The sequence below is a fragment of the Pararge aegeria genome, chromosome 17, assembly GCF_905163445.1.
Source record: "Pararge aegeria chromosome 17, ilParAegt1.1, whole genome shotgun sequence".
NCBI classification, from domain to species: domain Eukaryota; kingdom Metazoa; phylum Arthropoda; class Insecta; order Lepidoptera; family Nymphalidae; genus Pararge; species Pararge aegeria.
The window spans coordinates 4,021,550-4,165,728 of NC_053196.1; the positions used below are offsets into that span (position 1 = coordinate 4,021,550).

Sequence of the window (144,179 nt, forward strand, 5' to 3'; positions counted from 1 at the left end):
GGTTTCGGAGCGAAACATGCGTAGAGGGTACATTGCCGAAGATCTGTTTTGTTTTATTTATTTATTTATACTCTTTATTTGCACACAAATAAAAATACAGAAGAAGAATAAAAGAAAACAGACAGTTTTGTGTGGAGTATAAGAATTGGAGAAGTTATAAATTACACCGTACAGATTCTCCTGCTTTTCGCGGAGTACAGAAAATTAAGCTTAATATTCGTAAGTTCTCTTCCTTGTAAAAAATGTAAGACAATAGATGTGTGAGTAAAGTTAAAAAATGTGTTTTTTATTAATTATCCCATGAACAAAATTACTCAATATATTTAATAATTATCCATTAACGAAAAACTCAATATTCAACAGTATTTATAATGATATCATTGCAAGGCAAAATATTAGATTTAGACAGTCGACCAAAGAAATGGGTATAAATTAGTGACATCTACGTATCGTACGCGATTGGTACAGAAGTCATTTGTAGGTTTGAATATACGCTATAATAATATGAGTCTTAAGGTTATTTTGGACCTACCAAAAGCCCAAGTTTAAACAATAAGTTAATACACATTTATTACAGCGAGATAACTATACAACTGATGAATTTCTTAATGACAAGGTTGCTTAGAAGCATCCGGCTCTGCTTTCATCTCTCACAAGAAAGAAAAATGAATGTAAAATTGTTACTGTCGGAAAAGAGTCTTGCTGAGTTTCTTGCTGATTTCTTCTTGGTAGAATCTGCCTTTTTCGAGATATTTTTGAATGATGAGGATGTATTGTCCGCAGCTGGCGAGCGGTGGAGGTGGCGGCCGCGGCCTGTTCTGCTACCACTGTCCGCCCAGCCTTCCGCCGCACCAGCACCGCTTGCCCACGCTGGAGTACCCCTTCACCGCAACTCACCCTTGTAAGTATCATCAATGCAGATGAATGAATGAATGAGTGAATACACTTTATACATTTGATATTTAGTCTTACAATAAATTTATAAAGTGGGTAAATAATTAAACTTTAGATAACTAAAAATTCATATTTGAATTGATTAGGATTTTTACAAATTTGATTTAAAACTAATGTTCATGACATTGAGTTGGTGGGTAATTTAATAAAAATACGACTGCTTTTTCTATAAACTTAAGTCCTACATGGACTCGAACGATGCAAAGATACCTCCTGGTTTCTTAGTCGTTATCAGTCAGAAGTGGGATCGAAAGTGACAATCTTCCTCGATTGAACACTTATGTGAAGCTACCTATGTGATGAAAGGTTTAACATATTTAGCCTTGTCTATTTAATGCATATCAGCCTCGTACAGACGTCATTTATGAGGCAAAGTACAACATGTAAATGAAAACCGAAATATTACTAGACGTACTGTATCTTAGACTTATCTGTGAAACCAAAATCATAGTTTTTACTGAAAAAAATCGGATACAGCCCTAACATCACATGCAAAATTAAAATCAAGTGGCTCCCTGAACTTTATTATTTACGTGTCGCGTAGCGTAGGCACTATGCGCGTGTCGGTCTTCGATAGGACTGTCACAAGTAAACATCTTTTGAATTCGTTTGTATGGAAAAATAAATATGCTTCTTTGTATTTAATATTTTTACAGGTTGATCCTTATGAAATATACTTCTGCACCTTTCAATAGTTTTTCGTAATTCGGTGACACGTTGTATATTAACACTATTTATAATGTTTTTATAACTTGATTCTCAGGTAATTTTGGACCACCAATGCATATATTAAAATAATATGTTAAAACACAATGTTATAAATTGTTAATATACAATTGATAAATTTCTATAAAACCAGCATTGCAAGACTTGAAACGTGCTATCAGTTGAAGTGTAAAAAACACTTCATAACTATTCCAGCGTTATGCCGCATTTATTATTATTAATAAGGCCCTATAAGTATACATTAATTCTCAACACTACCGATTTATTAGAAAATACGGAGAAATAAGTAACACTATTAACGAGTAATCACATAGCACGGAAACGCCGATTAGTTCACTCGTAGGTCGAGAAACTTCGATAACGCAGTTTGCGATACCGCAGCTCAACAGTAACTGCGTTACAGTCGCTTTCAGCTTTGTTGCAATAATTGTAACTTTATTACAGTTTCTTTACCAGCGCAGAGTTAGGAAAAGTCCGTGTTTAAACCTCATGCCGCGGAGAGCACGTTAAACAGTCAATCCGAATATAATAATTAGTTCGACCAGGGTATGCATAAAGCACGACCATGACATTAAAAAGAAAAATTCCCCTCCAATAAGAGTTATATAAAATAATTTGGGTAGGCAGTACTTTTGTGCATTTGTGAAGTGCACGCCATTTGGTGTTTATTTTCCAGCTATATGATTGCAATAAAATATTATTCCTATGCATTAATAAATTGAGTTAAGTGGAGTTCATTGGAGGTGGCGCTCATTTTCATTGTCTTATAACAAGGTTGTAATGTTTTTTTAATGGTTTTTTTAATGAAATTAAATAAATAGTTAGGTATATTATTAAAATAATGTGTAGTCAGTCCATATTTGAAAATTAAATGTAAGTACATAAAAACATTTCTAAATTTAAGAAAAAATGTGACTGCAATAATTTGAACATTAGAAGTACAAATAAACTTACAGTGCAATATACTTAGGTAGGGTTACACAAAATTCATAATTCGTTAAACGGAAATTATATAGGTACAATTCTGCAATAAACTACCTATTGACATTTTGGAGATGTTTCTTAAAAAGTTCAAAGTTTGTATTAAACTTAAACGTATTATTACTCTAACCAGGTTGCTCTTCTAATAATTTTAAATGACAATGTGAGATGGTAATAACAAAAAAAAACACCCGGCTAAGTTTCTTGTGGGCTTCTTCTTAGACCAGGACGCGTTTGGAACCCTCGTAGCTTTAGTTTTAAGTTTACGGATATGGTTGGTCTCATGTAATATACGCACCAAAAGTGCCACCTATGAAGATATATTTGACTTTGACTTTGACTTTATTAATAAAAGTTGAATATTTAACTAATAAGAAAATGCTTTATAAGTTTCTGATGGTATGCCTTTTTATTCTACTGGTCATCGTCAGTAAATAGTTCAGTATGTCCCTGTATGCCCGCTTCCGGTAACTGCATAGTGCAAGAGCGTCAATTAGTTCGCCCGTAGGTCGCTAAACTTCCATAAACGAGTTTACAAAGCCGTAGCTCCTAGACTAACACTGTTAGATTCACAAAGGTCGCTTCTCAATTCGGTTCATAATTATTTCAAGCTCCTATTATTTAAATTACCAGCTCAGAGCGTTGATAGCATAGTTGTTAGGACTTTCGCTTTACCTGCGGGGGAACCGAGTTCGATTCAAAGCTTTAACTTTACCTCTAACTTTTCGAAGTTTTAAGCGTTTTAAGCAATTAAATATCACTTGTTTTCACGGTAAAGTGAAACATCCTTAGGGGAAATGCATGTTTGAGAGTTCTCCAAAGTAGCGTGTGAAGTCTACCAATCCGCACCATCTTGGCCAGCGTGGTGGACTACGGCCCTTTTAATTCTGGGAGACATGTGCCCTCTAGTTTGCCGGAGATGGGATATATTATATATCTTTCCAATCATACCAGGTAACAAAAAAGAGCCTCTCAAAAAAGCGATATCTTCAAGATAATATAAAAACTGGTTTCATTGTCTCCTTTAATTTTTAACTTTTTAATTTTTTTAATTCGTTGTTACGGCTAGAATAAAAATACTTTTCAGTGGTAATTTTAACTTTCTACCTTACGGTTAGTGAGACACAACCCACTGACAGACAGACAGACAGACAGACCTATTAATATCCAACTGCTGGGCCTTTTCTCTCGGAGGACAGAAAGTTTTAGAGAATAGACTCACCCCAATGGTCCTATGCGGGTTGGTGGGCTTTAACTATTGTTATCTCAGCGAATGACCGGTACCGAAACCTAAACATGCTCTCCGAGGCACGGGGGTGACACCGCCAACTATTTTACTTCGGGCTGGTACTGAATTCTACGCAGAAAAGCCCAATTTCTAACAATCTTTATTGTGGGATTTTTCCAGCCAGCGCGCATTTTGAACCCATGTAGCTTTAGTTTGAATTTTACAAATGTAGTCAAAACTACCGTGTACCTAGACATTTTAATGTAATGTAGGTACACATCTTAAGCTATATAAGAGCCTAAAACTTTTACTTTTGGCCTGACCAGAGATTCGAACCAAGGTCCTGTTGATCCTTTGTTCATCACGCTAACCACTAGACCAAAGAGGCAGTTGGAGTAAAAGGATCCCATTGGCATGGACCATTAAAAAAGTTTAAGATAGTTGTAGGTACGAGTATATGACAGTCCACCCAAGTAACAAGATGAAGGAATTAAAGAGGTGAAAAATCAGTTTCTTGTAACCGGTTCACGTGCCCAAGGGGTGGTAATGTGTTAATGAATAGAAGGCAGGCAGGGGTGCCGAGCGGGTGGTTAGGGGGGGGACGGGGGCGTGGCGGCTTCCCCGGGGATTGGTTGCCGCGGGCGCCATCTATTATTCATAAAATAGTTTTTGAGTCGCACCGCCGCTCGCTTTAACTCTGTTACACCCAAACTAATTTAATAAGGATCATGTCACTTCGGATTAGTCCCAGCGCGTCCCGTTTTTTAGTGAAACGCACACCGATCAAAGTAGTATAATTGCGTTAGTGTTGCCTTATTTAATTATAGTCCCTCGTTTTGGTAATTGCGAAAATGTATTAATTTTTAAATTTTTTTACTAACTGTGGCAGGGGTTTTTTTTAAATCTACTAACACCGATCAAAAGTTTATTCGTAGATTCTTTAATCTAGGACTTATTTCTTTGGATGGTAAGATAATCATAAAATATGTAGGCAGTAGGAAAATACTGAAGGGTACGGTACATGTTGCATTTTTAAACCATTACATAAATTTTTTATTCTTTTTCTACTAGTAAGAACTTGACTGCAATCAGGTGTTAAGTGATGCAGTCTAATATTGTAGCGAGGTTATCTGTTAGACAAGGAAAGTTATGTTACACCCATATTACTACTAGGTTTCTACGCGACATCGTTACGGAACGCTAAATCGTCGTCCATTTTTATTCTGAGAGGAGACCCGTGTCTTCTGGTGGGCTATTTTGGTCTGGAGACAGCGTTCGGCCGTGGTTAGCTTACTAAGGCTTACAAAGGCGTACCGCAAAGCGCTAACAGATAAGCTCACTACAATCTTACACTCCATCATCACTTAATACCTGATTGCACTCAAGTTCTTATAGTAGAAAAAATAATAAAAAATTGATGTAAAGGTTTAAAAATGCAACATGTACCCTTCAGTATTTTCCATTGCACCCCGATCCCCGTGCTGGTCAAACTTTCCCCGCTGCACTTAAGCGAGCCGACTTCCGGCGGATGTCGAACACTTTTTAATTTCCGCCGCAAGCCGGAGATTTTTCTGCAGCCTGATGAGCACTCCATTATTAATTACTTCAATTAATTTCATATTTATAACTTGTTAATCTGCGCTTCACCCAGTTAGTAGTCAAGCGCGAGTGGTCAAGTATTATTATTTCTACATAGGTCAATGGTATTTGTTCGGTATTTACCGTAGCTAAGAATTAATGGCTCGAGTCACAGAATAATTAATAGTACTCGAGTGTAAGGATCAACATACCGCACTAGTATCACAATGTACTATTGTGTCCTTATCAACAAAAAATTAGAATCAAAGGGCAAATTTTTAATAAAAATCTATCAATCATTTAAGGCTATTGAACGTTTCTTAGAAGAATATTGAGTTGTACCTGACTAGCCACGGCCAGACCAGACCAGAGAAAAATCAGAAATTAATAATTCCCTAATTGCTCCGGCCTGGAATAGAACCCGAGACCTGGTAGTACCGAGAGTTGCGCCGGGGAGTTCGTCAGATAACAAACCGCCATTCGTGTTTTAGTTTCACGCGAGATTGAGATGTTAGTTTAGCAAGTCAGACTGTATATGAGTGGAGTTACATTAATTTTGTTTCAATTATTTTATACTTAGGTACTTTATTTTTTAAATAAACCGTATACTAGGCACGCAATACAAGATACGTTTATATTCATTCCACATAAGTTCACTATAAACAGCGATTCAACATAAACCAAATTGCTTCAATCAAACAATTAATTACCAAACGAATTAAATATACGTGCTGCTGCGTAAAAATTCAGTGAACTGCCCAAAAAGCTGTTTAAATAATTAAAATACGTTTTAAGTCGCCGGCCGAATTGATTTCGGCCCCCAACAACGCTTTCTCATCAAAGGATTTATATTTTAAAGGTATTATACTTAAAGTTTTAAAAATCTTATATTTTCCATATTACATATACACAAAGTCTTAAAAATTTCGACCTGACCTATTCCAATGTAGGATCTGTGGTCACCATCACCATCATCATCATATTAACTCATTACCGGCCCACTACAGAGCAAGGGTCTTCTCTCACAATGAGAAGGGGTTAAGGCCGTGGTTCACCACGGCCTTAACGGATTGGTGGACTCCACACACCTTTGAGAACATTATGTAGAACTCTCAGGCGTGCAGGTTTCCTCACGATGTTTTCCTTCACCGTCGAAGCAAGTGATATTTTCACTCAGGAGATGTTCACTTAACTATTATTCATTGTAAAGTCAACATCTCCTGAGGATGCTCCGGTTTCGGAGCGAAACGTGCGTAGAGGGTACATTGCCGAAAATCTGTTTGGTAGGATTATAAGGATTGAAGAAATTATAAATTACACCATACGAATCTCCTGCTTTTCGCGGACTATAGCAAATGAAGCTTAATTTTCATAATACAAACCACTTAGAAAAGTAAGAGATGCGTGCTGGGATTCGAACTCGGTTCCCAGAAAGTGAAGTCGAGCTCCTCCCCACTATGCTATCACCGCTTCAGCATAGAGGGATAGGCATTGTAAGAGTTATAAAAAGCCTACCCTTAAGTATTTATAACTCGTAATGGAGATTTTCTTCATTTTATGTCATCTGCATACCCTGTGCATACCCTCTATGCACGCCACTGCGCTTCGGTTGATATTATGATAATTATAGTAGCTTGCATCCTGGAGACGGACCGGTGATACTTTTTATCTGAAGAAGAGAAAGGTCTTTCAAAAGACGCGAAAGAAGACTACGGGCCACAGCTAATAACAAATAGTTGCAGCAATAGCTGAAGACAGCTGTAATCCCGTACGTCGGGGTAATTCAGCCTTGTTGCGGAATGACATTATCAGCAATAATATAGACGTGGAGGGGGCCGCCCCTGCGTTTGTCATTGATTCGGTGATTGCAGTGCGAGGGTGACAGCAATTTACGGAAAATTATCTTGTATCAATTGCTTTTAAATATCTTTGATTTGTGATCGGTCCGTTCTTCTCTCCGCTATCCCTATGCGAGCACTGTAAATCATATAAGCCTATGCAGTAGGTGTTAATACCGGCTATGTCATTCTTTATTTATTTAAAATAATTATACGCATATACCTAATATTAAAACTAATTTCAAATCTACAAACAGAACTAATGCTCGTTTTCTCTAACGACGAAGAAGGTAGTGCCTAAATAAGTAACACCTAAGCTAAGGAGATACCTAAGCATACCTCAACCGTTCACCAATAATTATCATCAGAATTGGCGAAACTTTTTTTTCTATAGACATCGCCTAAACCATTTGACATTCAATTTAGGCGATGCCTTGGTTTAGTGAAAACGGGCATCAATCACTTATATTTAGACATTGGCAGTGCCCATCCAGGCTACATTATTCAATATTATAATATTTATTATGTGAATTATATTTATAATAAAAACTTTGAAAATTTACATACTGTTTGCATACGTGATATTACCTTAGTATTCGAAAGTGTTCATGATTATAGATATTCAACATAATTAAATCGCCAAGACGCTATTGACGAAAACTATTCTCATTAAAAAGTCGGTTAGAAATAGTAAAAAACCCCATACCCCAAAGACCCTTGTTTCAAGATTGAACGACTATTAAAAAAGAATAATGCGAGTACCCAACTCACAATAACAAAATCCACTTCACGAAAATATTATCCACAAACCACTCATGTGGCTAAATAGTAGGTAATAAAGCCCTAATTTATATGCACCCTACACAATGTTGTCTCCACCTCATCAATTCCCTCGGATAGACACCATAATGTCTGGGGCGATTTAGCACTCTGACGTAATGGCCCGATCTTTCCGGACCTACTGTTATTTTATGGCCACCCTACGAGCATTGATATTATAATTTGGGATATTATTTTGTTAAGTGCTCTTATTTTTTTGTTGTATTTGTTATTACTACTACTCTTTAGTTGTTATAAAGTATATAATCAAAGTCGGTTATTTTTTCTTAAAAAAATCTCTTGTTCCAGATACAAGCTACTCTTATCACCCGGCGATACACGATGACACTTTCGTGCGCCGCAAACAGAGGCGTAATCGCACCACCTTCACATTACAACAGGTAACTTATCGAAATGAAAATATTAATCTAGCCAGAATTATTATGTAATTTTTTTTTTATTAAAGCCATGTAATATAAAATTCTGTGATAGCAGCTTATTAATCGAAGATGTACCATTAACATTACCGGCCCACTACAGGCAACGGGTCTCCTCCAACAATGAGAAGGGCCGTAGTCCGAAGGGACTCCATACCTTTGAGAACTTGCAGGTTTCCTCACGATGTTTACCTTCCTCGTTGAAGCAAGTGATACTTTTTAATGTTTAGACACGTAACTTAGAAAAGTTAGACTTTAGAGGTGCGTGCTCGGAATTGATCTCGGTCAACCGAAAGCGAAGTCGGGTTCATACCCACTGGGCTATCAGCGCCTAAAAAAATCTGCAATCGCTATTAGTTTTTTGATTTGCAAGATTGGGAAACAGTTACTTAACAGAATTTTGTAAAAACTCATCCCCGGAATGAGTAAAACAGGACTTAACGTACTTTATGCGCTTCCAAGATACGTTTTCTACCAACACTTCGCTCCAATAATTATTGTATTGTTTTCATCCTTTATGACATTCACCTTTTTAGTTAAATTCATTTGATTTTCCCTTCTGATATTTAGATGTGAAGTAATTTTTCTTCTTGTTTTTCTTTCTTTCTTTTTATGCGAAAATTGTATTGAAGTTCTTGTAACACAACACATGATCAATCAAAAACCCCGATAAAACAAAAAATCCCGATAAACTAGACACTGACTATGAGGATGACAAAATCTACATAAAGGAAGCTGAAATAAACAAATTAATGTTTTTCAACAGTTGGAAGAGTTGGAGACGGCGTTCGCTCAGACCCACTACCCCGACGTGTTCACGAGGGAGGATCTCGCTCTCAAGATCAATCTCACGGAAGCAAGAGTGCAGGTTAGTTGAACAGTGGCAAAATGTAATATTGAGGCCACTTTTTCAAAGTATTGCAAATTGATAAAATATCAAAGTTAATGTCATCATTATCATTATGTCAATTTATTTATTTATTTATTTTTATTAGGACTTCCAACAAAATAACATGTATTATAGTTATGAATAAAGCTAGCCTTAGGTTACTAGTGACACATAATTTCACTTATAGGTAGTCACAGCATGCACTGGTTAGTATGTACGATAACTCAATATAATACAAGAATTATTAAAAGATATATATATATAATTAGAAACAGAAATAGAAACTTACATTACCAATGTTAATATTTAAGTTACTTAGAAAACAAAGTTGGGGTATCTAATCATCAAATTACGAGTCACCTTCTAGCGAAGTGCCAAACGTTTTATTTATTTTAGTTTTAAAAGCGAGTATTGTTATGGTTTTTTTTTAAATGGTACTCCGTAATTGATTCTAAACGAAATCTGGGGCTTCCTATGATCGCTTGGCGCGTATATTATTTAGAATATTTTAATCAAACGAATAAGAAATTATATGGCGACAACTAATAAGATATTGCAATACATAATCATCATCATCATCATATAAACCCATCTGTCCACTGCAACAACACAATGAGAAGGGCTCAAGCCGCCCACCACGCTGGCCCTATGCAGATTGGTGGACCTCACACGCCTATGAGAACGTTATGAAGAACTCTCAGGCATGCAGGTACCCTCACGATATGACGATGACGATTCACCGTTGACACAGGTGATTTTTTAATTATTTAAAACGCACATAACTTAGAAATGTTGGAGGTGCGTGCTGTGATTCGAACTCTACCCCCTATATATATATATATATACAAATATATATTAAGAAAATCGTGTTATATATATAATTTCAAGAAAATCGTTGGAGCCGATTCCGAGATTCCATTTATATATATACATGAATTGCTCGTTTAAAGATATAAGATATGACTGTTGATATAAACTGCCAGTGGAAATAATACTGCTTCAAAACCCCATAAATTAATACTAATTTATGAATTATTTGAACCAAACTTTTCTGCGCTACCTGTAGGTATCTATTAATACGCCGCCTATAACAAGTCAAACGTCCAACTAGTCACAAGTGCACTCAGCGAAACAAGTCAATATCCAATTTCATTCGATCCGCTCTCCTATTCCATTAGTTAACTAGTACTGTCAAAATACACTTCAGTTGCCGAAGCTGCCTGAACAGTTCATCCGTCTAGATGGCTGAGTGATCACCAGATAACATTGACCTGAGATGCTGAATCTTGGTTAATTTATTAGTGGTCAAAGGCGTTTATTTTTTTGAAAGAAATTGCAATTTCACTCCATGAGAATATTTACAACTTATTATTATGTAGGTGATATTAAAACTACAAACAACGGCACGTACAAAGCAATCAGAAATTATATAATAAACTTGAGGGTAAATTTATAAATAGTTAATACATAGCCTGGGCCGCACTCAGGTTTGGTCAATCACGAAGGTTTTAAGTTATCTGTGACGTCCCAAGATAAAGCGGTGATAGCCGAGTGGGTAGGAGTCGACTTTACTTCCAGGGAGCTCAGTTCGAATCGCAGTACTTCTAATGTGCGTTTTAAGCAATTAAAATTTCACTTGCTTCATCGGTAAAGGAAAATATCGTGAGGACACCTGCATGCCTGAGAGTTTTCCATTATGTTTTCAATGGTGTTTAGAGTCCGCCAATCCGCACTGGGCTAGCGTGGTGGAATACGGCCTTAACCCTAAAAAATTTGATGACTTCCTAAAGTGCCTCTTCTAACGAAGTTCGGAGATCAATCTGACGACCTCAAATATAGGCATAACAGCTCTGAAAAGTGACCGGGTGCTTCTATTAAACCACCGGCAGGTTTCTTGGCCAGACAGGTGTAGTGACGGCTGGTAAGAATACAGTTATCCCATACCTCCTCTTTCCGCGGGTGTCGTACGAGGCGACTAAGGAAATACAACGGGGAACGGGCAGCAGCATCCTCTATACTATTACTGCCATCTACTACCCAACCCAACAACCAACATAGCTCGGAGAACCGATGGACGTTGGGGTCTAAGGTGCTGGAATGGCGACCCCGCACCGGTAAACGCAGCGTAGGTCGGCCCCCAACGAGGTGGACAGATGACATTAGGCGAGTAGCTGGGAGCCGTTGGAAACAAGCGGCCCAGGACCGTGCATTGTGGAACTCCCTACAAAAGACCTATGTCCAGCAGTGGACGTCAATTGGTTGAGATGATGACTCACCAACCGGTTTACCCATTGGGCTAAAGCCTCTTTGGAAAGATCTTTTGTCCAGCGGTGGACTGTTACAGGCTATTGATCATGAAATATTATTTAGGTACTAGATGTGCTCTCACACGTCAAAGAGTTTCACTCACTAATCGAATTATTTTCCTCTTCTTTTTTACTGGACGTACGTCGCATTCTTCCCGGCTTAGATCGCTACTCCAGCCATCTAAGCTCGTCCCAGTCTTCCAGAGGCCTAGAAGCCTACAAAACAGACGGAACCTAAACAATTTACCAAGGAATTCCGAAAATGTGGCTGGGGATCCCAGGTAAAATTGGCGTTGGTCTTCCACGTCCGTGCACCCCAGAATCACCTGCATTGTTGTTTCATCCGCCTCCATTCATCTTCTGGCTATTGATGGACAAATGACTGTTTAGAAGGCTGTGGCCTGTTATTAGTCCAACTACATTCCTTAGTTTTCCTCGGTCCAGGCGTAGTTATTTGATTTTGGTTACAAATTTCTAACTTAGTCGATCTGCAGTCAACTGCCGTGCCCATAGTTAGAGATAATCTTGAATGCTCTTCAACAAGTCGATCGCATTAAAAAGTTTACCGCTGTCCAGGCGTAGTAAATTGATAGCCATGTGTGGATTTTGGTTAGGGAATGCTAACTTAGTCGGTCTTGATTCAGTTGCCATTCCCATAGTTAGAGATGATCTTGAATGCTCTTCAACAAGTCGATCGCATTAAAAAGTTTACCTCTGTCCAGGCGTAGTAATTTGATAGTCATGCCTGGATTAAGGTTAGGAAATCTAACTTAATCGGTCTGCAGTCAGTTGCCATTCCCATAGTTGGAAATGTTCTTGAATGCTCTTCAACAAGTCTATCACATTAACCACTCTATCACTGTCCAGGCGTAGTAATTTGATAGTCATGCATGGATTTTTGATAGGAAATGCTAACTTAGTCGGTCTTGAGTCAGTTGCCATTGCCATAGTTGGGAATGCTCTTCAACAAGTTAGTCTGTCTGCAATGCTCTTTAACAAGTCGATCACATTTACCGTTAGACAAACGAGGGAGGTAATATTTAACGTTTAATTAATTGAATGTTGCAACATCTCACCACAATGAACTCCTAAAACTCCTCTCGCATTAAGTATTACGCAGTTGGTTGTGTATCAAAGAGATAGGGGTCGGTTTACACTGGCGGCGAGTAACACGTTTAAGTCGTTCATCTCGGAATGGTATTACAGCGCCCCTCCACCCTCGCGCCCTGGGATTAAGGGGTGTCGCGTTAGTTAGCTAAGTGGTAGCTAAGCTGTTTACTTGCCTGCCCGGTGCCCACTAGCAAGAGTGATTTCAACAATTTTCTTGCAATCTATATTACACAACCCGGTCACGCGTTGCTGTGTGTTTCTTACATACTAAACAAATAATTCGCAATAAAATAATATTGCAATTATTTATTGAGAAATAAACTATCCTATCTCTTAAGTGGAAAAAAGACACACTTAAAAAAAGTTAAAATCGGTTCAGTAGTTTCGGAGGTCGTTCCGGGCAAACATCGTGACATTAGAATTATATATAACTAGTTGTACCCTGCCACGCTTCGCTGTGGCACATTGTGATTGAATGGTTGAGGAAAATAGATGAAAACAATCCTTGATGAGTATTATATATCATGCTACAATTTCAGAACGATCATTGCAAAACTTTTTGAGTTTTTGAAGCGTACACAAACCAACATAACATTTTTATATATAATATATATAGATATGTGTTTTAGCACTAGAGATGTCCCTCCTACTTCTAGAGGCAATCAGTATTATTTGGAAATTATAGATAGTTGCAATCATTGACTGCAAATCATACATAGACTCTTCCGCACTTAAAGTTTTAGTAGTAGTACCTATTAAAACATTTTGTGGCCATGTTAGTCCAGGGAAGTCCCTACTACCCCCATGCCTATTTAAGCTGCTAAGCTGCGTTCCAGTCAGAACGGTGTCATTTCATAGGATGTGTTCCTTGCATGGCATTCAAGTGTTCCTCTGTTTATGTAACAAATTATGGTTTTCACTAACCATTAGGTTACCACAGCTTGGTCCATTATTTATTACTATAAAAAACCTTTAGGATGTTATCAACAATTATAATTATATAAATAATTTTAACGCCCCCACAATCTCCTGTAGGGCTAAAATTTTTCGAAATCTGATAGTAAGTGACCTTAATTTAACAAATATGAAACTTTTATAAAATTTTAAGTCTGTGGGAATTTTAGTATATAATTTTCATTTTTTTTCATTAGCACCATAACCGATTTTGCGATTAAAACTTAATTCAATACATTCTTGTTTGCTCGTAACATAGCCCAAAAAAATTCTGTCCAAATTTCATGTCTAAAAGAGTTAAAATTCAATATTAAGTTTTTTATGATTTTTTCTAAGCATTAACGCCCCCGCTATACACTTCGGAGATTCGCTATACACTTATAAAAAAGTTAGCCTATCCATTAAGTCAATGTATCCTCTACATGGTTGCAAAATTTCAATTCAATCGAATGTATAGTTTAATAGTTTTAACGTAACAAACGTAAAAAACTCTGGAGTTATATATTAGTATAGATAGATGTAACCGGTCTTACTTTCCAGGCACTTAGTTCGAACTCAGCTTAATTCATATTTATATTATTATTTTTAATAATATGTAGTTAAATATTTATTTAAGTTTTCATTTTTTTCTTTTTAATTGTGACCGTAGATAACAACGATAATGCTGTATACACCTATAATTGATTATTGTAATGGCACTAGGCAGAATTTGTAATTCTAACATATATATTTTTTTTTTATTAATGTAGTTACAATTAATTACTGGTGTGTCTTATGAATAAATAAATAAACTCACAGCAACTCTAGCTTTTCGGAGTTATGTGCGTTTTTTAATTTTAAGTAATTGAAATACCACTTGCACAGTGAATTAATATATCGTGGGGAAACTTGCATGCTTGAGAGTTTTCATAAGCGTGTGAAGTCTGCCAAATCCACACTTGACCAATGTGTTGGACTACGGACGACACTCTTCTTACTCTGACAGGAGTCCTGTCCCCTGGCCAGTAATGGTGATTTCATATTTAGACATCAGACAATTCTCAAAAGAAATTCACATAATGAAGCCCAATAAAAATTAGTAATCACATTACGGTTTTCGGAGAAATACTTTAATTATCTTATTAATAGTAAATAGATTAGCGATAATGCTGTTTTAGTTTTAAAAAATAATAAAAAGCTATTGTATTATATGACTTTACAAGCGTACGCAGCCCGCTTCGCCGGGCTAGATTTTGCTTTATTTTATTTAAACAATAAACTTACATCATTAAATTTATAATTTAAGTCTCAATATATATTAAATCATTTATTTATCTCCGTATTCATTCTCTTCTATTCTCTTCTCGAGCGGGTGAAGATCATTATCTACACCCATTTACACCCAACAATAGAATATCATCATAGTAAATAAAAGCTGTATTTGACAGTTTGACAGTTCAAAAATAGGAGTGCTCCGATCGTCACCAAACTTTACAGGATTACTCGCCAGGTCAATCTGGCGAAACCAGGACAATCCCTGAAAGTTTCATTGAAATCGGTCCAGCCGTTCCGGAGCCTTTACGGAACATACCCACACACTTTCTCTTTTATATACATAGATAGATTTTATCGGCTTCACAAATTGGATGTTGTCAATTTTAAATTCAACAATTTTTTATTCATCCCTTCACATTTGAAGCGTTTCCATTATTGTGTGTAACTATATTCGCTTATACTCTATCAGTAGTAACTAGTACAAACCTTCATTAAGTTATCGATTCCATACGTACGTAGGTATGTAATATTAATGGGATTATAAAACTCTGTAATACCAAGCGCCACTTTTTTACGTGGAACTCTTTTAGTGTTTGCCAATGTTTAGTTATTAAAACAAAAATGAAACATAAAGTGAACCTTAAGTTAACAGTTTTACTAGCTAAGCTATAAGAATGCATAACCATCAACTGATTTCCGAGCAACGTTCAGTGGCCATAAAACGTACGCCCAAACGACAGGCGGCCCACTAAATTGTAGCTCTTGCGTGCTCCGCCGACGAAATTGGGCAATTTCTACTTCGGGCACAACTTGGGGTATAAATAAAACACGCGTGGGGCAATTTGCCTAAAACCCGGCGTCACGTTACCCGGGCAGTTGGAACAGGTTAGGTACCCAGCCTTGGAAACCAGGGCGGTTGGAATAAATGTATTTACATAATGTACAACTCGTATATCCGAGGCTATATAAGCTTAAAACACTTTTGTGACAGTTTCGAGAATTCATGAATAGATGATACGCAATAAGGCAATGATAAGGTAGAAGCAGAGCGTTTTGTATGACAGTGATCGTCAAGGGAAGTACCGCCATGCTTATTTCTGCCGCCAAAAAACATAGCTGTTTTGGTCTGAAGGGTGTACCTTTTAGCTGATGTAGTTACATGTACATGGGGCTTAAAAACACCTCTGTTTGATGGAAACAGGATGGCATTTTGTTATGCGAAGGATGTGTATACGGCTCGTTGTACGTCCTACAAAGTGCCATCGTACCATCATTGTGAAGTGTTGTTGTAATGTACTAACAGGTGAGCCTGGATCTTCTCGGTCCATTAATAATTACTAGAAAAAAAAACTACTAAGGATGCTCTAGTTTCGGAGCGAAGTATTTGTTTAGTTGTCGCGGATAGCATATTAAATCGGATTCTTTTTAATTTTGAATTTGAATATCCGTTCTGATTCACTGCAAAAGTTTACATTCTTTATTTTAGTTTTACTACATTAAGTTAGTTCAGAAATTATAAATTACAACTATACAATGTATTACTAAGACAGTTATTCATTGTTATGTCAACATCTCCTGAGGATGCTCCGGTGTCAGAGGGAGCCGTGCTTAGAGAGCAGGTACATTACCGATCATCTGTCTGGTGTGGAGCTTAAAAATTGAAGAAATTATGCATTACTTTCGCGGAGTATATCAAAGTATGCTTAGTTTTCATAATATATTATATATCCAAGAAATTATAAATTCCTCTTTGCTTCTGCCAGGGATCGAACAGGGAATCTCGCAGGCAACACCAAGTTAAGCGCTGCGCCACGGAGAGCCTCCCCAAGAACGGTCAAACCCAAAAAAATACTATTTCGAAAGCCGGTTAACATAAAACAGGGCAGCCCAGACCAGTATACACGTAGTAATATAATTGAGTCGCCTTTCAATTTGATTCGCATCCTCGTCGGAGTGTCGGTGATAATTCGGCCGAAAAATATAAAAAGGTGGCAGCGGCCCGACATATTGGATTACTGCGCGGTGGCGTAACATACCTTTTCAGTAAATACGCTAAATGGTATCAAATTTTTATTCTGACAGTGCAATTCTTTGTACACTAGTTACACTGACAGATGTTATCCATCTGTAACTACACATACCCGCATTGCATTGGTGCATTGGGGCAATGGGTGGGTCAATGCTTTAGAACATCTCTGCTAAAAAAGCGGAGTTCTGAGCCGAACATAAAAACAGAACAAACAAGACAAACATACAGCAAATCACGACGGCCGATTGGCGCAGTGGTCAACGACCCAGCTTTCTGAGTCCAAGGCCGTGAGTTCCATTCCTACAAAAGGCAAATGTTTGTGCGATGAACATGAATGTTTTTCAGTGTCTGGGTGTTCATCTATATTATAAGTATTTATGTATATAATTCAGCAATCATCTTAGATCACTTAACATCAGGTGATGCCCACTTGCTCGTTTGCTCGCTATAAATATAATTCGGAATTTGAAAAATACGTAACAAACGCGGACAATAACGCGAGAAACAGCTAGCTAGTAGATATTTAGACAATTAATATTGCCAGTAATTAATAGGGTAAATTAATTACATCAAAAATCCCTGTACGTTTGTATAATTAGTGAAAAACAGCAATGGCCACCATTGTTGTTAACACAACCCGTCTTTAAATTTTTATAACGCTAAAACAATAAACAGCTCACACTGTTGACAAAACACTTTAAAATTACAACTCAAGTATTACAAAGCACTTCGTAATAATTAACAGAGTATTACAGACAGCCCTTGAACTGCAATAGGGTTTGCACACTCCGCGCCCTACGCGAGTGGCATTGTTGTGACGCCCTGCGCCATTGTTGTTTATTGTGTTTACACGCCATTTGTCTCTGTTTTAAAAAATATGGCATCGCGGCTTGTTAAATTTTTGTAAAATTAATAAAAATTACACAGCTTTTGTAATTTTTTGCGTGCAACTAGAGTTTGCGTTTTCGAGTATCACGGAGTTTTGGAATTTTCTTTGTGTAGAATGATATCTTGTGAAATTAAGAATTTTTTCCTTATGGCTAGTGTATGCCCGTCTCCAGAAAGCAAGCTGCAGGCAAATGTAAAGAAATTTTATTAATTATTGCTTTTTCTAAGTCAAAATACTAAAATTCTTGGATATAACTTAACAAATCAATCCTTTTACACACAGTTTCACCTTTTTATAAATAAACCGTAGCCCCTGCTCGGGTGTCGAATTTTTAAAAACTGTGTTTTTATATAAGTTGTACTTTTTTTTTATTAAAGCCCAAACGACAAGTTTTATTGCATATACGAGTATCTTGAAAAAGAACAGACTTTCATATGAACTCTCTGTTTAAAAAAAACTAAAAATTTAAAATTTGTACGTTCAACCGATTGGATTGTAGGTTATCTGGCAGTCAGCCAGGATAAAGCCTTTTATATTTATAGACATAGACTTTTGTATTTAACTAATATGATTTCTTTAGATTGTCAAAGTAGACCATTGAACTTCGTTCTTGAAGGGTGAGCCCCTAGTGTGTGTGTGTGTGTGTATCTCTTATTTGCACCACTGCAAGTGAAGAAAATAAAGTAAAAAAGCCACACAAAGATAATATTACAGATTACTGCCCAGTAAGCATATGCAGCATATGTAGCATAGAAAAGAGGGCTTCTATCCGATATCTTATATTCTTAGGTCATTAAACTAAACTCACCTATTATTAATAGTTTTATAGTTAGTGTATATATATATAACCATACGTCAAAAGGATAGATAGCGATGTGTTTGTGTCGTAATATATTTATTATAGTTTTATAATTAATTAAATTAAATAAAAAAAAAATATAATCTTATAACGCAAGTATATCCATTCTTCCCTTAAATATCAATGGATGAGCCTATAATGTATCTCGTATCATAAAGGGAGTTATATAATCAAGTTCAATTATAGTAACACAAAGTAATGTCTGGTCGCAGGGCGCAGAGGTGCAACCCTACCCCGTGCGACAAATTGTTAACGACGCGTCATATCGAGTACTTCTCGTAAATTGGCTGAAATACACGGGACCATAAAGCGTGCGTGTCCGCCGCGTAGTTATTAAGAAAAATGCAGTATAAACGCGTCATAATAAGATGTAAATTGATTCTAACGCTACAGATTAAGATATCGAAACATCTAGGTATTATAAATGTAAACGGATAAACTTTGATTGGTCTTGTAAAAAATTACTTTATGGAAGCAGAATTTCAGATAATATTTAGAACACGTCCGTCAAACAGACCTCTTTAAACTTAAAAATAAAATACGCGAAACTATGTTGTAATTTTAACTGTCCCGTAGGCGGCTACGTACGTAGCAATTAGTATTTACATGGTTCTACTGATACAAAAGAATTATCGCTGTGACTTGCTATAATTACTGTTTGTGCAAACCGTACCTTGCGCAAATTCATTTCATAAGCTTGGTTCATCATTACATCCTCCCTTGTTATATAATTGTTTGCTTAAACCAATCGCCGTGGCCTCTTACGATTTAAAGATCTGTATTTTTCGGTTCGTTCGTTATTATTTGCCACTTGACGCGCGCCGAGCACTCGTCGCTCTTTATCAATCATCCCCTTCGCAAATTAAATCGGGGGTGAAAGTGAAATATGTCACTTTGTTTTTTTGTTCTGAAAGTCACTTGTTTGAAGAAGTTTTTGAATTTATTTTGTTTAGGAACACTTATGATTTATTATGTTCTATTCTATCATTTTTAAATTCTCACGAATACTTACGGTGCTGAAAAATTTTCTCTTTATTATTATCTCAAAAGATAAGCGTCAACAGCAGGGCTAGCACGGGGACAAGACAAAAATTATATCCTCTGAAAAGGGATATAATTAACGTTCACCTGCTAAAGTACGGGAATATGGAAAAGGAGAAGTTTACCTCCGTTTATAATTACACATATATTATTTGGATATTATTTACACTGGTGTGCCAATGCTATGAGAGTTGATAAAGCTGTGGGAGAAGATACCTTTATATCCTTTCCGCGGGGATATAATTTTCTCCTGCCCATGCTAGCCGACGAATATAGATTTCTACTGTCCCGGGTCTTATTTAGCCCCTTACCGTATGTAGCTTAACGTGTTCTGTTTATTCTAACTCTGTTTAGGGAGTCCATCGTCTGGACTGGCGGCATTACGACTGGTGCGTCAACTTATTTATATTACGCGGATTGCGTAGTCAGGGTTTCAAAATGCTTTATTTTTCAATTACTTATCTATAACTATTAACAATTTTTCAATTATTTATCTTAACTTATACTATAAATAAACGAAAGTATGTTTGTTTGTCCTTTCTTCGCGCTATCCAAAAATCTAAACAACTTGATTTTTGGCATAGAGTTTTGTAAGAACTAAGAAAAGGGTTTGAAAAAAAAAACCGTTATTAACCGCTAACGAAGAACACGGGCCTGTTGCTCAAAAATTTTGCCTAAGAATTCTTGAGACCGGAGATAGCGGCAGACGATAAAAAAATCACCGTGTGTTTAAAAGAAATCGTATTTCTCCCGATGTTCCTGCATAAGCCGACAAGGATCCAAGACAAACTTCAACTAAAATTGGAAGACCACATTAGTGGAAAATTACTTCGCCTTAATCCTTAATGCTCGGCAGGGCCCATTTAGTTCGGAGTATAATCTATTTCAAATTGATTCAACAACGTACTAGGTAAGATAGCAATCTTTTACTATCGGAGATTTTGTTTCGTAGAGAAAATTGTTCATTGAAATTGACAGCTAATATGGATTCAATAAAAAAGGGACCTGTACTTTTATTTTATACAAGTATTATGAAAGTAAACTATGTCACGCTAAGGTTATTTTTATGCACTGTTTTATGATTGCTTTTCTGTTTTATGTACATTTTGTGGTGTACAATAAAAGTACTCAACCGTTTTGTCATGATTTGAGTAGTTGATAAACACAAACACGATACTGAACGGCTTATAACACATTGAACTAGCCGGATTTATGCCAGTGTAGTTGCACTACACACTATTTAACGAGCGCTTGAAAAATGAATACTTAGTAGCAGTCATAAAGCTGCAGTTATTAAATGACAGTTTATTGGCACAGTGGACAGCGACCCTGCTTTCTGAGTCCAAGGCTGTGGGTTCTATTTCCACAACTGGAAAATGTATGATGAACATGAATGTTTTTCAGTGTCTGGGTTTTTAATATTATATTAATATTATAATCTTTATGTATATTATACATAAAAATATTCATCAGTCATGTTAGCATAGCACAAGCTACGTTTACTTGGGGCCTAGCGATGCGTTTATTGTCGTAGTACCTATATTTAGTTATTTACTTAAGTACTAAAAAAACTGTAAGTAAACGAACCGAACCGAAACCATTGTACGTATTATTTCCAACCTAAAGTCATGTTTCTTACCCAAATAATTTATGGTTCGCACATTACATTAACAATTACGTAGGCAACATTCCCCAGATAACATTACACAATAAATTATCTCTACTCGGTAAATAATCCGCAATTACCGAGCATCCGATTAAAATTTCCTCATCTCCTCTCCTCGGATGCTTAGCTGCTTAAGACGTTCGCAGAAAATAATTAGCGAATAAACATGTTAACTACAATATACGTTCCATTTTACGGGGATTACGCCACTCTCGACGCGGAATCTAATTACTCAGCGGTTGGGAGGCACGAAACGTGTGGAATGGATGCGACTTTGTGGTACCAGCACTGAGTAAGGAAATAGGCCTTGGGAGAGTAAGAAAAGCTGCCAGTCCTGATCGTTAAAGGCAAAGTCAAAGTCAAATATTTCTTTATCTCAATAGGCACGTATATGGCATTTTTGATGCATATATTACATGTAAAATATATCATAGAAGTGAGTTGATGGCGAAAACTAAATTCGAAAAACTAAAGCTAGGAGGGTTCCAAACGCGCCCTGGTCTAAGAATAAGCCAACAACCCACTTAGCCGGTTGTTTTTTTTTGTTATCACCATCTCACGTTGCCACTTAATTGTTATTACAAAGCCATGATGATAGTAACGTGCTTAATCAATGATGCCATCCAACATTGCAGCCGAGAGGTGGGTCAATGCTACTAATGTTCTCTCCTAAAAGTTAGGTCTGAGCCAACTGCCAAACATTGGAATAGTAATAGGCAGTGGCATGCATACAGGGTATGCACAGGGTAAGCACTAAGCGGACAGATATATAAAATATAAAAAATCTCCAGTTCGAGTTGTGAAATAATTATAAGAAGCCTACAGAGATTTTCTTCATTTTATATCATCTGCAAACCCATACGCTCTATGCACGCCACTGGTAATAGGCCGAGGACATCACTAGTGGGTACAGGTTTTTTATTGTCAAAAAAAAAGATGTTTGCCAGAATTGTGGGTTTCAATATGTTATGATAATATTCAAGGCTGATATGATGTGTATATGATGGCTTAAAATATGCTCTCTGCCGCACGGGAGTATACAACACCACTGCCTAATTCTAGGCTGTAGGCAGGCGTATCCACAGCGTTTTTATAGATTTTAAAGTAAATTGTATAAACAATTAGAGATTTAAATAAAAACCTTAACTCAAGTCAAGCAATTTCAATATAAAATAGTTCAACTTAGATAAATTTAAGTGATCACTTCTGTCGGGCGTCCCGAGACGCACACTTTTTTTTTTGGTTATTGTTATAATTTGAATTGTTTATTATTAATGTTATTTGGTACTTATTTATATTATATACCTACTAGCTGTTCGCCGCGACTTCGTCTGCGTTTGATTTTGTTTTTTGATGTGGCATTAAATATAGTTGTAGATCTAAAAAAAATATGCAGTATCGCTAAGCCTTAAATGAGGGGTTTGCTGCTGTTCGCTGAGGAGTTCTGTCTCTATCTCCAACCGCAGTTAGGGCAAAATTAAACACATATTATGACATTAATTTGAGAATATTATAGAGAACGTTCAGCGGTTAAAATATCACTTGCTTCAACAGTGAAGAAAAACATTCAGGAAACCTCATGCAGGTTCACCGTAGAAGCAAGTGATATTTTATTCTTAGACAAGAGAGGTGCTTGCTAGGTTGCGAACTCAGGCCCTCGACAGAGAAGTTGCAGTTCTACTCACTGGGCTATCACCGCTTCACTTTTTAAATAAATTATTTTAAATTTAAGTTCAGTGCCGTATCCGATAATTCTTAGACGCCAAACAAAAAGCTAAGAAGCTTCGGATGTTATGTTTGCGGATCAAGAAGATTTGCGTGATCCCCGCGGCGGATCAATTTACTCTTCACGTGATGATAAACTTTCTCCGCAACTTAGCGTTATATGTAGCTACGTTTATATTTTTCTTGAAGGCGTGATAGTTTAATGGTTAGCGATAAGATATTGAAGAGGCTGAGTTATGTCCCAAAAACACTCGTGTATCCCGTTTTCCGTAAGAAATTTCTTCAACCAATGTGGTCTGGAGGAGATTGCTTCAAGCAATAAGGCCGCCTTTACACATATATATATTGTTACCTCTTGTTATATACTAGTTTATCTAAAATTTAATTTCTGTAGGCATTTTGGGAGTTTCATTCACAAAAAAATAAAAAAGTAAGTCGGCCAATTGGCAGGGCAATGTCATAATTAGCAAAATTTGTGATATATCCGTTGATATTAACACCAATCTTCGTTTCCACTAAACCTAGGAATAGCCTAAATCGAATGCCTAATGATTAAGGCGATGTCTATATAAAAAACGTTGCACCAATTCTTAGGTGATAACTGATGCTCACTTGCTCCAAATGATGATATAGATGTATGCCTAGGAATATTAGGCTTTACTTATTTATGCATTACCTTGTTCGTCGTTAGTGAAAACGGGCACAAAAGTCTTCCAGCAAAATTCTAGAGTTTTAAATTTACGTATGGTTTCCAATTAGCTTTTTTTATTCCATTATAAGCTAGTACTTTATCACATCAACACATTACCGGCGACTACAGAGCACGGGTCTCCTCCCACAATGAGAAGGGGTTGAAGCCGTAGCCACGCTGGCCTAGTGCGGATGGTGGATTCCACACACCTTTGAGAACAGTTTGTAAAACAATCAGGCATGCAGGTTTTCTCACGATGTTTTCCTTCACCGTTGAAGCAAGTGATATTTTAACTACTTAAAACGATCGTAACTTAGAAACTTTAGAGGTGCGTGCTGGGATTCGAATTTGGGAAACAAAAGGGAAGTCGAGCTCCTGCCCAATGCGCTAGTACTTAGAAGCTTATAGTGGAATAAAAAAGCATGAAAAGAAAAAGAATGGTACACTTTCCTCACGAGGTACAGCTCGGTACTCCAAAATTGGTATATGATTGAGAAATAAGCCCAATTTACAGTAAGACCACCATCGCTCTTTTTAGGTGACGCGACTTATAAATACCAACTGATAGCTTTTAAAGTCTTAAAAACAAGGAAAGACACGACGTCAATCAAATTCATCCGTTCATCGTAGCAGAAACATGGAATTTCAATACATTAAGGTTAACTCGAAAACTTTCCGACACACGACCTGTCACTTAACGTCGGAATCACATATAAGATCTTGCTTTATTTCATCCGATACGATATGAAGTCGTAGCGATTTTTATCTTGTGCACTTTTGCTGTACTGCTTAGGTATTGCCACTATATTCGGCCCCTACCCTTTTTACCACTATAATATCATCACATATCAAATCTAAAAACACCGCTGTCTTTATCCGGGGGATAGAAATTGAAAAGGTCAGCACTAATTTTAGCCCAATTGAGTTTAGATTAAAGACTTGCATGAACAAAATCGGCAACGATATCGTGGATCTGTTCAAAATGCTTATTTTAAGACCTTATCAAAATTAAGCTTAATTTGCTATACTCCGCGAAAAGCAGGAGAATCTGTGTGGTGTAATTTATAATTTCTTCAATCCTTATACTCCACACCAAACAGATCCTCGACAATACACCCTCTACGCACGTTTCGCTCCGAAACCGGAGCACCATCAGGAGATGTTGACTTTACAATGAATAATTGTTAAGTAGGATACATGTAGAATCCTCGTCACCTTAGTGTCGTGTATGGAAGAAGAACTATTTCCTAACGCAAAAAATGTTGACGTCGAAGATATTTACGTTATAACATTTGAAAGTATAAATATGAATTAGTTCCTCTTATTCTCGTTTTTAATAATTTAATTTTCGCAAAAATTAAAATCTTATTACTGCTCAAGCGTGTTTTAACTTATATATTTTTACAGATCACCCCTTATTTTCCGTAGGTATCACCCTGCTATACTAAAGTTTATAAGATGACGATCTGGCGATTTCTCTATGAGTGTCGTATCGGATCCATTAAACGTTTAAGCTTAAACAGTTTCTTGCCGGTTTTCTTTAAAATTTTCGGCTGCCGTTAAAGTTAACTTTTGCTCTAACTCCGTATGAAGTGTTTTAAAACATTACCGTACGCTGACGCGATTAGCGTGTCAGTTAACTTCTAACTTTTAAGTAGGTGATGCAGGTTTCAAGTTTTAATGCCTCATAAAGTGGCGAGTTCGTGACTTGGGTGAATACAGAATCAGTTTACTAACCGTGTTCTCTGCGGATGAAATTTATAATTTTATTAACATGTCGCTGGGGAGATTTTCTTTTAAGCGTGCCTCTATGAGCATGTATTTATATGTGCATGGAAAATTATGTCTATATCACCATCATCAGGTGCCATCTTCTTTAAATTGAAGTTTGGCAACAATCGAAAAGCCTTCCTATTGAGTGCCGCTTTCTTTAGATCTAGAAAACAAAGTCCGGTCCATCCCCTTATATCGTCAAATCTCATTTGCCGGGCACTGAGGGACTTCTTATTATTGCTTTTCTTCATGTTGATTTTACGAGGGAAATATTCGCAGCATTAGTTTCTCGTTGCTTTCTGCCCCAGGCATTTTAGAGGTAACACTTTAAAAGCTCTAGGGCAATATTCTATATTCTACTTATAAAGCCTTTCCCACCCGGTGGGTAGGTGAATGTATAGCCCGCCCACAAATAAATAAATATATATAAATAAAATAAATAAATAAACATTTCTAATAGTGCTAGTGAAGTAAGGATATTCAGATTATAATAAATTCATGTGAGGCTTTTGAATGTATAGCTGGGGACCGCCTGGAGACCCCATGGCACGTTTGTCTGTAACTGCCGCAATTTTGTGCCGATCCGACAATAGACGCCAATTATCCACCAATCCATTGTGGCACCTTTATGAAAGAAGCAATTGCGGGACCGCCCGCTAAAGCTCATTACACATTGCAAACAATACATTTGTTATTATTTAACTCTACACTCGATCTACTGTGTAACACACGCAAACAATCCACGCTTACGAACAGTAGGCAATTACCGCACCCCTACTGCTTCGCAACACCCCCAAGATATAAACAAGAACATCTAAAATCAACCTTAGAGAGCTATAAATAAGTTGTAAAATCGTAAGTATACGCAACGACTTGTTGGCTATAATACGGCAAATTTAGGTTGGTCCATAACAATTTATTAGGATCCACCGCTCACGTGTTTTAAGTGGAAGCAGCTAGGGGTAGGGGGTGTCTTCCTAACGTGGTTGATGTTATTTGAAAGTGACATGGTCGTATATTGTGACATGTGTTTTAGAGGTAACAACCTTGTCAAATGCGGGATAAATCAGTTACCTATCGGAGCGATGTTTTTTCTACCTACGATGTGATTCTACTTATTGGAAAGATTCATGAAAATTACGTCGAATTATTTTACACCCATCTAAGTTTGTGGTGGGCTTCTTCGACCGGCGTTTTAAGAATTTTGTAGATTTAGTTTTAAATTATCGAATGTGGTTAACACTATCGCATCACAATAATGTGATAAAATATCTATTGGCACTTTACTTTACAATAAATAACCTGTGATACACATTAATATTATAAACGCAAAAATTTGTGTTTGTTTGTTTCTTATGTTCGGCTCAACGGCTGGGCAACCGATAGCATATTCAACTGTGGATCATTAGGGTCTTTGTTCGATTTCCGGGTCGAGTCAAAATGAAAAAATTTGCAGTACCAACCCATAGATAATAAATTAGCTTTGTCTACCTCTTGTTTCGTCGGTCTTGTTTTTATCACATTTTTTGTGATAGTAATCATTAGTCCGCCCACCCGGATTAGTACAGCGTTGTGGGTCTAAGGACTCCATATCCAACGTGTATATGAAAATCGAAATAATACTTCACAGGCTTTAGAGGAACATTATGTATTTTCTCTGAGACTTATTTGTGATACCGAAACGCTACAAGTTTTTGAGTAAACCGCTGCCGTAGTTTCTACTGAAAGAAATCATATACAGCCCTAACATAACATGAAAAATTAAAATCAAGTGACTACTGTCACATAATTAGGTACGCGTCGCGTAGCGTAGGTTACTAAATTAGGTACGCGTCGCGTAGCGTAGGTACTATGCCCGTGTCGGTATTTATCTTCAATAGGGTTGACATAAGTGAACATTTAGAATGTTTTGAATTCGTTTGTTCTTCTTCTTCGTTTGATTTAATATTTTTACAGAGTGATTCCTTATGAAATATATTTATGTTTACCCTTCCACAGTATTTCGCAATTTGGTTACACGTTGTACAGGACATCCAATAGTAGGATAAGAATTGGCCATGGATGACGAATTTAAATTCAAAAAATTCTATATTCATGAAGGCCTGTCACAGGCTCTTATGAAGCATTCATATATATGTCTCCACTATCGCGAGCTGATGGTGTAAGAAGACCACAACAAACTTAGCCGGGTTTTTTGTCGGAATGCCTTAATTAAATTAAATAAATATACTACGACGATACGACGTTTTTTGTCTTAAAACTGTGACCCAGTTAATCTGCCCTACGTCTATTATGAAAACAAAAACAAAAAAATAATAAAAATTAAAGAAAAAACTAATTTGTTAGGCATATAAGAAGTTTCCTAAAAATCACTTAAACTAATAAATAAATAAATATACTACGACAATACACACATCGCCATCTAGCCCCAAAGTAAGCGTAGCTTGTGTTATGGGTACTAAGATGACTGATGAATATTCTTATGAATAATATACATAAAATACTTATTATATACAGATACACACCCAGGCACTGAAAAACATTCATGCTCATCACACAAACATTTTCCTGTAATGGGAATCGAACCCACGGCCTTGGACTCAGAAAGGAGGGTCATTGCAAACTGCGCCATTCGGCCGTCAAAATTAATACTTAGCTATGAAGCTAGGCCTATTCATAAGTACTATACCTACCAATTTATACATTAAACAACATTAAACTTATTTATTTCTCATTGCAGTTCGTTTTGAATAGTACATCACTTCATATTTGAGTAATGACAATAAAGATTTCACTCTGGTCGCTAGCAGGGGGTAGAGAAGTGTTGAAATATTAATTCCACCCTCGAAAGAGATAAAAACTATTAGTGCGCCCCGGATTATGGGCGGATTATTATTTTAACTAAATTAGCTTACCGCTGTTAAGGGATGGCGTAGTCTCGGAGCGTCATAGATTAAACAAAAAGTAGATGTTCTTTTTTTTTAATCTTTATAGACGAGTGCTTGACTGCAATCACACCTGATGGTAAGTGATGATGCAGCCTAATGTGGAGCGCGCTTGTCGAGAAAATGCCTATTCAGTCTTGACCTGAAGGTACTCATATTGTATGTACCTACTGGGGAAAAAATTATTCCGAAAAACTTTGCGTTTATTATATTCTAAAGTAAATACATAATAATACTTAATATTTTAATAATAAAAAAATCACTTTGTTACATTTTTGTATAAAAGATCGCGTATATTTAAATCCTCCAGGAACTGTTGATTTTCCTAGACCAAAAAAAATTCAACCGCGCGCGAAAAGCGCAATTGCATTTTTTTTACCTAACCCGGGAATCGAATATAGGTCCTTGTAATACATATTCTATCATGCTAACTAATTTACCCTCGAGGCAGTTTTATATTAATTGAAATAATTTTTTTTTTCAACTTACGACTAGTATTACGGGAATTTTTCTAATTCACTAGCGTAGATTCAGATACACCTACCTAGATACATTATAAAGTATATTTTATTAACCTACCCACTAAACATTATCAATGTAACAAATGCACAGAGCAACCTTTAATACAAAATCATTTTAATACATCCTTATAAAAGCCAATGGAAATGTTAAAAATCCCTACTAATAATATAAATGCCAATGTAAGTTTGTTTGTAACGCATTCACGCAAAAACTACTTAACCGATCCTCATGAAACTTTGTACACATTTTCTTGGAAGTGTTAAAAGTAATATAGGATACTTTTTATTCCGACATTAAGCTCGGTTCCTTTGGGAGAGGGTATGAGTGTTTGACGATTTTTAACATAACTCCGACAAAATATAACTCCTCAGCGGACAGCGGCAAACCCCTCATTTAAGGCCTAGCGATACTACATACTTTAATTTTTTTTAGATCTACAATTAAATTTAATGCCACATCAAAAACAAAATCAAACGCAGACGAAGTCGCGGGCAACAGCTAGTGCTTAATAAATTTTCCCATAGCCTGTGTAGGTATCAACTGAAATTATTTAGTTTATATCTCGTGTCGAATCTACTAAAATTTCGACACCATCGCTATGAGATTTCATAGCACTCAGCCACCAGAGGGGCTTATTAAAAGCAAATTGCTAAAATTGCACAGCAAATGTGGCTCGCCTCCTCTCCTACCGAACCAGCGAATGGCCAATATATTTTGACCGCTCGTAGCCAAACATTTATTTACGAACAGAGCTCTTTTAATCTGGAACTTTATTACTTATCATCCAATTTATGTTGAGCCGTCGTAGCTTTTGTTGTTTATGGATGAAGAGACCAAGTGCGTTGGTATAGGGTTCACTCCCTTATGGTCACGTGATGGGTAATCTTTGAGTTATAATACCAACGAAATAGGGTTGTAATGATGTATTATTAGGGATTCGTGTTGACAGCTCTCGTATTAAGGATTACGGGTTATGGTTTTTTTGAAATAGTACCATTTGTTAATTTAATAATAGGTTAAATATTATTTTGTAAGTAACTCGTTGGTTTAGTGGTTGATATGTTCAAAGTCACGTGGGCCTAAGTTCCCTTTCTAGAAAATCATTTTTAAGAATAACAATTTTTTGTTTACATTTTCTCAGTAGCTACCATGGCGGTGTCAAGAAAGTTGTATGGTATGGCCGGCTCCTTGCCTTGGAGAGACATGCTCCAAAATTCTCCCTCTATCTCTCATAACAGAGACAGTGGGAGGATCTTAAAGCAGTGGGATCTTAATGGACTGTTGATGATGATGAATAAAGTCTTTAACAAGATGTGCCTCCGACTCTGTAGGTACTTACTTTCTTTCTAGTCAATATCCATCTGACGGCCGACTGGCGCAGTGGGCAGCGACCCTGCTTTCTGAGTCCAAGGCCGTGGATTCGATTCCCACAACTGGAAAATATTTATGTGATGAATGAAATGTGAAAATGTTTTTCAGTGTCTGGGTGTTTATCTGTATATTATAAGTATTTATGTAAATTATTCATAGAAATATTCATCAGTCAACTTAGTACCCATAACACAAGCTACGCTTACTTTGGGGCTACATGGCGATGTGTGTATTGTCGTAGTATATTTATTTATTAGTTTAAGTGATTTTTAGGAAACTTCTTATATGCCTAACAAATTAGTTTTTTCTTTAATTTTTATAATTTTTTTGTTTTTTATTTTCATAATAGACGTAGGGCAGATTAACTGGGTCACAGTTTTAAGACAAAAAACAAGTAACGTTTATTATCTAAGCTTGCTTATCTGTATCGAAGGACCGTGGCGGGTTTAATCTCTATATCCTTCTATCCTTTAAACAGCAGACTGGTGCAGTGGGTTGCGACCCTGCTATCTGAGTCCAATGCTTTAGGTTCGATTTCCACAACTGGAAAAAGTTTGTTTGTTCCTAACTAGTATTAATAATACTTGATGGCCGATTGGCGTCGTAGGACCCTGCCGTCTGTTTCCAGTGTCTGAGCGTTAATCTGTATTTACGTATATATATTTATATATATATATATATATATATATATATAAAAGTTTTGTTGCTTCGTGTACGCTTCAAAAACTCAAAAAGTTCTGCACCGATTTTAGCATGATATAAAATACGCATCAAGGATTGTTTTTATCTATTTTTCTCAACTTTGGGAATAGATAGCGATGTGTGTATTGTCGTAGTATATTTCTTTATATATTTATCTCTCGAATGAGAGAGACATCAAGACATTATCGGCCCACTACAGAGCACGGGTCTCCTCCCACAGTGGCCTGCCGTAAGGCCGTAGTCCTGGCCCAGTGCGGATTGGTGGACTTCACACATCTTTGAGAACATTATGTAGAACTCTCACGCATGCAGGTTTCCTCACGAAATTTTCCTTCACCGTTGAAGCAAGTGATATTTTAATTACTTAAACCTGTAAAAACTTAAAACTGTACCTAGTAGTGGGACATAAACTTGACTGGTGATAATGATAAACTTAGTCGATCTTTTATTTTATAATTCACCAGGTTTGGTTTCAAAATCGGAGAGCAAAATGGCGGAAAGCGGAGAGGTTGAAAGAGGAACAGCGGAAACGGGAGGGTGCTGAGGCCATGGCGAAGAGGGATCCATCTGATGATAAGGTACATAATATCGATTGTCTAGATAACCACAACCCTGATTTGCAGTTGTATGTGTAGTACAATAACATGAATCCATACCACCGGCTGGCTGACGAAAATCGTTGCTTTTGACGGCCGATTGTTGTAGTGGGCTGCGACCCTGCTTTCTGAGTCCATGGGTTCGATTCCCACTACTGGAAGATGTTTGTGAGATGAACATTAATGTTTTTCAGTGTCTGGGTGTTTATATGTACATTATAAGTATTTATATTTATCGATATTATTCATCAGTCATCTTAGTACCCATAACACAAGCTACGCTTACTTTGGGATTAGATGGCGATGTGTGTATTGTCGTAGTATATTTATTTATTGCTGCGTATTTTAGAGTTCAGATATAATTAGCCAGCTCCTTTGTTTCAGATTTTAACTATTACTGATATGTTGCAGAAAAAACATATTTTATATAATTTGATTTTATGTATAAAAATGTCGTGTGGTGTTAGTTGCAATCCTCAGAAACGGCTCAAGCATTTTTTTGTTTATTTGGTACATGTAAGAGTAGTTATAAAGTATATTTTATCCTGCTAGGTGATTACGGTTGACCGATCTAGATTTTTTGTGTAATTATTTTTTTGCATTTTTTTTATTAAAACAACTATAACCTCATTCTAGATACTATTTCTATTTCTATTGAATCCTGTAGCTGGCTCTGTTGTCAGTATGTTACCAAATTGAATGTGATCCTGCTTTAGCTGGGCATGATGAGGTCTGCCGCGACCACTAGTTTGTTAATATAGCTTACTTATGCGATAAAATTGTCTCCAGGGTTCTTCAGAATGTGGGATGTCGCGAGGATCGGGCGATGCTTCCCCGATGTCTGGTGCCGGAGTGTCCCCGCGCGCCTCGCCCCCCGTCACTCCAGGCTCCCCTCGGCGATCACCACACCGGTCTCCTAACCGTTCTCCTAGACTTGAGAGGTCAGTAGCAGTTTTACAAACTCGAAACTTGGATGATATGTATGGTTTTAAAGTAAACATGACTTTAAAACTACGCTTTCTGGTAATCGAGAATTAGCACTATCCCATAGAGGAAACTGCAAGTACGAACTTTACTTTTTACGAACCTTTCTTACGAAATTCAGGGTGCCCGGTACTTGTTAGTAAAAGTTAGTTTACTTACAAGTCTGGTACTTGTGTTTCCTTGTAAGTACCAGGTAACCTGTGGTAATTTGGAAGGTATGCAAATATTTATTAATGGAATTTGTCCTAAATAGTATTATGAGGGAACATGCTTTGAAATGTTAAATTCACGTCATTGGCTCCGTTAATCGTGTCAGTTAGCTGTATTCTATTACAGGGGAAATTCGATTTAATTTTTATATTAACTGAGTTAAGAATGGATAAGCTAGTAAATAAGCAGTAGACAGTAGAGAATTAAAAATAACACAAATGTATTATAATATAAGAATAGAAATAACAATCTATATATATAAAAGAGAAAGTGTGTAGGTATGTTCCGTATAGGCTCCGAAACGGCTGGACCGATTTCAATGAAATTTTCAGGGAATTTTCGGATTGACCTGGCGAGTAATCCTGTAAAGTTTGGTGACCGGAGCACTCCTATTTTTGAACTGTCAAACTGTCAAATACATCTTTTATTTGCTATGATGATATTCAATTGTTGGGTGTACATGGGCGTAGATAATGATCTTCACCCGCCCGAGAAGAGAATAGAAGAGAATGAATACGGAGAGAAATAAATGTTTTAATATATTATGAGACTTAAATTAAAAATTTAATGATGTAAGATTATTGTTTAAATAAAATAAAGCAAAATCTAGCCCCGCGAAGCGGGCTGGGTACGCTAGATTTATTAAAGAGTAGTGTTAAATGAATAAGGTTAGATAGGATTTTATAAAATAAAGTATGTTGTATAAAAGTCCTGTAAAATAAATAAAGTGTGTAGCCTCACGTGCCTGTTATTACACCGACAACCACGCCCTTCAGGCCAATACCGGCAGAAATAAGCATGGCTATAGCACCGGACGAGCTATGTCACAAAAAGCTCTACTGCTACTAAAAAAGTTAAAGTGCATTTATTTCTTATCTTGGAAAAATACATAATCCCTATGGGAAAGATCTAAAGCAAGATTCTGTTATAACCTCTCCACGCATAGACACTTTTGCATTTATAACATTATTAGTTACATTAAATTTATATGAACAGTCTATACAGCTGACGAAGCCGCCTATACCTCTAGTACAGAATAACTTCACTGTCACTGTTCAGTTATAACATGCTTTTTTTTACTTTCTTCAGTCATTATCTAATTTTTTAAATCAACTATCTGGTGGTTATTATTTTACATATTCATATTCAGAATCCATTTATTTCAAGTAGGCCTAGTTTATAAGTAATTTAAAAACGACGAGTCAGTTTGTTTGTATTGACTCTACCATCGGCTCTGAAGGCAGATTCTACCGAAAAGAGCTGGCAAAAAACTCAGCAGATTGCTCTTTTTCACCATCATATATACAATTAATTTGTAGTTTTTGTCCATTAATCTTGCGCTGAATCTCAAAATACGCACTGCTAATGGCATCGTAACCTAGATGATTGTCACGTTACCGCATTGTTTCAGCAGGTCGGACACCAACTGTGTTTCGCCGGCACCATCCGTTGGCAGCACGGGCTCGAGGGATGCCCCACCAGAACCTCGGCCGCCTCACCATCTCTTCTCACCCTTTGACCAGTAAGTACTCTAATTAAGGTCCTTCACCTATACACACACTTAATGCTAAAGTCAAAGACAAAGTCAAAGTCAAATTTAGTAAGCTTATTAAGCTTAAATTTTCGCCATTTGCACCGGATTTGGATTATTCGTCCTAAATAATTAACATTGTGATTTGTATAACTTACATAAAGAACCATAGCAGATACAAATGGAGTTTCTGCACAATAAAAAGTCTAGCTACACGGTCATCGTCTTCTTCTTCTACTTCTGGATTTGTCTCCGTACTTGGTTGGCCTGACTCTTTCGTTGTACGTGTGGCCGCTGATATGGCTCCCCGCCGGATCACTCCGTCACGGAACACCGCTTCTAACGTATGTAGAAACAGCAACAGTAACTTAAGGTGTCGTTCAAACAGACACTCTAGCGTAAACAAACTGATTTTAGTTCTGTGTGAATTACAAAAAGCGGGTAAGATTTCAGTCTCTCTTACGGGTTCACATTCGATCTCAGGCACGCACCTCAAATTTTTTGGAGTTATGATCGTTTTAAACAATTCAATATCCGTGAAAATGAAAGGAACCAGCGTTAGGAAACCTGCATGCTAGAGAATTTTCCGTAATGTTTGTTCTAATAATTTTAAATGACAATGTGAGATGGTGCAAAATCACAAGGCTAAGTTTGTTGTGGGCTTCTCTTAGAACAGGACGCGTTTGGAACCCCGTAGCTTTAGTTTTAAGTTTACGAATATGGTAATCGCCATCATTTTACTACCTTGTACTTCTCATGTAATTTACGCATCGAAAGTGCCACCTATGGCTACTTCAAAGGCGTGCGAAGTTTACCAATCCGCACTTAGCCAGCTAAACCTAAACTTTACTTGTTCTGATAATGATAATGATTTTTCTCTTTAAATCGAATGTAGAGTCGAGTTAGCCATTGGGCTCATTCCTCGAATGTCTTACTAACTCAAAAGCGGGATACAATTACCAATTCAATTACTGGACCAAAATGAATCATACTCAATTCTGTAGTGTGTGTCGTCATAGCTGGTGGTCGAGTTATGACGACGGCTGTACAGTTCACCCAATAAATTCAAAGCCAAACACAAACCTAGCACTTATGTGTAAAAGCACAAGGGATGAAATAGCGTGAACTAATTGGATATTAGAGGCTAGTGTTTATACTTGGGAGATGTAGGGGAATTCATGACTTAGTTTTAGGATGATAGGGGATAATGTTGCTTGGAGAGTTTGAGCATAGATAGATGGTACAGCAATTACTTCATTAAGGCTACTGCGAGCGTTAGTCTAATGAACAGTAATTATGTTGCGCTGATGCTCGTAAATGAGCGGGTTGGAGTAATGGCAGCGATGGAGGAATTTTTCGCTTTTAATTTATGGACTAGTTTGTGTTGATAGGTTTTTATCTGTGGTTATTTTATGGCCACATACATAAAATTGATTTTGAAACGTGTCTGACTCAAAGCGAAAGCAATGAGATTAATGTAAATTAATATAAAAGTACCAACTAGTATGAGAAGCATCAACTAAAATATTGATTTGGATACAATATAGAAGTAGAAAATATTAATATTTAATATAGAAAATAAAAAATAAAAGTAGCTGTCTTTTTTCCTCTGTATGTTACATATTTCATCTCTTGCATGTAACAAAATGTGTTTAAACTTGAATCACTATTAACACTCGTCAAGGGAGAATCTAAAAAGAAACTAATAAAAAAGTTACACTTTAGAAATCACCAAAGCGACACGCACTGACAAAAGTAAATACAGAAATAAACATAGATACAGTCTATAGAAAAAGCGGTCAAACTTAATAAGTTATAAGATTAATTTATTTGAGTGTCGTGGGTTTAAGAAATAAACAATGACGCCACACATCATAAAAGTCAAATTGCGGCATTAAACTCATCTTATAATCACAGACAACTACATCTCTATTAAAAATAGGAGGAACTAAGTATTGGTGATCATAAAATAAATTGGTCCGACCTCCGGCGTGCCCGCTGACACCTCAACTCGATGGAATCCTCATGGCCCCGACGATGAGTGACCCAAATTTGTAATTAATAGGAGCTTTCAATCACTGTCTATCAATTTGTTTGGATACAATAAACGGCAATATTTTGTTTGCTGACAAAATGCCTCCAGATGAATATGTTTTTAATACTCTTAACTGACTTCACAATAACACGATTTGAAAATGTACCAACTTTTTCATTTATTCTGTTCATGGGTACTACGAACTTCAAAGATAATTTTGTCGCAGAAATGCGTAATGGGATCACAATTTTTTATTTATAGCATCCACAATCGGGTTTTAAAGTATATTGCATATATAATATATACAATAATAATGACAGCGATGCGTCAAGGACTTTCATCGTCTAAGTCCGATAGACCAAAATTAAAATTTGGAATGGAAATCTAGAAAGTTAATCTTTTCAAAGAACAGTCTGCTTCTTACGCGCCTTACCTGAACGGAATCTGGTATATTTGGATAACTATAAATATTTATTTCTCTGTTCCAGAGGTCATTTTAGAGTCCCAGGCATCTGTCTAATTAATTATGTACAAAACTTTTGAATTTGATCAAGTTATAAGTTAATTTGGCATCAGTCAGTGTTGGTACAAATTAAATAGAAACTGTTTAAGATCTTTCACTATATCCGATTCGATATCGGACGCTCCATCCATCATCTTCCTCTTACTGGGTCTATATCTCAACACTTATGCTTCTTGGTATTTTAAAATAGAACCCCACATCCGCTGGAAATGTTACTCCTGCTATCCATGCTAACTCCAGAAGCATGGCAGGCCGACGTAGTTTATCAACTTGCGTAGAGTCTCAGATTGAAGAAATTATAAAGTATACTATACAGATTATCCTGCTTTTCGCGGAGTATAGCAAATTAATCCCTCCGTGAAAAAAATAAAAAAATAGGTATACTTACGGTAGCCCCACAATATATTTATAACAATATAGTATTTAAAAGACAACATATTAGTCTATATAAACAAAAAGTGGATATAAACAGTCGACTTAGAAGAAATGGTCATAAATTAGTAACATCTGCATAACGTCTGCGAAAGGTACAGAAGTAATTTGTGGGATTGAGTATACGCTTTTATAATATGATTCCTAAGGTAATTGTGGACCTAACAATGCGATATATAAGTTAAGTTTAAAGAATATGTTAAAACACATATATTAAAGCGAGGTTACTATACAATTTCGCTTTCATGGCTTAAAAGATAGAAAAATGAATTTTAAAATGTAAATTGTTGATGTTGGGAAAGAGCTACTGCTGAGTTTCTTGTCGGCTTCTTCTCGGTAGAATCTGCCTTCTGAACCGGTGGTAGAGTCACTACACACAGACTACCTAGATGAAATAAATGAATTTTGAACTTTAATTTTTGTATTTTAAGCTTTATTTTCATAATACCTCAAGTATTGTGAGCTTTTCCTGCCTTCCCAAAACGGTGTTATCAGTTTTGCTTTCCTCCTTTTACAAGTTTTTGCATCGACTTCTGGTCCAAAGACAACATAAGGATTTCTTGATTTGTGGGTTTTCATGATACAGTCCTGAGTGCTTGTATAGGTTCGCATTTCATTAGACTCATCTACGTTTAATACAGATTGGCTGGTTTTGAAGCCGAGGCTATCAGAACAGACTATCCCATTTATAAAACCACCGTGCAGACCATGCGGCACAAATTACATCAAAAAGCAACACTCGAAATTTACAACAAACTCTCCCAATTTATATTTTTGCATCGTTCTAGTCGGATCGTCTTATGTGTAAACACTTTTAACTTTGCTATGACAGTACAAGTTTGTTAAACTCCCAAAGATTCACTTAAATCGAATCGAGAGGGCTTACTTGCCAATAATTTAGGGTTAAGTTGGTTCCACTTAATAACTTAAGGAGTTCAAGTTGTGATATGCTTGATTAATTAATTATTTCTTAACAAGCGGCTCGAGTAATTGTCAAAACTGTTTTATTAGTGGTTATAATCCTCTTGATTGAATGAAACCACATACTTTACTAGTTTTAAGTTTACGAATATGGTTATCGCCATCATCTCACTACCGTGTAATAGTCATATAATGTACGCATCAAAGTGCCACCTATGGGCGTACTTGAATGAAGATATGTTTGACTTTGACTTTGGTAATCTTCATTAAATTTGACGGATCGAGGTAGTCCTGTGTTTTGACCACCTCCCTAGCGAAGCGGTAAGCGGTTTTACTGGGGGGTCCCGGATTTGATCCCCGGCAGAGGATTTTTTTTAAATTTGCGAATTTATAATTTCTGAATTTTCTCGGGGCTGGTCTGGTAAGCGGCTTCGGCCTTGGCTACCACTACCGACAAGACGTGCCGCTAAGCGATTTACTGTTCCGGTATGGTTTAGCCCTGCAGGTTAGGTGAGATGGCAGTCAAGATCTAACTTGTACTGGAATAAAAAAAAAACAAGTAATGTCCAAGATTATTGGCAGCATGTTTATGTCGGTAGGGTAGTAACTAGTCTTGGCCGAAGCGTCCCACCAGATAAGACCAGAGAAAATTCAGAAATTACAAATTTTGGAATGCCGGGTATTGAACTTATAAATCAAATTCTAATTCTAATTCTAAAATGTTTTATTCATGTAGTAGGTCTAAATAAATATGAATAAATAAGGTCTATCACAGGCACTTATTAAGCGTTCATCTATTTAACATGTTACCACTAATGTTAGGTCATGGTGATAACTGCATTCGTTAAAACTATAGCTAGGAGGGTTTCAAACTTCGCTTTTTGTTATCACCATCTCACAGTCGAGTTAATGTTTAGCTATGAAGTTAGAGCAATTCATACCCAAGATTTTTTATCAAACAAGTAATCCTTATTAATATTATAATAAGATTTTTCTATAAGCTTACGTCTTATATAAACTTTGAACTTATTGAGAGTCATCTTAATTTAATGTTTGGATTTCACGTGGTAATTTGTTAAAATAATTATAATTATTTTACCACCAGGGAGACAGACCCTTTGTTTCAAGAAAAGACCAGTTTGATGTTACAAATTGCGGCTGACAATTATTGTCACAGATATACCATACAGAATCTGGGCCCAGTTAGGAGTTAGGTAAACAAAGATGGCCGCGCGTCCGCCGGAAGCGTGCTAATGCGAGGCGAGCCTGGCTTATGACGCGGACTTATCGTCGTATCGTGTGAAATGCGGATTGTTTGTAATTTGTATATTATTCGCAATTGTTATATATAACTGGAGCTATATATAACAATTGCGAATAAATTAATTGCGAATTATTTAATGACTTTTCTTTCGTTGCCGACATGGTTGCCTGCTACTTCCCCGTATTAAAATTAATAATATCTGAATAAAAAATTACCTGATTAAATTACCCGATTAAAAAAGAGAGCCGATGGACGTTGGGGTTCCAAGGTGGGGACCGTAGATTTTGGAACTCCTTACAGAACAATACCGATTTAAGTTGATAAAATTTTACCAAGAAAAGCTGGATATGACCTATATCCAGCAGTGGACTTCAATCGGTTGAAGTGATGATGACGATCAAGTAAAATTCTCATAAGCATACTTCTGGTCTAAGATATTTATTGTTTCATAATAGCCGCAGATAGCCGTTGATAGCTGTCTTTTTTTTGAATAGTTCCGTTGTTAGACTCCGGAACACTTCTTCAGATATATATGAAATTCAAATGGGACCGGAAGGGGAAGACCCTTTTTGAAAAAAGAAAAGATTTTTCAAATCCGACCGAAAAATAAATACACCCGAACATACATAAAAAAAAAATTGAATAAATAACTTACTCCTTTTTGAAGGAAGTCGTTTAAAAGGTCTGGTTTTGGTTAGAAATTTTTAGGATTGGCATACCGTATAGGGTAGGCTGGTATAAGAGTTCGCGGGCGGCAAGCTACGAGTAGGTGTGAAACGCTTCATGCATTGTAACAAACTTCAGTGGTCATCTAGCCGGTGTAAATAGAGGAAATGCATGCAAAAAAAAAGAAAACAAAAGTAAAACGGAGAAGTTACATCCTGACTTTCGACACAGACGACTTTGACCTGTTATTTTATACGAGTATCTATAAGGTAGTTATCTGATTACGTCCAAAGCTCGCCAATTACAAATGAAGTTAGAGCAGATATAGAATTAAGTCGTACAGTGGTGTTAGCGAGCGCGTTCGCTATAACTAACTTACCGAGCCGAAATCGACCCAAATGTATACTCCTTTCAATGACTTCGGATTGGATACTCCAGTGTATAATTGAACTTAGGTACAGTTTACTTTTTGCAATCTGTTTGATCAGGTAATTTTAACCATCTTCGGCAGGGTGGTAACTAGCCAAAGCCTGGGAGGCTTTGGCTAGTTACCACCCTGCCGACAAACTCGTTATGCTAAGCGATTTAGCGTTCCGATTTGGGTTATGGGTTTTAATACAAAATTTTAACCCGTTACCGTCTTGGATTGCATCATTACTTATCAGCTGGTGAGATAGCAGTCAGGAGCTAACTTGATGTGGAATAAAAAAAATGTGTTCTTGGGAGACCCAAACGCGACGCGAATTACCCAGAACCTCGTTATTTGCTGTTCAACATGCTTACCACCACACCAACGAGGCAGTTGGCCAAAGAGTTCATAGAGTTTGGGGTCAAACGCGCCAGCCACACCGCGAAATGCGAACGGGTTTATTGGTGCGCGGGTGAAACGGGCCGATGTAAATCTATTTGTCATATTAATGTGGGCAATTAGTGCGGCATGCGGGCGGTAGGGTTGACACGAGGCGATCGGGTTACTAACGCTGAAAACAAATTCAAATTCAAATCGTTTATTTGCAGATTGGTTTTATACTATTGGTAGATGAAACATAGGGACAAACAATCCGCCTTAGATGGCATGCAAATAAATATATATGTTCGTACATTTATTCCTACTTACTGTAATAATACTATCTTGAATCAATTGACATTATTAAAATAAGAATCAAATTTAAGACTTATATCAAAATTACAAAAATCTAATCTATTATTTTTCATGTCAAATTACATAAAAACATTCATGCCAATGATATAAATGCGAGCGTATGTCTGAGTGTTATTTGTTTTACGTTGATTATACACCTATGCACGGCTCAGTGGCGTGCACTTCTTAAATTCACAAAAGAACTGCCTACCCTAAAATTGATATATAACTCGTATAGTAGGAGGATTTCTGGCATTGTTGGCAATCTTCCCACTGCATGCAAACCCTGTAAGAAGCCCAGTGCACGCCACTGGCACGGCTCAACAATTTATCTAATCTTGCCTTAATTTAAAAAAAAAAAGTTAACTTGAAGCCTCGAAGCGGTAATAGCCTTGTGGTTAGGACTTCGGGGGGGCTGAGTTCGAATCCCAAACCCTTTAACTTTTTTAAGCTATACTAAAATATCACTTGCTGATGTCACGGTGAAGGAAAACACGATGCGGAAACCTGCATTCCTGCAAACCTGCGTTCCTGATAATGTTTTCAAAGGCGTGTGGAGTCCACCAATCCGCACTGGGCAAGCTTTGTGGACTACTGCTTGAGCGCACCTCATTGTGGTAGGAGACCCGTGCCCTGTAGTTGGCTGGTAATGTTGATGTTTTAAAAAAAAATTGATATGATGGTACATGTTCTTCTATTTGCCATGCTTATGTCTGCCGCCGAGAAGCATTGCTCCAGTCTGAATGAAGTAGTTGCCGCTGTATTTAAAGGCGCATGATGAAACACAGGGCGACTATTTGCAAATCTTATTCCATGCAGCCCTTGCAAAGTTTTTCTCTGTTTATATATTGTTTGACGGCCGATTGGCGCAGTTTGCAGCGACCCTGCTTTCTCAGTCCAAGGCCGTGGGTTCGATTCCCACTACTGGAAAATGTTAGTGTGATGAGCATGAATGTTTTTCAGTGTCTGGGTGTTTATATGTACATTCTAGGTATTTAGGTATAATATTCATAAATAATATTCATTAGTCATCTTAGTACCCATAACACAAGCTACGCTTAAATTGGGACTATATTGTCGTAGTATATTTATTTATTTATAAACGATGGATTTTCATTCAACATAAGGTAATATGTAGTAGTGGTTGATGGAGCAACCGACCCATCCTTACATATTGAATAAATGATGAATTATTAACCTTTCAAGCCTCTAAAAATCATACGTAGTGACCCTAAGCGGAAAGGGTAGCCGCGAAACGGTCGCGGGTTCGTTACACGCACAATTGTGTGAGTGAAACATTTAATTGACTCGTTTAATTACATCTCACGACCATAATGCGCTTTTTTGACTAATCAAATGAGTCACGAAAACCGTCCATCAGTTGTGGCTGACGCGCAATAGGTACTGCCAGAATAAAAAATGTGAAGTCGGACTTTTAGTAAACTTAAATAAATAAAATTAATAAATATAGGTACTATGACAAAACACAGTGGCGTGCATAGAGGGTACAGAATGCACAGAGTGTGCATTGTAAGAGCTATTAAAAGCCTACCCTTAAGTATTTATAACTCGTACTGGAGATTTTGTTCATTTTATATCATCTGCATACCCTCTATGCAGGCCACTGACAATACACACCCCGCTATCTAGCCCCAAAGTAAGCGTAGCTTGTGTTAGGGGTACTAAGATGACTGACAAATATTTTTATGAATAATATACATAAATATATACAGATAAACACCCAGACACTGAAAAACTGACACTGATAAATATTTTTAGACTAATATACATAAACATATACAGATAAACCACCAGACTCTGAAAAACATTCATGTTCATCACATAAAGAATTCCCAGTTTCCAAATTCAAAAATCATTTATTTCAAGTATGCTCAGTTTATAAGCACTTTTGAAACGTCAAGTCAGCCTGCAGTGAATCTACCACCGGTTCGGAAGGCAGAATTCCGCCGAGAAGAGCCGGAAAGAAACTCAGCAAATTGCTCATTTCAACATACTTTTACAGTTCACAATTCACAAATCAATATCTCCTGAGGATGCTCCGGCATCGCATCAAAATGTGCGTAGAAGATGTAATGTGCGGCCTATAAAGATTAAAGAAATTATTATAATGTAAACGTACAGATTCTCCTGCTTTTCATTAGAAATAAGCATCGTGGTAGTAGGTACTTCCCCGGACGAGCTCTGTCACCAAACGGCTCTACTACTACTCATAAAAGCATGATCTCATTGTATTATACCATTCATATTATTAATCTCCACTACGTTCATTTTATCAGTGTCTCATATCAGGGGCATAACAAAGTGCGTCTCAACATGTTCAACTCTTCATTAACCATATTACGAGTGAATTGACTTAACTAGTCAAACAATTAGAGTGGAATCAACGCGCGCTCCTATTGCAATTATGTTCTATTGCAGACAGGATGTTTTGCTCGCTATATCAAATTAATATGACGATGTGTTACACTAAATATAACGATAACAATGTTATTTTGGCCTACGCAAGGTAACTTTGGACTTACCAATGCACTAGTTTTAACATTGTGTTAAAACACATTCAATAAATCGTGGTTACTTTACCATGGATGAGTTTTTTTAACGACAAGGTTGCTTGGAGGCATGCCGCTCCGCTCTCATATCCGCTCCGCTCACAAGGGAGAAAATTCTAAACATTGTAAACCGTAAAATTATGTTGAAAAAGAGCAATCCGAGCTGAGTTTCTTGCCGGTTCTTCTCGCTCTTCACCGGCACCTGCCTTCCGAGCTGGTGGTAGAGTCACTAAAAATAGACTGACTTAATGTTTCAAAAGCGCTTATAAACAGTTCCTATTTGAACTAAATTAATTTTGAATTTATTATTAATTACTTTTAGATAACCCATGAAATTCGTACCATTCGTAAGCTGTTCAGCATCATCACCATTGTCAACTCATTAGCGGCCTCTACAAGGTAGGTAGAGGGCTCTTCTCAGAATGTTGGGCCGTAGACCACCACGCTGGCACATCTTTCGTTAAAAAAATTATGAATAGAATCTTATATTTAAAAAAAAGAAAGATGTCAATTCCAAATTGATTTGAAAGTGTTAAAAAAAAACGAAATTCATTTATTTCTAGTAGGTCTTACATAATCACTTTAGAAATACCTGGTCATGTTTTTTAACCTATTATTACACAGACCCGCGTGACTTCATCCGCGAATGAGTCAACTTCAAAAAGTAGTCGTATGTTGTCGAGGACTGTTTTATAGAACTTTAAAGAAACAATTCCGATATACTTACTACATATTTCCGTCGTTTGGCGTAATACCAATTCAAATAAAGAGTTGAATATTATTAGTAATAGGTTAGTATCAATTATTAAAACATCACGCTACGACCAATGGCTACCATCATTAATGAGATTCCGTTCCGAGTAAACGTTACGCCAAACGACGGAAATATGTAGTTAGTATATCGGAATTGTTTCTTAAAGTTCTATAAAACAGTCCTTGACAACATAAGACTACTTTTTGAAGTTGACTTATCCGCGGACGAAGTCAGGCGGGTCAGGTCATTAATAAATATAAAAAAACTAATATTTATAATAACAACACATAAATATTTAAATACTTTAACTTTATTCTACAACAAGTTAGCTCTTGACTGCCGACTGCCCGACGAGGTGGACGGGAAACATCAAGCCAGCCACAGTCAGCCGCTAGATCCAAGAGGCACGAGACTGTGGTATTTTAGAACGCCCGACAAAAGACCTATGTCCTGCAGTGGACGTCTATAGGTTAACATGATGATTACGTTTTGGTCGGTACGGTTATACCCAGCCACGGTTAAAGCTATCACACTCATCTTAGTGAACGCGGGTGAAACTGTGGAACCAGATATTATTAGCAAATAATGTCATAGATACATAAAAGCAACTCGATTAGCGGACATGTCATAGTGCGCACAACAATACAGCGGCTCGGTGTTCATTAGTGGCATTAATTAATGTTTAATTGAGCCAAATAGAGTATCAATTTAGCGGACGACAATTGGATCATGCGTCCCGACACGCTACCTACCATCCTCTACAACTATGTATGTAACTGTAGTTATTGTTACCTACTGTGAAACATATGTACCTACTGGGCTATGCGACCCTAGTCATAGTTTACGAGGTAATAGAAAGAATCGTGTTTAAAATATTGAATAAATTAAGAAAAACTTTTAGGTTATACAAAAAACATTTTAAAACTAAATTTATAACAACTTATTGTACAAAATATATAGCTATAAGTATTAATGAATTTCGCTAAATAGTTATCTAATTAACTTAAAATGTAAATGTAAACCGTGTGTTATAGTAATGTAAAAAAAAGTACCCTGTTTAATTTGCTGTAGTAATCAGCATCACCTAAATATCTAAAGAAAATAAGATAATATGTATGAACGATTCATAGGTTTGACGGCCGATTGGCGCAGTTTGCAGTGCAGTGAGTTCGATTCCCACTACTGGAAAATGTTTGTGTGATGACCATGAATGCTTTTCAGTGTCTGGGTGTTTATATGTATATTCTAAGTATTTTTGTATGTTATTCATAAAATATTCATCAGTCATCTTAGTACCCATAACACAAGCTACGCTTACTTTGGGGCTAGATGGCGATGTGTGTATTGTCGTTGTATATTTATTTATTTTTATTATTATTATTATAGGTATCTGTAATGTGAATAAAATAATTCTGGATTTTAGTTTTGAGTGTCATCAATTTAATTATCCACGAAGTATTAAAATATGCTTCATAAAAATTTGATACATGAATGTAACTCCGGCGTTGAGTGTCTAACTTATAAAAATACTGATTAAACCCAAACCGATTATCTTCAATCGCGTTACAATTCTAAATACACTAACAGCTAATAAAAAGAACATAAAATCTCACGTCAAAATAATCAATAACGATAAATCGTCGACTCTATCAAAATCGGCGTAACAGATTTGAATAAACAATCAACGGACAATAGGTTGCGTCTACACTCGCCGTAAATAATCGGAGTTACCCGTCGCGTCAAAAAAGCGGAAAGCTATTCAATAGCTATTTAACAGGCTGACCAGTAATAGATTTTTTTATGAGACTACAAATTAATATTAATAGAAACATTCTTTAAATATTCTCTGTGTTTTCGTGTGTGTGAAAAACCTTTTTCAATACCCACGTAATGAAGTATCGTCTCGACATTATCTGCAGCATGTTGCATTAAAAATCAATACACCCAGCATTTTGTCGGAGTAAAGCTTTTTGTGACAGAGCTTATCTGGGAGAGTAGGTACTACTACTATGCTTATTTTTGCTGGCAAGCGGCATTGCTGTATTCCGGTCTGAGAGGTGTGGTTTCCGGTTTAATTTCATGCCCATGAGGCTTAACACCTACGCTTCAGGTGAATGGACACAAGTCGGCACTTTTCAGGATGTGATCCTTGCGAAGTAACATGCCCTGCGCAGTGTTGCTCTATTTATTATCTATGCTGATGATGATATTAGTACTTAATATCACGTCGGCCACAAGCTTTATAGGTCAAATATGATAATAATAATAAGTATTGTTACTTTTGAGTTAAGAACCGTTCGTCAAAACTATCAAACTGTTAAGAATGCAATGAGCAGGGCATGTGCAACGCATGGAAGGCACGAGAGCGCCAAAGAGGTTGATGGAGGGCACTTTGGAGGGGCGTAGAGGCCGAGGACGACCTAGGGGTCGGTGGAGTGATGGAGTTGAGAGGGATATGAGGGATATGACAAAATTATTGTTATTATTATTTTTTTTGAGGTTTATTTCAGGTTGGTCAGAGGATCGAAACTCATAGATTTTGGATAGAAATAGGAAAGTCCCTGTCAAATCGGGCCATATGGTAAATCAAGTCATTAAGCCGTAGGGGTATCGCCCTAAAGGCAACATCACTTAACGCTAAATTGAGCCCAAGTTGGTGGATAAACAAAAAGCGAATGACACGCGACTACTGGAGTGTGCGACGCACATTGGTGTTAAATGTACCGTAATTGGATCTTGGATTTCCTGAAGGCTGACGCTATTGTTTAGCCATTTGAAGTGTGTTAAGAGTTGTTTATTGCCACTGCAGATTTTGTGAGCTTGTTTTTGGGGGTTAATAGTGTTTAATACGTGTTATTATCAAATATTTGTGTTTACAAATTTCAAGCAAAGACGAGTGTAGATACTAATTTCAATAAATAGTTTTTTTTTTAGTTTTATAAAAAAGGACCACAATTTAGATTTTTTCTTTTTCTAAAGTTTTTACTTGCAATAGGCTATTTATTTTTAAATTCCAAGAGAAAAAATTTTTGAATACCAAAAATAAAAATAAAAATTGGAGTTATTGGAATATGGTATTCAAAAATTTTGTCTCTTGGAATTTAAAAATAAATAGCCTATTGCAAGTAAAAACTTTAGAAAAAGAAAAAATCTAAATTGTGGTCCTTTTTTATAAAACTAAAAAAAAAAACTTTTTATTGAAATTAGTATCTACACTCGTCTTTGCTTGAAATTTGTAAACACAAATATTTGATAATAACACGTATTAAACACTATTAACCCCCAAAAACAAGCTCACAAAATCTGCAGTGGCAATAAACAACTCTTAACACACTTCAAATGGCTAAACAATAGCGTCAGCCTTCAGGAAATCCAAGATCCAATTACGGTACATTTAACACCAATCGTCCTAATAAATAAAAATAAAAAATAAATAGTCCTAATAAATAAAAATAGACTTCTTTTCTTTTATTTTTTCTACGATTAGGTATAATACCATGTAATAGTTTTTTATTCAAATAAATTGGATTTAAAATAATTCTAAAGATACTTGAGTTTCTAACGAAAGCAAAAAAAGCACGAAACCAACCTAAACTAAGTACTATTATAACGCCCATATCAATTCAACTGTAACAATAAATATCATAGGCATTAATGTTACAATATTTCTTAAACAACCACCGACCAAAGTCAATGGGTGCATAATAGCGTAAACCCCGCTGCGTTCGCCGCAGGGTTTCAATATAGCGAGCGTGTGCCGCGCGCGTGTCAGCCGTCTGTGTGCACTCATCTTTATATTTAGACGCACAGTCAAGCGTGAACTCTGTATTGCTGCTGAATAATAAAATTAAACGACAGTTATAATGCTACTAACAAGTGCCCCTTTAAGTTGTTTAATCGATCCGGGTCCAGCGCGCCGAAGTATTGAAGCATTTTTAAATAAATAATCAGTTTTGTTGCGGCGAAATTCTTCCGTGCGTGAACACTAGTCTTCTAACAGTGCTTGATTTCGCGACGTATCCTTTTATTTATCTATGTCTAGGATGCCAAATTATACGCGCCAAACATCAAGGTCAGTGCAGCCATCATAATGTTACAGTCAATTTACAAAGTGGGTAAATAATTAAACATTTGATAACTATAAATTCATAATTGCAAGATATTTTATTAAATAGTTAATAAATAGTTTTCAAAAACCAATCAAAATTATATTTGATTAACAACCAATGTTCATGACATTGAGTTGGTGGGTATTTTGATATTAATATGACTGCATTATCGATGCACCTCAGTCCTACATGGACTCGAAAGATGCAAAGATACCTCCCGGTGTCTTAAGTCTTTTATCAATTATCATCCCTATTACCAGCTTGCGTCAGGGTACGGGTCTCCTTTCAGAATGCTTTAGGCTGTAGTCCACCACGCTGGCCAAGTTCGGATTGGTAGACTTTGCACGCATTTGAGAACATTATAGAAAACTTGGCACAACTTCTTCACGCACGCAGGTATCCTCACGATGTTTTCCTTCACCGTTAAAGCAAGTGATATTTAAATTGCTTAAATTGAAAGCGCATAACTCGGAAAGTTAGAGGTTAGTGCTTGGGATCGAATCTGGGCCTCCCAAAATAAAGCCGTAGTTCTAAACACTAGGCTATCACCGCTGTTATATTACGAAATCAGTTTAAGAGTTGAAACAAAACTGCTGCAAAGCTGACGATAAAATTCAAAAAAATCAAAATTCATTTATTTCGAGTAGGCCTTATATAAGCACTTTTGAAACGTCAAGTCTGTCTGTATGTAGTGACTCTACCACCGGTTCGGAAGGCAGATTCTACCGAGAAGATAGAAGATGAGGCTGAGTGGTTAGGAGCTTTGATGGCCGAGTTTAAACCCCGGCACGTACCTCGAACTTTTCTAAGTTACATGAGTTTAAGGCAATTAAATCTTACCTTTGATGGTGAAGGAAAATATCTTGCAAGTCTGAGAGTTCTCCGTAATGTTCTCAAAGGCTTGTGAAGTCAACCAATCCACACTTGCCAGCGTGGTGAATTACGACGTAACCTCTTCTCATTGTGGCAGCAGATCCGTACCCTGTAGTGGTCCGGTAATGGGTTGATATGATGATAATGGTTGAGCCAAAGATAGGTAACAAACAAATAAATAAACAAACACACTTTCCCATGCCATACTGTTAGCTTCCATATTAATTACCAAGTATAACTTAACTCGTTGAAGGGGTTTCGCGGCCCGCATGGGGTCGCTGGTGGAAAAAAGGTCACGTTACCACTCAATCCAGATTTATTCTTTATCCGTTGATCGCTCTATGCCGGCGTCACTAATCTCTGAAGGGGACTGGACAAAAAAGTCTGACCAGATTTTCGCTGGCACTTTAGGTTTTTAATATATCGCTATTTATGTTACTGTACTCGAAGGAGAGTATTGTTTTTCACGTGTATTAATGCATTAATGTAAGTATGAATGATGTAAGTAACGTCTACTGAAAGATACTTGATATCTTTCACGATACCCTAGAAAGTTTTAGGAAGAAAATTGTATGTAAATTAAATATAAATAATTACAAAAATTTTAATTTTAATTTAATATTACTAATCAATCTGTTATAATAGCTTAATTCATATTTATATTATTATTTTTGTAATTTTTATAATCTTTAGTTAAATAAAGGTTTTAGTTTGTTTTTTTTTTTTTAATTTGACAATAGATAACAAAGATAATGCTGTATACACCTATAATTGATTATTGTAATGGCACTAGACAGAATTTGTAATTCTAACACATAATTTTTTTTTATGAATGTAGTTACAATTAATTGCTGGTGTGTCTTATGAATAAATAAATAAATAAATACTTACATATTCTTTATTACTTACATATGAAAGAAATCGCTATGTAGCGATAAGGCCAAATTGTATATGTTGTTTTGTTATACTTTTCTTTTTGTTCTATGTACTTTTTGTGGTGTGCAATTCATTAATGTATATTCATTCATTCATTCATATTCTACATTATTTAGGCTATAGTTTAATGGATTTTAATAAATAAGGAGTTCATAACCCTGCGTGGATGACACAACAATTTGCGGGAAAGATTCCCCTAGAAACAATGATTAAAGGTACCTGTCAAGCAAGCCAATTACTCCGCCATTATAGGTTGAAAAATCCATGCGTCAAAAGATCCTATAAACTATTTCCTTAAATTGTAAGCCAAAGCAAATCTTATAATCCTTACTAATATTTATAATACTTGATGGTCGACTGGCGGATTTAAAAAAAACAGTAAGATGACGAAGAATAAATAAATAAATAAATATACTACGACAATACCGCCATCTAGCCCCAAAGTAAGCGTAGCTTGTGTTATGGGTACTAAGATGACTGATGAATAATTTTATGAATAATATACATAAATACTTATAATATACAGATAAACACCCAGACACTGAAAAACATTCATATTCATGAAGAACGCGGGCAACAACTAGTATCGTCTCACCACAATGCGTCGTCCACTGAACAAGTGAACGTAGGCCCTTTGTAGGGCGACTCTTTTTATGTCCACTCGTGGGGCACCCACCAACATTGCGCTTTCCAGTTCAGGATCGTCACTGCTGCACCTTGGGACCCCGACTTTCCTCGATTCTCTGAGCTATGTGCCCCGCTCATTGCCCCTTCAAGTTCGTCACTTATTGAACTCTACTATGTCAGCAACTCTGGTTCTTTTACGGATCTCCAGTCTCCACATTACCGATTTCAAAGAGATAACTAGAGATAATGCGTAGAGATAATAGCTCTATCTATCTCCCGCTGAGTTACAATGAGCCTGCTTACAAGGATCATAGTCAGCGACCACGTCTCGGAACCATAAGTCACCACAAGCAAAGCGCACTCTTCGAATATATTGTTTTTCAGGTAATTAGGAATTTCAGACACAAAAAGTTAATACTCAAACAGAATGATGCCTCTGAACTTATCTCGTAAATCAACGAATTAAAACGCTAGTCACATCGTTACAAAGTTACCAACTAATTGCGTACGAACCAAATAACAAATTATAATTTCGCTAAGTCATTTGTGCGGAGTTTCTCTATCATTCCCCGCAATTTGCATTGCAATGTGGTAGAGTATGGTAACCATTGAAAAACGTTTTTTTGGAGACAGGATCTTTACAAATTTATACGTTAGTGGTATTGTTTTATAAGTAATATGGTGCAAATTAAAAAATAAGATGACAATTTTAAATTCAATGGTCGAGTTTCATAATAACGCTTTACAAACAAACGTAGCTATTTTGACCTAAACAAAGAGAATATATTATAATTTAATTAAATAAAGAATTTTTAATATCCCGCAATAGAATTAACGCACATGCAGTACATAGGAACCTGATGCTTTTTATTTCACCGATACAATATAAAAAAGATAAAGACATCGATATATTGACTTCTATGTTAGTCTTTTTTAAACAAATAAATTATCAATAAATTAAAAAAAACCCCCGACTTTCAATGAAGTGTTAATTATTGGACTAGTCTTTCATTTGATACTTATATTGAGCAACCTGTTGATCAAACACACACGCACATACACACATACACACACGAAGCACATTTTTGGTGAATTTATTTATGCAAATGAAAATAAAAAAAAGCATAACGTCGAAAAGGCAGCATGATTTACAATGAAAATTTATGACAGATGTCTAAGAAATTTTATAGCATGGTACTCCTACCAACGGGTGGCGAGTAAGCAGACACTTTTACAGAGTTGGCGTGTTGAAATAATTCGTTCTCTCTCGGCCGGGAATGATTTACCTAATAAAAATTATGCTGATCCTTTTATAACTTTCATCATTACCCGCTGCCTAATAATTTGCACCACAATTCGCCTTTACAAAACCAATTTATAATCTCACAATCTCAAATCATAATTGAACAACGGGACTTTTATAATGTCCAAGTACAACATTTTATTTTCTGTTTCTGTGTTTTTTCAAAGTAGACATACCAACTAACCGATGTTACAAACCTAAAAATTTTCAAAATGTTTTAACCTGTAAGTTTAACCGTGCAAACGAACAATAATAAACACTGCTATTCTATTGTTACAGGCGGTTTCAAATATTTAAACTAAGCCAAATATTTTTTCTTATTAAATGCAAAGGAGGCTAGGGGGGAAAGGGGAACTAAACAAGCAGATCTTCAAACGACAGAGTCGCGAGGACGTCAAAGGCACGAGCGATTCATAGCAAATTGCATTTTCGCGTCCCACGGGCGCGGCCTTATTGAGTTCAGTTGCTCAAAGAGCCGCCATTTTTAAAACTTCCATCGACTCAGGTAGATCGGTTCAGGGTACGGCCAATTGTGGTTCCGCTTTGTTCTTTACCTCCTTTATAGGGTTGACGAAGTTAGCGAGTTTCGGCGCACGAATAATTTGTGTTCCCGGCCGCGCGATGCGATTACATGAGTTCTGACAATCCGATTCGACAGTTGTCGAAATCGAATTCTGGATCGACGCGGATCAACTTGAACTTGACGTAGAACTTCGTTTGTTCCGTTTATAATTATGATTATCAACAATTGAGTCTGTTACAAAAAGTTATCTTGTAACAGCAGCTTCAAGTGAGTGTTATAAAATTATCTAGTCTCTACAGATTTTGTAAGAGTCAATCTTTTATATTAAAATGAGTAACAACTTATTCCCTTATTGGTCTATTAAGTTTTTTCTAGGTATATAGTTCCATACGTTACATCTCTATGGAGCGTAGTTTTACATCTTTATTTATTTATTCTTTATATACATTTTATTCTTTATTTTGAAAGTATTCTTCTACTTTTTAGTCACTTCAGTCTTGTCAGACTTGAAGCAATAGTTTCTTGGATACCTACTGTGGCATATTTAATATTAAATCTCCACTCTTCTGTGACGATTGCCTTTATAGTCAAATATTTTTATGTATTGGGTTATGTGTTTGACACACAAGCCAATGTGCATATAATATGCCTAACGTAAGTGACAATCTAAGCTTGAACCTTAAATATCAGGCATCGTTTATGCTTGATGCTGAATTCCAGGATAATTTATTTGTGCATTCTAAACATTTTCCAGGTTAGTTCAAACATTTTTCTCCAGCACCATGAGGTGCTCGGGAGCGACTATTATTTTCTTCTCACTATGTTGCAGAAAAAAGTCTCCAAAGCATAGAGAGATTAGGGCACTTTCGTAATGTCGATTAACTATTCGTAACTAGCTAAAAGAAAAATTACATAATACCGTTCGTCTCTTGATTTCTTTAATAAACCATTTAAAAAAATCATTTACATAACTCAGATGCCTCACAATGATAGAAGCATAACCTACCTACATTGTGAGGCATATACATATATATTACTAGCTGTTGCCCGCGACTTGGTCTGCGTTTGATTTTGTTTTTAAAGTATTCAGTATCGCTAAGCCTTAAATGATTATAGTAATATATATATATATATATATATATATATATATATATATATATATATATATATATATATATATATATAACATGTGACTGTCAATTAATTATAGACAAATAATTTGCAATAAAATAAAATTGCGACTATAATTAAAGATCTAAGCTATCCTATCTCTTAAGTTGGACCAGACTGCTCACGGTGTGCCCATTTAATTCAAAATCGGTTAAGTAGTTTAGGAGTCCATCGCGGACAAACATCGTGACAGGAGATTTATATATATTAAGATGTATATGCCTCACAATGATAGAAGCCCTGCAGTTTACTAATATTCATTACTTATATTTTAAATTTTCATTCTACAATTCTTAAATAAAAATGCAAATTCTCACAACTAATGTAAATGAAACTGTATATTTATTCGTAAAGCGTTATCGTCATGTAAATAAGTAACAAAGAAAGCTCTTAATCTGTATAACGCATCAGGCGGGAGCATGAAATGAGCTCATTTCTATTCTGCGCGCAAACAAATTCATAACTCGCCGAAACTCATAAAATCATCCGCGAAACACACTTTTATTAAACGAAAACAGAGCCAACGCGGTCCGCGCATAAGTTAACATAACATTCCACTCCTTGTTAAAACATAAATTAGAACGTTACACCGAGAGATGGTATTCAGCGTATTTCCTGATATTGTTTCTTTTCAAATATTATAAAAATCTCTCTCTCACGGACTAAAGTATATATATTGGTAAATGACAGTTTAAGTAGTAGTATTTACCTGGCTGCAATATATTTTAATATCGGTGATACCACATTAGTCAGTCTAATACCCCGAACAGACTACTATTTTTATTTAAGTTATGTATTTCATTACTATCGACTAGATAACTGAAATTACAGACCTAGATAATGATTAAAATGTTTTTAATCGCCTATTATTGTAATATTGCAAACTTACAATAATAAATGTTAACAGAAGGCAGTAGTCCTTGAAACGACGCGTATTGTGAGGAGGTTCCTCACTCTGGAACCCTGACCGCCGGTTGCTTGGGCATTCAAAAGCCCCGCAAGCGGAGGGTGCTTTTTTTTATTTTATTTTTAAGCATTGTTAAGAAATAAAAAAATATATATGAAAAATAATAAATGATAGAATAGAAAATAATGTTGCTATTATATTGTTATAGGTGATTTGAAACATTTTATTACAATAAACATTGGTATTGTATTGTTACAGGCGATAAAGCACTTTAATAATGGAATTCTAACAACTACACAAATATGGTATTAAAACTTGATTAATTTGCCAGATTTCCATTATTTTATCTGAACTAATATTTCAGTTTTCATATTATAGAGATAAAGATTATATCTTTATTATTGTAATTACTTGAAATCACATTTACATGTGCATGAGAGTGCGTAGAACGTGTTGTTGAATTATTGCTTGTATTTTATCCGGGACCATGACCCTTGCAAATTGCATAGTAATTATCTGACCGTAAATGTAAGCACAGATAATGTAATGGTTGCCATTGTGTATTTTTCCTTACAACTTTATATCCAAATGTATCTCCAAACTGATCTTACGACAAGTTGCTTAACGAAAGTATTTATCATTGTAAATGCTTTTATACGTACCCACTCGGTTTAGTAAACCCCTTTAAACCGAAATTACCGTGTAAGAAGTTCATGGATGAAAAGCATGCACTGGTCACTTGCTCTTAGATCTTGAGCTATGGACGTGGAAATGTATTCGCGAACCAATCTCTCGCTCCCAGAGGCGCTTGCGTAATTGCTTAAGAGAAAAATCCAAATGAGAAATGAAAAGGGATTCCCTTTTCAGAGGGAAAATTATATAATTGAATATCTTTTTCGTAAGCATTATGAGGTATAAAATATGATAATTGAGTTTTTGCTTACGGTGAGCGAGACTGGAGCGCGGCGGAAGCTTATCGCTTTAAAGCGGAATTCTTTTAGAGAATCCCACTTCTGATGAGATGCAGACTGGATATTTTACTATACTAAATTTTTTTTAACTAACTAGGCCTCGCGGTTTTACTAGCAGTAGATAAGACAAAGAAAAGTTGATTTGTTAGGTTATCAAAGAAAGAAGATATACGTCTATTCAACTACCTCTATGCCAAAAATCAAGTCAATTCGTTGCTTAGTTAGGGTGTAAAGTAAGAACAGTACAAACACATTTTCGCATTTTTTAATATATTTTGAGTATCTAGAAAACGGTTCGGACAAACCCAATCGGTGTAATTTTAGATTTCGATGAGGTTTTTCTTCTTATGTCAGTGACATAATCGGATTTGATTTCAGTGCAAGACGTTTTGTCTAATTTTTTTTTTTTTGTTTTTTGATGTTAATTCAAGGGGGAATGTAGTGACCATTTAGTCAAAAATAAGTTCAAGAATCAAATATATTTTTACGCTGTGAATGACTAAGGAAGTACATAGATGTTTAATAGTTTATTTCGGAATTATAGGAAGCGTCTTACTGGGATAAAAAGTCTATGTTACTCTCCGTCCTTTCCACTAATGCTATGTCAGAAGCTTAGGAGTGAAGGAAGGACAAAAAACAAACAAACACACTTTCGGATTTGTAATGTTAGTAAGTGTTGATGGAAAATGTAGACGACCGATTTGCGCTGTGGGCAGCGACCCTGCTTTCTGGGTCAAAGGCCGTGGGTTCGATTCCCACTACTGGAAAATGTTTGTGTGATGAACAAGAATGTTTTTCAGAGTGTGGGTGTTTATATGTACTTTATAAGTATTTATCTATATTATTCATAATAAAAACAATTTTTATCAGTCATCTTAGCAACCATAACACAATCTACGCTTACTTTGGGGCTAGATGGCGGTGTGTGTATTGTCGTAGTATATTAAATAAAAATTAACATGCTGATGGTACAGCTGATGTTAAGTGAAAAACCTTTAACTATAAACAGAGACAACACTTCGCAGAGCGTGTAAGAAACGCGTCCTACAAAGTGCCGCCTGTAATGTATGAAAAATAATATAAAATAATGAATAAATAATGAATAATATACTTCTATTGCAGACCACAATAAGTACATAAAAAAGAAAAGAATTACAAAACAACGTATACAATTTGGCGGCCTTATCGCTTCATAGCGATTTCTTCCAGGCAACCAATGGCAAAGATAAAAAAAATACAAAAATAGTTAAGTGGTGCATACATACATATAACCATAAAATAAATATTTCATTACTTATATAAATATATATAAAACAATATTTATCACTAAAGACAAATAAATAAGTAAGTTAACAATATAAATATAATATATTAACATGATATTTACTTAAAAATAATATAAAAAATTAAATATGAAACACAGTAACTAAAATAAATAATTATCCTCAAACATATATAATAAAAAATGAAAGCAGAGAAGAAGGTAGCAGTGAACTATCACGGGTCATCAGATGATTGAGACAAAAAGTGATCTTCCACAAGTTTTTTAAAGATTTGGATAGATTTTGGATTTGCTTCTCTTATAGCCAAAGGCAAGACATAAAAAATAATTATGAATAAAATATTAAAATCTTAGAAAGGTACATCGAAGGTTCTAGTTAAATGCTGGTTCTAAAACAGTTTTCTCTGCTCGGAAAAGAAAAACATTTTCGATTCGATCGGTATTATATATCGACGGCGTCTGGCCAGTCGTTAGCAATCAGAGTATTTGTGGGATAAACACGTTACTGTCGCGTCGAATCGTGATTCAGTTCCTTTTCTCCTTTGGCGTCGCCCCGAATGGGGATAATGTCGCACTTTGATATTCAATCGTGTCGCATTGACTCCTCGATTGAAATAAATTCGATTTACGTTTGTACGGATTTATTTGACCTGCCTCCTCAAATTTATTTCACCGACATAAATTTATACGACTGTTATCGACATCGGTATGCCTTGTTACTTTTCCCTGAGAACTCTGGTTCATGAGCGGAAATCTCATGTTACCGATATTTTATTTAATAAATAAATAAATACCTACATATCAAGGTATGTTAGTTAAAAGACGGGATCGTATGTGAGGTCATCTCTTCGGCAGTGCAAAGCTAATCTCCATTTAAAATAAGTGAATCTACATGTTTTTAGAAAGTAGACCTACTATAATTTGTATTCTTTTAAACATTAAAAGATTTGAACTAACATCTAAAAGAGTTGAAAAAATTTGAAATTTTAAACTTTATATCGAAACGACATTAGGTCATCTGTATAGGGACGAATAATAAAGCGAAAGAGACTTATTGGAACGTGTTAATCTCTGGAACTCCCAGTAGGGTTCGAAAGTCTCTTTTGCATTTGATGACCCCATCACACACACTTTCGGTTTAGTTATATTAGATTCCTGAGAATGGTTATGGCTGAGTAAGGCTATTCGAACCAACGCTAAGGCCCTGAAATATCTGGAAAAGAAATAACGCGGGTGGGCAATGCGACACGATGGGTCAGAGTTTACCTATTGTGAAAAATTGCTAAGGTTCAAAAAGTAACCTTTTATAGTGCCTATCTTAGTCCCAAACCTAATATGACTTGGGACTGCTAAGAGAGAGACTCCTAATGATTTTATCCGGTCGTTAGCAATCAAGGTATTGGCGGGATAAACGCGTTACTTACCGTCGCAAACGATCGTGCCTGGATTCCGTAAGTCTTAGACGTCGCGAGCCGAGAGTGGTCGAAACAACGACCACAATCCATTTAACGAAAACTTCAATCTTTTGCCCGCGCGTTCTTATGCATTTATTTACGAGGACCGACAATTTTCCCTGGCTTAAAATTAGCCTATATGTGTCAACAGAATGCGAGCTGTCCAAAAGATATGTATAAAACAGTATTTTATACTAAGAAATATATTTAATGTTAACATAATTTAAATATTATTCAGGTACTTTCGTAAGTTACCTGTTAGAGATCGCTTTGAAGCGACAAGGCCGTCTATTGTACCTCTTCTTTCTTTCTTTCAATTGTGTTTTTTTATTGCTTTGTCTACGCTGTACAATAAAGTGTATTTGATTTAATTATTGAAAGGTGATTTTCAATCATGATTATTGGGCATAAAATATTAATCCTTGCAAAAAAAAAAGTAATTTTATGTAGATAACCTTATTTTTACGCTTAGGAGGAGGGGAAAGGGGATAAGTAGTCATATCTTACATGGGTTTTAAGGAAAAACCCTATCAACACCTTAATACCGCGTTCCTAAGCAGAAACGATATACCTAACACTGTGGGTGGAGGGGCGTGTCTAACACCCCAATATACATGCAGCGTTTATAAATAATAGGCCGTAGCAGGTATCCGACGCGGGGCAATTTACCCCATGAATAATACATTAGAGTCCGCTCCGTAAACGCGTTACGATTTTTCATAAGGTCAAGATTACGCTTGCGACCTTTTTGTCTTGCTACTATTCAACTGTACAGCGCATCCATTCCAATCGGTTTATAATAATCTGATGATATTTAAGCAATATGTTGCGTCAAGGTTGAGAGAATATGGCTGCTAAATACTGTATTTAAGAAAATCTTTTTTTACGCATAATACATTAGATTTATAGTTTGCATGTTATATTATATATTGGCAGTTTTGTGACCTTGCTCAATAAAGAAGAAATTTGTGTTCTTTTGGGCTAACTTTATAAACATAGGGTTGTTAGAGACCCGAAAATGTTTGAAGATACTAAATAATAACAGTATAAAATATTTCATGTCAAATGTTTATTGTTTGATTGTGGTTTGAACATCTTGACTGCTATAACGCATCAATTACGCGATAAGCATTACCGAACCACTACAGCGCACGTATCTCCCGCCATAATGAGAAGAGGTTAACGCCGTAGACACCACGCTGTGCCGATTGGTGGACTCCAGAGACCTTTGAACACATTATGGAGAACTCCCAGGCAGGCAGGTTTCCTCACGATGTTTTCCTTCACCGTTGAAGCATGCGATATTTTAATTGCCAAAAACGCACATTACTTAGAAAAGTTAGAGGTTTCGAACGGGATTCGAACTGACCCCCTCGAAAGTGAAGTCGAAGTCCTACCCACAGGGCTACCACCGCTTCTCAATTTGCGTCAGTGAATTCTTTATGTATTCTATGAAACATTCTTTTGTATTTTTAAACAGAATGGTCTGTAGCAAGAATTTGTCTTGCGTAATGTCGCCAGTGTGAACTCGCGCGTAATGATTTTTCATAATAGCTTTTCGCTAGAAACGCCTCCGCCTTCGTTATTTATCTTGTGCAGTTTATTTTTACGTTCCCGCCAGTGGAGGGAAATTGTTTCGGAAAATAGCATTTGTACGCGTAAGCGTTTAAATTGTGAAATGTAGTTTGCGGAAAGAGTATGTACCTATTCTACTTGTTTGTGAAAGTATCGCCATGAATAAGTGCTGCGGATATTCTCGATTATTCAAGTTATTATACCTACCTACCTCCCTGGGCGGGCCTTGGCTTTGTCAAGCAAAATTCTTCTTCTGTGGCGGTCAGAAACAACAACAAAACCCTTATATCACTCTCTACTCTCTCTACTCCATCACTTTGGGGTCCTTCAGGTCATCAGCGACTACAACCCTTCAATTTGCCCTCCATCAACTTTCTGGAGCTCTCGTACCGTCCGTATGTATGCATTCTACACGTCTTGCACATCGCATTCTTAACAGTTTAATGGTTTTGAACACATCGGCTGTTTAAAATTATTGTAAAGTTCATGATTGTACCGAATTCGCCAAAATCTACTAAACAGCACCACACACTCGTCTCGACACTTTTCCTTAGAAAATACTCAGCGCCAAAAATCTAAATTCATTTATTTCAATTAGGCTTATTTTATATACGACAAGTCTATCTATTTGTAGTGACTCTACCATCGGTACGGAAGGCAGAATCTAGCGAGAAGAAGCCGGATGACCCAATTCCATAATCAACATTACATAAACATTTCACAATTATTTTATTAGATAGATTAAGATATAGAAGACAAGATATAGGAAACATAGAATTTTCGCGTCGTAAAACCTAGGACGGCGCCGAAATACGGCGCTATGTCACGTTTTTAATAAGAATCTTTTGATCTCAGCATAAGGGCCTTTTCACATGCACACATTTTCCCCTTTAAAACAACCGCGAAGGGAATTGAATAAAAAAATATCAGACAGTGGGAATGATCGTTTTTATTTGGACAAAAAAAAAGATAATTAACAAATTTAACAACTATCATTATTAATTATTATTATGTTAATGACCCACATATCACGTCTCCTATATGCAAACTGATTTAAATCCTATTTTCAAAGCAATGTAGGCTAGAATCGGTTGGCACGCGACTGATGAAGATTACTTAAATGGCATTTAATTTGACAGAACCCTTTATGAGTCGCGCTCTAATTAATACAATTTAGACACGTAATTTGGACACGTGTGGCACTGTGCTATATCAAAATGGCAATTAAGTAATGTAAACGTATCGTAAGTGTTTTAGTTGGAAACCTTAGCAGAGTTTTTAGTAGTAATAAAGCTATTTGCCACAGAGCTCGTCCGGGGAAGTTCTACTGCCATGCTTATTACTGCCACTATTTTGCCACTGGATTGCTGTGTTCCGATCTGAAGGGCGTGGATGACAGTGTAATTACAGGCAAATGAGGCTTATTACACCTACGCCAAGGTTAATGGACACAGGGCGGCCATTTGTAGGATGTGTTCCTAGCAATCCACACGTAGCTCAGCTCAGTTTTTGGTAAGCCATCTATTATAGATATAAAATTAAGAAATACTTCGACTCCTTGCTTTTTTGTCTGGTGGGAGGCTTTGGCCGTGGCTAGTTACCACCCTACCGACAAAGACGTGCCGCTAAGCGATTCAGTGTTCCTGTAGAAACCGATTAGGGGGTATGACAACAATTACTCCGTAACAGATTAGCCCGCTGCCATCTTAGACAGCATCATCCTACCACCAGGTGAGATTGCAGTCTAGGACTAACCTGTAGTAGAATATAGAAAAAAAAGGCTTGCCTGATGTCTTTTGTTCAAGCATAGCCACAACTACTGTTAAAGTCATGACTTGACCGGATTCGATTTGAGTATCATCGTCTGTAACAGTCTACTTTTGGACTAAACTCCTCCCCCAATAGGAGGTCATAATTACCACGCTGGGCAGAAGGGTTATTGATCACAGTAGATATATGTATATTCTATTATATATTCTTTATATTATATGTGTAAGTATATGAAGTAAGTACCCATATTTTATTTTATTTATCTATTTTTGTAATATATGTTTAACTGACCGCTGTTTAACGCGAATTTAATTTCGCCTTAATATATTTACATCTCAATATCTTCATAAAGTACAATAGGTAAAACTCATCTTACTCCGGATTAATGCCTCTCTATAGGTCACTTCAACAGTTTACGATTAGGTATAGACAACATGACGTGCGCTGTCAGTTGTGTTTTGTTAATAATAATAAAAATAATTGTTTATTGTTCAATAAAACATAGGTACAAGTTACATTACATCTGCACAATAGGTATAACTTATACTATTATTATAATTCACACGTATATACAGAAATCAACTGTACCTAAGCTAGGTATAAACCTGTGTTATAGGCGACAGTGCTCTCCTTATAAATATGGCTCGTTTAAAACGAAAAAACTAAAGATATGAATTCGCAGGTAACGCTGGTAATTGAACAGCTAGATAATTGTTTTGATTTTAAATTTACAAAAAAATTGAATTTTAATACTTATTATCCTATTCCGGACTAACAGGAATCAAACAAATCAAAAATAATGAAAATCGATCCATCCGTTCTCAAGTTATAAATGGTGTAACTAACACGACTTTGTTTTACAAATATAGATATTTAACTATTATTTTGTTTACACCCTATACCCTTCTTCTTAACTCAACTTTATGTACTTTGGTAGGTTGCCTGGTAGAGATAGCTTTAAAGCGATAAGGCCGCCTATTGTAACTTTTATTTCTTTATTTTAATAGTGTTTTTTTTATTGCTTTGTCTTTGGTGTACAATAAAGTGTATTTGATTTGATGTTAGTACCCGTAGCACGTTATATTCCCTAAGTCACCTCGTACGATACCATCGGAGGAGTACGTACCAACGAAGAGGAGGGGTGGGAACTGTATTCTGATCTGCCTTCAGCACACGGCACATTTTAGTTCGTAACGTTGTTGTTGGCAATTTTTTTTTACAGTTTTTAATGCAAACTATATATTTTATTAACAGCGCTTATATCTATCTACTTACACTTGGAAACAATGCATATTTTTTTGTCATCGCAAATTTTTAATAAATAACTCAGAAAATGTATTCAGAATTGTCGACACTATATTTTTTTAAATTTTACTGAATCGTGTAAAAACCATCGACTCAGATATATGATCGAGATTTACATACCTTTTTTTATCTGTGTAGAACTAAATCAATTTTATTAATAATTTTGGTTCTTATAACCTCATTTAGCACAGACTTTTTTTTTTACCTATTATTATTTGCTTAGATACTTGCGTTCGTTATGAAAAATCGCGACGGGAATTGTTAATTTTCGTTTGAATTTTTAGAAAAATAGAATCAATTAAATCACCGGCCATGAACGGTAATCTATAGGCCACTTGGAAACACAAAACATCATTCATTCATCGCGAACCCAGTGTGACACCTCAACCACTCGGCCCCTTTTGACAATTACACGAGTTGACGCTCACTCATTCATTCGTTCTTTTTTCCATCACACATAGGGTTGCTGGATGGAAGAAATGTAGGATTAATTTTTTATTTGTTTGGCACCTTATGGTGAAATTTCGTGTTAATGGTAAGCAATGCTAATGGGATGGTAAAATGCTGATGGGAAAAGCAATTTCTAGTAATTTCACTATTATTTTGGGTTAAGTAATAGAGAATACAAGATACAAAAGCCACGAGGAAAACTTCGAAATACGACTCCTTGTCCTATTGGCCTATTGACCTTGACCTATTGGCTTATAACCTTATTAGGTACATGTCTAAGAACTATTTTTGAAGTTTTATTAAGGTAAAAGTTTAAGTACCTACTAGGTGTACTATTTCAAAATTGTGTAGTTTGGGAATTGCTAGGAAATAGATAATAGATACTGATCATTAATACTATTAATACCTATACAATGAATATATATTATACATAAATATATACAATATTGTCAATCCCCAAACGAAACATACGGGAATAGGCATGACTAACGTTCCGAAGATTTAGACAAAAAATTATCTTTAACAACTTGTGAGTTTAACTTTACTTTCCTCCTTTTGTTCAACTAAAATCTTTCCCACCAATATCCCTAATAAACCAGAGACAGCTGAGTTTTTATGTGACAAGTGACATCCCTAGTCGGGTCCGTATCAAACACATTAATTTATGCCTTTTTTACGCAATAAACTTTAATTGGACTTTATTTATCACGTTTAATTTTTCTAATTTGATAAGTCGCGCGTGTTTTTATTAGAATTTATTGTGACGGGGAGGCCTAATTATTGTATCAATTTATATGCGTGACGCAAACAAATGTGTTTTATATTACAATTTGTGAGAAATTGTTGACGATATTACGGGTATGAAGGCGCCTTAATATAACTTAATCTTTTATATCATCATAGTTATCAACCTTTTTCCGGACCACTACATTACCACGGAATATCCCTTCAGAATGACTACAGCTTTAACCCCTTCTCATGGTGGGAGGAAACCCGTGCCCTGTAGTGGGCCCGTAATAGTCGATATGATGATGTATCGGCGACCTAATCATAAAATTTTTACTAAAGGCCACCGGTCTCCCAGAATGCAATATCAGTATAGGTATATATTTTTTTAACCTGATTTTTGAGTTAGTAAAGTTTAATTTATTATATTATTTTCAAATCATCAATATTAAATATTTCATATCTATTTATTTTTTCAAGCCACCATTCTCTTAAAGATTTAAGTTTAAAATAGGTTAACGCCAGGTGATCACAAAAATATTATTCTGAACTTAAAAAAATTACAAGTAACGTGCGCGCATAATAACTCAAGGGAGATGTTAAAATGTTGTAACACCACTTTAAGTACGCCTTTAAGGAGTAAATTTAATTTTAAGTGAAAGGTAGGCACGGGGAAGAAGGCCCTAATTGCCAATTTTCTCTTTACGCCATTTTTTTTCAGCTTTTAAGGAGTAAAATTCGTTAATGCATATTTAATCGGCGTAATCGCCTCTCCCTCACGAAATTACCGAGACGGCCCGCTTTTTATACTTTTATATTAATGGAACACTAATATTTACAAAGTGATTATGAGATTTTTATATTTTAATGACGTTGAATTTTGTTTCTTCTATTTTTTTATGGGCAATTTATTAAATGCCTTAACTCTATTTTTTCGAAGAGATAAGACTTCTATTCCCTAATTAATATTCTTCGGCGGACGTGGAAGTTATTTTTTTTATACCACTACACTACTAAAGTCCAAAACTTGACGGCAATCTCTTCTGGTGGTAAACATAATAATCAAATAGTTCAAACAAACTAAAAAAACACGCTTGGTATAAAAAACTAAACTAATTTCTTTCTTTTAGTTTATTCATAATAGCGATTTTTTTTTAGTTTTTCTTCATCTATTATTTTTATTAGAGCAAAATTAATCGGTAACCCATCCACCATTAAAGAGATAAATTTTTTTTTTTTTTATTCTGTGTGCCTGTCTCTCGAAATGCAAGTTCTAATTATTATTTAAAACAGGCCATTAAAAAGTAATAGCTAACGCCCTCTACCATCTAGTAGCTTAATTTTTTCTGTGTAATTTGTTAGGTACGCGAACGCCATAGGTTTTTTACATTTGGGTTTAGATGGCGCTGTAGTAATTAGTAAAAAATCTTATTTTTTATAGTGAAAATTGGAATAATCTTTTCAGATTAGTGTATTGTCATCGGTCCTCGATATGTCTACAAAGTTTGAAAGAAATCTGACCGTTTAAAGTGGGTCAAAATCGCGCCCAAAGAAGTCGGTTACAAACAAACATACAAGTGAAGCTAATATAAAGCGTGTAAAAAAGGAATTCATAAATAGCAAATTTTTTTTCTGTATGTTATGTAACAGTAGCAATAATTATTTTCTAGTCATCATTAACCAATTACCAGCCCAATACAGAGCACTTCTCACTTTAACTACTTATTCAAAGTTATGTTCTATTTAATTAAGCGTACCCACTTATTCAGCCCACTCCAGAGCACGGGTCTTCTCTCAGAATGAGAACAGTTAATGGCAGCACGTGTCGAGTGTGGATCTTCACACAACTTTAGCACACCGACTGTCACTTTAACTATTCACAGTTATGTTCGATTTAAGCGATTGTATAACACTTTTAAACGGAAGATTGCCCAACTAGTTCACATTCGGTGATCTTAACCATGAGCTGGTTCGCGCAGCACGACATATATATTGTGTGTCGTAAAATATAAGTTGTTTTGCGTAGTCGGTCCATGGCAATCGCTAAAGTGTCAATAATTGTTGTTCTACCCCCATTTATTTAAAAAAGGAACCAAAAAAATAGGGTACATTTAACCTCCCGCTCCGGCAGCGTATGTAATCCACTCCGCATTACTCCAACTATCTCTCTAGGGCGCACAATCATTTTCTTTGAGCCCGTAATCCCACCTCATGTATAATGCGTGCATATAAATTTCAATTTTAAACCGACGCGGCTCGAGTTACAGCCATTTGTGGAATTACGCGCTGGCCGTGGGGTTAGGAAACGACCGAAGCCGACACGAAAATTGGAGAAACATTCTTCGCTTTTATATTTCTCTGTTAAGTGATACTCACTGCACATCATGGTGACGGAAGAACTGACAGCAGCGCATTCAGTGCCACTTCTGTCGGCCTATTGGAACAGTGGGCAGCGACCCTGCTTTCTGAGTCCAAGGCTGTGGATTCGATTCCCACAACTGCAAAACCTTGGTGTGATGAACATGATTGTTTTTTCAGTGTCTGGGTGTTTATCTGTATATTATAAGTATTAATGAATGAATATACTTTTATTGCACACCACAAAAAGTACATAAAAAAGCAAAGTAGAACAAAACAACGTATATAATTTGGCTTATTTATTTATATTATTCATAAAAATATTCATCAGTCGCCTTGGTACCCATAACACAAGCTACGCTTACTTTGGGGCTAGATGGCGATGTATATATTATCGTAGTATATTTATGTCGTAATGTTATTAATTTTTTTATTACCTGGCCACTATCAACATTTAGAGAAATTTCTTAATGTTCTTGTTGAAAACAAACGTAATTTGATTTTGATTAATACACATAAAAGGGAATCTTGTGAGATTTAACATAATAAAAAAGCTCTATAATAAGAAATCAATAAGTCAGCCAGTCGGGATCGGGGGTAATCCGTCAGCGAATAATAACATTTGCGTCGATCCGCGCCCGCTAATGCAGTCCCCGCGGACTTTAAACTGCTTATGGTTTTAAACAAACATCCCGTTGCCTAGTTTATGTTACGGTCACAGTTAAAATAATTGTCAGACTTAGCACTGCCCGGGTATATACTGCTTTATCCAGAGCCTCCAAGCGAATGTGAGCGGTGGGAATTTGTAATTTCAGATTTTTGTCTGGTTTGGTATGTTTGCTTCAGCTGTAACCAAAACGGTTTTTTGGACGAAAACGTTCTTGTTCGGTGCCGCGTACAATATTGAAAAAAAAAATGGCTCAAGTTTAATAGGGTTATGTCCGCGGTTAAATAGAAACGTACAGGTTTCGGATTTAGTTTTCATGCGTCGTATAAACCGATTAGAGCAATGGGTTTTCTTTAAGACCATACACCTTCCAGGTTCACCTACCATTCGAGTAGTTCTGAAATGAAGGTAGGCGAATCGAGTCCCCTAATCGATATAAGTATATAATATGGCAGTTAAGAACTATGTGAGATCTCAGTTCTTAAAATGCCCGGGCGGTTATAACTTATCAAACCTTCAAACTTTGCCTGTAACATTTATAAGCTACCATAAGAGGTAAAAGCTTGGTGGGCATTGTTTTTTTCCTTAGATTATCTATCCCCGCAACCGAAAGCATTATTGTTCTTTGGTCATTTATAGGTAGTTATGTGTTAAAATAAGGAAAAATATGCATGTCTAAGACGTACAAGGCTTTTATGTATATATATTTATTTTATATATTCTACTCCTTTCTTCATGTCTCTGTAGGTATTTTTTGTATGGATAAAATACCATGTTGTGACAATTTATAGAGTTATAATATTAATATAGAATGAATTTGGTTGTTTTATAATTATATTCAGTTTACTAAAAAAATAAAGACTATAAGATATATGACTATAAGAAGATATGACTTAAACCTGGAAGACTACTTGAAACAGGTAATTATTGACATACAGTGGACCCCCGGTCGTCCAACAAACGATTTGCAGTGTCTATCTAATTTGTCGGATTATAGAGTACTACCTATGACCTAGCTACCGGATATGGTCAGGATTTTTTTACGAACGTGTCACTTGTAACCTGTTCAATCATACATAATCTACATTAACGAATATTGCCAAAAAATATTCAATAATAATACTTAGACATGTTGGATTACCGGGGGTCCACTGTACTTATAAATTTAAATGCATTAAATAAAATAAGTAACTGGCAGGTTTTGAATCAGCATCTCTCTGACCATCGCTGGCTTAATGCTTTGCTAATGAAACCACAGTTTTCGTACCACCGATGTTGAAATTTTCATATGCCTCTTAATTACTCTAATACCATGTCTCAATTACCAAATCAGTTTGAAACTAAGTTTAAAACGGCTCAAAAACTAAAATTGACTTTTCTGTACCAAACTGTCAAATGATAAAGATCAATGACAATATTCTGTATCTGAGCATTTTAATATACTTGTATCTACTTATATATATTTTAACATTTCCGCTGCTGGTTAAACTGGATGATAGAGAATCAGTTTTATTTAAATAAAACCGACTAGTATATCAGTGACGTTATCAGACCAGAGAAGCGCTGGAAACTCCCGAGAAAAGACCTTTTGTATCACTCTCGCCACAAGGGGGCGGAGTGTTGGTCGGACTTCTACCGACTAAAACCCCACAGTGGTCCCAACTAAGCCCGAAACTGAACCAAATAAACCACCTGTAGTTGGTTATTACATGTTAGTGAAAGTAGCTGAGGCTTTACGTGTTCTCCGAAACACGCCAATTAGGTCAGGCGGAACTGTAAATTATTCACAAGGAAAAACAAACCTAACCACTGGCCCATTGAGGCAATTATCTTAATTTCATCGCTAAATTCTCAAGTAAAAGCTCGCTCAGCATAATGTACTTATGAGTTACCCAGTTTATTACGGGATGTTATTACCACTTAGGCAACGCAAACACTACGTGTCAGGCCGCGACACGCCGCGCCGCGCCGCTGAATTACTGTCAATTTATCGTATTGCATAATTAATTTTCATTTTGTGAGCGCGCGCGACGTTATCGCACAACTATATTTTGATCATTTATTCATGGAAACGTTTCAGGCATTTCATGACGGGGGTTCAGGGGCTGCAATTGGATAATGCGTGCCGTGCCGCGTTAAGGCCTCGGCTTGAACCGTTATTTATTTAGGTTAAACCGGTTTCCGGATATATCAAACCGTTCTTTTACCAGTTTCTTCCGCGTGTACACGGAGTCAAAGGAATTCAGAAAGGCTGCCCGACGGAGTACCTCGCACTCTGTCGGGTAGCTTAGTGCGAAATCGAACACAACAGGTCAATCAACCTAGTTAACACTTACATACGAAATTTAGGTTAACGAGACCAGAACGTTACGAGGCGAGCAACGGGTGGACGATGCAACGTCATAGAGTGAATACTGCTATACTTCTTTATTTAAATAAGCTTTAGGCAGACTAGCATTTAATACATAAAACATATATCATACTTTTTGATTCATTCATACTTAAAACTTACCCATTACCAGCTGGTAATGAAAAAGAGTTTAACGAGCGTCTGAAAAAAAGTGTATGGCAACTGATCACCTCTGTGTAACTTAATGTAATCCCACAGGAGGTCGAGTTCCACACATGTAATGGCTACTGCGGAACGCAGTCTCATAAATATAAAAAGAAACCAAAAATTGAAAGCGTCCGAAAATTTTACAAACTGTCAATAGAAAAACGACAGGCAATAACTATATTATGAAGAATACCAGCGTTGGGTGTTTGTATTAACATTCAGCTAAATCAGAACCTTTATTTTGGCACGAGAGATAATGAACTTATAACTATTATAAAACAGAATAGAAATACTGTTAAGGCTGTATAGTTTATACTTCATAAGGAATCGACCTGTAAAAATATTAAATTATAAGAAGCCTATTTATTTTTCCATACAAAATAATTCATAACATTCTCAGTGTTTACTTATGACATTGAAGATAAAAGACCGATAAGTATTTACGCTACGGATTTTTTTTTAAACATTTTTGTACCTACCTATTTATCTCTTTCATCTTTAAGATAGTAAGTAAGTACATTTCAACAAATGAAAAATGTTTTTTTTTGTGGAGTCTGAAGTCAGTAATAACGAATTTTATGAGCACGTAAAAATCTCACATCCCTTTGGTATATAGAGTGCAAAATGATTTTAATCGCGCAAGCACCTAAGTCAGCGATAAGACAGGTACCTCCCTCTAGGAGGCGAGTACGGGAGGTGTAGTGTAGGTAAATGAGCGCGTTCAATTATTCATGCAATTAACTGATTATAGCGACACTAGGGGCGCCGTGCCACACTATACACACTAGTATATGTGCTTTGAGTGTTTGTATACTGGCGACTTAGAGCTACCACACACTCAGCGCTGGGAGTAATGTTTTGCGCGAGTTGGTAACTAGCAGCATATGTGTTGCGGTACTGACGGACTAGTTGGCGAAGCGGTAAACTTTGTGGTTTTATTTTATTTCTTTATTTATTTATTTAAAAAAAGAACACCAACAGCTTGTTCACAATACATACATATTAAAGGAAAATGACAAATATTTTGTTTCTAATCAGTGTGTCTAGCCACTTAAAGGTGTGCACAGCATTTACTACAAAATGACAGTTATTAATACTACAAACTATAATAAAAATACGAAAAGTTAAACAACATTAAAATTACAACAAGAAAAACTAAAAATTATAATCCTTTGTATACTGGTGACTTAGAGCTACCACACACTCAGCGCAGGGAGTAATGTTTTGCGCGAGTTGGTAACTAGCAGCATATGTGTTGCGGTACTGACGGGCTGGTTGGCGCAGCGGTAAACTTAGTGGTTTTATTTTATTTACTTTATTTATTTATTTAAAAAAAGAACACGAACAGCTTGTTCACAATACATACATATTAAAGGAAAATGACAAATATTTTGTTTCTAATCAGTATGACTAGCCATTTAAAGGTGTGCACAACATTAACTACAAAATGACCGTAATTGCTAAGACTAGCCGGAACAGATTTATTATAGGAACATGTTATATTTACTTTAATAAGTATCAAAATAAAGAATTTTTTTAAGTATGGAAAGTTTGTAACGGCTATCAAAAAAGGCACTGAATTTTTTTTTTCTTTTTAAAATTAACTTTTTAAAAATGGGTATGGTATGGGTGGGGCTGTTCTGCCGATTTCCTAACTTCATGCTGATGCTGCGAATTTATTACTGAAAAACTCAATATCTAAGAATTCTTAAAGATACAGAAATCCAGAACCACGTGACCTGTAGCTAAATATAGTAACAAAATAGTTGGTCTAGTGGCAGTTAAAATTTTTTTTTACTACCTAGTTAGCTTATTTAACTAAGTATCTTCAAATCAGTCTTTAAGTTATAATAATTACAAACTAAAATTATTTTTTTCAATAAATATAAGCCGTCTAACTGTTCACTTATGGGCATTGCCCCTTTGAGTTGCTAGACTTAGCCGTTGGGCTAAATAAGTGCCAGCTCTTGTGTCACCAGTTTAAATTAATAATAACACTGTAAATAATCAAGAATTAAATACGAAAGGGCTCCCAAACACCTAATGAATAAATTCTAATACTCCCGCATAAAACCTCGACATTTGATTGCGAGCATCAACGAGGAAATTCAATTCGTACCAATTTACTATTTAATCAAAGACATTCCCAAACAGTGGCACTCAATTTCTACTTACTCTGTAATCAAAATTAGTAACGGTATTAAGGGTACCATCTATTCCCTTTGTTCCACAGTACCACGCCTTGTGTTCAATTCGCTAGTTGAATATTCATATTAGCGTCCTCAAGGAGGTTTGGACGACCGGGTGGCTCCCCCCACCTAACCAATTAATAGAGGTACGCTTCGTTAGGCGACAAACTTCAGGATTGACCCCTGTGACGGAATCTTAGTAGGCTTTTCGTGTTTATGTAAAATTCAAGTTATACCTGTAACAGTCTTCTCTATGTTGGTAATAATTTATGATATTGTATATCTCTCATATATATATGAGAGATGTGAGATGCATTGTGAGATGGTGGTAACAAAAAAAAAACCACCCGGCTAAGTTTGTTGTGGGTTTAGACCAGGACGCGTTTGGAATCCTCGTAGATTTAGTTTTAAGTTTACGAATGTGGTTATCGCTATCACCTCACTACCGTGTAATTCTTACGTACGCATCAAAAGAGCCACCTATGGGCCTACTTGAATAAAGATATTTTCGACTTTGACTTTATATAAATGAAAACCGAAATAATACTTTACAGGCTTCGGGGGTAACAATATTCGTTATGTTCGTAGTTATTTATAATATTGTTGTATATATATATATATATATATATATACAACGTGTAAATGAAAACCGAAATCATACTTATCAGGCTTTAGAGGCTTATCTGTGAAACCGAAACGCTAATAGCTTGAGAGTAAACCACTGCCTAAGTTTTTACTGAAAGAAATCAGAAGCAGCCCTAACATCACGTTCGAAATTAAAATCATATGAGTCTTGTAACTTTATACGCGTCGCGTAGCGTAGGTACTATGCATGTGTCGGTCTTTTACATTCGATAGGGTGGTCATAAGTAAACAATGAGAATGTTTTCAATTTGTATGTAAAAATAAATATGTTTCTTTTGATTTAATATTTTTACAGGGTGATTTTTGTGAAGTATACTTTAACATACATTATTTCATTATTGGGTTACACTTTGTATATGTGTATTATGACCAGCAACCTTTTTTCTATATTCGTTTTTATACGTTATTAGTAACCTAAGAGATCGCTATGTAGCGATTAAGCCGCCAAATTTGTATAATTTATATTGCTATTGCTTTTATGTTTTATGTGATTTTTGTGGTGTACAATAAAAGTATATTTATTAATACTTAATTATATTCATATATATATTAAGTTTTATAGCTTTATGGTTTTGAATTCATACAAAAATAAAAAGTAGGAAACAGCAATTTATTTTATTCTTTTAAACATCATGTAACGGATTAATGTAAATATAAATCATTGTAGGCGTTCAAACAGACATTTTCTTCTACATTTGAATAGAATACAAGGTAGTGGTACAAATAAGTGATCATTATTATCATCATCATCATCATCATCATCATCGTCATCATCAGCCCATTACCGGTCCTCTACCAGCCACTAGTCTCCTCTCCGAATGAGAAGGCCATAGTCCACGCTGGTCCAGAACAGGTTCAAGACTTCGCACCCCTTGAGAACAATATGGAGAACTCACAGGCAAAATTTTTCCACGATATTTTCCTTCATTGTTAAAGAAAGTTATATTTACTTCTTTAAACGCAGATAACTCGGAAAGTAAGATGTGCGTGCCGGGCGCGAACTTTTTCCCCCCGAAAAGGAACGGAGGCTAGAATCTACGTCGAAAAAGGCCTGCGAAAAATTTAATGAATGAATTAATATACTTTTATTGCACACCACAAAAAGTACATAGAACAAAAAGAAAAGTATAACAAAACAACGTATACAATTTGGCGGCCATATAGCGATTATCGCTATGTAGCGATTTCTTCCAGCAACCAAAACAAAAAAAGAGTTACAGAAAAAAGTTAGGGGGTGCATATATATGCCCATAAAATACATATTTCTATACTTTAGCATCTAAGTTTAAAGAACCTCCAACTTTGTTGACGTTGTATTCGATAGAAAAGCTTGGGTGTGAATTGGTCACTAAATGGTTCTAATTGAGAATATGAGATGGTGACAACAAGAAGCATACCTGGCTAAATTTGTAGTAGGATGTGTCTTAGACCGATAATCGTTTGAAACCCCAGTAAGTAAATTGGTATATATGTACCTACGCATCAAAAGTGCCTTTTATAGACCTATTGGAAAAAAGCAATACTTGACTTGTAGGGACTAAGCTCATCCCCCTAACACCACAGCTAGAAAAAGATACAAAATCAGGGCCCGTTATTGCGATCCGTACGTGTTATTGATCAACTCTCGCAGAGTAAGTAAACGTATTTGTAAAAGTGCTAGGACGGAATGCGGTGGCCGCGCCGGCACTGGCACCCGTAGCACCTATCAATTATTACCATCTGTAATGAACGCAAATCCTTTGATTCCATTGAACGAGTGCCCGGGGGAATTCCGGGTACAAGACACAGGCGGTAGCGAGCCATTACTCGAACATAATTCATATTTGCATTGTTATTTTTAAAACTTTTATACTTATTTTTTAATTTAAATACTTACAATTAAGTTGAATACTCATTTAAGTTTTTATTTTTTTATAATGTGACCGGAGATAACAACGATAATGCTGTATACACCTATATTTGATTATTGCACTAGACACAATTTGTAATTCTAACACATAATTCAATTTCTTTATGAATGTAGTTACAATTAATTGCTGTTGTGTTTTATGAATAAATAAATAAACATTTACTTTTAGTCTTGTGCAAGGGGCGAAACCAAATAGTTTTTGTTTTTAAATTAGATGTTACATAGATAACGAATAATTATAATATGTGTATAATCGGTATTTGTCTTTGAAAATGTCATTTGTTATCTCACTGGATTGTTTCTACCTTCCGCAAAAACAATGGCGTCTACATTCTGCTATCAACAAACAACCTGTGTAACATTGAAAATACAAGAAAAATATCATAGTGAGCGTCATCTATACCTACATAACGTGATGCGGCTGTCTGTCCCATTGTCCTTAGCGAGAAAACGTCTCAAGTTCTCAAACAGACATTTTATTTACGTAGTTGTTACCGACAAGAAGGTTTTTTTATATTATGAATAAATTGTGGACAAGTGTCAAAACATAGTTTAAAGCGCAGCATAGAAAGCCATTAAAACTTTTTTCCTCGTTACCTATGTTCGGCTTAACCACTGCTCCATAATATTAAGCACACATAGCAATTTTGAAGCAAGTGATATCATAATTGGTTAAAACGCACATAACTAAGGTAAGTTATGTGCTGGAATGCGAACTCGGCAACCCGAAAGTGAAGCCAAAGTCTTAACCACTCAGCTATCACCACTCAAATACAATACATTCATCAAAAACGCCTGTCGACCCGCTACCGCTTATGCCTCGGTCGCATCGTCGCGGTACATCAAGTATGCACTAAGAGAATAGCGGAGCGGTGCGACACCTCCCGTTCATTTCATTGTCTCAATCTGTTCGTGAAGTGTTCCAGGCTCTGTCCTCTGCATTTACTCCTACGAAATTTTGCACTTACCGTCATGAAATTCACTTTATAAATGTGAAAGTGTTTATGTGTTTGTTGCCCTGTCATTGCGAAGCATCTTACTGAAGTTACGCACACGTAATTACTAAGTCATGTCGACCAATGGATATCCACTGCCGGACATAGGTCTTTTGTCAACATCATCATATCAACGATATGACGATGTTGCATTACTACAGAGCAAGGATCCTCTTCCACAATAAGAAGGGGTTCAAGCAGTGGCGTGCCCTTTATCCGCAAAAGCACTGCATACCCTAAAATTGATATATAACTGGTATAGGAGGAGAATTTTGGCAGTTTTATGCAATTTCCCTGTTGCATAATGCATGCATACCCTGGTAAGAAACCTAGTGCACACCACTGGGTTAAAGCCATAGTCCACCACGCTTGCCCAGTGCGGATTGGTAAACATACATTTGAAAGCCGATTGACGCAGTGGGCAGCGACCCCGCTTTCTGTTTCCAAGGCCGTGGGTTCGATTCCTACAACTGGAAAATGTTTGTGTGATGATCATGAATGTTTGTGAGTGTATTTATTTGTATATTGTAAGTATTTCTGTATATCATTCATAAAAATATTCATGAGTCGTCTTAGTACCCAGAACACAAGTTACGCTTACTTTGGGGCTAGATGGCGATGTGTGTATTGTCGTAGTATATTTATTAAAAAAAAACAACGTAGATTTAATAACTAAGTTTTAACTTTTATAACTAACCAATGGACATCCACTGCTGGACATAGACCTCAAAATCATCATCATATCAACCGATTCATGTCTACTGCTGGATATACTCGTAGGTCTTTTGTAGGGAGTTTTAAAAATACGGTCCTATGTCGCTTGGGTCCAGCGACGTGTTTACTTGTAAATTTCTTTATGTCTGTCATTTTTTTTCTCACGAGAACTAAAAATAGTAAAGCGGCGCTAGCGAAGTGGTTAAAACCTCGGCCTCCTTTTCGCGAAGACCAGGTTTGATACCCAGCAATCAACTCTCGTTTTTCGGAGCTATATGCGTTATAATTGACCGTGCAACTTCGTTGCACCAAATCGGCTATCACCGGAAAACAATAAAATGACATTTTCTAAAAATAAATCCTAGCTAGATCGATTTATAGCCCCCGAAACCCCCTGTATACTAAACTTCATGAAAATCGTTGGAGCCGATTCCGAGATTCCATTCGTATATATATATATATATACAAGAATTGCTCGTTTCAATGTATAACATATCACTTGTGTTTACGGATCGTGAGGTAACCTGCATGCATGTGAACTCCGCATAACTTAAGGCATGTGAAATATACCGAGATGGACTAGACCAGCGTGGTGGACTACGACCTAGAACCTTCTCATTCATTGAGGAGACCCATGCCATGATATTTGATTCACAGCGAATGTTCATGACATTAATATATTAAAACGGATGCATCAGCGATATACCGTCGTTAGTTTTGTTGACGGATGGAGTTTGTTGTTGAAACAGACGAAGTAAAGATATCCCCGTGTCGTTATCAGTAGGTAACATGAATTCTAACATGTTTTGACAATAATATCAAGTCAGTTAATACAATCAAGCTAAGTGAATTTGATACAAAACAGAAAACGAAATAAGAAAAGGCGTCTCGGCGGTCTCTTGCGGCCGGTTGGCTGCTCGCAAAGTGGATTTGCGCAGATCAAAGGAGTGCGATGCCTTCGCCAGCGCCAGTCACGTCAATAACATTTTCATTTCGCAAATTGTAGTGACTTAATGAATAGAGTATTTTGCATATCTTATATTTTGTAACACTAGATATTTTGTATGCGGCTTCGCCTGCGTATATGTACTATTCGCCATAAAACACCATACTTTCGTTTACAGTTAGCATTACTTCAACAGATAGCATTACGGGACGACGGTCCCGGATTCAACCGGAAGGGGAAATTTGGGAATTTATATTTGCTGAATTTTCTCTGGTCTGGTCTGGTGGGAGGCTTCTGTCGTGGATAGTTACCACCCTACCGACAGACGTGCCGCTAAGCGATTTAGCGTTCGCACCGCACCAGAACGCTTAATCGCCGAATATCGAGGGGTATGCGTTTAATATAACCGCCATACCCCTAAAAGGTTAGCCCGTTACCATCTTAGACTGCATCATCACTTACCAGAAGGTGAGATTGCAGTCAAGGGTTAACTTGTAGTGGAATAAAGAAAAACATCAAGCATAACTTATTTTAGCAAAGCAAATATTATTTGTTATAATGAACTTAACAATAATTATTTTTCATTACAATTCATTGTAAAGTCAACATCTCCTGACGATGCTCCAGTTTTGGAGCAATACGTGCGTAGAGTACATTGCCGAAGATCTGTTTGGTGTGGCGTAAGGATTGAAGAAATTATAAATTACACCATAAAGATTCTCCGCAGTATAGCAAAATAAGCTTAATTTTCATACTATACTAGCGTACCCAGCTTTCTTCGCCGGGCTAGATTTTGCTTTATTTTATTTAAACAATAAACTTACATCATTAAATTTTTAATTTAAGTCTCATAATATATTAAATCATTTATTTCTCTCCGTATTCATTCTCTTCTATTCTCTTCTCGAGCGGGTGAAGATCATTATCTACACCCATGTACACCCAACAATAGAATATCATCATAGTAAATAAAAGCTGTATTTGACAGTTTGACAGTTCAAAAATAGGTGTGCTCCGATCGTCACCAAACTTTACAGGATTACTCGCCAGGTCAATCCGGAGATTCCCTGAAAGTTTCACTGAAATCGGTCGGTTTCGTAGCCTATACGGAACATACCCACACACTTTCTCTTTTATATATATAGATATCATGGATTTCCGCAAAGTAACTCCTGCTTCTATCCAATAAATGAAACAAATTATTTTTATAACTTTTAATTTAAATGTTAAAGACAGAAAAGTTACACATTCGTACCTATGATTTTAATTACAAACATCAATTTCCCCGAAAGTCAATACACTCTTAGTGTAGGGTATAAATAATCGGGCAAGTGATATAAAAAAGGAGAATATCTCCAGTCTGCCTACTTAGTGCATACCCTGTATGTACGCCACGGGAAAATGAAGCAGAAATCCTAAGCAAATTTAAAATCCATTTATTTCAAGTAGTCCTAGTTTATATGCTTTTGAAACGTCAAGTCAGTCTGTTTCTAGTGACTCTACCACCGGTTCGGAAGGTAGATTCTACCGAAAAGAACCAGCAAGAAACTCAGCAGATTGCTCTTTTTCAACATCATTTTATACTTAAACAATCTTTACAATTGGTATAACTTGCGAGACATGAGAGCGGAGTGGCCTGCCAAGTAGCCTTGTCATTAAGGAATTCATCAATCGTGTTGTAACCACGATTGAATAGATGTATTTTAATATATTGTTTTAACTTAGGTAAAGGTATATCTGATATTAGCTTATGAGTATAAATATAGTTTATATACACAGACATATTCAGCTATAATTTAGTCTTTGTTACAGTACCGGTGCCTTTCGTTCTTCGCCAGCGAGCAGTTCTGACCCGACGCCCGCTCCTCCGCCACCACTGTTCCTACCACCACACCTCTCACACTTGTCGCAACATCTCAGCCATCTGTCGCAGCCGTTTTTCCCATTGAAAGGTAAGGTCTTAAGCCACATAATACTCAACCTACGCCTTACCTGATGGTAAGTGATGATTCTGTTCATAGCCGGCTAATCTATTAGAGGTATTGCTAAATCGCTTGGTGGAACGTCTTTGTCAGCAGTGTGGTAACAAACCATGGTCAAAGCTTGTAAATTAAAAAAAAAAAACAAATTGTCTCTGTCAGGATCGAACCCATCAACTCCACTCCTCCACTCATAAGACCATAGAGGCAAGTCTACTGATTATAATTGCACAAAAAAAAAAAACATTACTCTATTAATGTATTAAAAAGAATGAATATTTCATTTTTAACATATAATTAACTTTTATTACAACCATAGTAACATGCAAGTTTCTTATGATCTCAGGGATAAAGTAGGGATGTACAACACTACTCTAAGCGGGCTGGCAGTTTTAGATTTTCCTTAACAGGCAATTAAATTTTGGCAACCTTTAAAGCGCGTTGAATTCTACAAGTTAGTTATTATTCAGCAACAAAATACGTATGCAATGACTTCGCAGTACATAAAACACATCACATATAGCCATCACGCCGCTTGACGTACCAAATAATGCAATGTAATATGAGTAATTATCCTAAAATAGACGTTATGAAAGGATTACAAGATAACAGCGGAACAATCCGCATTAGCATCATACAAAGAAGCCAGAATTGGCACAAACATACTAACTTACATATTAAAATATCATGATGTGAATGATATCGTGTGAACAGAATACAATAACAATTTTCACTTTTGCGGTCACAGAATTAAGAACGTGCAGAAAACTCATACAGCCATTGTGTCCAAAAACAGAAAGACGCCCCAAATACGTCTCACTTCATATCCGCGGAACGTTGCTAGTTCACAAACTTTTCCCATTTCGTCATTTCATATTAATACGTTAAGAACATTAGAGGTAAATTAATTACTGTCAACTGTTAAATGAATGAAATGACTCACCGCCTGTTCGATGCCCACTAGTATGCATCGAAACCGGTCCGCGGGGGAAGGCCCGCGAGCTACGCTTACGTGGCCGGCACTACAATTCACGCATCGGCGGTCTCAGTGCATTTACTAAACTTTGTAACAAAATAAATATCCTAGTTAACCAGCAATCAGTTTAATTTCAATACATGATCTTTAATACAGTCCACAATCTATATATATACACAACACCGCCTGTTCGAGAGACTGCTAAAGTGGAGTGGTTGTTGATGCTTCAGTATTACGGATTCTGTATGTTCTTAATTCTGTTTGTTGTTATTGTAAATCAAATATATTTTTACTTCCGTACCTAATTTATTTTCATCGGCCAATCTAATGAGGCCATACTCGGTGGATCCCAGTTTACTACTTACTAGCGTATATAAGGAGAACTACTAAACACCTTCCATTTTCAAGCTTCACGGTACCATCATAGTGTAATTAAGAAATACAGTGGGCCCTTAATGCCTTTGATTACGTGGTGAATGCCGACAGCGTCATAACAGTGTACCTATAATATAGGCTATTTAAGTCGGGCAACAGCTATAGTTATTGAAAAAGGTTTTAATTATAATAATCTTTTCAGGTTGGGGAGCTCCATGCCCTTGCTGTCCCAAAGAGGAAGCACGCTCATCCAGCGTAGCAGAGTTACGTCGCAAGGCGCACGAACACTCGGCGGCATTGCTACAATCCTTGGCAAACTTCCAGTCAAGAGCGTTTGCATTGCCGCTGCCTTTGCCCCCGTTGCCGCTGCCGTTGCTCCACGAGCCACCGACCTCGGCAGCACCGCCGACCGACCCATCCAAACATTTAGAATAATATTATTGGATGTTTCACCATTACTGCTGATTTAGATTAATATTACTGGATCCTTCACCGTTACTCTTGATAGGTTTCGATGTTTTTGCTGCACGTATACCGCTGCAAAGTGATGTAAAGTTATTAACTTCCCAAGACATAGAATTTAAACTTTTAAATTGTAGCTTCATAGCCAATAGTTCCTATTTCACCGGATACTATGTGGCAAACCTTTTTATGTTTCCTACTTGTAATTTTATTGCGTGATATCAGTCAACAGTCGACAGTGATGCACAAAGCGTAAACTATAGCCACATATAAACAATTGTTAAGTACCTACCCGACTAGGTTTGTTAAACCTTGACACTGTTGACATTGGTTTTCTCCAAGCTATGGAGGAGGATGTAAAAAGCTGTATGGCTATCTTGCAAATGTCAAGCTCAGTGGAATTCGTTGAAAAGATTCCTGGAGATATCGTTTACGCTGCCACTCTCCTTGTCCCCAACATTTAATGTAACTGTTACTGTTACTGGATGTATCACTATTACTGCGGTCAGTATTTAGATTTTATAATTCAAATAAAGTTTCAGTATTATTATTACCTATTTAGAAAACCGTGAATTCTATGTGCCAATATAAAATCTATATATGGAATTATGTGCAAATAATTCGTGCCATAATAAATAAAAATGTTAGAGTTAAAATAAACAAGCGCCTTCAGTACCTAGACTTATATATTATAATAACCTATATACTTATTTATTATAAATACCTAGTTTAGATATTTTAATCAATTGCTTTAATGAATGAATCCAACACAATATAATTCGAAATTACAAAAACATAATTAAAAGTGTATATTATTATGTACTTTCTGTGGAATTTGCTTCTATTTTATTAACGAAGGTATTATTATTTATTTTCTTCCCATGTGTTTAGCCAAATTGACCGGAAAACGGAATCGGCGGAAAGAGAGTGAGATTTTCGAAACCCTCTTTGCGCGTATTGTGTTTGCATATGTAAAAATAGATAGAGAGTCTAGCCACTAGGTATTCATGAACACAATGTTAATGTTATTTAATCGTAAACTTTGAAATATAATCTTATAATACACAACCTATAACTATTTAGTATAGTAACTTTCTTGTAAATATTAAAAAAAAGTTACCGAAATCAGTATTCGACCAAAATTGTTGTGAATAATATTTCGTTGACGTAGACATTAGGAAATGTTGTAAATATATTTAAATATAGCATTATAATATAAAACAAAACACTCAATATTTTAAATTATAAAAATTCCAAAGGTAGAATTTGAGGTAGGCACATACGCGACAACAACTCGACTGTAAATCGTCAAAGCATGCCCTTGTTTCATCAAAGAAAGTAAAAAATGCGATTCTGTGAATCTCATTCCATTAGGGTCAGTTCAGACCGAGCGAGAAGATGGCCAGGCAATTTACTCGCTCCGTTGGAAATAGGATTGTATTACCATAGTCAAAAGAAGAAAACTAACATCGACACGCGCTCGCGTTGTTCGCAACTCTGTCACGGCCTCTCGCTTTCAGTAATGCTGTGTTGATACGGAAATTTTGTACGACAGGGAATTTAATCGCGTTGCCTCGCGTTGACGCGCCTCTTCTTGCGCGGACTATTCTTTCATGTCACACCGTCTCGAAGTATTTTTACTGTCGATGTGAACCGCGGAGCCGATAGAATTCTCAAGCCTGTCTTGGCGAGAATTTTTGTGTTTTGTCTGAACTGGGCCTTACAGTTATAACTTATAACATATCAGAACACTAAATACTTCTCGAGCATTTTGCGAATATTTCACGTGTATACAGGATTAAATAAAAAATACCAGACCAGCAAATACCAGCTACCTTAACCTTGTACATAGTTCCTATCATTAGAACTAACTACTTTTTTACTACGACATTACGAAATTCAGTATTAAATCATTTCTAACAAAAAAATAAAAAATCATGTAATTCCTTTAAAGTGACATTACACTGTTAAAGCAAATACATGTTATTCGACAACTTCGTGTAGTCGGGTCAGTGACCGCACGATAGAGTCGCGGTGCGCGCGCTTTTGTCTGTTACATTACAGAGTAGTAACAAGTAGAGTAACTATGTAAAATACTGAATATTGAATATTTCACAAAGTTGTAAAACAAAAGTTGTTAGTTTTAATGAAAACAACTACAGGTCGAGAGCTTTCTTGTACTTTTTATTAAATCCTGTATAATATCCTCTTGCGAACACGATTGGTTAGCGTTGTATCACTCATATACGCGAATAATATGACGTGTCCTAACTTCATAGGCATTCGAGGAAAGTATTCTTACTCGGTCCTTTCGTATGGACAGATGATGACCCGAGTTATGGTTTAAAGATGGCAGCTTTTGCATACCTCTTATTATTTCTGAGAATATGATAAAGCAATAAAAATATGTTAATAGCACTGTTATATATAGTAGTTGTTAAATTAGAAATAAAAAAGTAACTTTCAACTCTTGAATATTATGTATATTTTTGTTTGATGGACAATATCGATTGTACTGTTTAGTAGATAGTACAAAAGATACTGTCCAATAAGTTGGGTAGCACCTAAAGTAAATACTAAAGTGATGTAACGATTTCACTAAAGAGAGAACTGTAATCAAATCAAGAAAGATTTCTCTATTTAAATTAAAGTACCTACTTTACTACTCTAAATTACGAGCAAAGATATTTATGAGATTCCGCTTTAAGAAATGTTATCTGAATTTGACTTTAATTTAAGTGCAGTAAAGATTTTATTCATTCTTTAGAATGTTCTGGAAATAAATACATTTCCCATATCTTTGTATAAAATTCCTCTAAATATAAAAATAGGGACTAATCATGGTCATCGTGTGTGATTAACTGATTATTACTTATATATATTTTTATTTAAGTGAAACTTATGTAATATTTATAACTTATGTAATTTATAGTGCTAGTTGGAAAGGGGGCTACATACTAAGCTGTCGTGGTAGGATACTATAGTATTCATAATAATGCAAAACTTTTGTTTCACTTCTTTTTCCTGAAAACAATAATTTTAGAGAGCAAGCTATAGAAAGATGTCATAAAAATATGCAGTGGCAACCATAACATCAGCTGTGTTTACACATTCACATATGGCAACCATAACTATGGCAACCATAAAATTGCTTATAATTTAAGATAACCTTAAAACACACACACCCTATTAAAATAAAATAAAATAAAAAATATATACTTACTTAAAAATATATTTTTCACAGGGTTGCCCTGCCCTATTGTTTATAAAAAATCCTTAGTTGCATTGAGCTACTTTTGGAATGAGAAATAATGGGGCGCGGTACGGATGACCTCGACATGCTCGTGACTCATTCATTGTATCAGTCTAGCTACGCGTAGTATAGCGGCATGTATACGCATATATATAAAGAAAAAGATGTGATTTCGCATAACCAACATTCTGTCATAGCAGTTAAGGGAAGTTATGCTGACTACCTGGCGTTAATTTTGGGTATACTTTTATTTGAATTGATTAATTGTAAAATCTTTTATGTACAAAAATAAATTACAAAAACAATGTATTTATTGTTTAAACACAGTTATTCCACTTGTCGGCAGTCCTTACCTAAGACTGCCTCCTGTTCTTTTTAGATTACTTTTATATGTAAACTGGAATTTACGTTATCTGAAATTACAATTTCTTAATCGTACGATACTTTATATGGATGGTACCCAACTTCTCCTTTAATAATAAAGTAGTTCTGCATATTTTGTAATATATAAATCCAACATCACATTCCCATAGTGATAGATTTAACATACAATGTTTCTTATAATTAACTTTAATATATAGCTATGATATTATAGTAGATATATTGTCGGCGCCATTTTTGTAAATAGGAGCGAAAGAGAGGTAAATAAACCACTGCACTATGCACAAGGTGTGGAATTGTGGCGTCGCATCTTATATATAAGGTTGTATATACTTACTTGTAGCTTACTTCTTACATAAATAGATACTCTCACGTGACTAGTTGTTTTCATTATAATAAATAAAATATTATGTAAATGTACTTTCGTATTTTCATTGACAACCCTTTCTAAAAAGTTTTTTTATATTTATAAGTTCGCTATACTTAGCCGAATATATATGAATTTTATAATCAGAAATGAGGAGAAACAGTAGAACTAGAGTTACCGACATAGGTCAACGAGTCGCAAAGCTGAATTGTCAATAGGCGGGGCACATAGCTCGGGAAACCTATGGTGTGTTCATCCGAACCTAAGGTGTTGGAATGGCAACCCCCAATTAGGTGGACAGGCGACATCAAACGTGTCGCTGGGAGCTGCTGGAATTCAACGTTCCAGGATCTTGGATTTTGGAAAAAGATCTTTGTCCAGCAGTAGACGTTTATCGGTTGAAGGGATGATGATCATCACAGCGAATCCAATAGGCAGACATTGTTCTGCAGGAAAAGTAATTTAATATTGCTCTAAGCACTTATCTGTGCAACTCTTTCCAAACTTCTCTATCATTGACCTCACTTTCACACCACAGCCTTTCGTTTCATTTGTCTCACAAAATCTAGTCTCGGTCGTCTTATTTCCCTCTACTTTTCGCTCACTTATGTCGGCCATTTTTTTTTACCCAAAAAAGCGGCAACATTTAATACCTGTATCAATCAATATAATTAAATATTATGTCAGACCAACGTCATTTAAAACCACAGTCTAAAACACAGATTTTCCGAGATGTGAAGCTACCAAAGTTTTACTGGTGGCTTATATATACTAATATTAAAAAGAAGTAACGTTTATGAAATTTTAAGGGGTAATCTCTGGATCTCCTGATTCGATTTTTCAAAATTATTTTACAATATTTCCTAGAAGGTGCAAATCCCTTTGTGCGAGTTTTTGGTATATTTACAACACACGTTTAAAAACCCGCCCGGTGTGTGCGGTGCGATGGTAAAGTGGTGTAGAGGGAACGAGATGGAACAGTTCCTGAGTACACTCCCCGAAGTATATCCTATAAAACACCTACAAACTGATCAAGACTGTAACGTTTAGCCAACAGTGATGAATACTCGCCTATTGGTCTCCTGGCCTGGCGATCCACAGCATTCAAATGTCTGTCGGTTAAACCGTCACGATTAAGTTTTTGTGCAGTGTCTGAGAACTGCATATTCTCTCTATTTTCCACGTGCTGCCCTGTCTTCTATACCATCGAATTATTGCCCAAGATTCTGCTTGCAGTCTTGACTACTGCCATGCATTTTAAGAGTAAAACCTATCCGTTTTAAATCGATGGAACATCAAGGCAAAATTCACGTTCAAAGCCTTAGTGACGTCACCGGATCTTTGCGGCAAGATTCGTTTCGTCATATCTTTTGATTTTATTTAACATACTGGAAGCGAATATGGGTAAATAATTAGAACCATAACTATCTAGCAAAAATATATAACACTTTAAAATTTATATACATATATAACAAAATCGACTGGGCATACTTAACATTGCTAACTCTGTATTTATTTTTTATTACTACTATTAATACCAATTGGTACATATTAAATCACCAACTGTCCACTGCTGGGCATATAACTTTTGTAGGGAGTTCCAAAATTTTTGATAATAATTATATTGCACTTTAATTTGAATGGAATCTAAATTTATTTATTTATAATTATTACTAAATGGCATTTAATAAATCATTTTATATTATTTGACGGAGCACTGAGGGCTACTGAAGACAGCGCCACTCACACATATGGAGAAGGAGAAGTTAAAATGAAAAAAAAAGAAAATAGCATAGAATAACGCATAAAGGTTTCGGTCTCTGACACCATGTGAGACCGCGAAAATAATAAAAATAGCGAATCACATCACAATCTTATGTACATATAATTTTTATAAACTTCCATTAACCCTTTTCTAAAGTACCAAAAGCATTAAATAAGTCTGTCCCTAGCAAACAACAGCGATCATATTTCAAAAGTTGCACCATTTATCGCCACATCTGACGTGAACAATCGTAAATATTGTTTCTGATGTATTTATGTGGTAACTTCACAAGATTTTAGCGTTTATGCTCTTAGTCTCACTGTTAGGCACATGATGCTTTTGTAAGTTTTTGAGTTACCGCCTAAACTCAAAACTGCTACTTAAAGTTTCGGTATCAGGTGAAAGGGATGCTATAAATAAAACAAAGTTATAAATCTCTTTGTAATAAATATATTGTACAAAAGAAACGAAAGTTATTTTATACTTCATTTCAAAAGCACTTACAAATATAAAAAAGTACTGAGCTTAATAGCTCCTCAAACCATTGCTTTCCAATTTCAAACATATTAAAAACGAATTGTAACGATGCGCCAATATGAGTTTTTTTAAAACTCCTATTGGAAAAGGGGTATTCAATTACTTACTAGGGTCTCATGAAACAGTATTATTTTAATATGACAGCCTTGATGCCCAAACAATATGGAACATAATACATTTATTCTGAAACTTTAGCGTAATAAATATTAAAATAATGCTGCTTTAAGCGATGGCGGTGCCCTTTGGAAGGACACGGGCCAGCTGAGCCAGTCTTAAAACAAATCGCGCATCCGAACGTTACGTCGCACCGCGTTGTTGAAGCCCTCCCGGTACTGGTAGAAAACACTGCTGGAAGATATCACGTCTGACACTGCGTCTGCGAAAGAAAATATATAAATAAATACTTGCTAAGATGTCCTGGGCTCCTGGTAGTGTTACTTAGTAGTCTAGCTTTTTGAGTCAAAGCTCGTCCGGACATACTTCTCCAAGCACCAGGCTTATTTCTGCCGTTGCCGCCAGGGCGTGGTGTCGGTGTAATTACAGACAAATGAGACTTAACCCTACGCTTCATGATCATGGACACAGGGCGGCACGTAGTAGGGCTTGTGTAGGCTATGGGTTTTCCACTTATGGAATCGTCGGGTGAGCCATCAGCTTGGTCAGCATCCTGTATTAGGTACTATGAAAAGAACGTTATTCCTGGTAAGTTAAAATATGTTAAGGTAAAGAAGATCGCACTGGAAGACTCGTAGCCCTAAGTCAGTATCTGTCAAACTGAGAAGAAGTGTCAGAAGAGCACAGAACATCAGAGAATCATACTGTGGATCTATAATTAATTGTCGTCGAATCTTAGGAATATAAGATCACTCGCGATGTAGTTAGATGCAAGTAGTTCGCATTACACAACCTTCGATGTTACGACACACTGTTTTGTTTATTTATTATATGCCGTGTGGTGACGGCAGATCAGAATACAGTTGTCAACACCCTTCCTTTTCCCGCGGGTGTCGTACGAGGCGACTAAGGGAATATAAAGGAAAGCGGAGAGCTACTACCATCTACTGCGATTACCCAACCGCCTGCCCAGCGTGGTGATTATGGGCTCATATGGGAAACCCTACAGTTGGGAGTGGCCTTTAGTTGATTATGCTGATTTATTTAACAAAGAATTTTTAATAGCTATAAAAATATGAGACAAATCGCGTCAGCAAATTTTTGCGCCGTTGCTGTGGCATGCTGTGTGCGGTATTATCATATAATAGTTTCGATCACCACGCAACACAACGCTTCGCCGATCGCTTCGAATGCCCCGTGGGTTTATCCGGTTTCTAGTGGGAGAGGTGGTTTATACCCTGATGTAGAAAATCAGGGGCCTTACTAACGTCGTTCAAAGCAGTATTTTTTTTTTATATTATGGAAGTTTTGTTTTAGAGTAACTTCATTTTAAGATAATACTGTAGTCTTATCTTACTGTGTAAGGCGATCATATTAAGTCCCTAGAGACATTCTAAGTTGAGGAAGATAATTTGAATAAGTTAAATCATCTTGTCCCGTGTGTATCTACGGCAGAAGTCAAAAGAATTCGCTGAGCCAACTCCATAGATAATAAACTAATACCTGCTGCCGGCTCAGCAAGTATTTGTTTAAGACCTACCCTCCCCCCCAGGCCTCTCAAAGTAGGAGTATGCATAACAATGTTCAAACATGAATCACGCCCTCCAAAGACAATAAAGCATAAAACCTATTACGCGACGCGGGCGTAGGGCGGGCGGGATATAATCAACTTGTATAATTACTCGGGCGCGCACGCTGTTTGCGCGTGCTAATAGCCGCCATTGTAGGCTGCCGAGCCCACACTGGCTCTGCAAACCTATCGCATTATATAATCTCGCGTGTTCTCGCATTTAGGGTTCCACAGAGAACGTGAAAAACTCTTCGATCAATTGGAAATTTAAAGTCAAAGTAAAAAATATATTAGGCCAAGTAGGCACTTTTAATGCGTACATTACATCAAAAATGTGTATATGCTAGTGAGATAATGGCGATAACTAAATTCGCAAACATAAAACTAAAGAAATAAAGCTAAAAGGGTTCGAAGAAGTCCGCGCCCTGGTTTAAGAAGAAGCCCACAACAAACTCCTCACATTACGTATTAGAAAAATTATTGCTCTAAACAGGTTGGGTTAGCATAAATTTTTTATCGTTTCCATAATACCTCATTTATTTATTTCAATTGGGCGTTTTTGACGACTCATAGTCTTATAAATCGTTCGTCCCGAGTTCGAACAGTGGCGTGGGAAATTTGGGTATATAATTCTGTATTTTTTTTTTATTTACCATAAATTGTGATTTTGAACATATGAAGCATGAAGTATACAAAGGAAATAATAAAAACAAATAATAATACTAATGACAATTGCATTCAAGGGCTAACGTGTAGTGGACTAAATAAAGGAATATTATTTAGGTGTATTAGCTCTATTGTAACGTCGAGTCTGCCTATTTGTACTGACCACCGGTTGAGAACCATACAACCTCACAAAACCATAAATGCTGGGTTTCAAAATTCAAATTCAAAATTCATTTATTTCAAGTAGGCCTAATATAACTTTTGAAACGTCACGTATGTCTGTTTGTAGTGACTCTACCATCGGTTCGGAAGGCAGATTCTACCGAGAAAAAGCCGGTTAGAAACTCAACAGTTGCTGTTTTCCAACATCATTTTACAATTTAACAATCTTTGTTCTATCTTGTGTGAGATGAAAGCGGAGCGGCTTGCTTCCAGGCAACCTTTTCAATGAGAAGTTCATCAATAGGATAGTAACCTCGATGTATTAAATGTGTTTTTATACATTCTTTTAAATTATGTAATGGAACTTTCGGTAACATGTTATAAAAGCATATACTCAGCTCCACAACGGTTGTCTGTAATTTCCTAAAACGATATGCTGATGTTACTAATTTATTACCGTTTCTAGTAAGTCGATTGTATATGTCCACATTTTTGTTAATAAACAAAAAAAATGTTTTATTTTACAAAGATTAAATTGTTATTAATATATTGCGACACTACTGTAAGTATACCTATTTCTTTAAATTTTTCACGGAGTTATGCATGTACACCATAGAGTCTGTGGCATAGAAAAACGTTAAGTTCTTCATACATCAACGATCAAATTAATTATGAAACCTTCGCGTACGGAACACTGTTGTCCAAAAAAAAACTAGGTTTGTTTATAGCACGAGTTTCTTAATAACCTCCCTTTTACAGTGTGAAAGGCCCGGTAACTAGTGTAGCATTTTAATTTAGGTACGCTTTTATACGATGGTGAATTAAAGAGTGCAAAGTTGATGAGAAACGCTTTAATGAGCTTCATTCAGCGGGACGTTTTGTTAATGTCTTTTGCATTGTTTGACATTTACCTTATCAAAAATTCTATTGGATATGTGTGTTCAAACTATTTTTTTCTTTACTTTGAATGTATATAATCTTTTCATTGCTTTTTAATGTAAATAATACAATTAAAAAAAACAAAAAAAAACGTTTAACCGAATTACGAAATACTAAATCAAAAGAAGCATATTTATTTTTCCATATAAACGAATTCAAAACATTCTAAGTGTTTACTTATGAAAACACCATTGAAGATAAAAGAACGACACGCACATAGTACCTACGCAACGAGACGCGCACTTAATAAAGTGACAGTAGTCACTTCATTTTAATTTTGCATGCGATGTTATTTTATTTCTTTCAGTAAAAACTATGTTGGTTGAACTATATGGTTAACTCAAAAACTATTAGCGATTCGATTACACAAATAAATCTTAGAGGCAGTCCATAATGTACCTCTATAGCCTGTAAAGTATTATTTCGGTTTTTATTTACACGTTAATTACATATCGCAGCCCTAGGTAGATTTTCAGACGCAGCAATTCCCCACCAATGCAACCAAGCAGGCATTTATGTCACGACAAAAGCAAAATTCATGCAAAATTTTCAGCTCGATGGGTGCAGAACTTTTTGAGATTTGAAGCGTACACAAACCAACAACCAAATTTATATATATATAGATTAAATTTTTTTTTTTAAAGTCTTCCAAGCGCTGCGTACGTATTTCGTTGTATCTAACCATAACATACAAAACATACAAACATAGCCACCTAAAATAATAATCGTATTCGCTTACATAAACAATCAGTCAGTTTCCTAATGAACAATAACCAAGTAAGTATATATCTGCTATTAGTATTCAAAGTAATTAAGAACGAAATCCAGCGCAGTGAGACTCCGAAATAATGTTACGCTTTAGCTAATGATTACGAAATTGAAATTAAGTCTTGTTATATTAAGGAGAATAGCGAACACAATGGCAATACTCGGCTAAATCAAACATTAAGTCAATTTTACAACAATTGGCTTACGGAAACTCATTATAACTTGCTCCCACTCGGATCGTCTACGCGCTACTACGTTAGGGTTCTGTCTGATATTCTTTTATTAACACCCCCGTGAAAAGGGGTGTTTGAAGTTTGACCACTTTGTCTATCTATGTGACTCTGTGATAGTAGCGCTCACGGTTTTCTTTATTCTAAAGGTTTTTACAGGATTAATTTGTTACGTAACGACAGAAATACTGTAATATTTTTAATGCCAAATTGCTGTGGTATTTGAATTGTAAATTTATTATATCTATTAAGTGAAAGGTATGCTATTTTTGAGAAATAAAATATCTTCATCCTACAACCCCATAGCGTCGTTCTATAGAGAACAAAGTTTATTAAAAGCGAAGAAAACTTGTGGAAACCCAGCCCAGGCCTAGCTACACGGGGCCGGTTAGAGTAAAGAATATCAGGTAATCGATTCTGGACAGCTGTCGCGAAGCTTGGAGGTGACGAACTATCAACGCACGTGTTGCTTGACTGCTCGAGTTTAACAGAAAATATTCCTAGAATCTTCAGCCTCTAATAAGAATTGACCATAAAAAAAGCTAAGAGGCTTGAAGAACTTGTTCAGTGAAGAATGAAAGACGTGCTTTGTATCTACCGGACCGTAAGGTATTAGAATGAGGAGGATATGCCGCGTAACAGGGTACAATCACATTAAACCAACCCTTCATCCAACCACGAGCTAATTCAACAAACGAAAAAACGTAACTAACCACCAATGGACGTGCTACTGTAGTGTCCGAGCTTAGCAGACCTACCGTAAATCTTCCTAAAACCCCCAGCCTCGTTTTAACAAGAATTCAACCAATTAAAAGCGAAGAATCCCGAAGAAACCGGCGGAGGAAAGAACAAGAGGCATGCTATGTCTCTGTGAGTGATCAAGACACGCAGAAGTGTGCAATCGCCTTAAACCAACCCTTCATCCAACCGCTAGCTAATTCGACAAACAGTGTCTATTAAAATTCGGTATCCGTTACGGAATTAATATCAAAATGGTAGACAATCGGCGGCGCGATTAGCGCTGGGATCAGGTGCTCGAGTCCGGACGGGTGTCGCGGAATGAATATTAACAACCCGTTGGCGGCGCGGCGGTGAGCGTAATTGAAAATAATAGGCCCACCCGTAACGAGACGTGTGATTAACGTTATGTGATCACGGTACACAATTCGCCGTGCGGAGACGCGGTTTTGGGTCTCTGTTGTGTTGCGAACGCGTTACGCTGCATATTTTATTACGCCACTTACGGCAGGATCACACGACACAAGACGACACTTTAAGTCGCGGCACGTTTTATTTCTATCCTTTACACGTTAGCCCTTAACTGCAACCTCACCTGATGGTAAGAGATGAGGCTAAGATGGTAGCGGGCTAACATGTTAGGGGTACAGGAGTTATATTAAACCCATATCCCTAATTAGTTTCTACCAACATCGTACCGGAACACTTAGGCGCACATATTTGTCGGTAAGGTGGTAACTGGCCACGGCCGAAGCCTTACACCAAACCAGACCGGAAATTCAGAAATTAAGAGCTTTTCCCAGGGGATCGAACCAGGGACCTTTCACCTAATTTCGTTGTCGTTTATATCGTAACGAATCACGAAACAAAATGAATAATGCGATAAATAAATATAGATTTTTTTATTTTCTAAATTTTGATTTGACCAAACCCTCATTAGTTTTTCTCGCATGTCCGAGGGATTGCTGGTGAAAATGTTTCAGAATTAACTCCGCCTTTTGTAAGCCATGCAATAAAGAAAGAAAAAAAAAAACACTACTCCGATCGATCATGACATTTTTTTTTATTTACGTCATTATTATCATTGTCGATCCATTACCAGTACACCATACCTAATACACGCACGCACTCGGAATGAGAAAGGTTTAGGCCGTAGTCCACCACGGGGTTGGTAGACTTTACCTGCCATTGTGGAGAACTCTTGTTTCCTCTTGTTTGTTGTTGATGTCTTCATCGTTAATGCAACGGTTCCAACTCGGTCCACCCGCAAGTAAAGCCGAAGTCCTAACCACTAGGCTAGATACTAAAATAATATGTTTATTTGTAATATTTATACCACAATACAAGACCGGCATTAACTTTAGACGTGCGTTTCTATCGTTTTATTAATCGTACTTGAGAATTATTAAGTTGTTATTTTTTATACATTAATTTAATTTATTTCTTTTGACGACGATAATGACAAAAGGATTAAATAAAAAGCTTTTTTTTATCTACATATAGGTTTCCCGTTGTCTTACCTTGTTTCTGTACTTGAGCTACAGGAACAATCCGCCCGAAAAAATCTTTTTGTACCTGCAGCAATAAGAAAATACGTATGAAAATTAAGAAAAAAAAACAGTACAAACTTTTAACCTTTTCATCATCATCACTCTATAAACAGCCTATAATTAACTTCCCACTGCAGGGGAGATGTGAGAGAGATATGAGACACAGGACTCGTCTCTCATATCGCTGGTGTTATACCTATGGCAATTATATTAAACATACGAGTATACCATTTTTGCACTGTTTTTACGGTAAGGCGATAACTATTTAGGGCCAAACTTTAGTGGCGTGCAGACGGTTTTGAAACAAGGTGGGCAAAAGGTATGATATTGAAAAATTCACCTTCAATATGAGTTATACAAACAAATTGGGGAAAGCAGTGCTTAGGTGCTTATGTTAAGTGCACACTACTGGGCCGAAGTCTCGAAACCGGACAAAACAAGGTTGTAGCTGACAAGCAGGATATTGTATTTAAAGCGCACTGGATGTCAGCCTTAGTATGTAGTAACATTAAATATATTAACTAACACAGATATTAAGTTGATGTGAATTACTAATACATGGACCCATTTAGTCTAAATTAAAAAATCTAAAATGCCCTTGCCGAAACCAGGCTCACCCACTTAGGCTAGTCTTATGACTACAGCGCTCATCAATGCGCCGGGAGGTCGTTGAAATTTACAACAATAATGACGATTTGAATGGTCCGAAAATGCTGTTTACTCAAAACAATATTCGCGTTAAAACTAGCTCGCAACACGAGCCCCAAGCGCCTCATTACTCCACTTACAAGACCGCGTCTCGTCGCGTACAATTAAAAAACACATTTTCCACCAAATTGCTTTTTACTCTGCGCCCACGGCGTCAACACATTGCGACTCCAATTAGAAATCACAACCGTGCAATGTACCATCGCAGACTAAGCGAAAAAGATGGACGGACCCTTTCACTAGCAAAGTGGTTTATTGTTTTGGCTCTGACAAAACATCTTTATAAATCTTGAATGATGAATATACTTTTATTGCACACCACAAAAAGTACATAAAAAAAAGAAAAGTATAACAAAACAACGTATACAATTTGGCGGCCTTATTGCTTCATAGCGATTTCTTCCAGGCAATCAATGGCGATGAAAAAAAATACAGAAAATGGGTTGGTTGGTGCTCATATACATATACCCATAAAATAAATATATCATTACTTAAATAAATATATATTACATATAAAATATTATTTGTACATAAAGAAAAATAAATATTATATAAACCAATACAAATGTAATATATAAAAATTATATTTAATTATAAATAATATAATAAATTAAATATGAAACAAAATAAAATAACAAAACAAAATAAATCTTCTGGTTAATTAAACAATACTTTAAAATTGAAATGGCTTAGCAAGCTTTGATAAAAACGAATTATACGAGCGGGCTATTGCCAATCTTTGATGTCTTCTTCTTCTTTTGCTTTTTTTGGCTTATCTTTGATGTCATTAATGCTTACAGTTATGATGATACACCTATTCAGTAATCTTCATTGACATACCAATGCATAAGTTTGAAAAATGTGTTAAAACCCATCTATTTCAGCGAGGTTAAAATACAATTAAGGAATATCTTAACGATGATTTTGCTGAGAAGCATCCGGCTCCGTTGACATCTCTCACGAGATAGAAAGATTAATATTCAATGTAAATCGTTAATGATTGGACAGAGCATAGCAGAGAAAGAATCTACCTTCCGTAGCAGTGGTAGAGTAATTACAAGGAGGCAGACTGTTGTTTCAAAAGTGCTTATAGAGTACACCTACTTGAAAATGTAATTTGCCGCTTTTAAATTCTCCACTAGCCTGGATTTTAATTCTTTACTTTGTCGTTGAAATCGTAACTACGAAAATATGTCGCAAGTTACGTCTACGAGAGTAATCCATTGTCCGTTTTCCTTTTTATGTGAGTCTGTGCGCAACACTAAGTGGACTTGTGTATATGCCTATTTTACGCCAAATTCACATCTAATTCTATGTGGCATAAAGGCTTGAATCGTTTAAAAATTCTGTTGACTATAGTTCGTTTAATTATAAAACCTCAATGTATAGTGGACCACAGGGAAGTGAGTTTCAAGTATTAGAATTGTAGAGTATTTCAGGCTTTATGTAAGAATAAATAGAATCTTTTTTGCGTTAATCGCTTTTGTGTTCAGTTCGTGGGTATGTAGGATAGTTCATGTACGCAAAGTTGAGTGCTGTCTTGATGTGAGACATCGTTAGTGCTGATTGTGGTAACGACGTTGTTACACCTATGCAAGTATGTACTCAGCTGGAAGGGAAATCTACGTGATGAGGTTTTTAGGCTGTTAATGTATGAACAAGGTGTTTCATACCATACTATTAGGTATAGTTTATTATAGTTTCAAGTTGCCACTTGTCAAATGTTTCCCACATTTGACGAGTGGGAAACTGAAGCCGAGACCAAAGCAAGGGTGTGGATGCATAAAAATCAGACCACTCGAAGTATACAACGAAATTTTATAAATGTTCAAAGTGACTTCATAATATTACGACAGTTTTTCTAGGAATAAATTTGGATTCTAAACTTCAATGAGGCCCTCATGTAAATAATTTATTGAACAGGCTTAGTTCTGCTGCCTATGCGGTAAAGAAGATACGCCATATGACCGACGTAGAAACTGCTAGACTGGTATATTTTAGTTACTTTCACAGCATTATGTCATATGGAATTTTATTTGGGGTAATGCTGCTGATATTAGCACTATTTTCGTGCTGAAGAGGGCTGTTCGTTCAATCTACAAAATAGGTCCGAGAGAGTCATTAAGAGATAAATTTAAAAGTTTTAAAATAATGACAGTGTATAGTCAGTACATATTTGAAAATTTAATGGACGTTCATAAGAACATTTCTAAATTCAGAAAAAAAATGTGACTGCAATAATTTAAACATTAGAAGTAAGAATAAACTTACAGTGCAATATACTAGGTTACATAAAATTCATAATTCGTTTAAAGGACATTGCATACAATTCTATAATAAACTACCCATTGACATCTTGGAGATGTCTCTTAAAAAGTTCAAAGTTTGTATTAAACGTAAGCTTATAGAAAAGTCCTATTATAGTATAAAGGATAGATAGATAGATAGATAAATTCTTTATTGCACACAATTTATAATATAAATTGAAAACATAAATACAAGAAGAATAACAATGCGCAAAGGACTACGTAATCAATAAAAAAGCTTGGGTGTGAATTATTGCTCTAACCAGGTTGCTCTTCTAATAATTTTAAATGAAATTGTGAGATGGTGATAACAAAAAGAACACCCGGCTTAGTTTGTTGTGGGCTTCTTCTTAGACCAGGACGCGTTTGGAACCCTCGTAGCTTCAGTTTTAAGTTTACGAATCTGTTATCGCCATCATCTCACTACCGTGTAATTCTTATCAACGCATGAAAAGTGCCACCTATGGGCCTACTTGAATAAAGATATTTTTTGACTTTATTAACTAGAAATTTTCTAGGCTACGAACATTCTACGGAGGTCTACGACATTGTGCTACGAAATATTGATCTTAAATCAATCGAAGCTGATTTCTACGTAAAAATTTGTCTACTAGTTAACTAAATTCTAAATTAATTTTAAATTGAATGAAAAGATTAATAAAGTTACGTTTTTTACTTAAATGTTATATTTTGCAATATTCATATCGACAAACATTACATTGATTATATATACATGATTATGCAGTGTATTTTTTCACCAGTTCTAGCACCCTGTAAACACCACTGATAACATTATTTAGGTATAACATATAATTTTTATCGCAATCGATATAAGCATATCAAAAACAGATTGACAAACAATATCATAGCAAGGCGAGGCAATAGCGAAGCAATAACTTGTTTGTTATTCCAGTAGTATTGACAATAACATTGAAACGAATCGAAGTTGTATGTGTATGGTGCAAGTTATAGCATACAGCGTTTTAAGATACAATTTAAATTTTTTTCACCTCTTTCTATACCCTTCAAATTGTTTCGTGTACACTAACCTAATAATGCATTCTAACAGCATGTAAATTTCTAGATTGCGTACAACAATTATTTTTACTATGCATGTATATTTAACTTAATAAAGGCAATCTAATAATATTCTAAACCCACTTATTAGGTAGTCCAATCTGAAGTTGCAAAATGGCGGTTTGTGCAAGTGCAAACAGGGCATAGGTCCCCACTGAGATTCGTGTTAATGTGTTCTTACGTGAGCCAAAACGTTATTCTGGCCCACTTAATAACTTCTTCGAAGGGCAATATGTTCGATTACAGCGCAAGCTCTAAATCGCGTCACATGGAATAAATGGTGGAATAAATGCTCGAGAAATTATCCTTTATTAAGGGATTAGGAGCCTATTATGGGATTGGCTGAAGAGTGTGACCAATACCGATACGATATCTGTTGATATATAGGTTTGACATGATTCTAAAGCCTGGTCAGACTTATTAGTGCTGAATGTGGTTTGCCGCATCCGCTTATGTTTCAGCACATAGAAACATTTTCCCGCTTTCGCTTACGTTTTGTCACACGGAATAACTTCGTTGTAGGGCAATATTTCCGATTACGAGACGCGGCGCGAGCGATAAATCGCGCCACACGGCGACATAAACACAATTTGTCGCTCATAAAAGTTATCCTTACGATACCATGTACGTTACGCCCCCTATAGGTGATTGGCTGAAGTGTGTAGCCGATATACCGGTTATTGTCAATCACGAGATGATCAAAGTTGTTTTAGGATAATATAGTTTCGCGAGTTACTGCGACACGTATCGGTTTATTGTTTGAGTGCTTTTGAAATTTATAATAATCAGATATAATGGGCTATATCAGACTATATTGGAAGCGGTGATAGCCAGGTTAGAGCTTTAGCTTGCCTTTCGGGCCATTTTTAACATAATAAATAATAACTAGCTGACCCGTACAACTTCGTTGCACCAAATCGGTTATTACCGGAAAACACGAATAACAGGACATTTTCTAAAAACGAATCCTAGCTAGATCATTTCATGAAAATCGTTGGAGCCGATTCCGAGATTCCAATTATATATATTGCTCGTTTAGAGCTATAAGATGTTAGTGTAGTTAAGTTATAAGTAGTTACTTGTTAGTGCATAATTTTGAGTAGAATATATGCATAATTTAGTACCACGATCATCATCATCATCATCATCATCATCAAGACATTAGAGGCCCAGTACAAGGTACAGTACAAAGGATCATCTCAGGATTGGAAGGGTTTAAGCTGTCCCACCACGCGGGCCAAGTACGGATTAATAGACTCCACACGTATTTGAGATCATCAAAGAGAACTCGCAGGCATGCAGGTTTTCTCACGGTGTTTTCCTTCATCGTTAAAGCATAATTAATTGTTTTATCTCCTTTAGGATAGATTTCGGTCAGCCCGAAAGTTAGGCTCATATCCTAACCACCAGATTATTACAGCTTTTTACCGATGAATGTCAAGTATCCAATAGGAGCGGTTAGCATCACTAAGATAGAAATAATAAATAAATATACTACGACAATACACACATCGCTATCTAGTCCCAAAGTAGCTAGCTTGTGTGATGGGTGAAAAGAAGGTTTAAAGAAGTTAAAATAATGACGGTGCATAGTCAGTACATATATGAAAATTTAATTTATGTCCATAAAAATATATCAAAATTTAAAAAGAAAATGCACTGTAACAATATAAATATTAGAAGCAAAAATAAACTCGCTGTGCAGTTTACTAGGCTACACAAAATTGCAAATTCATTCAAGGGCAATTGTATATTATTTTATAACAAATTACCAAATGAAATCTTTGAGTTGTCTCTCAATAAGTTCAAAGTTTATATAAAACGTAAGCTCACAGAAAAATCCTATTATAACATTAAGGATTATTTAAACGATAAAAAAGCTTGGGTGTGAATTGCTCTAGCTTCATAGCTTAATTTAAATTTACTGGAAGATGGTGATAACAAAAAAATAAATTTACCCGGCTAAGTTTGTTGTGGGCTCTTCTTAGACCAGGGCGCGTTTGGAACCCTCGTAGCTTTAGATTTAAGTTGGCGAACGAAGTTATCACCATCCCGTTACAATTATGTAAACAATTATGTATGAACGCTTCATAAGTGCCTGTGATAGGCCTAAATGAATAAAGAAATTTTGAATTGAATTTGAATTTGGTGCCTAAGAAGACTGATGAATATTTTTTTTTACGAATAATATACATAAATACTTATCAAATACATATAAACACCCAGACACTAAAAACATTACTGTACATCAAACAAACATTTTCCAGTTGTGGGATTGGAACCCAAGGCTATAGACTTAGAAAGCAGGGTCGCTGCCCACTGCGCCAATCGGCCGTCTTTATAAGCAAGTAATCCTCGCATATAATTGACTTGTGTTTCGCGGCTGTGTCAATACATTTTCCGCTCGGCTCGAGCGCGCGGCGGGGCGCGCGGCGCAAACAATACAATCACAGCCAATCTGCCGCGCAAATAGGAAAATAGAGTGCGCGACGATGCAGGGCCGGCGCGGAGTCTGACTGGAAATTACTGTAGTAGTAGAGCTTGACAGAGCTCGTCCTTAATAATACTACCACCGTCTAAAGGGATCGTTTGCCGGTGTTATAACACGCACTTGAGGATTATCACCTACGCCTTAGGTTGATGGACTCAGGACGGCACTTTGTAAGACGTTTTATTTGTAAGAACACGTCATACAAAGTACTCTTATTCTTACTGACTCTCTCTTCTTCTTCTTCTTGACGTGTAGCCCTGCTAAGTAATCATTAGCCTTTAAAAAAAAAATTGCAAACTGCTTTGTTGCACGGAATAGTTTATCGTCGCAAGGTTGACGGTATTACGATGAATATATATTTTAGAGAGCGCGCTTAGAATCTTTTTAATTTAGTTCTCCCTTCAGCTTCATACTATCGAAGCGCGAGGCACCGTAAATATCTATCTTTCTTATTGGCCATGCATGTTCTTTTATTTATTTTTATTTATTTAAGGGACAATCAACAGGTTACAACAACAACTCTTAAAAACTAAAAAAAAATTAAAAAAATATACCTAAATGTAATATTGTAGACCCACTTAAAGACTTGCAAAAGGCCACAACTTGCAAATAAAAACTATATTGTCTGTTAGAAGGAGAAAAAACGATTAAGAGAGACATGAGAGTACTTATAAGCTGTAAGATCCATCAGGCTGTGACATAAGCTTGACGAATCTAGCACCGCGAACAAAAACATACATTTAGAGTAAATTAAAAATGTTGACAATATATACTATAGAACAAAACTAGCTAAACTAACACAAAAAAGAGTAAAGGAAAAACAATAAAAAATAATAACTAAGTTAAAGAGTACCACAGTATTGCGATAGGAAGTGGTCCTTTAGTTTTTTATTAAATATAGGAAGACTATCCCCTATTATGTCTATGTCTATAACCTATTAATAGGCGCTGAGACCCCCAGATTTGTTTTCGAGACAGCAGCTTTAAAAGGCATATAATTTTTAACACGACTGAACGGCCTTGGGATTCTGACAGAAACTTTATAAAGTAGATCAGACGCATCTAGGGCATTATTAAAAAGTCTTTATAAAAAACAAAGGTCCAATAGTTTTCTACGATCAGATAGAGTTAATAACTTATAGTGCCGCAGTCTGAAAAAGTAGCTAAAATTAATATTACATAAGTTATCACCAAAACTTACATAATGCAGGAAGCGCTTTTGGATCCTTTCAATTCTCATTGAGTGAACATTATAATGAGGATTCCAAGCAACTGAACCATACTCAAGGAGACTCCTTGAAAGACCGTTAAATAACAATAGTACGTGGTATGTACGGAAAAGTTTTGCTGCCTCGTATCTGATATTCACCGCAAAGACAATGCCTTTACAGCTTTCCTGCACTGCCGTTTTAATGTATTGAAGATGTCCGCATCGTTTGCATTCATCGTCCGAATTGATAACCTGTTGCTTTGAATGAAGAATGAATGAATACAATTATATTGTACACCACATAAAAATACAGGAAATTTTTTAAATAACTAGTTTACATTTTGGCGGTCTTATCGCGACATCTCTCTCTTCCAGGCAACCAATGGCGTAAAATACAGATACAGGACGAGAGGTAGGTGGTGCATATAAATATATATATATATATATATATGTATATAATATACTATGCTTTATGAAGAATGTCTGTTTAAAAATAGTAGAACTGTATTATTTCCAAGTCCGTCCCCGAAGTTCTTTCGACGATCGGGGTCGTATCGTCTTGGAATCCTCCACAATCCGCGCAATTTTCCGCCGGTCATTTTTCATTGTTTCCCGATGCCCCGGGCACCCAATACTTATTTTCCACACAGTAAATACACAATACTTATACGATATTGTGTTTACGAGCTATTTCCAAACGCTGGGGTTATTTGAAAAAGTTTTTATATGTGTATAGTGGAAGATAAATTGGTGAACCGAGATTCATAAGAGTGGGGTTTGCATTTTTGAAATGCTTGGATATATTAAATGTTAGTCTGTTTTATAAGGTTAAGAAATAAGATTCTATAGATTGCAAACAGTAAAGATGGAACATGTAAATAAAAAAAAATACAATTAACTCATTGCCTGCAAATTTATTTTACCATCCTGTTTAATTTCATACATTACTGTTATAAGATCTTGTAAAAATATTACGATCAAGGGCGCTAAGGCCAATATGATGATTGTCAACCGTATCAACAACAACAACGCCGAAAGATACACAAATTGCGAACTGTGGTGCGGTCCAATCGTACATTTATTTCGGTGCGTTGATCTCCAATAATGGTGGCTGCATTGGTTGGTGTCTAGATCGGCTATGGGCAAGTTGCAAAGGATATGGTGGAATCGTAATATCACGAAAGCCACACAGATCCGGCTATTGAAAGCACTGATATTCCCCATATTTTGTACGTTTCTGAGACATAGCCCCTGAGGGAGACTGAGAAAAAAAGAATAGATGCTCTTGAGATGTGGTGCTGGAGGAGAATGTTGGAAATGACCTGGAACATGTTCCGAAAGAGTAAATAAATTTTCGACAAACTCAGCATCAAGCAGCGCCTATCTTCTGCAGTTCAAGCGCGAATCTTCTCAGTTCCAACGGTGACGTGTCTAGGCGTAATAAAGTGTTCATTGAACGTCTTGTGGTTCAAGGGAAAGTAGAAGGTGCCAGAGCACGCGGTAGATCACCGATGAGATGGACGGACCAAGTGAAGGCCGCAATCGAGACGCGTCTTGCAAAGAAAGTAGGAATGCGCAAGAAAAGCAACCATTAGGGAAGAGTGGCGACGGATTGTAAGTTGAGATCGTGGTCAGGTCGGGTCCGGTCTGGTCTGGTCTGGTTGGGTCGGGTATGGTCTGATCTGGTCTGGTCTGTTCTAGTATATTCTATTCAATTCCATTCTGTTCTATTCTATTCTGTTTTCATCAGACAAAATCTTAGACTATAAAGCCAAATATCCATTACTAATACTACTTTAATTTTTAAAAATACTTCTTTAATTTACTCTAGAAACTTCCAAATACAGTTATTCGAAAGTGCTCTGTTAGATCTACGTTTTCAAAGATTCAAGTTTTGTATATGTTTATTAGTTATCTAATGGAAGCGTTTCTTTATATTTTCGCGCTTTATCGATCATATCTTGAAACTAGGTTTTTGTAGTAAACGACACTTTAGCTTTAGGACGGCAGTGTAGTAATTCCTGGTAGGTAGACTATTATATAGTTGCACCACCTCGAACTGGATGTATATATATTTTTAAGTATTCGGTTAAAAAGCATCGTATAAAAGTAGTCCTTATGAAATCTATTGTTCTTAAAAAACTACTTTATGCCCGCCAAAATCCTATTGACCGTACTTTGAGTGGTCTGCAACATTTCATTTTGGTAAGAAAGTAATAAAAGCAATCTGTAATATCGAAGATACCTGCCCAATAAGCTTTCAGCCTATCATAAACAATGCACAAGGGTACTCTGATACAAGTAAAATAAATTTATGATATTTGCTAACGTATGCAACGTCACATACTTGTTGTTTTTTAAATAGATATTCAACACGAGCCCGAATTTAAAAACCTAGCTGCAGTCGAGGTTTTTAGTGAACTTATGTGCAGTTTATCTTAATTCACCCATAAGAAGATATTTTTATGTATTTGTATATGAAATAAGGCGAAATAAATACCTGTTTACCCCATTGTTTACCAAGAAACATAAATAATAACACCATATAATGACATATCTAACTAATAGTTGTACAATTAGCGAATTTATAGCTAAAAGCGATCTCAGCCAGGCAACCAAACTGCAGAGGATAGGAAAAACCATGAAAGCTTTTGCTTAACGGTTTCATTTTTTTTATGGTTATACCTGAAGCAGATGGCCCTGACCAGCTATAGCTTAGCCACACATCGCAGGGAATGCAAGAAACACGCCCTGCAATGTGCCGTCCTGTGACTATCAACCTGAGGCGTAGGTGGCTGTAATAGCACCCGCAACCGCACCCTTCAGACCGGAGCACAGCATTGCAACATTGCTGCTTCGCGGCAGAAATATGCATGGCGTTAGTCAGTGGGGTGCATAGAGGGTATGGGGTAATTTTTGTAAGAGCATCCTATGTAAATTCGTTTAAAAAGTACTAACCAGGTTATTTGGTACAGTACTCCAACTTAAGATCGACCAACGATTATTAGAACAGCGGAGCTTTTTGTGACAGAGCTCGCCAGGGGCAGTAGGTACTAAAGCCAGTCCCGTGCATAGAGGGTATGCACAGGGTATGCAGATGATTTAAAATGAAGGAAATCTCCAGTACGAGTTATAAAAAGCTTACCCTTAAGTTTTTTATAACTCTTACTGGAGATTTTCTTCATTTTACATCATCTGCATACCCTATATGCACGCCACTGGCTTTAGTACCTACTGCCCCTGGCGAGCTCTGTCACAAAAAGCTTTAATGTTCTAATAATCGTTCGTCGATCTCAAGTGTGAGTACTTTACCAAATAACCTGGTTAGTACTTTTTAAACGAATTTACTTAAGATGCTCTTACAAAAATTACATTTTGCAAAACCGATTTCTTAGGCGAGTTAAAATTCGCGAATTGATACTCCCCGAAGGCGTGCTGATCGATCGCCTATCACTGTCGATGGATTAAACGTGGAATTTGCCTACCACATTAACTTTAGGAGTTTAGGGCTCGTTCATGAAGAGTTTGTAATGTAGAGATGTTTAAAGGTTCTTATTTTTATTGTTCTCGTCATTATTATTATATTTAACTAGCGTACCCAGCCCGCTTCACGGGGCTAGATTTTGCTTTATTTTATTTAAACAATAAACTTACATCATTAAATTTTTAATTTAAGTCTCATATAAATCATTTATTTCTCTGCGTATTCATTCTCTTCTCGAGCGGGTTAAGATCATTATCTACATACATGTACATCCAACAATAGAATATCATCATAGTAAATAAAAGCTGTATTTGACAGTTCAAAAATAGGAGTGCTCCGATCGCCACCAAACTTTACAGGATTACTCGCCAGGTCAATCCGGAGATTTCCTGAAAGTTTCATTGAAATCGGTCCAGCCGTTTCGGAGCCTAAACGGAACATACCCACACACTTTCTCTTTTATATATACAGAAGAAGATAGATGAAGCGTAAGACACTCTCCGGCTAGTTTACAAAAAGTGTGTGCGTGTAACCTTTACTCGCGATTGAAGTAAAACTTTTATTATTATTTATTGATGAAAGAGTAAAATAATATTCATTTAATATCCCTTTCATTTAATATTCACTATTTCATTTTATATTCTATTAAAATGTATTAATATCACTTTCACATTTTATTATTATTTTCATTAGTTAAATAGAATAATTGAGAGTAAATAGAATAGATCAGCAAATGTCAATATAACCTTGTCATTGAATATTATAGAACGTCGCAATCGTCAGAAAATTTATTACTAACAAGATGATATTACCAAGATAATATTATAGATATTAATAATGGTTGCGCCAAGTTATAATTAAGTCTTAAATAATAATTTAAAATTTCATTGGTGTTCCTATTCTCCCATATCCAACCTAAAACAGCACTGAACGATTCTCCGTGAAGAGACTGGCGCCCTCATACGCCTCAAAAACACTAGAACGCAGAGCTGTCACTTAAATTAACGGAAGCAAACGATTAAGACGTTTGCGGACGACTTGCTTTCCGATTGCGAAAAGTAACGGGCAATACGAGTTTACTGGCTGCCTGAAAATAAGCCATAAAATATCATAATATACCTTAGAAGTTTCAATGAGATCCTTTTAAGCATAATTCCTATATTTATGTGTGTGCCGAAATATAACATAAGTGGTGGTGTTCGAGAAGAGAGGACTTCGTGAGGAATATTTGGATCAACGGACGGCGTGCTCCTACCCATGAAAAATAAGGTCAAGTAAGTGCTGTCTTCCTTGTGCTCTGATTCCTTGTATCTTTCTTTTGTACACCAATTTACCGCAAAAAATACAGTCCACTCATTCGAAATAAAAATCTTAAATAACTTAATATAACTTTGCGCATACATATTTATTTGGTTCCGTCGAGCCGGATATTTACAGCATTTCCTTCATATTAACGTATTGAAGCATTAGTTTCCTTGTTAGAATACTTCTATAGGCTCTAATAATTGAAATAATATAATTTTAAATAAAATAGGTCATTGCGTCATCTATTTTCTTTGTCGTAATACTGGCATAAGCGGCATTATAGCATTGAGCTAGCTATTTCCCCAGTTAGACATACTAATTATCTACACATATTTATGTATATTTCGATAAATATTAGTGTATTTAAATTGAATTAACAATTAAAACAAATCTTAAAACTTGCAATTATTAATTATCGTAGTACCTTCGGTTGTGAAACATTTACTCAAGAGTCGTAAGACCTAGCATATAAGGTCGAGATTTGTCTATACGAACCTCTGGTCGATCGAACATTCGATATAACCCGACCACGCGTAATATCGAACGAAGCGCGCTTGCGCATATTATCCGCACTCCGCGCGACCTACTTAATTTACCAGTATATGATTGGCTATTAACCTATCATACTCACATAAAAATATAGGTATTTCGTGATCGTTAGATAATTGTCTCACTTACACTTTAGTAAAATGCCTCCTAAAGTAGATTCTAAAACTAGCGAAAGTGATAAGGAGATTCAGGATACTAAACTGTCTATCTTAATTGCTAAACGTGAAGCTATATTCGGTATCATGCAAAATGTCTTTGACTTATCTCGTGAACCCGATGTTCATACGAACGTTGAAAAAAGAGAACATTTTCTAGACGAATCTTCACAAATTGATTCATTGCGTTTAAAGTTCGAGTCTATTGTAGACGATTATAATACACGTTTATTAAACTTAAATTCAGATGCAAAACCTGATTACAAAAGTCTGTATGCTTTTGAGACTTTGTATAATAGGGTCAAACGAACTCATACAAAATGCTCAACTTTAAATACGACACCAGAAATACATAATGCGACCTCCGCGCTGCTAAAAGCCAAGCCGAAGCTAGCTCCCATATCGATATTAGAATTCGATGGTGACATTAAATCTTTTCAGATGTTTTATACGACCTTTAAGTCAGTAGTAGATAATAATCCATCACTCACAGATGCAGAAAAGCTATTTTATCTGTTACCGAAGCTGACAGGGAAGGCAAAAAGCGCAATCGCTGGAATTTCTCCGTGTGCTGAGAATTATCAGCTCATTTTACAAACACTCGTCAATAGGTTCGATGATAAACGTATGTTGACTTCCGCGTACCTACATGAATTATTTCGCTATAAGGGTTTTCAGACTCCCTCTGCGACTAACTTTGAAGATTTCATAGACCGGTTCGCTGGCGCAGTAAGCGCTTTAAAAAACCTAAAGTTAGATAACCTAGCTGATCTTATCATACTACATATAGCTACACAAAGGGTCGATACTGAGAGTGTACGCGCGTTTGAAATTAAATGCGGTAAGAATATACCTACTTTCGACGACTTTGTGGAATTTATCACAACACGCGCGAAGGTGTTTGAGCGTACGAATACGAATGTCACAAACCCTTCTAATACACGTCATAATAAAAATATAAAACATTTGAATAACGGGACTTCTGGCAATGCGCCGAAGTATCAGGCCTATATAAGCACGGTTGATAAGCCTACGTCCAAGTGTCTATGTAGAAATATAACACATGCGCATTTATATAAATGTGTTGACTTTAATAAATTATTAACTCCTCAAGAACGTTTTAAGTGCGTCAAGGAGAAGAATGCCTGTGTGAACTGCCTGTCTATAAAACATAAAGTCGGGCAATGTGAAGTCTCCCCGCACTGTTCGTGTGGTCAGAAACATAACAAAAGGCTGCACTTTGACCAGCGCGAGGAACATTCCCGCGCGCCTCAGTTGAATACCGTCATGCCGCCACCGAACGCACCTACCGTTACCGCGTCATCGCCCGTAGCGGATGATCGCGCCGACGTAGCACTGTGCGCTACGCGCGTAAGCCCGTCTACAAGCGCTACGCAGGTGTATAATAGCAATTTAATGAATCGTGTGGAAGACAAGCGAACTACTGTCTTATTGGCTACCGCACAAGTTGCTGTTTACGACTGTAATGGTGAACGGCAAGTTATACGTATATTGTTGGATTCTGCTTCGCAGGCCGATTTCCTCTCAAAAGAATGTTGTGATCGCTTGGGTTTGCAAACTAAATTCACAGAACGTACTATCGTGAAGGGGTTCGGTGGAATTGAGAAGGTTGTACAATCCAGCTCGGTTGACTTGACGTTTTATTCGCGTTTTGATGATAACGTTAGTTTTAATATCTCGCCACTTGTTGTTGATAAAGTGACAGACAAATTACCTACGGCTGTGATAGATACGGCAGTCCTATCACACCTTAAAGGTATTCCGCTTGCCGATGCGAGTTACGGCGTACCTGATAAAATTGATGCTTTAATAGGAGCTTCCCTATTTCCACATTTGCTTCTCCCCGACGACGTCCATACGTCACGTCGCGACCCGTCGGTGCCCGTTGCATTGCGCACGGTGTTAGGTCTGGTGTTCATGGGCAATGCGCCTACGATACCTACTATAAATACTCATACGGCCTTGACATGTTGTTTCGTTCAAGAGCCTCCTGCTATTGACTCTTTAGTCAAGCGTTTCTGGGAACTTGAAGAACTTCCTTCCGCTTCCATTCAGAATCCTGATGATAATGAATGCGAAGACTTCTACACTTCGACTACTGTCCGAGATCCCGATACGGGCAGATACGTTGTCGGCCTGCCATTTAAAGAGGATCTATATTCCCTAGGGAATTCTTTGGACATAGCTAAGAAACGTTTCATCTGCCTCGAAAGAAAGCTTGAAGCTTCGAATAAATTGAGGTCGGCATATGATGACGTCATAAAAGGTTATCTCGCGAAAGATTATATTTCTCCCGCGCCTTCATATGATTCTAAAGATCCCGTTCCGATTTACGTGATGCCACACACGGGGATTTTACGTGAAGACAAACTCTCGACGAGACTGAGATTAGTCGTCGATGCTTCTTGTCGTTCTAGTTCTGGAAAGGCACTGAACCATCTGCTACATTCCGGTCAAAATTTACAGGGAGATCTTTTTAAAATAATTTTGAATTTTCGTCTGCATGCAGTGGCAATGACAGCCGACTGCCGAGAACAGTTTCTACAAATCGTTATGCGCGAAGCTGATCGTCGCTATCAATGCTTCTTATACCGCTTTAATCCACAAGACCCTCTTGTGCTATACCAGTTCAATCGAGTCTGTTTCGGTCTCACTTCCAGTCCCTTCCATGCACTGCGCACGGTAAGACAGCTGGTGAATGACGACGGCGCAAAATATCCACGAGCGAATAGCATTGTGCTACCCGCGCTTTATATGGATGACGTAGCTTTCTCGCTTCCAAGCGAACTAGAGGCAGTCACTGTGTCGCTGCAGATGATCGATCTTTTTAAGGGTGCACAGTGGGAATTAGTTAAGTGGAACAGCAATTCTCGCGAGGTCTTAGATAACCTTCCTGCGTCCCACAAACTTCCGACTGAAGTGGAGTTTGACAAAACCATGCACCATAAAATACTTGGTCTGCATTGGTATACTGGAAATGACGCTTTCTATTTTAAAATTTCTGTGCCCGACGATGTGACATGCACTAAGCGCTCCATCTTGTCGACTGTTGCCCGTCTGTGGGACATAATGGGCTTCGTTGCTCCCACAGTCGTGTATGCCAAAATATTAATTAAAATGCTTTGGCAATTAAATCTTGATTGGGACACTGTAGCTCCACCACACATCATTAAGATGTGGAGACAGTTTTGCGATGAGTTGCCAGCTCTAAATAAGCTACACATACCGCGTCATGTGGGCGTGACAACAGACTGTGAGGTTACTCTCCTGGGACTATCAGATGCTAGTCTCGCAGCCTATGGTGCTGTCGTTTATTTACACGTTAGCTCCCCTACTGGTAACACTGTGCGTCTTGCTTGTGCGAAAAGTAAAGTTTCGCCGACGAAACCTCATTCAATTGCTCGTCTCGAACTATTAGGTGGCGTCCTACTGTCGAAATTGCTTCGTACAGTACATGACACTTACTCTGAGCGTATCCCAATCAAGGCTACATATGCATTTCTCGATTCCAAAGTCGCCCTATATTGGATAAAAAGTTCACCGCATAGATGGCAGACTTTTGTCGCGAATCGCGTTGTACAGATAACTGAGAATATCTCACCAGACAACTTTTATCATTGCCCTGGCACTGAGAACTCTGCTGATATTCTATCGAGAGGTGTAACTCCTGAGAAGCTTCTCTCACACCCTCTGTGGCTGCATGGTCCACCATGGGCATAAATGCATCCGTCTCAGTGGCCACTCAAAACTCTAGAGGGAGAGTCTATTGAAGACGTACCCGAGAAGAAGGTTCTTATACACACTGTGTGTAAACCTATACTCCCGAACGACTTACACGAGCTTGCTCTCCGTTTTTCTTCGTGGAGCAAACTTCTACGTATAATTGTATACATTTGTAGATTTGCTAAATTACTGCCTCGTCGCGGCACTAGTGCAGTTACCGCTGACGACTTAAATTTCGCAGAGAATAGAATGCTTCGCGCTCTGCAAAATCAGCATTTTGCTGAAGAATATTCTCTTATTAAAAATAATAAAACATGTTCACCGGCATTTAATCGCCTAAGACCATTTATTGATGATGGACTTATCCGCGTTGGCGGTCGTCTCGCCAACTCTGGACTTAGCTTTGAAAAAATACATCCGGTTATATTGCCTCGCAATGGCCACGTGGTAAATATAATCATTGATTATTACCACATTAAACATTTACATGCTGGACCCGAACTCCTAATGGCCCTGCTTCGTCAGAGGTACTGGATTCTGTCGGCACGCCGTATTGTCAGGCAAAGAGTACATATGTGCAATACTTGCTTTAGATTTAAACCGCGTCCAACCATTCCGCTGATGGCGGATCTTCCTGATATACGTACACGTCCAGCGTTGAAAGCCTTTAGTTTCACCGGCTGCGATTATGCAGGTCCTATACCATACGTTCCTGTACGCCGCCGTGGCGTACACAGCGAGAAAGCTTATATTGTGCTGTTCACGTGTCTCACTACGAGATCTACGCACATTGAGGTTGCTACCTCACTCAGCACCCCCAGTTTCCTCGCCGGGTTTAAAAGATTCCTATCACGTCGTGGTCCTGTTCAGGTGCTGCATAGCGACAATGCTAAAAACTTCCAGGGTGCTGCTTCTTACCTTCGGGACCTCTATAAATTTCTAAGAGAAGAATATTACCCGAAGCTAGAGCAGGAATGCGCTGAAAATCGCATAACTTGGAAATTCATCTGTCCCAATTCCCCACACTTTGGAGGTTCATGGGAAAGTATGATCAAGGTGACTAAGACGATCCTGTTCAAGGTCATAGGGCAACAGCTCCTTTCTTATGAGGAACTTTGCACTGTGCTCATTCAGGTCGAATGTCTTCTCAATTCGCGTCCGCTAACAATACTAAGCTCTGACCCTGCCGAACCTTCGGCTCTTACTCCAAGTCACTTCCTACATACTGCGCCTCTATTCTCCTTGCCTGCGCCTGATGTCAATCCAGACAAAATTAACTTGGTTGACAGGTACTCGTTAATAGATAAAATGGTCCAATCGTTTTGGAATCGTTGGAGGATGGAATATTTGCACGGATTGCAAGTTCGTTTGAAATGGAATACGCCTTCCGTACCTATTACGCCGGGAACTGTCGTCGTAGTTATAAATGACAACGTACCGCCTCTGGCTTGGCCTCTAGCAGTAGTAGAGAAAGTGCATCCCTCGAAAGACGGCGTCATACGCGTAGCGACCGTTAAAATTTCCGGGAGAACTTACGTCCGTCCGGTCGTTCGCTTATGCCCTCTTCCGACGCAATAAGCGTAACAATTATAGTTTCATAATTTAGTACTAAGTAGCTCATACGTTAAGACTTTATTCTCTTTTATAATAATTCTACAAATAATTAATATTTTTTAATATACTTTCGTAAATATACACATACTTATATAAAATACGCCCATGCGCAATACGCGTTCTTAAAAGAGGCAATTCTACCTCATACCTTATGAGAGCTTTTCTTAAAGGTGACCCTTTAAGGGCGGGTGGATGGTTGCGCCAAGTTATAATTAAGTCTTAAATAATAATTTAAAATTTCATTGGTGTTCCTATTCTCCCATATCCAACCTAAAACAGCACTGAACGATTCTCCGTGAAGAGACTGGCGCCCTCATACGCCTCAAAAACACTAGAACGCAGAGCTGTCACTTAAATTAACGGAAGCAAACGATTAAGACGTTTGCGGACGACTTGCTTTCCGATTGCGAAAAGTAACGGGCAATACGAGTTTACTGGCTGCCTGAAAATAAGCCATAAAATATCATAATATACCTTAGAAGTTTCAATGAGATCCTTTTAAGCATAATTCCTATATTTATGTGTGTGCCGAAATATAACATAAGTGGTGGTGTTCGAGAAGAGAGGACTTCGTGAGGAATATTTGGATCAACGGACGGCGTGCTCCTACCCATGAAAAATAAGGTCAAGTAAGTGCTGTCTTCCTTGTGCTCTGATTCCTTGTATCTTTCTTTTGTACACCAATTTACCGCAAAAAATACAGTCCACTCATTCGAAATAAAAATCTTAAATAACTTAATATAACTTTGCGCATACAAATAACAAGAGATTCAAAAAACTTTGCCATTTTTTTTTTTTAAACTTGAATTTTTATTCACTTTGCTATTCACAATTGGTCCGTTTGAAAATATTAGAAATAAATAATCCTAATTGATTATGATATTTTCCACTAGCTAGATATTTACAAATTATTATTTTAAAATAGCGGAAACTACACAGACGTTGACGCAAGCGTTACTTCCGTCAGAAAAAAATCTGAGTTACTAGTCGCGCCTAAAGAAGTTTTACTGGAAAAAAAAACTCTTCAGAAAATCATACTTAAATATTGTAAAAAAAAAGTAACAGTTGCGCTACATAATCACCTTTTGTGCTAGAACAAACATGTGGCATATTGCGGCGTGCCCTATCTGATTAGGCAAACATTATGAAAGGGTCTCCGCGACCTCTCGCTGCAGGCGTAATGAGTAATCACCCGATGTAGTGCGCGGGTTAACAGCAATTTGTTTGCGGGCATTTCTTTTATGCGGCTTTTTAGGGTTAATAGATTGCGCTGTGTCAGGGGGTTGTCTTGTGAGGCTTAGTTGGATGCCATTCCAATAACCTCAGCTATCAACTTGTGCTTATCGGATAAACGCGGATTCAATGCAGCCATTGTTCGACACACTGAGTAACGAATGCCTTACTCAGGCAAAACTACACAGCTTACAGCACCGACGCAATATTGGCTGCCTGGCGGTTTTTTACAGGATCAGGATATACTAAGGCGAGTGTGCTCAGGAATTTCATAATCTCGATCCTCCAGCTCCATTCTTCAACAGAACCGCGAGACGCCGCGAACGGTGGCATCCTTATGTGGTTAACATACAGGCAACACGCACGAAGCGCTTTTATAGCAGATACTGACTGCTAAAGTTTGGAACGCTCTTCCGGCTTTGTTGTTTCCTGATTCATACAACTTGAATGCTTTTAAAGCAAGAGTGAATATGCATTTTCTAGGCAAGCGCGCCCCAATTTAGACCGCATCATTGCTTTGGACAACTATCATAGTAGTCAAGCGCAAGTCAATCCAGTATAAACAAAAAAATAGGTAATTTGATGCTTTTAGCAAAAAATATCAGAATAGGCCAAGAGCGGGCAAGGTTTGGTTAAGCGGGCAAAGCGAATTTTTCATGTACACCAGATGACATTAATGACTTCTAAGGCTGGGTTGGGTTAGAATGGCCCAAAAGCGGGAAAGGTAAGGTAACGTCTCAAAAAATATCCAACCGATCCGGGCGGTGTGAAAGTCATTGTGAAGACCTTTAAAAATGCTACCTTTAAAAATGCTATGTCGGCGTGATTAGTTTTTAAAGAATATCTCAAAATTCTTTAAAAACTAATCAGACCGATCCGACCGGTGTGAAAGCTATTCGGAAGGCCTTTCAAAATGCTATCGAATGGTCCAAAAGTGAGAAACTTGTACTTATCCATCGAATACTGGCGCAAATTACGGTCACAGTTTTGAAGATCTCTGTGGTAAGAGCTGTTAATTGTGATCTTATAAATGGTTTCTCGGTCCCCGGCAGGGACACTTTGGCATTTTAATTTTTTTGAATTTTCTCTGTTGACTACCAGAGACTGCCTAGTGGGTATTGGACCGCGACTAGTAACTTTACTACCGACAAAGACGTGTGCCGCCAAGCGATTTGGCGTTCCGATACGATGCCGTGTCTTATAAATGCCATTCGGAAATTCCCTTAGAAGGCATATGTCCATATGTCCATCAGTCGATGTCCATCAGCTGATATAATAATGATACCGATGATGATGATGATTTTTGATAACGATGTGCCAACTGACTCCCAATTTTAATTTTAGCTCTATTAGTAAAAAAGTGAAAGCTCTATGTGTAGTCAAGTGTCTGTACCAAGAATAGCATAAAAAAAATATATAAAAACTGTGTCAACAATCAACTTTAATCAATGGCGACAAGCGTGTAAAACCAATAAAAAAGCTTTTATTATCTGTCCAACCTGCCCGTGAATATATTTGCGTTACGCTCGTTTAGCAGCTCGCGTTTCCGAACGGGTAGCCGCCATGGCGCCAGAAATAAAAACTTTAGGTTGACGTTCCACGATGTGTTATAGCGCGAACAAGCATTGTCATTTCAGTAAAACGGAGCACGCGCTCTAGACTACCATATATTCGCTTTACTCTCGTTTAGCAGCTCGGATTTCTGAACGGGTAGCAACCATGGCTCTAGAAAAAAAACGGTAGTGGACTTCCCACAAAGTGTGATAGCGCGACCAAGCGTCATAATTAGAGCTAAAGCAGGTACGCACACGCTGTAAATAAACTGTAGCGTACAAATTTGCGCAACGCTGATTCAGTAGCTCATATTACTAAATAAATACCGGCTTACTCAACGAACATGCGTCATTATATCATAAATGACATAAAAACAAGCGCTCAAAGAACGATCGATACCATTTCAAACACTGAGAGATTCTTATCTCACAGAACGCAGTAAATTTAAGTTAACAAACGTAACCTACGAGTTTTGTTAATCTGTTGCACGTAGTTCTCCAACTGTCGGCCGATTGGCGCAGTGGGTAGCGACCCTACTTTCTGAGTCCAAGGCCGTGGGTTCGATTCCCACTACTGGAAAATATTTGTGTGATGAACATGAATGATTTTCAGTGTCTGGGTGTTTATATGTATAATATATGTATTTATGTATATTATTCATCAGTCATCTTAGTACACATAACACAGGCTAACGCTTACTTTGTGGCTAGATTGCGAATTGCGATGTGTGTATTGTCGTAGTATATTTTTTATAATTATTATTAAAAGTATCGTCCACATTTGACAGATTTACGTGACGTTACGATTAACGCATCAAGTGTTTAGTAATAAAATAAAATTTAGGCTCAAAGTGACACAAAACAAGACCGAACCAAGCTTTCACGACCGTTGGAAAGCAACCTTTATGAAGCAAGTGCTTATGCCCCGGGCAATACACATGGCGTGCGTACTTCGAAAAATTTTACGCGTGTTTAAATTTGGTACCGCATTATTTGAGCCTATTTGAATTTGGTACCGCCATATCGTACGCCGGTAATCGTACTAGGATTAGTGACAAGATTATTTACAATAATAGAGTGGCGAGGGGACGGAAAATTGGGTCCCTAATCCCTGTAATGCGGGGGAAATGAAAATTGGTACGTTCGTAATGTCAAACAGCATTATCGAAGTGTGTTTGTGATAATCCACCTTAATGAGGATAATCAAATAGTCTAAAAGAATATTAAAACAGTAGCTGCAAACTCTGTTCAAATGTTTTCTTAAGTATTTCTTTACGAAACTTTGTTCTTACTACAATGGCCGAACAGCTATGTTGGATATTTGGAATGGACATACCTAGCTAACAAAGAAACATAAAGGTCATCAAGTACAGTATCTTTTCAATGGCGTGCACTTCGTAATTGCACAAAAGCACTGCCTACCCAATATTATATTTAAATATAAATATTATAGAAGCAGGATTTTTCCAATATATGTTATCTTTCAGCCACAAACAATGGACAGACCTCGGTTTTTATAAGTTATAAAATGTATTATGTTTTTCTTTTATAAGTTAACTCTTGACGGCAATCTCACCTGATTTATTTTTCTAACTTGTCGTATAATGTAAACAATTTACTCGTTAGTTTTTAGTGTAACGTATGATTTAGAGAAAAAAATCAAAGTGCGATCAAATAAATAAAAAATTTTTTTTTTTTTTTTTTTATTCCACTACAAGTTAGCCCGTGCCCGTACGGTGCAATCTCACCTGTCGGTAAGCGATGATGCAGTCTAAGATGGTAGCGGACGGGTGTAGGAGCATTTTGGTAATTTTCTTAATAATTCGAAAATAAACTGTACATTAAAAACTAACGAAAAGATTAAGTAAATTATAGGACAAGTTCGAAAAAAACACAGGTTAGAAAATTGACTTTAGACTACAAAGATGTTATAATGAGCAAAATTACGATAAAACAATAAAGTTAGTTGTGTAGGAAATATTGAAGACAACATAATCAGAACGGAGTTGCCAGCGCAAATAAAGCGCTAACTATGCCGCACTGTATGTACAGTTGATACGATTCCGCACAAAGGGGTTGCCGACGTAAAAACTAGCTAACAAGCGGAGCGGTGCGCCCGCGGCGTTCACTGCGGCCGTTCGCGTTGTACTCATCCGTTTATTCAGTTTTCGACGTACCCTCACGTCTATAAAGAAAATCAAGCTGATTAATTGGTTTGGCGATTGATTAGGGCGTGTATGAAGGACAAACTAAAACACTCTTTCGCATTAATAATATATAAATATATATATGACAAATATAAATAACTTGCAATACATTTGCGTACAATGAAACAGCGTTTACTACAAAGGGACGCGTGCCTTTCACTTTTTATGTCTGTCTCTCTCGCTCTTAGGCGGGCTAACCATGCCCGAGTGGAAGGGACGCGTGCCTCTCACTCGCTCTCATTGTGAGCGCATAACGTGAGCGGAGCGTAACGCAGTTTCTTGAAGTGTCACCCGGCAAACCAATTTATAAGACGTTGTCACGTCAAAAATAAATATACTAATACAGTGCAACCTTAATATAACGTACCTCAATATAACGACTTCCTCGATTTAACAAATTCTTCGTAATCCCCTTGAATTGTCCATAAGAGTCAATATAAAATATACCTTTACATTGCGAACATTCTTTGCGTACAACCTCTTTATAACGAATTTTCAACTATCAAGAAAAAGTTTTCATACCTCTAATTAACGAATTTCGCCAACCCAAAACCTTTATATAAAGTTTCCACCAATAATATAACTCTTAATCTTATAATGTGATTCATGTCTCGACATGTTTCGACACGCTTTTGTTTGTACAGTAATCATTGTTGTTTTGATGGAAAGTAATGTAAACACCTCTGCTCGTCACTATTGTTAAAGATTTAAGTTAAAATGGCTCAGAAACGTAAAAGTTCTTTTACCTCTTTATAACGAATTTTAGACCAATCTAACCTCAACATAACAAACCTCAGTTCAACGAATTACTTGATATTACGAATATTTTCTTGTTCCCCTCCGATTTGTTATATCGAGGTTGCACTGTACATATTTAAATTAATTTTAAATACTTAAATATGAGTTTGAGTTGATAAATAAATAATAATAGTCGCGAGATAATGAGCCTTAACAGCATTTTTAAATATGCCCAAGTATATATTATAAATGCCAAAGGCCATTTATCAAAAGAGAATTCATCCTTACATATATGTATATATTAAGGATGAATCCTCTATTTACTCTATAAATTCTGGATAAGCTTAGGTAGACATTATTGGATTCCTTTATATCGTACGTATCGCTGAGTTATCACGTAAATATATTAACTCCCGCAATAAATGTCTAGCCCTAAAAGATCCTTATTGCCACTATAGTCGACTCATTTTAAACTGAGGCTTAGTGTCATAAATCATATTTATCTGCCTATTTCGCTCGCATTCACAGCTCTTATGGAGAGGTGTTCCGGTTTGTAGTAATTTGCGTAAGAATTGTCGAGGTGCATATCGATAACGGGTTAGGTACGATCGATATGCTAAATCTAACTATCTGATAAAAGTTTTAATTCGTAAGATAAAATGTTTGTTTCGACGTAATCATAGAGACGAGCCCGAGAAGAGCCCCAGTTTAAAATGCGTAGACTATAGTAATAATAATAAAATTCATGTTTGTAATAATCCCATGCGTGCTCTTATCCCAGGCTCCTACCTCTAACTTTTCTCAGTTATATGTTTTATTAATCAATAAAAATATCGCTTGCTTAACGATGAAGGAAAACATCGTGAGGAAACCTGCATAACTGAGAGTTCTCCATAATGTTCTCAAAGGTGAGCGAAACTGCTTAGTTTCGAATCTGCTTTCCGTACCGGTACAACGGTACTGATACACTGAGTGCTTATATTAGTTCTACTTGAAATAAATACAGTTTGTATTTAGATTTCTGATCAGCATCTTAAGATGACGCCAGAACCACTGACTGATTAGTGCATCGGGCTTCAGAACAACGATGCCTAAAACGTCCGTATACAATGGAGATAGGTTCTAATCCGCAATTTGGCGCGCCCCGGGAACGCATCTAAATTTCAACATGCACCGCAAATGAATCCGTTCGGAAAAGAAATTTGTGTATCATGTATACGTAATGATATTTTCCTTTATGCTGGTTCATTTCGCGCCTTAAACTTACGTGTATTTTATTGTTATAAAAATGTGTAAGTGTTTTTAGTGTAAAAGAATAAAATCGATTTGGTACATGGGTGAAATTTTAGTTCCCATCCCATTCTAATTTCTGTATTTCTGTGTCGTTTGTTGACTTCCCGCGGGGGTTGTATGAGACGACTAAGGAATTATGTATTTAAATATGTTTATGTTTATGGAGCCTACAATATGTTTATGGAGCCTACAAGAATAACTGCCACTAGCGCCACATGTTTAGACAATATCTTCACAAATATCAACCCAATCACTAAAAATATCATAAGTAAATTAGATTCTGATCACTGTGGTCAATTAATCCAGTTCAAAAATTGGGAAAAAACATTGTCTAAACATAAAATAACTTTTGTGCCTGTGACATCAGACCGACTGGAGAAAATGAGAATAGGCCTTGTTAAGGACCTTCCTTTTTTATCATCTACAATTGGCCCTAACGCAATGTACACTACTTTCTTCAGTAAATTTATTACAATATTTAATTCCATTTTCACTAGTAAGTCTGTCATGATTACTGATACACTAGTTTTCAGTGAGTGGGCTACGACTGAATTGCATAAAAGTAGACAAAGGTTATATGATCTGTACGCGATACGAGAATATAACACCAGTGATGAGTTCAAAAAAAATGTGCAATTGTTTTCCAAACAATTTAAACGTGAATGCATTTTGGCTAAATCTATATTCATACAGAATAAAATAAAAAATAGCAGTAATGTTATAAAAACAACTTGGAATATAATTAATCAGGAGACAGGAAGAGTAACACCTCGAACTAATGACATCAAACTTGATGTAGATAACAAGTCAATAACGTCAGCTTTCGAGGTTGCAACTGCTTTTGAAACGTTCTTCACCAACATTCCTGTCTCCACAACAAAATCATTGAAATCATCACCGGACACCGCTCTCTCTTTGTTGAAGTTTAATGTGCCTGAATGTAACGATACTTTTAAGTTCAGACACGTTAGCAGCTCAGACGTTATTAAGGCATTTAAATTATTAAATAATAAGAAAACAAATGACTTGTGGGGCATTTCCGTTAACGTTGTAAAGTCTTTGATTGATATAATTGCACCTGACCTATCATTCATATTTAATAATTGTATAGACTGTGGTGTGTTTCCTGATTTAATGAAACATAGTAAACTAGTTCCGTTGTTCAAATCGGGTAGTACTACCGACCCCTCTAACTTTAGACCAATATCTGTACTACCTACTCTCAGTAAAATCTTTGAAAAACTTATATTAAATCAATTACTTCACTTTTTTAATAAGAACGATTTATTGCACGGGCAGCAATTTGGTTTTACACGGGGTCGCTCAACAACCGATGCTGGTGTTGAGTTAGTAAAAAATATATTTGAAGCCTGGGAGAAGTCACGGGACGCACTTGGCGTCTTCTGTGACTTGTCCAAGGCTTTCGATTGTGTACAACATGAAACATTAATCAGGAAACTACACCACTATGGAATTCGGGGCATAGCTCTAGATTTAATGATTTCCTATCTTAATGATAGAATTCAAAAAGTTAACGTGAACGGAAAGCGGTCTAACGGGTCATTTGTGCAAATTGGTGTCCCCCAGGGATCTATATTAGGACCCTTTCTATTCCTCATTTACATGAATGACCTTCCTTACCTAGCTGAGGACAATCACGGGATAGTATTGTTTGCTGATGATACATCATTGATGTTTAAAATTAAACGTCGTGAAAAAAATCTTGACGATGTAAACATATGTCTCGCTAAAGTAGTACAATGGTTTGAGGCTAATAACTTAGCTCTTAACGGAAAAAAAACGAAGAGTATTAAATTCACACTACCGAATGTTAAACAAGTAAAAACCATTGTACAACTTAATAATGAGGAGTTGGATTTAGTGGATACGACAATCTTTTTAGGAATAACTTTAGATGCTAAGCTTCAATGGGGCCCACATATAAATAATTTAGCGAACAGACTTAGTTCTGCAGCATACGCGGTAAAAAAGATTCGTCATATGACAAACATAGAAACTGCTAGGCTTGTTTATTTTAGTTATTTTCACAGCATTATGTCCTATGGCATTTTATTATGGGGTAATGCTGCTGATATAGATTCTATTTTCGTCCTGCAGAAAAGAGCTGTTCGTGCGATATATAAAATGGGCCCAAGAGTCATTAAGGGATAAATTTAAAGAAGTAAAAATAATGACGGTGCATAGTCAGTACATATATGAAAATTTAATTTATGTCCATAAAAATATATCAAAATTTAAAAAGAAAATGCACTGTAACAATATAAATATTAGAAGCAAAAATAAACTCACAACGAGTTTATTTTTGCTTCTAATAAATATACTACGACAATACACACATCGCTATCTAGTCCCAAAGTAGCTAGCTTGTGTGATGGGTGAAAAGAAGGTTTAAAGAAGTTAAAATAATGACGGTGCATAGTCAGTACATATATGAAAATTTAATTTATGTCCATAAAAATATATCAAAATTTAAAAAGAAAATGCACTGTAACAATATAAATATTAGAAGCAAAAATAAACTCGCTGTGCAGTTTACTAGGCTACACAAAATTGCAAATTCATTCAAGGGCAATTGTATATTATTTTATAACAAATTACCAAATGAAATCTTTGAGTTGTCTCTCAATAAGTTCAAAGTTTATATAAAACGTAAGCTTACAGAAAAATCCTATTATAACATTAAGGATTATTTAAACGATAAAAAAGCTTGGGTGTGAATTGCTCTAGCTTCATAGCTTAATTTAAATTTACTGGAAGATGGTGATAACAAAAAAATAAATTTGCCCGGCTAAGTTTGTTGTGGGCTCTTCTTAGACCAGGGCGCGTTTGGAACCCTCGTAGCTTTAGATTTAAGTTGGCGAACGAAGTTATCACCATCCCGTTACAATTATGTAAACAATTATGTATGAACGCTTCATAAGTGCCTGTGATAGGCCTACATGAATAAAGAAATTTTGAATTTGAATTTGAATTTGAATTTTGAATTTTGAATTTAAATAAATATAACGAACATTTTGCAATATAAATATATTACGACACACATCGCCATCTAGCCATACAGTAAGCGTAGCTTGTGTTTGGGTACTAAGATAACTGATCAATAACTTTATGAATAATATACATAATTTTAACCAGTAAGTGATAACTGTACTCGGATAATAAACTATAATCTAAAAATATTAATGATAACTAGCTGACCCGTACAACTTCGTTGCACCAAATCGGTTATTACCGAAAAACACGAATAAAATGACATTTTCTAAAAATGAATCCTAGGCGATTTATCGCCCCCGAAACCTCATGTATGCTAAATTTCATGAAAATCATTGGAGCCGATAAAAAAGAATCAACACGTCAACCCATTACCGGTCATTACTTCAGAGCGCAGGTCTCCTACCACAATTAGAAGAGGTTAAGGCTCAGTGCGGATTAATGGACTCCACACACTTTAGAAAACATTATGTAGACTCTCAGGCATGCAGGTCTCCTAACGATGTTTTCCTTCACCATTGAAGCAAGTGATATTTTAATAAATTAAAACGCACATAACATAGAAAAGTTAGAGGTGCTTGCTGGGATTCGAACTCGACCCCCCGAAAATGAACTCGAGCTCCTATCCATTGGGCTATCACCGCTTTTTTTCTGTGCCGTACAATAAAAGTACATTCATTCCTACGAAGAGGATACAATCAAAAGAGTATTAAGAGGCCGCGCGATGTATAAAAAAAAGGGCGCAGACCAACCAATAAACCAAAATTAATAATACAGAGATCGCACAGAGCATACCATCAGCATTACTATCAATACGGGGGCTCAAGTTAATCCTGGGATGACGGACGACGCGACGGCGCGGGCCCGACGTGGAAAAATCTCACCCTAACCGAATAACCCTTCGAACGAGTGGGGGGGGGGACAGAGCACCCTCTTCCGATTGGCCGCCTCCCAGGAAGGATATGACCTATAGTTTTTCTTCTTAAGAACTTCCTCCGTCCATTGTGAGCGTGATTTATACCCGGGCGGGCGGCGGGGGCGTAGATTGATGATTGTCAGTATCCGGTCTTGTAGTGTGAGAGACGGCGGTCAGATTTCCTATAGGAGTGCAACATAGATAGAACAACTGACACACCTAGTAGACCTTCTAGTAGACATAAAGAAGCGCAGACCTTTTTCTATTTTTGTATATCAGGTGATAATTGACGGGCTAAGTAGATGGCCCACGTAGAAGGCAGGTTTTTTTTTATTGTCTGCGAGTCAAACTCGTGCCGCAAAAGCAGTAGGCATTTTTTCCTTGTCATAGGAAAAAAATCATATGCGACGATATATCTTGAATAGTATTTATGTTAAAATCTAATAAGAAAGACATACAAATCCCACATGTTTCTTCGAGGTAACATACGTACAAACAATTGCTTATTTATAATAAGCGATTGTTTACACGTATACTATGTGTATAATATGTGTTTTATAATGTACATTTTTGCTTTAAAACTTACTGAAGGTTGAATTAGCTATATGTCTTTTTCTGTATGAGTCAGTGTATTTTCGATAATCAGACAGTCACTCTGGTATTAGACAAATATCAGGCCCAGCTACAGACCTCGTTTCTGACAGCTGGCTTGGCTCTACACACAAAGACATTTTTAAGGTCTGCGTCATGAACAATGTAATGTGATTGTGAATGGTGATAAATGTAAAATCGAAGTCGATAATTTGCGAGTGATAAATACTTAAATTAGATCTAGTGCTTACGTTGCATGTTCTTTTTATGCCAACCTCACAGTCTTGCATGTAGTTAGCTATATTTGACACAACCTCCCTGGTGCAGCGGTGAGCGCTGTGATTTTAAGTGGAAGGTCCCGCGTTCGATCCCTGGCAGCAGCAATTTGGGAAGATAGGTTATATAATATAGGTTCTGTATTTTCTCTAGTCTGGTCTAGAGAGAGGCTTTAGCCGTGGCTAGTACCGACAAAGACGTACCGCTAAGCGGTTTAGCGTTGCGATAATATGTTACGTTAAAACCGCTATACCTCTAAAAGGTAAGCCTGTTACCATCTAAGAGTTCATCTTCACTAACTAGCAGGTGTGATTGCTGTCAATAGCTAACTTTTAGGCAACAGAAAAAAAGCTTTTTTATTTTTTAATTAACGATAGGCCAGCACTTGACGACAATCATGCTCTGATGAGGTCTAGGTTGGAGCACGCTTGCCTAGAAAAAGCCTATTCACTCTTGCCCTTGAAGTTACTCAAGTTATACGTGGCAGGGACACAGTTGCCGAGAGGGAGGCATGTATCAGGAACGTGGATAAAAAACGTTGATTGAATATCAACCACATTAGGATGCTACCGTTCACGGCGTTTCGCTGTACTGTGGTTACCTATTGGGTACTCTGTCATGAGACTGTCTCCTAGACTACCCGGACTACGGCAATCACATCTGCGCTCGCTAGAGCAATTTCCCCGCATATTCGTTTACCCGGGGCATTATAGGGGCAACTCTTCCGAGTTGGAGTGTTATTGCCTCTATTATGAGCGGAGGTTGATGCCGGTCGTTACGAGGTTTGAACGTAACGCTCGTTTTATGCGGTTTCGGGTTACCAATGGGATTACGCTTACACTTTGAGAATGGGATTAACTTGCAAGTTGATATTTCCTTATTTTTTAAAGTAGGACTATTTGTATATTTTTTTCAAATTTTATATCTATTATGTATATACTAACTACTACGAATATACTACGACAAATGACAATACACACAACGCCATCTAGCCCCAAAGTAAGCGTAGCATGTGTTATGGGTACTAAGATGACTGATGAATATTTTTATGAGTAATATACATAAATACTTATAATATACAGATTAACACCCTACACATTTTCCAGTTGTGGGAATCGAACCCATGGCCTTGGACTCAGAAAGCAGGGTCGCTGCCCACTGCGCCAGTCGGCCGCCGCTATGAACCTATGTGTATATGTATGAACCTATTCTGCGTGTAAAATTCATGCTCTAGAGAGGTGGTGCTGCAGACATACGCGTGGACCGAAATTCGCACCAACATTTCCATACTGCAAGAGTAAACTCTTGGCTGCAATCTCACGTGGTGGTAAGTGATGATGCAGTCTTAGATGGTAGCGGGCTAACCTGTTCGTAAACGGTTTCTACGCGACATGGCACCGAAACACTAAATCGCTTAACGGCACGTCTTTGTCGGGTGGTAACTAGCTAACATTAGTGCAGAGGCCCATACACGTTTCCCGGAGAGGAAAAATCTCCATAGAACGCATTGTGAAAATTAAGCTTAAATTTCTTTACTCCGCAAAAAGCACGAGAATCTGTGTTGCGTTATTTATAATTTCCTCAATCTTTATACTCCACACTAAACAGATCTTCGGAAATGTACCCTCTTACGTAATATTTAAACATTGAATAGGTATTATTCTGATGCTTCTTACCGGGCGAGTTAGATAAATTACTTTTTATAATTACCATCCATCTATTAAACACGGCTCTTTCAAAAATTTCGCGAAAATCGCTGAGAGTTGAGCAAAATTTTGACGTGATGAATGTCGAAAAATTGGGAAGGAGATTCTAATTTTTAATGCGCATCTTTAGGCTGCATTTCCAACGAAGTTTTGCACAAATGAAAATATGTTTATTGCACAAGAACGTGTACCGTGCAAAAGTGACTGGGTACTCGTAATATTAGCTTATTTTAGTTATTAAAAGATTTTTTGATGTGAAACATGAAAATATGTTTATTGCACAAGAACGTGTTTCGTGCAAAAGTGACTGGGTACTCGTAATATTAGCTTATTTTAGTTATTAAAAAATTGTTTTGATGTGAAACATCTATAGGCGGAGGGTAAACCTGATTTTTGACGTTGCGGCACAAGATGTGGCGACGCATCGCCACGCTATATGATAGAATTTTTGTATTTTATATAGAACAATAAAAATGAATTGACGAAATAACAAGAAAAGCAGGTGAATATTGGTTAATCAAAGCAAAGGACGGACAGTCGTGGGGAAAAATGGAGGAGGCCTTCACCCGTATAGGAGTCCATAGTGAAACTTGATTTTATTACTTATTACTAAGAATTTAATATATATGTATATATATATATATATAGACATCATTTTTATGCATGCACATATTATAATGTATTAATAATTGATTAAAATGTATTATGGAAATAAAGAGGCTATAATAATAATAAAAATATAGAACAATAAAAATGAATATTAATTTTGTAATAAAACAGTCATTATTAACCGACTTACAAAAAGGAGTGGTTATCCATTTGGTTGTATTATTTTTTTTATTTGTCGGACAAATTTGTAATGCTTTATATTTTCATTATGCAATATCTGCAATAACTCACAGAAAACAATTTCGATGTTTCACATCTGCCAGTCGTCCCGTGACGGCTCACACGTTTTTTTTTTTCTTAAATGGTAATGGTCTTTTAGGGATAAGGTAGTATAACACCTTATCCCTAAAAGACCGCACTGGTGGCGTGCACTGGATTTATCACCAGGGTATGCAAACAGCAGGAAAATTTGCAAAAAATGGCAAAAATGCTCCAAAAAATCAATTTCAGGATAGATACCTTGCACCTGCACCTACCCTTAATCGGTTTCTACGCGACATCGTACCGGAACGCTAGATCGATTAGAGGCAAGTGTTTGTCGGTAGGGTAAAAGTTAAAAAATAAAATTGTTTTTTTTTGTCTGGTGTGAGGCCGTGGCCTCAAGGTGAGGCCGTGCGTGAAGGCGTGCACTTCATACATGCACAAAAGCACTGCCTACTCTTAAATTGATATATAGCTCGCTCGAGAATTTTACCCTGGTAAGACATCCAATGCACGCCACTGGAGGTCCCTGGTTCAATCAAGGCAGGGGCAATTCAGGAATTTATAATATCTGTTTTTTCTCTGGTCTGGTGGGAGGCTTTGGCCGTGGGTAGTTACCACCCTACCGCCAAAGACGTGCCGCTGAGCGATTTGGTGTTCCGGTGGGATATCGCGTGGAAACCTATTAGGGGCATGACTACCATACTCCCTAAAAGGTTAGCCAGACATGCATCTTAGTCTGCATCATCACTTCCCTTCAGGTGAGATTGCAGGCAACGGCTAACTTGTAGTGGAAAAGAAAACATCGGCAACCTCGCCCTTCAGACCGACACACAACAATACAGCTTGGTAGTACTTCACCAGTCTAGCTCCGCTACAAACAGCTCTACTCCTGTTGTGACCCTAAAACGCGTCCTTACAAAATGAATTTGTCAATGCTTCATTTCGACCCCCTGTAAATATAACAACTAATCAGTATAAAAGGGTTGCGGCCGCCGCTATTAAAAACTCTGTAAGAATTCCTACCCGAGGGTTGCATTAAGCGCAACGTATACCGAGTTTAAATATATTATTAAATAAGTATATAGTTTTTTTTTTATTTGAGGCAATTAACCTAGTGTACCATAACTATAACATAGCATATTAAATATAACAAGGGAAATTAAAAAAACGTGTGAGCCATCACGGGACGCCTGGCAGATGTGAAACATCGAAATTGTTTTCTGTAAGTCATTGCAGATATTGCATAATGAAAAGATAAAGCATTACAAATTTGTTCCACCAATAAAAAAAAATACAACCAAATGGATAACCACTCCTTTTTGTAAGTCGGTTAATAATGACTGTTTTATTACAAAATTATTATTCATTTTTATTCTTACATACGAAATACAAAAATTCAATCATATAGTGTGGCGATGCGTCGCCATGGCCTGTGTCGACACGCCAAAAATCAGGTTTCCTATAGATGGTTCACATTAAAAAACCGACTTCGGTAATACATTTTATAATAATGAAAAAATAACTAAATTATTGTAATCAAGCTTGAATACTAAGTGCTTAACTAGCTTTAACTAGCTTTCTAGTCGCGAAAAAATTTAAACTACTTACTAACTTTAATAAAGTCGGTGTACCTACCCCGATAAACGAAATACGTCTGCGTAACACTTCAGTTACCCCGTCGAGCGTAAAGGCATGCAGTTAAAGCAACAATCGTGGTTGATTTGCTCTTGGTCATATCTTGAACTTACGTTGTTCGTCTACGAAACTCTTTATCAGATTTATATAAAATTTAAATGGGTCAATTTCGGAATTGTTTATTCCGTACACAAAAATAATTTTACTAATCCGTCTATAAATTACGGACGGAGTTATGCCCGAGCAAAAATAAAAAAACTGAACTATTGATAATATCCTGTCCCTTCGTTGTTGTCATTTATGTTTCATCCAAATTGGTTCAGCCGTTTATGAGGAGTTAGGTGGCAAGCTCACGTACACGTAGATGAATGTTATAAATTGAGAAGCTTATTATTTCCTATCAATGTACGTTGCCGTTAATTCGTTTTTCCTACAACTTTTTCTTGTCCGCTAATGGCGTGCGGCGTCTGCCGTCAATTCCTGCGCAAATCCCGCTCCCTCATGAATTAAACACCCGTATTACGTTATTTTATACCATTTTTATTTAATATTGTCTTCTTGAAAATTCAATTTTTTCGCAAGAAATTATATTTGATAGCTTTTCTATCATATCTTGTATATCATTTAAGTCTTTTATTATTATAAATCTTTATTTGTACACCACATCAACCAGAAACAAAAAAAAACATGAAGAAAGAAGTAGAATACAAAAGGCGGCCTAATGTTGATGCGAGATGTTTCTCCATAAAAAGACAAAGAATAGGAGAATAATAATTCCTAGTATGTCTATCAATCATATATATATATAATCATATATATATATATATATCAAAAATCCAATTTAAAGTTAATTTATTTAAAGTAGGTCTAATTAATAAGCACTTTTGAAACGTCAAGTCAGTCTGTTTGTAGTGACTCTACCATCGGTTCGCAAAGCAGAATCCACTGAGAAGAGCCGGCAAGAAACTCAGCAGATTGCTCTTTTCCAACGTCATTTTAAAGTTTAATAATCTTTAGAATTTTTCTGTTTTGTGAGAGATGAGATCAGAGTGGCCTATCAATCATATATATATATATATATATATGTATATATATATTATATATTATATATATATTGATAGACATACTTGAAATTAAAATTATTAATCTCCTATTCTTTGTCTTATACAACATGTAACAGAATTACGAAATAATATTGAAACATGCATAAGTATATTTCATAAGGAATCACCATGTAAAAATATTAAATCAAAAGAGGTATATTTATTTTTCCATACAAACGAATTCAAAACATTCTGAGTGTTTACTTATGACAACCCTATTGAAGGTAAAACACCGACACGCGCATAGTACCTAAGCTAAGCGACGCGTACCTAATAAAGTGACAGGAATCACCTGTTTTCAATTTTGCATGTGATTTTAGGGCTTGTTTGACTTCTTTCAGTAAAAACTATGGCAGTGGTTGGCTCAACAACTATTAATTAGGTTTTCCGTTTCACAGTTACATCTCAGAGACAGTGACAAATTTACTTTGAAAGCCTGTTAAGTATTATATCGGTTTTCATTTACACGTTTTATAATTCTTTTGAAGTGAACAGTTATTTGATTGTTTTGAGCTTTCACTTCTCTCGGCAGTCTATATAACGGCTTCTCTTCTATTTTCTATTTTGAAAACACATTTTTTTTGACGTGATTGAATGGAACAAATATCCATCAAAGTTTAGGTGGTACTAGAGTTTTTTGTAACAGAGTTCGTACGGGAAAGTATTACCGTCATGCTTTTTTTAAGCAGCATTGTTGCAATGCTGTTTTCCGGTCTGAAGGGCGTGGTTGCCTTACTATCAGATAGTCCATTTTCTATGTCCATTAACTATTAATATAAAGATTAAACAAAAATGTAGTACTAATAATATGTACGAATAATCTAGTACTAATAATAAGTACTAGTAATATGTACGAATTTTTCTGTTACCGCTATTCAATAGGAGCATGACAACAATAAAGAATGTTTAAGATTATTACCTTTTGAGAGCTTCCGCTGCGTGCGCTGCGTAAACGGTTAATATTTCGATAAAATACTGTATGACAAAGTAGTTCCACTTTACAAGATTTATAAAAAAAGTCCACGTCAGCATATGTCTCTCTTTTATCTTATTTTTGAAATTAAAGGCAAAATTACGTGACTGGTTGGTTGTTAAATGCTATTTCTCGGTAAGAGAGTTCTGTTATAGTAAAATATAATTTAATTAGGTACTAATTTAAATTTTAGTTGACATTCCATGATTATAAATTTATTATTCCATACAGTAAAATTAATGAAATTTTTATTATATTCAGCCGACATATTTTGACTTTTTTGATTTTGTTTAAATTAAGCATTTGCATGTCCTATATTATGACTAAACATGTATACCTACAATGTGTTATGCAAATAAAAGAATTTGAATTTGAATTTTATATGTACTTTTTGTGGTAAAAGTATATTCATTCATTAATTCATTATTTCTATCTTTTAATGTCGATTTATACGCGGACGAAGTAGTAACTATATAAAATCGCAACTGGGTATAAAAGTGCGAGCGAACTGCTAACTACAAATACCTAGCGGATAAATTTATTAGCGGGGCGTGAACCGCTCTAAGCCGTAATGGCTGCTCTAAGTGCACTAATAGGGGGTAACACTGACCACTTACTTTAAGTCGACTATTTTTATTATTTCCAACGTTTATTTGGTACGAAACAAACTCCACTACAATGAAAACAAATAAATCTAACGTATTTCTGGTAGCGGAGGCTTGGGTGAAATATTAGGGGTTTTTTTAAACAAACGTAACATAACGTCTGAGTTTTTTTTCACGCTCTGACATTTGAATAAAGCTATCAGTTGAAGTAGATGGAAAGGAGTATACTAGGAATTAGAATAAAGGATCGAGTGAGCACGATTAATATTAGAAAGAGAACAAAAATATATGCCATAACAAAAATAATTAGGCTACTAAAATGGAAATGGCCTGGTCACGTTTGTAGAATGGATGACTCAAGCTGGGCTAAACGACTAACTGAATGGATACCTAGAGACAAGAAAAGGAAAAAAGGTCGTCAAAAGAAAAGGTGGAGAGATGTTTTTGCGCAGGAAATTGGCACAGACTGGATGACTAAGTGTTGGGATCGGGATCTTTGGAAACTTCGCGGATGCCTAAACCGATTAGGCGACTTCTACCTTTAATTGGATCTTATGAATTAGACATTAAAAGACATAACAAAATTTAATTTTTATAATTTTTATCAAATAAACTCAAATTTGTAATAATGATTACTAAAAATGGTATAAAAGAAAAATGTAATAATTGGTAGTAGAATAAAGGCTTTTTATGTTATTTATTTTATTTCATTTATCAGTTGAAGTGTTACAAATCACTATTGACTAATGATAAACGACTAAGACACCGGGAGGTATCTTGGCTTCGTTCGAGTCCATGTAGGACTGAAGTGTATCTATAATGCAGTCATATTTTTATCAAAATACCCTATAATATAATATATAATAATAATAATAATAAGTTAAGTCGAGTATAAGTTGAGTCGACCGTTGTTGTTTCCGATTCAGTCAATGGTCTTCTCGCGAAAAGCGTCGACCAACATCTTCAACAAGCTTTCGCTTGGTTGTTGGATCAAGGGTCGCATACAGAAGGCAGTAGTCCTTTAAACGGCGCGTATTGTGAGGAGGTTCCTCACTCTGGAGCCCTGACCACCGGTTGCTTGGGCATTCAAAAGCCCCGCAAGCGGAGGGTGGAAGTTTTTTTTTTTTTTATGAATTTTTAATAGTGTTTTTTAATTTATTTTTAATTTTAATTAAATATAATAATTTAAAATTAATTTATAATAATTTAAAAAAAAAAAAGAAAAAGAATAAATGATAGAAAAATAATAATAACATTGGTTATTAATCAAATATAATTTAAATTGTTTCTTGATAACTATCTATCGACTAATTATTAATTTGGGTATTTGTAAAATCCTAATCAATTTAATAAAATATCTGGCTAATATGAAACTATAGTTATCAAAAGTTTGGTTATTTACCCACTTTTTAAAATTACTGTCACACTAATTTGCATATCTCTTAAACTTACAGGTGAATTTGGACTAAGGAATAGTTTTATCATCAGTTTGAAATAAGAGAAATTTTTAGTCACACTCACAGATTTTGTGTAAGAATCAGGAACGATCATTTAGTCAAAATGATGTATTTTTTTTAAAGAAACTAATCTATGCCCTGCACCGTTCATCAATTCGTAAAATACAATTAATACAGGAGAATGTATAAATGCAGCAATGATGTTCATAAATGTAACCAATACACATTTAACTTTTTATTTCTCTCAATGGTTTGACGGCCGATTGGCGCAGTGGGCAGCGACCCTGCTTTCTGAGTCCAAGGCCATGGGTTCGATTCCCACAACTGGAAAATGTTTGTGTGATGTACATGATTGTTTTTCAGTGTCTGGGTATTTATCTGTATATTATAAGTATTTATATGTATTATATTCATAAAGATATTCAACAGCTATCTTAGTACCCATAACACAAGCTACGCTTACTTTGGGGCTAGATGGTGATGTGTGTATTGTCGTAGTATATTTATTTATTTATTTATTTATTTTATTTATTTATTTAATGGTGTACGTACCAACTTAAACTATATATACCTACCTACTATAACTTAGCTTAATGTTTACAAGCAAACGAATGTTAGCAACGCATGTGCCAAGTTTTCCAAGCTTTTGTCAATTGAGAACACGCGGATAGCTCTACAAACTACAAGTTGGCACTAATAATTTGTCAGTGATAATTGTTAAACTAGTCATCGAGCAACGTAGAAGACGTGACGTGACAATTTCAGAATTTTCATTGGCCTGGTGGGAGGCTTTGGCCGTTGCTGACCACCCTACCGACAAACACGTACCGTTAAGCGATTTTGTGTTCCGGTGCGATGACGCGTAGAAACCGTTTAGGGGTAGGTACTACCATACTCCCTAACAGGTTAGCCCACTACCATCTTAGACTGCATCATCACTTACCACGTCAAATTGCGAACAAGATCTAACTTGTAGTGGAATAAAAATAAAGTATATCAAGTACCAATAAAACCAGCTGAATACAAATACAGAATGGGGCAATTAAATGCGTGTCGGCTACAAATAGCGCCTAAATTTATTATTGGGGCGTGAATCGCTGTTATGGGAAAGCTAAGTGCTTTAATACGGGGGTAACACTGACCACTTGAATAGAGGGTTTACTCATTCATTGCTTAAGTCATACGTCATGATTTTTTTATTTTTTTACGATTCCTAGAAAAATAGGTAAAATAAATTAATGAAAAAAACTTTTATTACGTATCGCTTATTAGATTTTATTACTTACTAGCAGACCCTCACAGCTTCGTCCGCGTATGACCAATAAACATGACCTAACGATTTCAACTATTTTTTAAATATAAAAAACTACTTTTTGTTATTTAAATATAATAGCAAGATATGCTATCGCGGACTTTTTTGCGGCAGCGTTCAAAAGAAACGATTTCTATCGACCGTTTTTTCTCCCACTTAATTTGTAAATTCGACTCCCACGAAGTTCTTTAGCGATGTCCGATGTGTTAATATATATAGCCTATGACACTCCACAATAACGTACCTTTCTATTGGTGAAATAATTTTGAAAATCGGTTCAGTAGATCAAGAGATTACACCTTACAACGTCACAAACTCACAAACGTTGCCTCTTTATAATATTAGTATAGACTAGCGACCTGCCCCGGCTTCACACGGGTGCAATGTCTGTTATAATATGTTTTTCGGGAGTTTGAATGTTGCGCCCTTCCCACGCTTTTTAAATCTCTGATGTCTTCTAAAATACTAATTTTAATGATATGCTGTGAAGCACAATTTTGATCCATTTTAAATGCATTTTCTAAAGTAATTTAAATATCACTTGCTTCTGCAGTGAAGGAAACCTGCATGCCTGAGAGTTCTACATAATGTTCTCAAAGGTCCACCAATCCGCACTGGGCCAGCGTGGTGGACTACGGTCTTAACCCCTTCTCATAGTGGGAGGAGACCCGTGCCCTGTAGTGGCCGGTAATGGGTTTCTATTTGTGTCTTTATAAACCTTCCTCTTGAATCACTCATCTATTAACAACATCAAAATCCGTTACGTAGCTTTAAAGATCAAAGCATATATAGACAGATAGACGGACAGCAGGAAGCGACTCTGTTTTATATTGTGTACTGAACAGTACTACTTCTAACCTCTCTCAGTATTGTTTTATACAAAAAAATTTAATGTGCGAATAATCTGGAATTGTTTTATAATTATGCGTTATAGATTTAGCAAGAAATCCAAAAATTATTTTAGCAAGAATTATTTTTAAGTTTTTTGTAGTAGATAGATTAACTTCTCAACGGAATACAGCAATTACCGCTATCATTAACAAACCGTTATCGGACGGGCACGGGACTCTTACAAGGAAAAGGATTTTGAGAACACTATTCGGAGAACTTACTTACTTACTTCGAAGTAACAATTATCTTATTTGCTATTTTATAAATAAAAAATGGCCAAACCTAAAATATTAATATCTCCTTATTAAGATAAGTACTCACCTGAGCACTTGGGATAATCCTTATAAGGATCCTCCATAAAAGGATTTTCCCATTTATTGCTTAATATTTTCAAAATACTGTTTGGAGCTTCCGCGCATTCTGCTCATTATTAAAATAAAATAAATAAATAAATATACTACGACAATACACACATCGCCATCTAGCCCCAATTTAAGCGTAGCTTGTGTTATGGGTACTAAGATGACTGATGAATATTTTTTATAAATAATATACATAAATACTTAGAACATACATATAAACACCCAGACACTGAAAAACATTCATGCTCATCACACAAACATTTTCCAGTAGTGGGAAACGAACCCACGGCCTTGGACTCAGAAAGCAAGGCCGCTACAAACTGCGCCAATCGGCCGTCAAATATTGATGCAGATCTTTTTTCTTCTTTTTTATTATAAGTGAAATTCAATTGACGTAACTCAGCTGATTTGCCTATAATTATATCTAGGCCGGCTTGTCCAATTACTCCGCGGATTAGTGCATAACACCCGCTAATAAACGTAATAACCGCTAATGTAATATCATGGTAATTGTAAATGAATTTATAATGCATCTCGCGTCATTGATTGAGGATTAGAAATGATATCATGTAATTTGGTTTAGGGACACCACACATCGCAGCGCGTGATTCTTTTCAGTTTTCGCCATACCACGGAAGGCTTTCGACGACATGCCTGATGCACAATTACCTCAAGTGTGTCTGTGTGTGTGTATAAATTAGGCAATTTTATACTCTTTGGCACCGTTTGTCTGCTCATTGGCACCGCTGTGCTTGAGTGACGCGGTTATCTGTGTAAGTAATGCAGTTTGACGTTTGACAATCGTTTGTACGGTTTTGCTTCATTCAATAAAAGGTAACAGTTTTGATAGTGTTTAAGTTGTAAAATACCCTACAAACAATATGTTTTCTCGCATTGCGAGCATGATGACTGCTGTTTCGTTTTATTTTAGTATTTAAGTACCTAATCTGTTATTTAAGAGGAATGTGCAGTACCTACCCTGACAAGTCGACATGACTTAAGAGTGCGAGGAATTTAAATAATTAAATATATTATTTTTTGTTTCAATAAATAGACACACAACCAGCAATGTTCTGCGTGGTTTCATCTACGTCAATTTTGAGTGTGAGCGTGATGTGAAACAACTTATAAGCTTGCTCAAAAATGCAAGAATTATTTTTTAAATCCGGCTGGAAGGTCCAAATATTAGGGAAAACAAACAAAAAAAAAGGATTCAACTTTATTTTAATTTGATTTACCAGTGCACGAACATGATGTAACAAATTAGCTATTTATACAACTGTTACGTAGTTAGGGCAATTGCAACTGTGTTAAAGTGACATTTGTGAAAACTACATGTAAGTACCAAAGGTAAGGTAGTATTAGATCTACCTTTTCCTTAGTTTAAACAATGTTTTAAAACACATTTACTGAATCGAGGTTACTTCACTATTAATGAATTTCTTAACGACTCTCTTTCATTTCTTAGAAGACATAAAAATATTAATGATTGTTAAATTGTAAAATGATGTTGGAAAAGAGCAATCAGCTGAGTTTCTTCCGGCTTCTTCTCGGTAGAAACTGCCCTCCGAACCGGTGGTAGAGTCAATGCTAACACACTGACTTGAAGTTTCAAAAGTGCTTTTCAACTAGATTAACTCAAAATAAACGAATATTGACTTTTTTTTAATTTATACAGGAAAATAAATTACTGTTCAAGTAGAATCAATTAAATAAAAATAAAAATTGATGTAGTTTGTTGAAAATACTGTTTTGCATAGATCAACTATTAACGTAAGGGGAACTATTTTCCAATTCCTATTTTCAAATAGTACATTACTTAAGCGGGCAGCTAAGGCGAAGACAAGAAACAAAATACCTAGTTGTAGCCATACTTGAACAGTACTTTTTTCAAACGTCTTCACTTTGTCAAATACACTTATACTATTTTTTCCTTCTGGCTTTAGACAGATTAGCCAATATCATCAAACTTATACTGACACTATTACATACTTTTCAAAATCAAAGACGAACAACAAGAATAAATTTTCCCGCGTTAAAGTATTCATTTGTTTTTTTTTTAATAAACAGCTTTCTAACTTAAAATAAAACCTTTGTTAAGTTACCTCCTTGGTTGCCATGTTTCGAAGCAAAAGATCATTCCATTTTTAAAACTACTACACAGCAGATGAGTATAATATGTTATTTAGATGGCTGCTAAACCATAGCAAGTATGGATATCGATACAACTCTTGCCGGCTATTTGGCCACATTTGGTACAGCAATTTCCCGTTTCTTCAGCATATGAGAAAAGATATTTCATTTATTTCACAATGATCAAAATTTTATAAGACTTACTTGTTTGGTGCAACACACAGCCACAGTTATTATAGCCCGTCTCTGGAGCGAGAACCTTTGAATTGACTCGTATTGCATAACATAGAAGACATATTCTCTAATTCCGCGAGACGGAACTCACTAGTCTGCGAATGTCTCTAATTAAAACTCTGTTTGCTTAATCCGCATTGCATTGTACGAGCGTGAAAGCTCTTTCAGGCGTCGTGGCATAGAGTAAAATATGTTTAAAGTAGGTATCGTTTTGAATGATATATAGATTCCTGGTATGATTCGAGTTTAATTTACACATCATATCGACTCAAATTAAATATTACTTTTGATATCAAGTGTCGTGTGTGTTTAAAGTAGTTCACTACTCATCCACGCGTATTAATTGCACAATATTTGTTTAGCGTGTATATACAATACACGACTTAAAAATAAAGCTGTCATTCCAATGCTTTCTGCTGTTGTCAACGTGTTTGTATTGAGTGATGTGCCTAGACCATAAGACATTTTTGGGATCTGTCTTGATTGGGTGTTGCACGTCTTTCTACTTTAAATAAGCCATAAGATATGTTTGGGATCTGTCTTGATTTGGTGTGTCCCCCTATTTTAAACAAATTATATTTCAACTAACTAGTCCAAGTTATTAAATGCGAAAGTTTGTATGGATGGACGGTTATTACAAGTGTGTCGTTTTGTATCATTAGTTCAGTAGTAACTATTTTTAACTATTGCCTTTTGGGCTAATTTATACGTTAAATCTTTGTTATCCACTATTCCAAGGTGAAATTTATCGAACGAAAGTTTTAACGTGCAAATTTCTGCCTAAAGTCACGTCTGGGTTGCAGTGTAATATATTCTTTGGCCAGCCAGAGGTCGCGAGCGGTAATCGCAGCAATCTACCCGCACAAAAGAAATAATTAACCCATCTCCATTTCCACTGCTAACGTTGCACATCGCGCGCCTTCACTCTGCAGTCAAACACTCGCAATGAAATGAAAGGGTATAGAGGCGCTTTAGTTGATAACGCTTTTTGTTCGCGTTTGTAAAGATTCTTTAAAGGGATTGGATATTTTCAACGCTTAGTGGTCTCAGGCTATAACCCTTTACATCTTACATATTCTATATGAAGTTTGGAATGTCTATAAAGTGGATGGATGAAGTCTTTATTTTACAGAGAAGACAAAAGATGACTTTTTTTTGCCAGCGCCAGCGCTTGACGATGACAAATCATGCCTGTTAGAAAGCAATGACGAGGTCCAGGTTGGAGAACGCTTACCTAGAAAATGCCTAATCACTCTTGCCTTGAAGGTAGTCATGTTATACGTGTCAGGAACATAGTTTCCAAGAGGGCGTACGTATCAGGAATGTGGATAAAAAACGTTAATTGAATATCAACCACATAAGGATGCCACCGCTTACCGCGTTTCTTTGTCTGCGGTAGCAAACAACAAATAACAAGTACCTAATGTCGAAAAAAAAGTCTAGAGGCAAATTCAAAAGTTCCAAAAATACCGGTATTTGTATGATGTAACAGCATAAATACAAATTAAATAGAGCGTTAAGGTAAATCTATAGCGATCTCTTCCAGGCAACCATCTTCCAAAAATATATATATATTACAATTATTCATTGTAAAGTCAACATCTCCTGAGGATGCTACGGTTTCTGAGCAAAACGTGCGTAGAGGGTACATAGTCGAAGATCTGTTTGGTGTGGAGTAAGTTTAATAAATTATAAATTGAGCCACACAGATTCTCTTACTTTACGCGGAGTTTAATATTTATATATATTACCTATATTTATTTAAATTATCTTTGTATTTGTATTATTTTGGTATTTATGTATACATTACAACTCGTAGCTTTAGTTTTAAGTTTTTAAGTTTAGTTATTGCTATCACTGCTTTGAACACATTTTGTATGTAATAACCGCATCAAAAGTGCCATCTATTTGCCTATTTGAATAAAGAAATATTTGACATTGACTTTGACTTTGGATAGTTACTTGAAATTAATTCACATGCAAAATTCAAAATGCTCGTTGTCACATGAAAACAAACGGTTCCCACGGGATTGGTAAATAACCGTAATAAACCGACAGCTAGTATTTTATAAAGACTTACTTGTGGAGTTATTTTCTGCACCGCTTTTGGTTGGAGCCGCTGTAGGTGGTTTGGAATTCGCATCTCCTTTACTTCCCTGGCAGCTGTATCTTTTGTGTCAAGTTTCGGCTTTGAGGTCGCCGCTTGACTGCTTTTACTTCGACTGCTCATGCGGCTCATCTGTACAAATAAGTATACAACTTGTAACCGAATTACGCAACAATTTTGAAGGATGCATAATGCATATATTCATCTTAACTTCATTGTCTTTGGTAGGTTGCCTGGTAGTGACCGCTTAAAAGGCAAATTACCAGGCAATTTTTTTTATAAATAAATAAATAAAGCTGATGAATATTTTTATGAATATAATACATATAAATACTTATAAAATACAGATAAACACCCAGACACTGAAAAACAATCATGTTCATCACACAAACATTTTCCAGTTGTGGGAATCGAACCCACGGCCTAGGACTCAGAAAGCAGGGTCGCTGCCCACTGCGCCAGTCAGCCGTATTTTACCTTTTGTTTCTTTCTTTCAATTGTGTTTTTTTTATTGCTCTGTATTTGGTGTACAATAATGTTTATTTGATTTGATTGATATGATAAATTTAATAAGGAATCACCCAGCATGGCTATCATGAGCAGGAGACAGTTATATCCCCGGGGAAAGAATAAAAATGTATCTCTTCGCACAGCTTTATCAACTCTCAGAGCACTGGCGCACAAGTGGAAATAATATCCAAATAATATATGTGTAATAATAAACGAGGGTAAACTTCTCCTATTCCATGTTCGCAAAACTTTAGCAGGTGGACACGTTAATTATATCTCAGGGGATATAATCGGGGGATATAATTTTTATTTCCGGCCTGCTGTATGAATATTAAATCAAAAGAAGCATATTTTATCTTTCGATACAAACGAATTCAAAACATGCTAAGTGTTAACTTCTGACAACCCTATTGAAGATTAAAGACCGCCACGCGCAAAGTACCAACGCTACGTTACGAGTACCTTTTAAAGTGACAGCAGTCGGTAGAATATGCTTTCCGAACGTTGGAAGAGTTGATACATACTTGAACCCTTATTATTGTAGGCGGAGACCCGTGCCCTGTAGTCGGTCGGCAATGGGACATATGATAACTCACCATTTCATCGTTTCTCCTTATAACTTCCAACTGTTGTTCTCTTGCGATCGCTTGACGCACCGCAGGCGGCGGCCGTACGCAGTCTTCGTTGCCTTTATAAAGAAGATTCAAATAGATACACAAACTCTTTATTAGTACTTAACAAAGGTAGTTTGGAACGCGGCTCCGCTCTATCTCAGGATAGAAAAACAATTTTGATGTTGAAAAGATCAACTGCTGAGTTGCTTGCCGGCTTCTTCTTTGTACAATCCTTAAAAATTAGGCCTACTTAAAATAAATGAAATTTTTTAATGTTTTAATCAACCAATCTGCCAAACGTTATGGACTACTCTTAAAAGCTAAACCCTCTTCAGTATGTAATGGGTTGATAATGATGACTATGAACACTGCGAGATGGTGATAACAAAAAGAATATAAGGCTGTTTGTTGCTGGCTTCTTCTTAGTCTCGCACTTTAGCTTCTCTAGCGTAGTTGGTAAATCTGGATATCATCAGCAGTATCCAACAGTGCAGACATTATCGATATTTCGCGGTTCAATAGAAGAAATGTGTTCCTAAATTTGAAACAAGTGAAAACGAAATCGAATAGTTCCCGGGGGCCTTGCTACCATCCCCTAAAACAGTATTTCTTAAAATAGCAGTTTATCGGACATACATTAACGTACTTATAATATAATCCCTACTAGTCCTCAGTCAATTCTTAAATATAGTTCAACGGGTATATACCGCGATAATATTATGGATTTGTCGATATTTCGACCCAGTTGCATGGATCGTGGTCACGACGGGACTGCGTAGGTACGAGATGTAAAGTTGGATGTCACGGGCCAAATCTGACTAACCGTCTTCGTGTTCTTTTTGTTGGTGTTTCACGAACTGTTCGACATACTACACTGACATAATACTATCGTGGTACGTACCCGTACTGTATTTAAGAAATGTAGATTATAATCGAAAATATTAGTTAAAAATCTTCAGTCCTTAGTCCATTAAACCGCACTGTAAATCCACCAATCCCCACTGGGCCAATGCGGTGGACTATGGCCTTATGTGGGACCGGTGACCGGTGCCGTGTAATGGATTGATATGATAATAATGAAGATGAGTCTTTACTCATCATCGTCATCATTACTTCAACCTATTGAAGTCCACTGCTGGACATAGGTCTTTTGTAGGGAGTTCCAAAATCCACGGTCCTGGGCCGCTTGTTTCCAGCGACTCCCAGCGACTCGTTTGATGTCGTCGGTCCACCTCGTTGGGGGCCGACCAACGCTGCGGTTACCTGTGGGGGGTCGGTCGGGGTAGTATTCCAGCACCTTGGAACCCTAACGTCCATCGGTTCTCCTAGCTAATTGCTCCACCCTTTTCCACTTCAGCTTTGCGACTCGCTGAGCTATGTCGGTAACCCTGGTTCTTTTACTCACTAATAATATTATATATGAAAAAGTGTGTTTGTTTGTTTCTTTGTCTTTCCTTCAAGCCCTTCCTACGCAATCAATAAACTTGACTTTTGTCAAGTTAACATAATTAGTTAAAGGAATGGAGAGTAACATAGGTTACTTTTTGTCCCATGTAAACAAACGGTTCTCGCAGGATTTGTAAAAATCCTTAAAAATGCGGGCAATAACTAGTATTAAAATAATACCGCTTTAAGCGATTATAGTAAGGCCCCTAACATTATTCTCCGATGTATAATATCATAGAAAATGAACATGCATCTGTAATGTAACTCACCGAAAAACGCAACTTTATACACATCGGGCTCCAACACGAAGGCGTACAGCCCTTCCGGCGTGCGTTGCTGTATGTACTGGAGGCCGTAGTCGCACATTGCGCCCGCGCAAGTCGCTAGTGATTTACGCTCGGTTTCACTGCATAGCTACGAATACAAAAATAGTGTTATTATAAATTTACTACTTTTGTTATTTATTATAAAACTTAGAATAGAACGTATTGGATAGAAACAGGCGTTACTTTGCGGAATTCCATGATATATTATGAAAATTAAGCTTAATTTGCTATACTCCGCGAAAAGCAGGAAAATTTGTATGGTGTAATTTATAATCTCTTAAATCTTTACACACTACACCAAACATATCTTTGGCAACGTACTCTCTACGCACGTATAATTGTTAAGACTTAACAATTTTTATTATTATATTGTTAGCCGCATCCCCCACCGATACCGACCCTCCTATAAAACCAAGCACTGTACCGTCATAAATTCATTTGTTCGTTGGATCTCAATGAAGAACATTGTGTGTGCTGTGCATATCGGGTCACGTGAGCCATTTTTCTTGTATTACTTAATTGTTATTTTTTGTGATAATTTGCGTGTTATTGTGTGCGTATTTAATGGATCTGTTTTTATTTTGGTTATGTTTATTTTTTTGTTAAAATTGAAATTTGTAAATTAAAGTTAGGCTGATCGTGATTCTTTTTATTTTTAATTTTAAATCCTCTGCTGATCCTTAGATCAGAAGTGGGATAAAGTCCTGCTAAGGAGCCCACATA

General features: G+C 36.4%; 2 protein-coding genes across 2 annotated transcripts in view; one reads left to right on the plus strand and one right to left on the minus strand.

Moving 5' to 3' along the window:
- Positions 1 to 371: 371 nt before the first annotated feature.
- On the plus strand, positions 372 to 82,165 carry LOC120631232 (dorsal root ganglia homeobox protein-like). The gene is made up of 9 exons (XM_039900714.1): positions 372 to 425; positions 784 to 901; positions 8,434 to 8,525; positions 9,328 to 9,429; positions 31,752 to 31,865; positions 32,673 to 32,824; positions 34,492 to 34,599; positions 79,688 to 79,827; positions 81,408 to 82,165. Exons 1-9 carry the CDS (start codon positions 372 to 374, stop codon positions 81,638 to 81,640), a joined length of 1,113 nt encoding a protein of 370 aa, XP_039756648.1. The 3' UTR covers positions 81,641 to 82,165.
- A 5,702-nt stretch (positions 82,166 to 87,867) lies between these two features.
- Positions 87,868 to 144,179, minus strand: part of LOC120631303 (chromosome transmission fidelity protein 18 homolog) — a 75,001-nt gene continuing 18,689 nt past the window's right edge. The window contains exons 12-16 of the mRNA XM_039900790.1: positions 143,400 to 143,544; positions 141,667 to 141,758; positions 140,534 to 140,692; positions 94,678 to 94,732; positions 87,868 to 88,346 (exon numbers count right to left, since the gene is read on the minus strand). Of these exons, the coding sequence (XP_039756724.1) occupies positions 88,243 to 88,346; positions 94,678 to 94,732; positions 140,534 to 140,692; positions 141,667 to 141,758; positions 143,400 to 143,544 (555 nt within the window). The 3' untranslated portion in view covers positions 87,868 to 88,242. The remainder of the gene's footprint in view (positions 88,347 to 94,677; positions 94,733 to 140,533; positions 140,693 to 141,666; positions 141,759 to 143,399; positions 143,545 to 144,179) is intronic.

What these genes read in the sequence shown, in the direction of transcription:
- LOC120631232 (XM_039900714.1), top strand. Translation starts at nt 372, where the DNA reads ATGATATCATTGCAAGGCAAAATATTAGATTTAGACAGTCGACCAAAG. An exon ending in TCACGGAAGCAAGAGTGCAG is followed by an intron (nt 9,430 to 31,751) that starts GTTAGTTGAACA and finishes ATAATTCACCAG; the next exon opens with GTTTGGTTTCAAAATCGGAG. An exon ending in CTCTTCTCACCCTTTGACCA is followed by an intron (nt 34,600 to 79,687) that starts GTAAGTACTCTA and finishes TCTTTGTTACAG; the next exon opens with TACCGGTGCCTTTCGTTCTT.